Genomic DNA, 137,318 nt, shown 5'->3' on the forward strand with positions numbered 1-137,318 from the left:
TATTTGTAAAAAATTAAATACGTCACTAGGTGATCTAAAATTTATAGAGGTAAGTTGGCATATTTTTTACTAAATGTTAGTATATAAATATTATATGTTAAATGAATACATTCACTGTTTTCGTTGGTAGTTTGTGAGAACTGAGTGAGCACATGTATGACTGTATCTTTTGATTTATCTTTTTACAAATTCAGAGATTCGTTTTACAATTGTTTTAGAACTTTTACTAAATGATCAGCATATTTTTTTTTATTTTCGGAAGGTGCTCACTCAATCCACACGCACACTTTAATGTTTGGTAATTTTGATGTCTTATTTAATGAAATTTTTGACATGACGGAGGCAAGATCACTATAGATATACCTAACAATCTCTTGAATATAATAATCCAAGTGACAAACATAATATAATGATTATGTACTTGCATCAAAGGTCACTTTTACATTACGCACGCAAATCTGTCACTAATCCTTAATTTGACAATGTTCTTTCAGATTCTTTCAATTTCAATGGCTGGTCAATCTCTCGAGTGGACTTGGTTGGTTTGTAAATTTAGAAAATGAAACCAAATTATATCACAATAAAAAATTTAATATCTATATAACATAACATCGACCATAACCGTTCAATGAAACGACTGTATAGTATATTACAATATGTAAAATAATGGTTAGGCTACATGGCTTGCCAATTTCGATACCTGACGGCCATAAAAATATTTAATACTATAATTTATTGTGAGATAAAATAACGACTTATTTACAAGAGCACATTTTCATGACAATACAATAAAAAATGACGTGAAAATATCACTTTCTGGAACAAAAATACAACACAAACGAAAGTCGCCCTATGTCAAAGTCGTAAGATTGAGTACAGGCGTATTAGAATTTCAGATGTTCGATTTGTTTAGAAATTAATCTAATCTGTCAGTGTCAAAAAGGACATTCAAATTAAAATGTCAGTTTTGAGATTGACAGATCAGTTTTAAAACAGATCAAATAAGTAAAATTCGAATACGGCTGGTGTGTCAAAGTCACTTGGGCGTCATCCATATATTACGTCACAGTGTAGGGGGGGGGGGGGGTCATACTTAATGTGACAATCCCTGTTAAAGGGATACAAAAAAGCGTGACATAGAGGGGGGGGGGGGGGAGGAGGGGTTCAAAAACCTGAAATTTGGTGTGACGTAATATGTGGATGATCCCTTGCCAAGCACAGGCGAGCATCGAGTTGGCTAGTAGAAGTGGTTAAAAGTGGCTTCAGCATAAGTTGAATTCATAAAAAATAATTGTTTTAGATATTTAAAGCATTTTATGACCTGCATTGCATGCTAGTCGTCAAACCAAATTTCATAGAACAAACACGAGATAAGGACAACCTATGCTGGCGCCATTAACAGAAGTCCAACACAATTTATAATCCAACCAGAAATTGTAGAAATTTAGTGGCAACAAGTGTTACCCTTTTCAAATCAATATACAGCGCGTAAACGTAATAAGGGCGATAAATGAAACCAGGCATATAATTCAATATTGTTTTCATTAATTAAGAGGTGTTTTTGAGTTACTCTTAATTTTCACCCCATAATGAATTTTTGAAATTTTTTCCAGCAGCAATGTACTGTAAACGTGGTTGCGATGACAATCAATGACAACTGTCAACGAGCGTTTAACGCGAGTGTGTTTGCATTACGTTGCGGGTCGAATTAATTTGTAATATAAATTAATTTGTAAAAGTTATGTAATTCCATTTTTTATGTCCTATACTCACCACCGTTAAGAGGTTCGCCCGTATTAGGTTTACACCCTGTATATATTATGGAAACAGGATAACACTACAAATACTACAATGTTATTTCCACAATTTCTTCAGGCTGTAGCCCATCAAACAAATGCAATGTGATGGAAAGTTTGCATGCAAAGTCCCTAGGACTGTTTTACATGGTACAATATCTAGCATGCTAGTTTCATTGCAATACGTCGTTTAATCTGCCGGCTGAATAGTATGTAATGTAATGTATCTAGTCTGCAATGTATCTATACTCTGTACTTTTAGGTATTTGAAAGAACGTAAACAAATAATTTGTAAATTTTCGGGTAGTCACACAAAATTAAATGGCGTCAGTCCATTGGGACTATTTCGCCAGTGTCAAGGTGATATGAGCTAATTATTATTAATTTTGGTACGGTAAGTACGACAGTCTACGGTGAATTAGCACTTGTAAATTGATAGCTAGATTTTACAAGAGCATGTGGACTACCGGCCGTTGATGACAAAAAAGTGGCTAATGCGTTTCGTTTCATTAATTCTTCATCAGCTTCTCACTACAACATTAGTTTACTGCATAATAAGCTATCGATATTACACTTTAAGAAATATTATTGAGTAAAAGAAAAATAAATTATTATAGAGCGCTCGAACCGGAAGTCCTTTAACCTTCTTATGGTCGTGTAATATTTTTCATTTACCTTCAACTGGCGTAAGGAGCCTGAGGGTAGATTTTGTTTACTATTATTTAAATACCTAAAGATATACCCATATTCACAAACATTTACTAAAATTATCAAGCCGATAAAGATCGTGTGTCCCTTTCCGACTTATTGGTGTGTGAGAAAGGGACAAACGAACTTTATCGGCTTGATGATTTTAGTGAACGTTTAATAATAAGGGGGACAGAGTATACAGACTATAAAAGTTCATTAGACTGCGCGATCTTGCATACGATTTTTACATTGCGGACTCATTACATGCAATGACGCTCGAAACGCTCATAAATATACAAGCACGCACTCTTGACAATTGGGTAAGTAAAGTTTCCTGAAGATAGGCAAATATATTTTTCTGATAGAATACGTTAACGATCACTAAAAGGCGGATCTTTTATTTTTATTTCGTTTAATTTATTTATTATCTTATTTTAAGTGGCTGAATGATTTTTGTGAAATTTAATAGAAGATGAGGTGACAATGCCTTTGCGCGTGCTGAATTATAAGAAATTAGAAAAAAAAAACAATGATACCTAAGTGACACTGACATTTGACATAGCTTTTTTTTCTAATTTCATACATTCAGCACGAGGAAAGGCAATCACCTCATCTGCTATTAAATTTAACAAACGCCATTTCGATCACTTAAAAAAAGATAATAAATAAATTATACGAAATAGAAAAAAAGTCTCCTTTCCGTGATCGTTAATAACGTATTCTATGAGAAAAATATATTTGCCTATCTTCAGAAAACTTTACCTACCCAATAGAGACGTGTTCCGATATTTATGAGAGCCTTGGCAGCTCCGATATATCTGATGGCGATTGTACTACAATGTAATGAGACTCGCATGCTCGCACCGTGTAAATGGGCCCGCGTGTGCTCGCAAGCGGGAGCCAGGTATCGGGCTAAAGGTACGTTTACATGAAGTCGTCGTAATCCTCGTCGTAGTTGCCGTAGGCGTCGTATTGGTTCAGGTGAGCCTGGAACGAGGAAAGACATAGTTATAGTCTGACATAGATATTTTTATACCACGTCGGTGGCAAACAGGTATACGGTCCGCCTGATGGAAAGCGGTCACCATAACCTATGGACGCAAGCAACTCAAGTTGTCACGTGCGCGTTGCCGACCCATTAGAAATTTGTACACTCCTTTTTTGAAGAACCCCATAATGTAGTTCATCGGGAATACCTCGACAGGGAGCCCATTCCACAGCCGGAGCGTTCGTGGGAGGGAATATTTAACTTTATATGGAGCTAGCTGTGTAGGCGCTGGTGGCCTAGCGTTAAGAGCGTGCGACTTTCAATCCGGAGGTCACGGGTTCGAACCCCGGCCCGTACCACTGAGTTTTTCTGAACTTAAGTGCGAAATATCGCCAATATAGTGATATTTGCCAGTCGCTTTTACGGTGAAAGAAAACATCGTGAGGAAACCGGACTAATTCCAATAAGGCTTAGTTTATCCTTTGGGTTGGAAGGTCAGATGGCAGTCGCTTTCGTAAAAACTAGCGCCTACGCCGAATCTTGGGATTAGTTGTCACAGCGGACCCCAGGCTCACATAAGCCGGGATAACGCAAGGAGGATGATGATAGAACTAGCTGTTTTTATTGAGATCCGTTAACTTTAAGGGAAGGTTATTTAGGTATATTACAACTAATTTCACTAAGAAACTAGTGTCCTCTTAATGCTATATAATTATTGTAGGAGTAATTCTATTTATGGGTTATTTGCTATAAATAATTATTGTAGGGGTAATTCTATGGGTTAAATTGTGGCGTAGGCGAGAGGCTGGCAACCTGTCACTGCAATGTCACAGTTTCGTTTTCTTTCAACCCTTTATATGCCAAGAGTGTCACTGAAGCTTAAGTAGTTTCATGTGCTCTGCCTACCCCTTTATACAGGCGTGATCGTATGTATGTATTCTATTTCTCTTGCTATTACTGTATGATCAGAAATTGGGTTAAAAACACGATCTTCATCAAGTATTTGTCAGAAGATAGATAGATAGATATACGTTTATTTGTTTGTCACAATACACACAGAATACACAAAAGAAATAAGTTACAAAAAAGAATTAGAATACATAATAAGCAAATTGGAAAACAGGAAATTACACAGATTTTTACAATAGCGTACTATGATACTGTGCGCGTCGCAACAAGACAAAAGGGTCACGGCTCAGTATTACGCTACGCCCTGAGGCAGCAGCACTGATATTCTGCCGGAACCGGATCAGATCACGATAACACATAATTGATTGAATAAGAAATATTGTAAAGAGATGAAATTATATACCTAAAATATCTATAAATAATTGGCTATGAAACAGAAGACCGTCGTGGGGTATCATCATTTCACACAGCATAGGCAAGAGGCTGGCAACCTGTCACTGCGATGTCACAATTTCGTTTTCTTTCAACCATTTAATAGGCTAGTTTCCTATACTTAAAATATTTTACGCAGGGGGCCGATTTTTGAGTCTCACGGCCGGCGTTCGAATTCAGAAAATTGTCACTGAAAATAATAGGCAATTCACCGTTTTCAACCGGTATTTTAGTGACAATGAGACTCAAAAATCGGCCCCCAGTACACAAAATAAAGCACCACAAAATTAATGTGGACAGTAGTTATGTTTAAACATAATTTCTATTTATAAGTCAAAGAGTAAGATATAAAAATGAATTGACCGTGACGTCACTCCCCAGTATTTCATAGTAATTCCGTATTAGCAAATAGTTTTGACAGTTCTTAAAAAGAAGCTGATTTGACTAGTAGGAAACTAGCCTATTGCCAAGAGTGGCACTGAAACTTGAGTAGTTTCATGTGCTCTGCCTACCCCATTAAGGGATACAGGCCTGATTATAAGTATGTAAACTGAAATAAATGTCATATACAAAGAAAAAAATACCAAGGCCTCCAAGAGTCCAATGCTGGATACGAACCAGCGTACTCCGTGATATTTAATATTTTCTATATAATATATTTTCATATTTTGAGTTAATATTTTCTATAAAAATACTTTAATTTGTTTTTACCTCCCGACGCAAAAACGACAGGGTGTTATAAGTTTGATGTGTCTGTCTGTCAAGTCTGTGTGTGTCTGTCTGTGGCATCGTAGCTCCCGAACGGATGAACAGATTTAGATTGAGTTTTTGTTTCAAATCTGAGTTACTTGGGAGTGTTCTTAGCCATGTTTCATGAAAATCTGTCACTAAATCGGGGGTTTTTTAAAATTTTATTTTTGTGGTTAGGCGAGTGTATGTATAGCAAAAGAGGATCGACTATTATAGAGAGTTACTGTCAAAGTAAAATGTGTAATCGCAGTGTATCTCTCGACATAAGCTTAAAACTTTTGAACCTCAGTTTTGACAATTTGGCCTATATTGTTAGCATGATATGTGTGAAAATGTCGAATATTAATATTAGCGCCATCTATCCGAGCGTTCCCCAAAGGTGTAACGCCATTTAGGCCACCGTACCTTTTTCTCTATGGATTTGAGATACGTTTTTTTCCTAGATTTTATCCGTCTATACGGAGTTACATATTTGGTATAGCGAAAGCTTAGAAAAAAAGATAATGAAACTTACATTGTCCCCCTCCACTTTTAATTTGGCTTTGCCCTTGCCCTTGTTGGGCTTCTTGCCCTTGTCATTCTTCTCTGCCTTCTGCTTCTCGATGTACAGGTTGTCCACGGTCAGCTTTATCCTCTTGATGTCAAGGGAGGACACTGAAATTCGTTTAAAAGATTTTAGATATAATTTACAATCAGAAGGTCATCCGTTCAAACCCCAGTCCGTTAGCAATGATTTGGAAGTTATGTGCGAAATTTAAAAACGGCTAAGGAGTGGAACTCACTTCCTGCAAATCTAGTTCCAGCCCACTATACTTGGATCTTTTAAATCAAAAATTCAAAACTGAATAACGTACAGTGGGGCAAATCTCAACTGGGGGACAATTGTAACTGATCCATTATTTCCATTATTACACTATGATGTTGAGTTCTACATGTATCCACTCAACACGCCTACCATTTATAAACGGTGGACAATCTATAAACATTGTAAAACACGGAAAAAATGGATCAGGTACATTTGCCCCCCAGTTGGGATTTGCCCTGCTGTACCTTAGGAGTGGGACCAGTGGGTCCCACCGCGAGCTAGTAAACTATGAGCTATCGGCTATAAAAACGAACAAAAGATAATCACTCGATAAGTGTGGTGTTTAATATTAAAAACTTACTTTGAACAACAATATTCTTAACGAGCTCATCAGCGAACTCCGGGAACTCATCCCTGGCCTTATATAGGGTGATCTTCTTGACGAGCAGCTCGGCAAACTCTGTAAACTCCTCCTTTGTAGTCGGGTTGAAGCTGTCTATCTTGCCGACTCCGGCTTCTGTGAGTCCTGAAGGGAATAACACGATTCAAGTTATATTTAAATTACAGATATTTGTTCCTGAGTCATGGATGCTTTCTATGTATATAAGTATTTGTATATTATATACTAGCTTTTGCCAGCGGCTTCGCTCGCGTTAGAAAGAGACAAAAAGTAGCCTATGTCACTTCACTTCTCATCCCTTCAACTATCTCCACTTAAAAAATAACGTCAATACGTCGCTCCGTTTTGCCGTGACGGACAAACAAACAGACACACATAGGTACTTTCCCATTTATAGTATGGATATCGTTGTCTGAGTAACCACAACACCAGCCTTCTTGAGCTTACCGTGGGACTCAGTCAGTCTGTGTAAGTAAGTATGTCCTATAATATTTATTTATTTATAACTGTCAGATCAAAAACCATGGTAAGACTTTTAGAATTTTTATTTTGAACACAATGATTTTGCAATAATATGAAGTTTAGACCTGATGCCTTGTTTCTAATGCATAATAACAAAATTAAAAGTAGGGTAAATTGCCACTGATCAAAGTGGCGTGTATTAAAAATGAACTATGTATGTATATTGATAAACAAAATTCATTTTAGCATAACTTAGGCAGTTACTAATAATTTAACTAAGACATTATAAATTGAAGGCCACCAGTGGGCCTTGTCGTTTTTTCTTTCGTGTTACTACTTGAAAAGAAAACAAATCAAAAAAAATATTCAATAAAATAATTTGATTTGTTCCCTAGTTGTCTAGTTGTTAACTAAAACATGTTTGCTTTTATGAAAACATGTCTGCATTTACCGATTGCCGCGCTAGAACGTCGTAAAACCTGTTAACAAATTAGCCGAGTCCACACAGAGCCTGACAATGTCCTAGCGAGGCAAAAATGCTAGATAGATGTGCGTCGCCTGAGACAATGTGTTTTTGCTCGGCCGAGCAACCTGCCTCGTGCCTGTACAGGCTAGATGGACGACTACATTGAACGTTTGCCGTGTGAGCACATTGCCTCGCGACCTGCCTCCTCGTAGTGTGAACCCGACTAATCGGTGTACATCGTTTAATATAAAAACAACACAAAATACAAGTAATGCTTACCAAAGGTCTCCATGGCCAGACGGAGGTCGGATTCCTCCTGCAGCTTCTGTCTCTTGAGCTTCTCGGCAAGCTTCTGTTCGGGCGTCATCTCCGCCTCCGCCTTCTCGGCCGCCAGGCGCTCGGCCTTCTCGCGTTCCAGACGCTGGAAGTAATATATATAATAAATAAATATTTGGAGACATTTTGTGTATCTTGTGTTTAGTGTGTCAATGTTAAACACTCAAAATTAGGAGACATTCCGCAAACCTACGCTCAGATGGCGCTACTACAGCGAACATAACCTGACAGGGAAGCAAAATATCAACCATGGTTCGAGGTAGGCACTCTGTACTCAAACCGCCTTGATACACTGATGACTCAGAAAAAACTTGCCAAAGAAGCTGTTATACATCAAGAATGTGCTTTTCAATATGCGAGGGCCAAAAGATTAGGTCTTCTTTCTGGATGTTCCCAGATCTCTGTAGATCATTTTAGAATGCTCCAGAGCTAAAGGTGATACCCTTCTCGACACCTACTCGTATATGTATTCTGAAAGAGTCTAGAACATTGTGAGAACGTATCCTAAGTGAACGCAACGAATGCTATCTCCTTCTTACAGGTCGATCTCGCTCACTCTCGTTTTGAAGCTAGAAATTAATGGCCGACTGAGATTATTAGAAATATTAAATAAAGTGCTTATTAATTAATTAGTCTTTATTTCAATACATCATAGTGGCGACGAGAACAGTTGTAACACTTAAAAATAAATTAACCACTTGATTTCGGTGAAATAAGTGTGATGTGAAGCGAACGAACTCGGTGCTCGATACGAACCGGCGTGATGGTGCATTGTTTTCATGTAAAAAGTAACCTATAAAACAACAAATGAGTAAAATTACGGAAGATAGTAGTCTTGAAGAGATAATTGAAGAATTTAACAAAGGAAAAAAAGGATTTATTTACTACTGTAACAAAGAACAATTATTACAATTGGCGAACTACTTAAAACTTGACAGTGAAAATAAGACCGTGGAACAACTTCGAAAAATCATAAGTGAAAAACTAAAACCGCAAAATCCACCACAAAAAACAATGTCAAACAATGACACAAATATTAAACCTTTTGATGGCTCAAATTGGGAGGCATTCGAAAAACAGTTACAGTGCTTAATTTTACTAAATGACATACCTGAAGATAAAAAAGTGCCACTACTAATAACAAAATTAACCAGTACGGTTTTCGACAACATTCTGAACATATGTGAACCAGCGTCACCATTGAAAAAGACTTATGATGAGTTGTGCAGTCTTCTTAGAACAAACTACACAAATACAAAAACTCCATCAATCAACAGAGTCGAATTTAGGAAGAGGAATCAAACAGCTAATGAATCAATAGATCAATATATCACAGAATTACGGAAACTAGCCAGAACATGCGGATTCAAGGATATAGAAGATCAAATCAAGGAAAAATTTATTGATGGAATAACTTCCAATGTTGTTAAATTTGAATTATTGAAAAATGCTGATTTTACACTAGACAAATTAGTGATTTTGGCTCGCAGCATTGAGGCCGCGGTGAAGACATCTGGTACAACAGAGACTACAGAATCAAAGAATGTTACACCTATGTTTAAGAACTCCGTAAACTATAGAAACACAAACAGCAACAGACGAGGACAGGGACGTGGAGGACCGGCAAGTGGAAACTCAAGAATGTGCTATTGTTGTGGAAAAACTAATCATATACGTGCAGAGTGCTCACTACAAAAGAAGTATTGCTCGGAGTGTGGAAGACAGGGACATATATTTAGAATGTGCCCGAACAATAAAATGCGTCGATCCACGAATATAGTCTCGACGGACATACAAAAAGTAGAGGAAGACAGCAATGAAGATTTTTTGGATGGCTCATTACAACCTTTGTTTCAAGAGTATGAAGTTAAATCATTAGGTGTAAGTAAAATACGCCCACAATACTTAACCTTAGATGTCGATGGTAAAAATATAGAGTTCGAGCTAGACACTGGGTCTGAGGTTACTGTAATACCTATCAATTATGTAAAAAAATATTTTCCACATAAAGAAATAATAAAAAGTAACACAATTTTCAAAAATTTTGATCAAAGTTTATCTCTACCCATGGGTATGATTGAGGGTCTTAAAGTAACATTTAACGACATTTGCATTAAAACCACTAGCTTTGTGGGAAAAGAAGTGACACCTTGTATATTAGGTAGGGATTGGTTATACCTACTAAAGCTATGGCCACTTAACTTAGATGCACTACAGAAAATATCACAGTACTATAATACTCAAGAATGTAATTTTAAAACTGTTTCAGAGGCAGAACAACTAATTAGAAGGAAGTTCGCAGAAGTATTCTCTCCCGGCTGGGGAAATTTCCAAGGAGAGGAAATAACTTTAAAATTGAAACCAGGTGCAACTCCCAAATGTCTTCCGGTAAGGCGGGTGCCTTTTGCACTTCAAGACAAGGTAAAAAGTGAAATCTCTAGATTATTGGCTAATGGTAGAATAGAACCAATAGAACACAGTCAATGGGGAACCCCAGTTGTTCCCATTTTGAAACCAGATGGGTCAGTGCGCCTATGTGGGGACTACAAGTTAACCGTTAACCCTAATCTGGAGATTGATCATTTTCCACTACCACATGTAGACGAAATATTTAATTGCTTAAAGAATGGAAAATACTTCTGCGAACTCGATCTGAAAGAGGCTTATTTGCAAGCCCCATTAAGCAAAAAATCACAAGAATGCACTACAATAGTGACGGAGTCGGGAACTTTTAAATACAAATACCTTCCATATGGTGTTAACACCGGCCCCGGGTCGTTTCAAAGATTAATGAGTCACAAATTGGCGAATATCCCTAATGTAATAGTGTTCATAGACAATATATATTTGTCAGGAAAAAACCTTGAATCCACCTTTGACACATTATGTAAAGTCCTAGAAAAATTAAAAGAGTGTGAATTTAAACTTAAACCAGAAAAGTGTAGATTCTTTCAAAGTTATATTGATGTGTTCAGTTATAGAATTAATAGTGATGGAATAAGTGTAATTAAAAAAAATATTGACCCCCTGCTGAGGACACCGCCGCCAACAAATTTGACGTTATTGAAATCATTTCTAGGTAAAATAAACTACTATTCGCGCTTCTTAAACAACATGGCTAGCATTTTGACACCTTTGTATGAGTGTACAAAGAAAAATAAATTTGAATGGACTCCTCAGTGTGAACAAGCGTTTAAAACAATAAAATTAAAACTAGCTTCAGTTCAAAATTTGAGACACTACGATCCAGAATTGCCCTTAATCTTAACATGTGATGCTTCAGATGTTGGAGTGGCAGCGGTGATCTCAAATAGGGAAATAAATGGTACTGTAAGACCAATTGCATTTGCCAGTAAAAAATTAAGTGACACAGAAAAAAAGTATTCAGTAATAGATAAGGAAGCGTTAGCAATCATATTTGGTGTGACAAAATTTTATAACTACACTTATGGGCGCAGTTTTGAACTGGAAACAGACAATGCAGCCTTAGTCAGAATATTTGGACCTAACAAGTCAATACCGAAAATGGCTGCTAAGAGATTACAGCATTACGCAATATTCTTGTCAGCATTTAAATATAAGATAAGACACATTAAAACAAACCTTAATCCAGCAGATTATATGTCCCGTACTGTCGAAGACTGCCATAATGATGTAGAGTTACATAAATTGTGTAAAGAAGGGGATTTAGGAAATATATTTTATACAAACAGTTGTGAATTAGAAGTAGTTGATTGGAAACTAGTAAAGAAAGAAACTACAAAGGATTGTAATCTGTCCACTGTAATACGTTATTTAGTAGATGGATGGCCATGTAAGGAAATGTTAGACACGGACTTATTGCCTTATTTCAACCGAAAGGATGAAATTAGTACTGATAGAGGTTGTCTATTTTGGGGCTACCGGATCATAATTCCACATTCTATACAGAATAAGGTATTACAGGAGACACATAAAAGCCACTTCGGCATTGTAAAAATGAAAGAGATAGCTCGGTCATACTTTTGGTGGCCTGAACTAGATAAACAAATAGAACAAATAAGCAAAAACTGCATAGCTTGTCTAAGTAATAGTAAAAATCCAACAAAAATCGTAAAATTATGGCCAGTGGCGCCATCTACGTGGTACAGACTTCATGCCGATTTTATAGGACCATATAAAAAAAAATGTTTCTAGTAATCATTGATAGTTACTCAAAATGGGCAGAGGCATTTATTATGAACGATATAACCTCGAAAACTACAATAGAAGCTTTTAAAAATGTATTTGCTAGGTATGGTTACCCACATCAGCTAGTTACAGACAATGGCACAAGTTTTACCAGCTTGGAATTTAAGCAGTTTTGCGATTGTACTCAAATTAAACACACATTCTCACCACCGTATCATCCAGCGACAAATGGCGCTGCGGAAAAGTTTGTAGAGACTTTCAAAAGCCATATAACTAAAATCATGGACAGTGGGTACAGCATAACAGCAGCGATGAATCTATTTTTGTCCGATTATCGCTCCACGCCACACAAAAGCAACGGCGTGACGCCAGCTTAATTAATGCTGGGGAGAGAGCTTAGGAACAGATTTTCATTGCTGCGACCACCCCCGGTATCAGATATACAGTATGAAAATAAAATTAAACAAAATAATTATAGCAGTGGTAATCGCAGCATAGATTTTAAAATAGGACAAAGTGTTATGATTAGAGATTATCGGAAGGGTTACAAACCCTGGGTTAAGGGTATTATAGTGCAGGAGTCTGTACCGGAGCAACTTATTTGATTGACGTCAATGGCTCAGTTTGCAAAAGACATGTCAATCAAATGCTTGAATGTGGAGAACAACAAGTAGCTTAATTTATGTTTTTGATTATACTTTTGCTCATTAGCAATATTTCCTGTAAAATAAGATTTATGTTTAAGTATTAAAGGCGGGAGAGTGTGAGAACGTATCCTAAGTGAACGCAACGAATGCTATCTCCTTCTTACAGGTCGATCTCGCTCACTCTCGTTTTGAAGCTAGAAATTAATGGCCGACTGAGATTATTAGAAATATTAAATAAAGTGCTTATTAATTAATTAGTCTTTATTTCAATACATCATAAACATTCAAGAGCATTCCAAAATATTACAGAACATTTTGGAAGTTGTGAATTGGTTGTAGAACAACCCAGATCATTCAGTAATGTAACACTTTCAAACATTGTGGAATATTTTGAAAGATTAAACTGTTCAAAGTCTTATTACCTGAAGGATGTAATGTGAATATCATAACGCTGAAGGTTTAACTCTTAGACATTTCTAGAACAGTCCAGCACATACTAAATGTCCCATAGAGAACTTGAATTTTGGCAATTCTACTGACAATCATCTTGTATTTATAATTATTGTCTTTCACTGAATACACTAAAATTAACTCCGAGAATGAAGCCGGGTACCTCAGTTAGTATTCATTCATACATGTGAGTCTGTAAAATTAACCACTGGGAGTGTTTATACCACTTCCTTGGTGAACACATGCTTTTCAGGCTTTTTTTTAGGTCAGTCAGTATGTTTTTTTCTCCAATAGGTCAATTTTTAAAGATTTTAATTTACATCATACACAACAATTATTACAAAACTATCTAAAGATTATGCAAGCTAATGAAGTAATTATAGTTGAATGAGCAGATAATAGCTCTTTAAAGTCATTACAAAATTATATTACTTAATGTGCATGATAACATTGAATGTAATAAGTGTATTGTTGTTAACAACTTCAACTTTATCATTAAATTCTTTAATTGGGTTAAAGTACAGTTTTTATCCAGTTGTGAACAATAGTATACTGATATTGTAAATATGAAAGTTTTAGATTGTAGATGTACTGTAAAAAAAAATGAAAAGATCTGGGGCCCGTTTCTCGAAAGGTACAAGCCTTGTATTACAAGTGCGCGAACTGTCAAATCGTATGGGTTGTCATGGAAACACACTTGTAATACAAGGCTTGTACCTTTCGAGAAACGGGCCACTGGTAATAAAACCAGAAGATGCCTACTTAAGATTATTTACCAAATTATTTTAATAATCAGGATGGTGTTTTAGATGTAGGTCCTCTCAAGTAGTTTTGAGTTGCGAAATAGTGTTTAAAAACACTTAGTTGCAATTTTTTTATACTAAGTGAAACCTTAATTGATAGTAGCAAGTGTTTTAGCTTTAACAAATTATGAATAATTATTGCCAAGTTCATATTCAAGATATTAATGTGTTTGTTAATAATACAGAGCAAAGCATAATGAAGTAAATATTCAATGGCTAGAGAAAGTTGATAGCTATAATACTAGATCAGAATAACTTAACTGGTTACTACATAATAGAAAGTCAATCTGTTGATCTATTGGCCTAGAATCAAGACAACACGATCAGGCTTGGATTTATTGTAAAAGCATGAGATGAATGTAATTGTGTAATATGTGGGAGCTTAGTGATAAGATATCAAAGCTTATCAGTAAGATCAATCTATTGTACTAGTATGACATCATAATGATTCCAAATGTGTGCTTTATAAACTTCTTCATAGTGAGATACTGTTAATTGTGCAAAGTGAAGAAACATTGCCTATTTATAATACATTTGATGACCATATGGGCCAAGAAAGGACATGACAGTGCCACTCACCTCTTTTTCAGCTATTTTGTCCGCAATTTTCTTCTTGGGCTTAGGTGGCGGCGGCGGCAGCTTCTCTTCGTCCTTCTTTTCCTCCTCCTCGTCCTCCCAGCTCTCCTGCAAACCCCCAGACACAACACGTAAGCAACCATATTGAGGTTATACACAAAATTCTCCCAAGAATTTATCAGAAACACAAAGTTTTGCGTCACTATAAACAATTTGGCAGTGTCAACCGTTACCTTGACGGTCTCTTCCTCGTCCTCGCCCTCCCATTTATTCGAAGATGTCAACGTGGTCGGCAATTTGGGCTCGAAATTTTCCGCATCTGCAAATTAATCCCACAATGACACCACGAAAGTACTACAACGAAAATCAATAAATCAACGCATTCTCGGATCCTTACCCCACGACTCCTCCATGATTGCGGACACTAAATAGCACCAATCTAATTTTGTTACTCGTTTCACGTGAAGACTAAATCAGAGACAGCGAAATGACTCGCCGCAATGCTTTTTATCACAAGATGTCTCCAGGGTCGACACTGAATTTAATAACGATATTCACTAGCGGATTTTGTCAAACGTTCGACGCTTTTCTACTATGACAACGACCGGATTGAGAAACGATGAAGAAATGACATAATTTTGGCGAATTCCCAAAGAAAATAGAATCAGAATTTGATAAGCAAAAATATGACTCCATTGCAGACAGTAATTTCCGAAACACTAAAAAAATTCAATATGGCCGTCCGTCACAATGTTGCCAGTGTTATAAAAATAATCGACTAAATAATCGATTATTCAGGTATCGATCCCAATAAAGGGCCCATTACAACCTCCGGTTCAACCGTGCTCAATACTGTACTGACTAGCCAGTCGTTGTCATTTTTTTGGCCATTTGTTTTTATTTTGTGTATGACCTCAAAATAACCGTGTACGTGTGTTTTATTTATTTTAGAAACCCCCAGATGACGTGTATGTGACATTATCATGATTTCCAAGAAATACGGAGTTTTCGGAGAGGAAAAGCGCGAAGCGGTACCACAGTAGTGATTGAAGATCGAGTCGAGTAGCCATATGCTACATCTGTATAGATATTTCAGTACTAGATGGTAAGCTAAGTATATTTAGTGTACAAGTAGGTGAAGTAGGTAGATTGTGTTACAATGGAACAAAAGTACATGTTTGCAGCGAGGGTGTAAATTGAATCCTGAACGAAGCGAACGATTCTATAATTGAATCCTGAGCGTAGCGAGAGATGACACCCGAATGTTTTATATACTTAATTATTTATGCGATGGCTTTTCTCTTTACCCCACAGTACGCGACATAATCCGAAACCATCAGACATAATTATCGGAGCTATCGAGGTACTCGAAAATATCTGAACACGTATTCAGGCTCCAGTATACCCACACAGTGGCCATGAAGAGCCATGCTTTAGAATCAACTGCAAGCTGAGCTCAAGCAAAATTGCTCTCTCTCTCTCTGGTACTTTAGCTTGAAATTAAAAATTTTAATTTGGAAAAACATCTTATTTTGTTTTTAATATCTTTATTAGGTAAGTATAATTGTGTATCTACGGACTAGCATGCGCAGCGTAGGACGTCCACCCACAAGATGGACAGACGACCTTGTAAAAGTCGCTGGGAGACGCTGGATGCAGGTCGCTTCCTACCGGTATATGGAGGTCCAAAGGGGAAGACTATGATCAGCAATGGACGTCCTATGGCTGATATTATGATGATGATTATGATATGTACGAGGCACGCACAGACGGGTTTCATGCCACTATGTAAATATATATACACACTAGCTTTTACCCGCGGCTTCGCCCGCGTAATAAAAGTATTCATTAAGTTTTTCATTTGGATCCGTAGGGACCGTAGGTTTCTCTGTAGGTATATTTATCTGCGATTATTTCGATTGCACATAATACTTTTGCTTGCAATGATTGTAGAAATATTACACATCGACCACAGCGTAGGTAATTCTATATACGCTGGGGAAACCTTTATAAACATCCCACATAGCCCGTATTTAGACACTATGATCGGTGGGTAAAAAGTACTTTTTTCTATTATCCCTTACAATTTTTTACATTTTGCTTATACTTATCGCAAACGTAATCTTCAAGCAAGCAAACAACGATCGTCTTAGAGCACATTGATTGTAAGAGACCGCCGACCGATTATCCGTATCCCTCTGACGATACCCATATTATCCGTATCCGTATCCGTATCGCTATAGCTATCGCTATCGCTATCGCTAACGCTATCGCTATCCCTATCGCTATCCCTATCGCTATCCCTATCGCTATCCCTATCGCTATCCCTATCGCTATCCTTATCGCTATCCCTATCCCTATCCCTTATTAAGTTCTCGCGCTTTGTACACATATTTAAAGTCACATACAGGTCGAACGCGATTAATTAACATTATTTTTACCTTTTTTCCCAACGTTTCGGCCAGGTTGCACTGGCCGTGGTCGCGGAAGACTGACGTCCCAGCAAAATGTCACCGGAGATGTAAACAACACAAAACTACCCGATATTAATTTATATAAATGTTCGGGGTAGACAAATAAATATAATCTACCCGCTTTTAGTTAATGTTTATTTTAAAGGTAAAAATAATGTTAATTAATCGCGTTCGACCTGTATGTGACTTTAAATATATGTTTAATGATTTCTTATCAAGTGCTAAAATATAAAGTTTCATGGTTTTATCATTTAAAATTAAGAAATCCCATACAAACTTTCAACCTCTTTTTCAACCCCTTCATCCCTTTTTTTCGAAATAAAAAGTAGCCTATGTTCTGTCTCAGGGTCTAAAGATTGTCTGTTCCAAATTTCATCAAAATCAGTTGCGTGGTTTAAGCGGGAAAGCGTAACAGACAGACAGACAGACAGACAGACAGACAGACAGACAGACCGACAGACAGAGTTACTTTCGCATTTATAATAAAAGCTACCCACTTACAAGAAATATTAACGAACCATGACCACAAATAATATAGATTTCTAAGGCAGGTTCAGGTTTCAGCCAGTTATACAATATTCAAAAAATTTTACCATTACTCTGTTAAAAAATAATTAACCAATTAATCTACACAAAATTGACAAAAGAAACAAACTGCAAATGCCCAACACCATACAACACAAATGCCTCACAGCCTTCGTCGTGCTTGTTCCATTATCAGATGTACTACTGGATCCCAAGCCGGTGGTAAAGTAAAGCCATCCTCTCTATTAAAGTTTGGATATTTCTTGATCTCAATGGCCTCTCGCAACATTCTGGGTATATATCGCTTCTCCTTAGCGAGAACCAGAGGCTTGTCAAACTTTATAGCATGATTGACTTTATCCATGACATGTTCAGAGACTGCAGACCTTTGCCGACGGTGCTTGACATCCGCTATGTGTTCCTTCACCCGTGTGGAAATGCTTCGTTTCGTCTGTCCCACATATGACAGCCCGCACTCACAGTCTAGCCTGTACACTCCCGCGCTTTGTAGAGGAGTTTGACATTTCACAGGCCTCAGGAATTGGGACATCTTCTTCATAGGCTTGAAATAAGTTTTAATAGAAGCCCGTTTCAAGATGTGGCTGATCCTATCTGTGACCCCTCTAACAAAGGGGAGAATTGCAGGCCGGCGCTCGACTGTAGGGATCTTCAAACGGGCCTTCTGCTTGACACGCGGTATCTTGAGCTCGTTCGCCAACAGCGCCTGCCTGGCATGTCGAAGCTCCGCGGTCAAATGTTGGTCGTCACATATCCTTTGGGCTCTCTGAAACAAAGATTTGCCTACAGTAGCTAGTTGACTGGGATGGTGGTGGGATTTGCCATTTAAGTACCTATCAGTATGAGTAGGTTTTCTATACACAGTGCGACCTAAGCTATTATCAGGATTCCTCAAAATGAGAACATCCAAGAAGGGAAGAGAACAGTCTTTCTCCAATTCCATAGTAAATTGTATTTTACTATGGATAGAATTTAAATGGTCTAAGAAAGTTGAAACATTACTTTTAGGAAGTATAGTAAAAGTGTCATCTACGTATCTTTTAAATATCTTCGGCTGGACGGCAGCCAATGAGAGCGCTCTCTCCTCAAAGTCCTCCATGAAGATGTCGGCGACTACTGGAGACACCGGAGACCCCATTGCCACGCCGTCCACTTGAAGGTAGAATTCACCATTCCATAGCAAGTAGCCCGATGTGAGGCAATGTTCCAACAACTTGGCGTAGTTCTCAGACATGTTCTGCTCTCTCAACCTCTTCTTGACAATTTCAATGCAGTCTTTCACCGGTAGATTCGTAAATAGCGACTGAACATCAAAACTGACCATGATTTCATCATCAGTTAATGTGAGATCTCTAATTTCACTGATGAAATGGTAAGAATCCTTTGTATGAGAGCTGGTGCCACCTCGCAATGGTGAAAGGACTCCCGCTAGGTGCTGAGCCAATTTATACGTAGGAGCATCGATCTGACTCACTATTGGACGTAGCGGAGCATTCGGCTTGTGTATTTTAGGCAATCCATACAACTTCGGAGGCACCGGGCAATCAGGAACTAAACTTGCAACATTAAGATTGAGGCTGTCCGAGTACTCACTAACGCAATTCATTATACGCGATTTAATCCGTTTCCATAGTTTTATTTCATCATATAATAATTGTTTTTTAACGTAGGTATTCAATTAATAATTAATTGTAATGAAAACATTGTTTATATCAAATATATAAATAATAGATCGCTCATAAAATCCATACTGAACACCAGCTAATAATAAATAATAGTTATTTGTTATACAAGGGTGCAAAGTTGTATTTTAACGCCGAGTGTGGAATTGAAAAACGAGCAAGTGAACTTGCGAGTTTTTTAACACACGAGAAGTAAAATACATTTGCACCCGAGTGTAACACAAAACTTTTCCCCTCACTATAGCGAGGAAAGTACAACGCAAAAAACGCTTTTATCACTGCTTCCAGTAGTTCCACAGGTGGTAAAACATCGCCGTCATCACTAGATTCACTCAATTTTATCAATTTCAAAGCAGAAAAAATTACTATATTCAAGGTCAAATTACTTTACCCACTAGTGGATAAAATGCGTTTTTACCCGCTGGTATTAAAGGACAAAACACGTGTTTCCGAGCTAGTGAGGGGAAATTAGTCTAGTCAATTATAGTCAAGTAGAGTGAATTTAGTCTAGTCAATTATACATTACAATAAAAAGCTTATAATTAATTTATTCATATAATTACAAAAAAAAAACACTTAAGTGTTTATACTACGCCCAATGAACGCAATTTACAGCGAGGCCACATCTAGTTGTTTCTGTTCAACGTTTTCCTTAGCGCCGGTCCGATCAACATGCGAGTGCCGCGCCGCGCGCCCTGTTGTCCACTTACCCTCAACCACAAATAATGATACTATGTATCTACCTATGTGTGAATGTGAATTTTAAACTTGTCATTTTTATTTTTGTATGTAGCTCTTGTCGTGTATTTTGTTAGCATTAATAATATTTATATTCTCATTTTAAGTGAATTGTACAAATTCTTATGGGAATAAAGAATCTTTAAACCTATTGCGCAAAAGAACTGCTTCATTAGTAAACAGACTGCGGAACAGCTCCAATGGCATCCTAATGATGTTTGTAGAGAAGCCTGATTCTCCAATTCATTGTCATATGAATAATTTAATGATAAAATAATTTCAATTAATTTTAATATCTTAGAATTTAATTATTAACAATATATTATAAGCCACTATGTTACTAACCAATGGATCGTAGTAATCTGAATAAAGAAATTATATATTATTATTATGTTTATAGCCACTTGTATAACACCGATAACATTAGTTGCATTTAGATATATACCTAATCTAATAATGCACCCAATGATTAAGATAATAACTACACGTGCTGACTTAGGCCGTTTTCACATTATCCGATCCGATATCGGATGTAGGAAGGATGTAAAATGTAAGATTTATGCGCTTCCAGGTCCTTATTTATGTATTTAATAGATCATTATTACTAGAAAACGATAAAAAAGGCAAAAATTGCGGATTTAATGCAGATGGCACTCTCCTACAACAGTTTTTGTTCGAGGCACCATCGAACTGCCGATATCGGCAGGACGCTTCCGACATTTTTGGCATGCCGGACCCCCCGCCAGCTGTCGGCCGATAATATTTGTGTGTGTGCATATATAATGTAGGTATACGTTTGTAGTAGTGTGCGTGACAAAAATGGCGCCTATTAAACAGCTGTTAATGATGCATTTCTGTTGAAAAAAAAAAGATTGTAATTCATCGGTCCGAATTGCGGATATTAATTTTTTGATCTTTTAGTAGATAAAGTTAAATGTAAAATTATTTTTTTACCTGCCACTCTTGAGTATTTTTATGCTCGTTATTTAAATAAACGATATTTACAATAAAATATTTGAAATATAGTGCTTATAATTAGTAAATATAAAACTTTTTAAAAATATTTTTCGATACAAAATCATACTTCATTGATTTGGAACAATTGGCGTTTTGTCGGACCGACATCCGACACTATCGGAAGCGTTTATCGGATGTAGGATGTCGGTCCGACACCCGATATCGGATCGGATAATGTGAAAACGGCCTCATCTAATATTAAGTTCATACCTATGTAGTTAAGTAACAACTAGTATAATAGTCGTGAGCACTAAACTACTTCTATATGTCATCAGGGAAGCGAAGAAGGTACACCGAGTCCACAAATTTTTGACCAAGTTCCACAGCAGCCTTCAGCATATCGAAGCACTCCAATTCGGCTTTAAATATACCTTCAGGTGCCTTAATGACCTTCTGGTGGTCCACATCCTTCAGCTCATAACCTTCGGTAGCTGTGTTTGCATTTCCACCCGCAAAATATGTCTTATCTGCACGAACTTGTTTTATATTCAGTTCTTCGATGCGTGGTTTTTTGGACGGAGTGCTTTCGTTCAATTCTTTCATGTCCAAAGTGTTTTCAGCAGACAAACTTCCATCATTTGACGGTCCAGGCTTATGAGTAGATGGCTTGTGTCGTAAAATGTCATAGGCATACGCGCAGAAGAGGTTATCGTTAGAAAACCTCACATTAAGCGAGGTTAAATATCTCTTTAAGAGACGGTAGTCCCCATACGTGACCAGGCACACAGGTTTCCCCAAAGTTTCTAGGAACTGGTCGATTATTTTAAAACAAGTCGTATCGAAGTAGATTCCGTTTCCCGGGTCTTCGTTGGCGTGTTTGCTGGAACGGGCCACGTCCGATATCTGCTTGTCTACCTTGAACCACAACACAAGCTTATGCTGAACCCTGGGCATAAAAGCATTGAGAAGGTGCTGGTGCCTAACCGCTACCATGGCCAATTCCGTTATGTCGGCTTCCTTCGGGTGTTCGCCAGTAGTCCCAAGGCTCAGAAATACGTATGTCTCAATTTGCGCCATAATTGCAACTAACGAAACCTAGGCTAGCTAGTCTAGTAGACGCTGAAGTGTTTTTATCCTCATGTTATCAGGGGGGTTACCATGACGTACTAAAGACGTTCAGTTTAGGTTGAGAGAAAGGGACACATCTATAGCAGTTACATAGCTCCGTTCCTCTCTCTCTCAACCTAAACTGAACGGCTTTAGCACGTCATGGTAACCACCCTGTTTCCTTTTGATTGTATATAAATATTAATAAACAACAATAACGGAAGATCATAGCCACGCATCTATTTTTAATAGATATAGGGAAATATATGACAAACATACACATTATGTGCCGCTCATTGTAGCGAACTTCCGCACCCAATCACTTATTTACTTACTTACTTGACTAAACATTCTTACAACTAACCATCCTTTAAAAATACCCCGTAGATTTGGCCTTGTGTTCGTCTAATGGTAGTAGAAGGACCCCTCGATATGAACCATAGCAACCCAAACTCTTTAATGCGAAGTAGATACGACTATTGGACTCATATGATTAATTATAACTTAACCCACTAATTAAAACTCAGCATAATTTTGTGAAAATTATGTTAACTTGGACGAATAGGCAAAAGACGTGGAGATTATGTTAACGCTAAATAACGCCTGTGAAAGATGTGCGAGCAAAGTAACACACGAACTTGAACAGGAAAAAACCTATAGGCGCCAGACATTTTATTCATAATTTTGGCTTATAAATGGTAAATAATATAAAAAATATTTTAGTAATCATCCACTACGCCCTATTAGTAGTTTCAATTGGGCTCGAAGCTTGCGTTGTGGTTTGAAACTCCTCATCTCAACCAAACTGCTCTGTTGAGAATCCTATGCCAAATCAGAAGGGCTATCTATCTATGAACTAACCCCCCTTTTATTTTGTTTCATTTTCCCTAGCTAAACCCCCCTTTTCCCCAATACTGCTAATAGACCATAACTTCTCGACCCTTTCACTGTTTCAACGATACATCGAGTAAGAAGCTTCCAATTGAAAACCCAAGAAAAGTAAGCTTAATCACTCCTCGGAGTTTTCGGCTTCCCATCAGTGGACGGCGCCCGCATGCCACTGGTCCCTAAACAAACCCCAGCTAACACTCAATGATCGCTGTCACATGAAGAATCAGAAATTGCTACCACAATTACAAATTACACTTAGATGAATTAAACAGTAATAACTCAAAGCTTTTTCACACTTTGATAATAAATATGATATTGAAGTTTCATTATACCAAGAATAAACACACGATATTATTTATAAAATACCTTCTAACACCCAGTAATTTTGTTCACAATGATTTTAGATCTTGAATTTAATTTATTTTTAGTTATTAGATAAGATAGGTTTTTATATTACAGAACTTTATTTATTTCCCTACCTATCGAAATGTGTGATTCTACCCTACTAGACAGAAAGTTCCCTAATCTAAAACGATAAAAACTCTGTTCGTACTCACCATGGACCCAGAGTTTTAGAACTTACGCGGTGTATATCTAATCTGACTACGCTAGAGTTCAGCAGACTAGACTGAAGAAAGCAAACCCTATAAGTCTGTGTATTTATCCCCCCCCCGATGCAGGCGTCCGTGGACAGGGAGGCAATCGGGTAGGATAGTTCCCTATTGTGTATATGATATATACTTATGACAATAAATATACAAGGCCTTCAAATACTGCAACTTCGAGCGAGCTTGGATTACTCCAAATGACACATATAATGTCCTCGCTCTAGGCTAACAGCTGGGCATTGAAGAACCAGGGAGGGAGAGATATTTTCATTTTTCTATGTTGGTAAAGAGAAAAATGCCAATTTAACCCTCTGTATTGGTAAAACTACGGACCTCCTTGCATCAATAGTTTAACAGCCGCTAGGTTAATCGATGCAAGGCTAAACAAACTGTCTGTCTGGGCAGCGATCTGGCTTTATAATTAAATATTCTTCACTTAATTTGAACTGATTAGGTATTATTTAATTTAACCATTAAATTTGATTATCACAATAACATTGAAACTTTTGTCAAGAAGAACCGAATCGTTAGCGGCTCACTTCACTCATATAAACTCCAACTCAATAGCACAAGACAATAAACCTGCACCACCGAATCGGAATCTACCATCCAAAATCAGGCTCTGAAAAGAACATATGTTCCCCACAAAACCAAACAATAGACGGCATGAATAAAATAAACACTCACTAACTTTCAATACTTCTAGTAAAACATAACTTAAACTTAGCAGAAATCACTACCCATTAGTACCAGAGTTAAACAACTCTAAGCACTTTATCCCAAATGCTGACTCTACGAAAATAAAACATATGTTTTATTCACAATAAAATCAAACACTTAGAAATTTGGGCAGAGGTTCCCCACTATTTAAAACAATTTTTACACTTTAAGCCAGGGTCGACTGTCGGTCCTCGATGCTCGAAAAATAATGAATCAAATAACGCTCCCGGAGCTATTTAAAGGCACGGATCTGGACACTTTTCTAGACATTTCTTCTAGGAAATTTTGTCCAGACATTTTATTTGGACATTTCTTCCTGGTAATGGGCACGCACCTGACAGGTGCAGAATCTTTGTTTATACCTAAATTACATAGCGAATCGTTCGGTTATGAATCGTAATAAAAACACTTTAAAGTTTACATTTCGTAGTAACTGAGAAACAGTCGGATACAATTTTCTTCCTGGAAGTGGACAAGCCTCGAAGACGCACCTGCAGGCGCTTTTGTTTGATGTGTCGTGCTCATATCAGAAAGATCATAAGTGCTTTGTTTACACCCATACGCTCTACGAATTAAAGTTCACGTTTTCTCAGCAAAAGATGCCTTCCCCTCACACGTGTTTCCACATCTGATTTAGAGAGAGACAGATATATCATTGTTTATACCTAACTAAATTGCGCAATAGTTGAAATACACCGTGTACCACTTAACACTAAAAATATGAAAACCGCCTATTCAGAATTTAGAGTAGAATCGATTGAGCTATATCTTGATGGGAGTAATATTTCTATTCAAATCAACATGATTAATTATCTTTTTACAAGCCTATTCCACTGTACTTGCAACACAACAATGTACATATCGCATCGCTAGAGGTTGTTTACCTTTTTCAATATTTAGGGTTGTTAATACTGGCCGGTTACTTGGGCAACCATTCTTTCCAGCTACGAGCTTGATGTTGTTTGTCATTTTAATTTCAATGTTTATCATAAGTCACTACAAACTAAACTCGCATCTAATCACAACCTTTGTCACTCTTAATATTGGCTCAAACCCGCCTACTACAATTGCGAAATCCACCGTGACAAAACCTCAAAGTGCTTTACAATGATATCTTAGCTGTCTATTGGTAATCCCTATGTCGCCGCAGTAACGCACATAAATAAATAGTTTTATAGTTTATGATGGTAATTAGCAATTATTTTACTAAGTGTAGTGTGAGGTTTTGAGTATTAGCAGATACACGTTGTATAAGGTGTTTTGTTGAACAAGCGCCATCTAGCGGAGTTGTCTTACAATCGCTCGCCCGTTCAATAACTTCGTTAACTATTCGCCACCCATGTACGTCTCTCAGTAGTTCTTAATGTTTAGTATTTGCTGAAAGATGGCGCTAATTTCAATAGACGATAACACGCTGATTATTTTTGTGTAATTATTTAATTCATTCGAATTCTGACATACTTTTATATGAATAAATAGATACAAAGTTACATTTAATCATCAATTTAAACCATTTGTTACTTGTAATGTTTCTTATTTATAACTAGATGAAGTTGTTCAGTTACAGTTTCACCCCCGATTCAGTTAATTTAATGGATCACAAGCGTCATCCATGAAATAAACTTAATCTATTCTATAAATCAGCTTCTTGTATACAAAAACCTAATACTATGAATGTAATTGAAAAATAAAAATATATAACTATCTCTAGTTTGGTCGAAAATGTCCCTCCCTTTCTAAACATGTAGTGTGTTTTCCAATACTACGCGACTGCCAATGACTCAGTTTTAAAATCAGTCTATCAGAATCTCGACAATGAACCCTGAGAACCATGATCCCAGCCACTTCTCTCTGCCAGAGATAACAGGTTGTGAATCTGTTAGGTCCTATTAACCCGTTTTTGCTAGCTCATCCCCTGGTCGCGGCGAATTTTCCTTCCATCCACACTGTTGGACCAGAATTATTACCCTCCTGCTAGTAATTTCAATGAGAATCACAAAAACTTCCCATGCAGATATGAAGAAACCTTTTGATCCTTCCTTGTAAGACCAAAGCCTTCAATTTCCATTGTCGAAACTCAAACCAATTTCTCTACTTAACCACCCCCAGTCACATGTCTTGGCGCATGTCTCATTCTTGAATAAGATAAATCGACTTAAGGCTTGTTCGTGTGTTTTTTTTTTTTATATAAACAAACCTTAAATGACAAGCACGTACCTCAATATGGTACAATATCACTTTTGCCGAAGCTATTGTTAGAGTAAAAACACCAGGATACCACTATTAATTATACAGTTTATTAAACGGAATCTCAAAATACAAGTTCAATGACAAGCTATCTTCAAGTGACGCTCTGAGTCCGTCTGCCGCCATTTTTGACAGCGATGCTAGTGAAGGGGACGTTCGACTAGTGATGTCCTTATACTCGACCATTCTGACCTTGACCTTTCGTCCCGAAAGTCTCTGCTATCCATGCTGCTACTGATGACTGCCGCAGTCAACGCAGCCGAAGCAGGCTGCGCCTCCAACTGGTGGCGGTAGACTTCATCTGTTCATTTGTTCTTTTCTTTTCTGCGGAGTGAACAAGAACTTTGTATACTCCAGCTATACACTCAGGCCCTGGTCCTTTGAAGTGATTAACTCGAGTACCGTTGGAAACGGCCGGTGTAGTTTAAGACTAACTTACACCAAGATATGTAATTGGTCTCATTTTATAGTCGAATCATAGTAATGACATAACTAAACTCAAGATTGCATGACCAGACTAGCCTAGTACAAGTAAGTCAGGTCATTATTTAACAACTCCACAGCCAGTAAGGCTTTAAAACTATTAAGGTGCGATGGTACGAAAAGTACATGTTTTACCGCCATGATTGATACTATATATTAGTCAAATTAATTATGTAAAATAGATGACATCTTGCGGCGGGAAGGTAATTACTGGTGTACAAAACACCATCTAATATTTGCTTGTAAATAACTTCACCCATCAATACATTTCATTTATTTTCAGGTAAGTATTATGCCATTTATGCCTTAAGTTAAGACTTACGTGAGCGGTGCATTCCAAACTAACCAACCGCTCAATATAATAATGATGATTGGCGTCGTTTAAATAGCAAATACATGGAACAAACTCACAGTTGGCTCCGTCACTGTAGGCTGTGAAGCTCCCCGCACGCACAACAACGCGTACATCAAACTCGTGAGAGGTGAACATGACACACTCCATGCGTGAGCATAGCCGCCTTCTAACACAGCAAGCAGCAAGAAAGCTCTTATTAAAAAGCTCTGTAACATACATGGGAAATACTAAGTTCCTTAAAGTAACGAGAACGTGATAATTTTTCCTTGGAACTAAGCCAGTAGGTGATAGAATCAGTACAACACAACTGTCGTTCAAGTAACATGATAAGGTTACGAGAAATTAATGTACAATTGGCATAGTCGATGCTCTCAATTACAGATCCGGCTTACATAGCCGTAAAATAATTTAGTAATAAACAATGACAATGAAGATATTAGAAAATATTGTCATGTAATCTTTTTTTATGAAAATATATTAAGCAGAATACATGGCTGCTCCTTGGCAGGACCTTTAACAACTGCTAATTATTTATCTATCAACATGATAAAATTAATAAAAGGTAATAATCAAATGTGTACTAGCCACCAATTTTGCTATAAGACAACAAACATTACCATATCAAAGCTTCATACGCAAGCCACGGTGATACGGCTGCTTTCGAGGCTGGCGGCGCAACGACCGCAGACGTTGGCCCTTCATGACAAGGTTGTCGCGCAGCCTGTAGCATGCACTCTATTGGAAACCGTAATTCCACCAGCAACCTCTGGAAAGTATTAGTGCAAGCAACCCTTTCAAGGTAACCTTGAGATCACAACTCTTTAAGGTCATAAAACATGCTTTTGACAAACAAGGTCTCAAGCTAACCTCTTAAGGATATACCTCTTAAGGACTATATAACACATGACGGCATCTCTGAAGACCTTCATCACAAATAACAGAAGCAGAACAATCCTCTTAAGGATAGACTATATAGCACATGATGGCGTCTGTAAGACCTACATCACAAATAACAGAAGCAGACCAATCCTCTTAAGGATAGTCTATATAACACATGATGGCGTCTGTAAGACCTACATCACAGATAACAGAACAGAACTAGCCTCGTAAGGGTAGTCTATATAACATATGATGGCGTCTGTGAAGACCTACATCACAAATAACAGAAACAGAACAATCCTCTTAAGGATAGACTATATAGCACATGATGGCGTCTGTAAGACCTACATCACAAATAATAGAAATAGACCAATCCTCTTAAGGATAGTCTATATAACACATGATGGCGTCTGTAAAGACCTACATCACAAATAACAAAAACAGACCAATCCTCTTAAGGATAGTCTATATAACACATGATGGCGTCTGTAAAGACCTACATCACAAATAACAAAAACAGACCAATCCTCTTAAGGATAGTCTATATAACACATGATGGCGTCTGTAAAGACCTACATCACAAATAATAGAAATAGACCAATCCTCTTAAGGATAGTCTATATAACACATGATGGCGTCTGTAAAGACCTTCACCACAAATAACAAAAACAGACCAATCCTCTTAAGGATAGTCTATATAACACATGATGGCGTCTGTAAAGACCTACATCACAAATAACAAAAACAGACCAATCCTCTTAAGGATAGTCTATATAACACATGATGGCGTCTGTAAAGACCTACACCACAAATACCAGAACAGAACTAACCTCGCAAGGATAGTCTATATAACACATGATGGTCCGTCTCCAAAGACCTGCATCACAAATACCAGAAACAGAACTAACCTCGCAAGGATAGTCTATATAACACATGATGGCCCGTCTCCAAAGACCTGCACCACAAATACCAGAACAGAACTAACCTCGCAAGGATAGTCTATATAACACATGATGGTCCGTCTCCAAAGACCTGCATCACAAATAACAGAAACAGAACTAACCTCGCAAGGATAGTCTATATAACACATGATGGCCCGTCTCCAAAGACCTGCACCACAAATACCAGAACAGAACTAACCTCGCAAGGATAGTCTATATAACACATGATGGCCCGTCTCCAAAGACCTGCACCACAAATACCAGAACAGAACTAACCTCGCAAGGATAGTCTATATAACACATGATGGCGTCTGTAAAGACCTACACCACAAATACCAGAACAGAACTAACCTCGCAAGGATAGTCTATATAACACATGATGGCCCGTCTCCAAAGACCTGCACCACAAATACCAGAACAGAACTAACCTCGCAAGGATAGTCTATATAACACATGATGGCCCGTCTCCAAAGACCTGCACCACAAATACCAGAACAGAACTAACCTCGCAAGGATAGTCTATATAACACATGATGGCCCGTCTCCAAAGACCTGCATCACAATAATAGGTCTTATGCACATGGTCCGCCTCCTAAGGCCAACATTGCATAAACAGAACTACTTAAGAAACAATAATCAAAGTAACAAATGTATAGCAGACATTAAAGTAATCATTATAATTATGATTCACACTTTAAGTGACGGAAATCACTTCATTTTTACTTGTGGATATCACATTAGTTACACTACCGTGGATACCACAAGATTCAGGTACAATGTGCTTATCAGGAAACCCTGTGAACAGAATATATTATTAACATCATGTATAGGCAACACAACTCGGTTCTTAATCCGGCGTGTATATATGCAATGGCAACTCGGTTCCTAATTTGAGAGTAATAGCAGAAAACACCACTCGGTTCTTAATCCGGCGTGCATATATGTAATGACAACTCAGTTCTTAATCTGAGACTAATAAGACAAAACACAACTCGGTTCTTAATCCGGCGTGCATATATGTAATGACAACTCAGTTCTTAATCTGAGAGTAATAAGACAAAACACAACTCGGTTCTTAATCCGGCGTGCATATATGTAATGACAACTCAGTTCTTAATCTGAGAGTAATAAGACAAAACACAACTCGGTTCTTAATCCGGCGTGCATATATGTAATGACAACTCAGTTCTTAATCTGAGAGTAATAAGACAAAACACAACTCGGTTCTTAATCCGGCGTGCATATATGTAATGACAACTCAGTTCTTAATCTGAGAGTAATAAGACAAAACACAACTCGGTTCTTAATCCGGCGTGCATATATGTAATGACAACTCAGTTCTTAATCTGAGAGTAATAAGACAAAACACAACTCGGTTCTTAATCCGGCGTGCATATATGTAATGACAACTCAGTTCTTAATCTGAGAGTAATAAGACAAAACACAACTCGGTTCTTAATCCGGCGTGCAACTTGTCTTATTTTTCCCGTGCCCCTAAATAAGGTTTACTATATATACCATTACACGCTTACTATATATACCATTATTGAAATACATTCCAGTCAAGCAAGAATAATCATATGGCACTTGGCTTGACTTATCGAGGTTTCACTACATTCAAATAATGTAATATTTTATATTTCAAGGAACAGAACATATTAAAAGTAGACAATACTTGTCAACTTCAAACGGTAACCTGTTTGTCATGCTTCGGTTCGGAAACATTCCTTCGCAGTGAAGTGGTTAAAATTATTAGAAGCTCCAATTAAGTTATTTACCTCAGATTATTGCACATCTTTTAAAAACTTAACTGATTGGCATGTTTCAAGCCCAATTCCAAATCAAACTGATTTGTTGTAACAGACAAGTATAGCATGTAGACCGTTAAAGTCCATCGGGTCTATAAATATCAAAATCTCTTACCATTAGCTATGACAAATTTTACCAGTGTCATAAATAGTTCAATAGATATCCAGTTTGGTGTTTCCAGCTTTTAGCAAGATTTAACCTCAGGAACTTCTGGAATCATGCCTTATCAATGCAAGTATTTTCAACTTATGGTCAATATTCACCAGGTTACCGGCAGGCAACTACTGTAATCAATAAATTAATCTGGAAAGGAATGTAATTAAGGAACAAATTATATCACTGATAATGCATTAAATGGACACTGGACTATGTCATGATAATAAATGTTCCAAATGTCTGTCTAGGTAATATATTTGTCTTTGGTTCAATTTAGAACATGATTACATTGATTACATTTCTTGTCAAAAATGTTTGCAATGCTAAACCAGCATTATTATAAACAAAGCAGCATCAACAATACACTATACTTCAGTGCTATGCCCTTAATTTTAACACACATTATGGTTTTAACAAGATGCATAATTAACCTCATCAAAATATTATTATTATTTTATCAACATTTTTGATGAATTTGTGCCATGTAATATAGCAACATGTTTCCTCATTTAGAAAAATGCAAGATCATACAGAGTTTATATGCATAAGAATGTCACTAAGACAGATTTCAAAATACAGTCCCCGGAGAAGTGTTAGTGAACTTATAACAAAACACAAACAAGACAAGACAGTTGTCAAAGTTTTCTTATGCTTATTTACTCATCCCTTTATACCAACCTGTAGTGAATTTAAAATGTATTTACTGTCAGTATACTTACATAAGCCAGATGCAATGGTACAATATTATTGAGTAGGATAAATACCTTATTCCATGTCATTCCGGACAAACTTATATTTAATATGACAAATAGGGCAAGATAATGATCATCTCTCTTTGTAGATCATAAAACTCATAAAGTCACCTGTTATAAGGAATCATTTAGGTGTAATTTAGATCTAAGTACTTGTATCTTATACTCTGTTTCACTGTGACACCGTGACAATTGTCAATATATCCCAAGTACAATATGTATTGTGAATCTGAAACTCATCTGGAAGCACAAAAACACAACACACAAGTGAGCTAATGATTATTCATTACTGCGGCCCCTCTACACATATTATACTAATAATATTCTTTGCCCGGAGCATTTTTGTGAATGACAACTTGGATGTGGTTCATATCTCACAGTCCATGGGTTACTGTGATACTTATTGTGATACACTTTGGGAGCAAGTATTAGTACTTCTTCAACATGTACATAATTTGATCTGAAAGAAAGAAACAACACACTATTGGCTAATAGTGGATGTTGATCACTTCAGCCCCAGAACACTGTGTTTGGATCACTTTTACTTCCGATTTCACACTCATTATGATCAATTATTACTCCAAAGTGTGAATATCTCGTAAACTGCAATGAATAAGCTGAAAGAAAACACAAGACACGCCAGCACACTAGGCATGTTCTATCTCTTTGTTGGCACAATTACGGACAGGTATTTGATCAAAGCCTTTGCCTTAGACTTTTAACTGTAGTATATGGTGCTAGTGTCTTTACTCGTCGAATCAGATCGACTGGTGTTAATTAAATACTGTTGGATGACAATGAATGGTTACGAGCGCGGCGCGAGAATGATGACATTGTCAATTTCGGACAAATTTCATAGTACGGGCGTATATGGGTAACTTAATATCGCGCTTCTGAAACTGTTAGAGTAAAAACACCAGGATACCACTATTAATTATACAGTTTATTAAACGGAATCTCAAAATACAAGTTCAATGACAAGCTATCTTCAAGTGACGCTCTGAGTCCGTCTGCCGCCATTTTTGACAGCGATGCTAGTGAAGGGGACGTTCGACTAGTGATGTCCTTATACTATAGAATTATTGGAACAAATGACAAAATTATTTGATGATACTAAACTTCACATCTTTGAACTCATAACAGATAAACAATTAGTAATAAGAGCCTCGTTCTCACCAGACGATTATAGCTCTTATATATGTCAGATGTCAAATGCATCCCATTCAAGATGAGGTGTGTGGATTTCGTTCGAGTTGTCATACCTTGTGAAGTAGTAACCACAAAATACTACCCTTTGAAATGGGTCGAATCCATTGGATTTTAACCTAACCAATAAGAATTTTATGGCTTATGTGTTCCCAGAATTCCCCCCCGTTGTATTTTCCCCTGCAAGTTCCGACCAACCTAGTTTTGACCACTTTCCAGCCCTGTCTGTCTCTATCAATCCACTCATACCATAAAAATAAATTGGAGACATCCTTCTTATCTAACATCCATCAAATCTAGCCATTCACAAACACTCATACACCTGTAAGCATTCATCATCTCTAACTTGTACACATACACACAATCAATCCTCCTCATTCACACTTTCACACGACTTCTAAAGACAGCCAGAACTTTTAAAAATAATCAAAATAAATAATAAGATGGAAATAAATTACTACATAATATTTTTAAAAGTTTACCTATCCCATCCTACCCCATTCTACCCTGTCATAAAATAAGAAGAATCTAACTTTATGTGGTCTTCTATTATTTTATTATTTTTTTTTTTAATTACTAAACGCAAGTTATCCAATTACAACTATTTGATTGGCTGTCCAAACAGTGCTTCTATAGGATAAATGACTTTTTACCTACTTAAATTCATTTATTAATAAGTACAAACGTACAACTATGCTATGATTTAAATATAAGTTATGTTATAAGCTGTCATATGTATGTTGTCATAGTAGAGTGTTAATTAGTTTTGTAATATAAATAAATATTGTACGCCTTTGTAAGGCAAGATATGGCGAAACTAAACAACATTACCTAAGATCTTTATGTACCTATGTTTATACAATAAAATATTTTTGATTTTGATTTGATTTGACAAATTTCGAATACCGCGCTGCTGATATTTCATTAAAACGTTAAAGTACTTTGTGCAATGTGGGACGAAAATCAAATATCGCCAACTGGTTTAAGTCAAATCACGACGTTCCGCCAGAGTAACTAAAATACTCCAGCCCGCAACGCTCTCACGGCCCGAGCTACACACATATATGTATAGACACACAAGCATATAAAAATAAATGTAAAAGATAGAAGTAAAATATGTCTCCAAATACTCCGTTAATCCCCAGGCAGGACTATTCCTCCACATCTTCCCCTATGCCCGTGCGCAACTGTACCTACATGTACTGTGAAAATATGATAAAAACTACATAGTTAATAAAGGAGGAAAGTTAATGAAAAAACTAGGAAAATGCGATCATTATCTTGCCAAGGTGAAAGTACAGTCCCAAAGAAAAAGTATGAGATATATGAAGGTCCAATTTGGTTAAATACAAAAACACTAATTACAAAAATATCAAATGAATATAGGTATTCCAATACACAAAGAGAATAACATAGTTCCCTACTTACTAACATCTAGACTGTCGTCTCTATTTCCCCCCCTTTTTTTTTAAGGCATACAAATGAATATCTAAACAGTAATTTAATGAAGGATACTTAATATTTATCATGATCTTGATTTTACGTATTCAACATAATGTCAAAAATAAGCAATAGCAATAAGCCTATAAACATTAAATAAATGTTATATACAAAGAAAAAAAATACCAATGCCTAAAAGTGTTCCAAGCTGGATTCGAACCAACGTACTCCGTTAACCGGACGGACGCCTCAACCAATATGAACCAATTATAATAATATGCTTAACTAAATTGTCTCTTATTCGTCAACAAATATCACAAGTCAATACTCGGTCAAATAATATTTAATACACCAAAAGACTGAATTAACATGCATACATACTTAATTATAATTTTTTTTCTAATAATGTGGAAAAGATTCTAAATACAACATGAAACTATAAACATGACATGAAACTTTTAAGTAAAGATAAACGGTATGATTCGAAATTTAAGATACGTTAAATATTTGCTATAAATATATTGTGAAGAGGATAAATTTGGGTCAACATACATACATGCAATCACACCCGCACGTCACAAAAAGGGGTAGGCTGAGCACACGAAACCAGCCCAGTCCCAGTATCACTCCCAGCAAACAATGGACCTGAATGAAAAAGAAACTAAAAATGGCAGAGATAGGTTATAAAAAACAACAGGTTAATTACATATATTCATATATTCATATCCCGTTGGTGGCAAATAGGCAAACGGTCCGCCTGAGGTCGCATGCGCATTGCCCACCCGTTAGGATCAATATTATTCTATTATTTAGTAGCATAGGAGAACAATACAACTACCTAACATAAGTACATAAGTACCTACTTATAAATTTCTTCAGATGATATCCATAGTCCAAGAAATTGTGTAGTCCTTTTCGAATGTATGCTGTAGATTTAAATGTTACAACAAGTATGTAAATCCAGTCATTTATCTTGAATAGGTACAGCAAGCAGCTTGGAGACCAGCCAAATTATCTTCTTTCGCATTTTTTTTCCTTCTTACATTCTTGAGTAGATAGTTATGATGATGATGATGATTAGATCCTGTTAGTCCTCATTAGAGGCATAAGACTCTTAGATAGATTTTCCAGTGCTGTTGGTTCAACACAAGTAGGTATTTCAAAATTTTCTCTTCTCAGTCGGTGTCATAACTCAGGAGAACATGAAGTCTCTTCTTGAAGACACGCTGCAAACTTGTCCACAATTAAGGTAACCGCAGAAGATCCAGTCATTTACTCTTGAACACAGCAAGTAACTTGAAACCAATCAATATTTTCTTCATCTCCAAAGTTGACTAGTCCTTATTTATCCAATCAATGGCAAGTTTTTGAGCAATACCTACTTCCAGTTTTCCAAAAATATCTCTCACTTGAATTGTAACTAATGAAATACCACATTAGTAACATTAACTACTCCCTAAAACTTGTTGTGAAAACCACCTTCCTTCAGTTTTTTAACATAATTTACAAAAAAAAATCACTATCTATTTTTTTTTCAAAACAATAAACAAATCAAAGTCGTAACTATAAAAACAAAATATTATAGAATAGGATTTCAAAATAAAAATTACAAAAAGTGAAGCAAAAGTAAGATTCGAACACCCACCCTTGCATGTACAGTCCCATACATTAGTCCGCCCCTATACTACCCGAGCTACGAACGAGTTATGAAAAGGGTCGAATTTAGCAATCAAATACAACTAACGGACGAAGGTATTAAACTCCCAATTATTATTACGTTACTAATGTTTACTCAAACATTTTGTTTTACTTAATTCACAAACATGTAATAATATGTAATGATTTAATGAATACTCTAACACAATTTAAAACTTTTCTAGGATACAAAACAAATTCGAAATCTAAAATAATCAATATTGTTGAAATTTGAAGTGATTTCAGCGCACTTTTTCCCTAAAATTGTATGTAATAAGAAGGAATAATATGTAATAAAATATCATATACAATCAGTTTCTAAAAACCATACCAAATCAATCACTGTTTCGACTAAATACTAGGTAATATTTGTTTGTATTTGTACTCACTTGCTTTGTGCATTTTTCTTGCAGAATTTTAGACACTGAACACCACTTTTGTCCATTGCACTTCACTGATGCTAAATAATAATTATTTTAAATACTTCCTTCTAACACACAATCTGCATTTTTATTTAGAACAATCGTCAAACACAAGTTTTGGTTGTAAACGGGTCGTCACTTTACACTTTTTACACACACTTTTGCCTCTCGCGACAGGGAAATAACGCTACCAACCATTTGTACGGATAAAATAAACGCATATTCACTGAATTTGAACTAAATTACATTACTTTCTTTTCACAAATCCGTAATTTATCTAAACTAACCTCAAATTAGCCGGCTTTTGTTTGTTTTGAAAACGTCAAACTACACAACTTATCGACATTTTTCGTGAATACTAACGTCATCCATATTTTACGATCAAAAAAGTCGAAGTAAAGAATCGTTGTTGCACGCCATCTATGTTAGAAACTCGTAGTTAAAAGGTAGTTTCGATTGCGGAAGTTAAAGATTTCAATCGAAAAAGGTAAAATAAGCAAATACTTCTCGAAATTAGGTACTTCTTGTTACAGTATGTCGATTTTAATAAGATTATGACAAAATATGATTTCTAATTTCTACAATGAATAAATATTTCATTTTTCGCCCGATTAATGGGACACAATTTGACTTGTGGCAATATCAGATCGGTACTAACTTCCGTTGACTTCAATGTGTCTTAATATTATTTTCTTGGAATGACAATGCTTTTGTTTTTCTTTAAACTCATCATTAATCGCGTGATCTTCAATTAGAATTACTTAAATAACCGCGTCATTTTTAAATCTGCTTAAACAAATGACAAATCGAAACAGCGCAGACGCCGATCATCCGCCATTCACACATCGTATACGCCATCTTGTTTTGCAAGAAAATGCAAGATGAAATAAAAAAATGCAAAGAAATCATTGCCCTAGACACTCGTTGCTCTCAGATGATGCATACTACAAGATTATTCTGTTTTATGAAACTGAAACTCCGAATTCTAATGCAAATTGTGATCTTCGAAATTGAGGTTATGAAATTGACATAACTCTATTTATAAACAATATGAACGACCGCGTTGGAGTATATGAATGCATTGGAACCTTGACATGTGTTTTACTGTGTTTCTCATCACGATAATAGAAAATCTAGTGCTCATACTCACGATCTAATGAACATACAGCCATACAAAAGATGTCTTAAAGAACTATGCCTCCACTGACAAAGTGAATTAAGTTGCCTACTCGAAAAGCAACTTTGCAAGGAAGGTAAGATCCCAGACCCACTGGAAACTTCTAGTAACAGACTATTATTTGCATTACTTTCCCCTAGAACCAATTATCAATAAAACCTGTCATTCAAACTTACTCTTTATGCTTCTAAAATAATGGATACTAAGTGAACCTACTTTGCTCTGTTTCAAAGAATGATTTTTACAAGTTTGTTTGTTTTTCAGCAAGTTTACTACCCCCTGAAATGTTCCCTTGGTACTTGATGGGATTATGTAATGAAACTGTCAATATTACAACATGACAAGGATGTTCCTGATGGCGATGGGTGATGACTAACTTTCAAAGTAAGTACCTACTTTTATACTACTAAACTTATGTCTAGACCTGACCTTAATATATCACAAATCCTTATTTTAACTGTGTATATCTATGTAAGTTTTACTCATGTTTTGTTTGCCGCTCAAGACAGACGGATTTCTTCCTAAGAGTAATATTTTCAGCATTAAATATAGTATTCTAATCCTGTCAGCTAACACTATTCTACTCTAAACTAGTTAAACTAAATCTAGATAACTTATTTATGACCTAATTAAACACACAGGTATACTTTAGAAGTCAAAGTTACTCAGACAGACTCGGAGAGAAGTTTGGTACATACAGCTTACTTGTACTCCAAGAAATCTAATATTTCCTGTGTATATTCCCATAAATGTATAGTTGAAATTGGTGCTAAGATATTCCTTTGAGTAGATACCCAAAACCCATGTCAAAATGTCACATTGACTGATCATCAATTGTTCCTCGAAAACTGCATACTAAAAAATTGAAATTCTTAAAAATCTATAACTACCTAGCCTATTCTTTCTATAATCTAATATCCTACTCTGTTTTGCTTTACAGACTACAAGATGAACCCCTTCCACTTCTAGAATGTGAAGAATGCTGCCATATTACTGGCCCATATGATCATCATGACAACTGTCTACCGTTGTCTACCCCGATACAAGGAAAATTACAAATGTGTTGCTAAGCTTAATATTAGGTACTTAAATACTTCCTTAGACTAAATCTACTCTTACTTAAGCTCATTCTAGCCGTAGATAAGTACATGTATAGCCTACTGTTAGAGAAATGACATAAAAATTGTATGAAAAAGCCCTAAGTCGCAGTATGACTTACTGTACATGTGCGTATGTACACATCCTATCTTTCTTGCTTGGGCAAAGGTAGAAATGAAGTATTATTGTGAATACTACTTAATAACTGGAACAAGACTAGTTGAAATTATGAAATATTGTCACTTCCTCATTAAGTTTCCAAAATAATCTGTCGAATGATTATGGAGATGTTCACCCCCATTCAATTGTTTCCTAACTATGATAAATATGACATTAAGTATTTAAATATGAAATATAATGCCCCTAGGACATTACAGCTGTCAATAGGGTAGACTTTCACCCCCATATCTTTAGACCACTAGACATATCTTGTTTACCGCTGATCTACTTGTAACCATTTCCTACTTTGGCAAATTGTACTAATGTTTTGAAATGCCTCACCCCCTGCTATTTAAAATAAGGAACTCATACATGTACATGACTATTTTAGGTATATGGCATCCTACAGATATTGCTAGCCTATAGTTGTACTATTGTAAATATTCTGTGCCTATATCTACTTATATCTATGCCTACTTAGATAAAACCACTTGAATTGAAATGTAAAAGGTACCTACAACCAAGTCAACCAACTAATGCATATTTATCTCTATTTTCAGATCAGTAGAAGCAGTTAGAAGAATAAAGAATGGTTCCTGAGTTTTACAATGACCGACTAACTTTGATGACTGATGCAGATGACTATGCCAGCAAAAGATGGATAACAGATGTACTTCGAATAGCAATATGACCAAAGCACTACCTTACATTATTAAGACTAGAATATTGAATATATAATAAAAGTTTAAGTTGTAAAATAATAATGTGGATTTCATATTTATGTTTATTTTTAATTAAAGATATGCAAGTGTTTGCTTTTCACTCAACCCTCAACTGCATGAATTAGATGATATTTGTAAGAGTTTGCACTTCAAGGTATGTCAATACTTTGTGATTGACTATCTAACAAGTATTTAATAAAGAATTAAGAGTCCAGTAGTCAAAGTCACTCGCACTCCGCTTCACGAATAACAAAATGTGAGTGTCTTCAGCAAAGCGTCCCACCAAACGACAACGCGAGACGCTCCACCAAACACACTCACAATTATAACTAAATAAGCTACTGTTTAGTATTATAATGTATATGAAATATATCTCAATGTTATGTAATTAAAAGAAACCCTATGGTAATACCTCACATCCTGGTTATGGCCTATCCAAAATTGTAGCGAACTTCCGCACCCAATCACTTATTTACTTACTTACTTGACTAAACATTCTTACAACTAACCATCCTTTAAAAATACCCCGTAGATTTGGCCTTGTGTTCGTCTAATGGTAGTAGAAGGACCCCTCGATATGAACCATAGCAACCCAAACTCTTTAATGCGAAGTAGATACGACTATTGGACTCATATGATTAATTATAACTTAACCCACTAATTAAAACTCAGCATAATTTTGTGAAAATTATGTTAACTTGGACGAATAGGCAAAAGACGTGGAGATTATGTTAACGCTAAATAACGCCTGTGAAAGATGTGCGAGCAAAGTAACACACGAACTTGAACAGGAAAAAACCTATAGGCGCCAGACATTTTATTCATAATTTTGGCTTATAAATGGTAAATAATATAAAAAATATTTTAGTAATCATCCACTACGCCCTATTAGTAGTTTCAATTGGGCTCGAAGCTTGCGTTGTGGTTTGAAACTCCTCATCTCAACCAAACTGCTCTGTTGAGAATCCTATGCCAAATCAGAAGGGCTATCTATCTATGAACTAACCCCCTTTTATTTTGTTTCATTTTCCCTAGCTAAACCCCCTTTTCCCCAATACTGCTAATAGACCATAACTTCTCGACCCTTTCACTGTTTCAACGATACATCGAGTAAGAAGCTTCCAATTGAAAACCCAAGAAAAGTAAGCTTAATCACTCCTCGGAGTTTTCGGCTTCCCATCAGTGGACGGCGCCCGCATGCCACTGGTCCCTAAACAAACCCCAGCTAACACTCAATGATCGCTGTCACATGAAGAATCAGAAATTGCTACCACAATTACAAATTACACTTAGATGAATTAAACAGTAATAACTCAAAGCTTTTTCACACTTTGATAATAAATATGATATTGAAGTTTCATTATACCAAGAATAAACACACGATATTATTTATAAAATACCTTCTAACACCCAGTAATTTTGTTCACAATGATTTTAGATCTTGAATTTAATTTATTTTTAGTTATTAGATAAGATAGGTTTTTATATTACAGAACTTTATTTATTTCCCTACCTATCGAAATGTGTGATTCTACCCTACTAGACAGAAAGTTCCCTAATCTAAAACGATAAAAACTCTGTTCGTACTCACCATGGACCCAGAGTTTTAGAACTTACGCGGTGTATATCTAATCTGACTACGCTAGAGTTCAGCAGACTAGACTGAAGAAAGCAAACCCTATAAGTCTGTGTATTTATCCCCCCCCGATGCAGGCGTCCGTGGACAGGGAGGCAATCGGGTAGGATAGTTCCCTATTGTGTATATGATATATACTTATGACAATAAATATACAAGGCCTTCAAATACTGCAACTTCGAGCGAGCTTGGATTACTCCAAATGACACATATAATGTCCTCGCTCTAGGCTAACAGCTGGGCATTGAAGAACCAGGGAGGGAGAGATATTTTCATTTTTCTATGTTGGTAAAGAGAAAAATGCCAATTTAACCCTCTGTATTGGTAAAACTACGGACCTCCTTGCATCAATAGTTTAACAGCCGCTAGGTTAATCGATGCAAGGCTAAACAAACTGTCTGTCTGGGCAGCGATCTGGCTTTATAATTAAATATTCTTCACTTAATTTGAACTGATTAGGTATTATTTAATTTAACCATTAAATTTGATTATCACAATAACATTGAAACTTTTGTCAAGAAGAACCGAATCGTTAGCGGCTCACTTCACTCATATAAACTCCAACTCAATAGCACAAGACAATAAACCTGCACCACCGAATCGGAATCTACCATCCAAAATCAGGCTCTGAAAAGAACATATGTTCCCCACAAAACCAAACAATAGACGGCATGAATAAAATAAACACTCACTAACTTTCAATACTTCTAGTAAAACATAACTTAAACTTAGCAGAAATCACTACCCATTAGTACCAGAGTTAAACAACTCTAAGCACTTTATCCCAAATGCTGACTCTACGAAAATAAAACATATGTTTTATTCACAATAAAATCAAACACTTAGAAATTTGGGCAGAGGTTCCCCACTATTTAAAACAATTTTTACACTTTAAGCCAGGGTCGACTGTCGGTCCTCGATGCTCGAAAAATAATGAATCAAATAACGCTCCCGGAGCTATTTAAAGGCACGGATCTGGACACTTTTCTAGACATTTCTTCTAGGAAATTTTGTCCAGACATTTTATTTGGACATTTCTTCCTGGTAATGGGCACGCACCTGACAGGTGCAGAATCTTTGTTTATACCTAAATTACATAGCGAATCGTTCGGTTATGAATCGTAATAAAAACACTTTAAAGTTTACATTTCGTAGTAACTGAGAAACAGTCGGATACAATTTTCTTCCTGGAAGTGGACAAGCCTCGAAGACGCACCTGCAGGCGCTTTTGTTTGATGTGTCGTGCTCATATCAGAAAGATCATAAGTGCTTTGTTTACACCCATACGCTCTACGAATTAAAGTTCACGTTTTCTCAGCAAAAGATGCCTTCCCCTCACACGTGTTTCCACATCTGATTTAGAGAGAGACAGATATATCATTGTTTATACCTAACTAAATTGCGCAATAGTTGAAATACACCGTGTACCACTTAACACTAAAAATATGAAAACCGCCTATTCAGAATTTAGAGTAGAATCGATTGAGCTATATCTTGATGGGAGTAATATTTCTATTCAAATCAACATGATTAATTATCTTTTTACAAGCCTATTCCACTGTACTTGCAACACAACAATGTACATATCGCATCGCTAGAGGTTGTTTACCTTTTTCAATATTTAGGGTTGTTAATACTGGCCGGTTACTTGGGCAACCATTCTTTCCAGCTACGAGCTTGATGTTGTTTGTCATTTTAATTTCAATGTTTATCATAAGTCACTACAAACTAAACTCGCATCTAATCACAACCTTTGTCACTCTTAATATTGGCTCAAACCCGCCTACTACAATTGCGAAATCCACCGTGACAAAACCTCAAAGTGCTTTACAATGATATCTTAGCTGTCTATTGGTAATCCCTATGTCGCCGCAGTAACGCACATAAATAAATAGTTTTATAGTTTATGATGGTAATTAGCAATTATTTTACTAAGTGTAGTGTGAGGTTTTGACACAGAACACCCCACTAGAAGCCAAATGCAAGCGATATTGTTCGAGACGCAAATCACCAATCCTTGCGGGGTGAGGCGGGCGCGCACGGTGCTGCCATTGGTCGTTTCAAATAATGGCGCGCCTTTATGATTAGCAGTAGGGATGGGAATGGGACATGTCTATTATAGACAATGGTACCGGTACCAGTACTGTGGTGAATTTGTTTTGCAACAAATTATAATATTATAATTAAATTATAATAAGGCCTAGTTACCCTTCGGGTTGGAAGGTCAGATGGCAGTCGCTTTCATAAAACTAGTGCCTACGCCAAATCTTGGTAGTAGTTTCCAAAGCGGACCCCAGGCTCCCATGAGCCGTGGCGAATGCCGATGCCGGGATAACGCAAGGAGGATGATAATTGTGATAGCATCTCAATAAAAATCATTCTAGTAACTAATAACTAAACTGTGCATTTTTACTTACGTTTACTAAGTTAAATAACCAACTAAATATTCTAAACTAATCAATGAACTAAATACCACTACAGACTCTACAGATTCTAGATAATTATTCACTATTACAAATCTGCTTTCTTTTATATTTCATAAAATGGTAGCACATGGTACGAACGGCAGTACGAAGTTCCCGCAACAGACATAAACTAACATGGCCCCATGCCTAGTCGTTTACGTGAAAGGGATAGCATATCACATTTTTAACTCGGTAAAGAGGGATGGACGCGCCTCGGCGCCGCTCAGCACAACCATATTGACCAGTATAAATGAACTCCGCGGACAATAAACAATATTCAACAAAATAATTAATTTGACTTAACTGTGGAATGTTGATCCATCTTTTTTACATGTAGAAGTGTTAGAAGACTTGCCACACCACTTTATGCTGTAAGAGACCATTGTTTGCAACCAAAATTGATTATTTAAGATTTTTTCCCGAGCGGACACGGACACTGTTAGCGGGTCGTATACTTGGGCGCTACTGATCGGTGTCGCACGCGTTCAAACTTTTATAAACCTGATTTGTCGTATGCTTGGTGACCGCGAGTCGCCCTGTAAGGGCCATCTTGTTGTATTGATCTGTGGGTTTTGAGTATTAGCAGATACACGTTGTATAAGGTGTTTTGTTGAACAAGCGCCATCTAGCGGAGTTGTCTTACAATCGCTCGCCCGTTCAATAACTTCGTTAACTATTCGCCACCCATGTACGTCTCTCAGTAGTTCTTAATGTTTAGTATTTGCTGAAAGATGGCGCTAATTTCAATAGACGATAACACGCTGATTATTTTTGTGTAATTATTTAATTCATTCGAATTCTGACATACTTTTATATGAATAAATAGATACAAAGTTACATTTAATCATCAATTTAAACCATTTGTTACTTGTAATGTTTCTTATTTATAACTAGATGAAGTTGTTCAGTTACATCATTAAGTACAAACTCTCAAGTCTTGCAATTATTTATTTGTTAGAATACTGTGGTAATACAGCCTTTGTACTATCTTCGACTTATTTTTGTAGTATGTACTCATTTAATATGTAAATTATTGTTATGTTTTGGTGGTACAATAAAGTGTTTACTTTAGTTACAGTGTGTGCTCTACTTACAAATGAGCATTAAATATACATACAATATTTATATATTTTTGTTTAAGTTCCAACATCACAAGCCTTATGGAACTTTCCGTCGGACTTAATCAGTAGTAGGTCTGTGTAGAAATGTCCTATGGTATTTATTTTATTCCTGGGTGGCTAGCCGAATGGCACAATCGCTCACGAAACGCTCACGAAACGAAGCGCTAGTAGATATCTATCTCTATCGCGCTTGCGTATTGGCGCGACAGAGCCAGCGGCGTATCGCTTTCGTTTGGCGTCGGAGAAATGCCATTCGGCTACGGGGCCTGATGTCTATTTAACTAAGCATTATTAGCCATTCCACACGCGAGCAACGCATATAAACCTTAAAAAAATCGCGACGTAAAGTAACAATAGAAAGTGCGAACGTGCATTACGTGAGAACGCGCGCCACCCCTGAGTAGGCCGCGAACTCGCGGCCGCCAGCATGTACTTGTAGCTCGGCGATAGAATCACGGAGTGAGCCGCCCTTGGTACAGTTTCTTAACTGTATAGGTGTATTATAACTATACTCGTACTAGAGGTATATTCAATCATGGCCAATCTGATTTATCATTTATCTGCCAAAGTAAGTGAACTTTTACAATGGCCCACAAAAAGAAAATAGAATTGTTCATAAATGTTAACTGTGAAAGAGAATTTCATTATATCCTGAAAAAACATAAGGATAGTCTCATTTGTAAGTACTTGCTGTAAAATATAAAGATGTTTTCAGCACACCAACTGGTAAAGGCTCTCTTGATACTTCAAAAACGAATGATAAAGTTGCGTTTTATCAATAAAGTGTAAAGTAATTTCATGCAAATTTTAACTTGTTATTGTTACCATAGTTGACTGGTAGGATTGAATCATACATGTTCAAAAAATTATCTCGCTACGCTCGCGGTTCAATATTGGAATCTTACGTTTGCTTGGGTAATATAATATACCTAATATTAGCACATACGGTTAAACAACACATGTTTTCACATTCAAATCATCCGTCATCATCTTCCTTGCGTTATCCCGGTATTGTCCGCGGCTTATGGGAGCCTGGGGTCCGCTGTGACAACCAATCCCAAGATTGGACGCTTTCACATTCAAATATTTTGATGAAATCAGTTTTTCACTTTTTCTTTTACTAGCCTATAATTGTGTCCCACTGCTGGGCAAAGGCCTTTCTACCTTCCTCCCTTTCCCACCCATCACGATTTGCCGCCTGCTCCGGCCAGTCGCTGCAAAATGCGTCGAGGTCATCCCGACATCTTTTCTTTGGCCTACCTCTGCCCCGGCTAATCGGTGGGGTCCAGTCAGTAGCCAATTTGGCCCACCGATCTGGATGCATTCGGCAGACATGTCCTGCCCAATCCCAATTTTTATAAATAAAAAAAAAACCGGCCAAGTGCGAGTCGGACTCGCCCACCGAGGGTTCCGTACAAACTTTCTCTACCTAGTTAAAATAATCTCATCTTTTCATATAACTCTAATGACTTGACTAGAAGACAAAAGTATAGGTACTAATGAGCATTATTGTGTAAAGCGCCATCTCTCGGTGAATTCGCTAACTAATTTGCGCGACCCGTACAGTATGTTGAGTTTTTCAGGGATATTTCTTTATAATGTTAACCGATTTAAACAATTTTTACTTTATTGGAAAGAAGATGGTTCACGTAACATCTTGTAGATATTAATTTGAAGTACGATATACATCCGCAAGGGTGGGTAAATTGAAAGTAAAAATTTGAAAAGTTTTTTGTGAATTAAAAAAAAAGTTTTTAAAATACAAACACAATTATATTTTTCCTGTAATATTTGGCATAAAACCAATGTTTCCTAAAATTTTCATAATTTTTCGTTGGTAAACTTCGGAGATAAGGGGGGGGAGGGGGAACGGTATTTTTTTTTACATTTTCCTTCAAAATTTTTTTTTTCCACAACAAAAAAATTATAAAAATTGTTTATTTACGTTCAATTGGCGCTCTTTCTAACGATACCCCACTTGACCTAGTAACTTGATATTTACAGTTTGCCCCCTTTCATTTTGGCCATTTTCTACAATTAAAATTAATATATTTAAAAAAATCTACGTTCTATTTGTAGAGGTTTACAATGTTCATAACTATTCCAAATTTCAAGTTGATAGTGTTAGTAGTTCTCGAGATATTTAGGGATGTGACAGACGGACAGACAAACGGACAGAGTCGCACCATAAGGGTTCCTGTTGTACCTTTTTGGTACGGAACCCTAAAAATGGGAAAAAAAATCCAACTTAGTTATGGCAATGGGTGTTTCTTTTAGGTGCAGAAATTTACAATGAGTTCAGTGGGTCATGTACGGCGCTGGACCATTTGTTCACTAGAATCAAACTGGACTGGAGCGATGGCAAAATGGTTTTACTCAAAGTAAGTATAACATCGTGTCACTGTAACCCGTATAATGAGCATTAGTTTCAACACTGACAAATTCTATTAAATGGAAAAGTTTTCTTAGCCTGGCATAGTGTCAAAAAGTGGTGTTTTTGCCTTGTTGCCGTCGATTATTTCTAGATTGGCGTTAAGTGTCACTTTCAAGCAATAAATGCATAAGTCTATGTCAAAAGTGACACTTAACGCCATCTACAAGAATAATCGAAAGTTACAAGCTACAAGACATTTTTTTTGTGGCGCCCTCTATGTGTGGTGTCGTGTATGCGCGTTCTTAGGCGGTCGCATTTTAATGTGATTATATTATCTTCTTATACATATTTAATCTATGGTGTAACTTATAGACACTTGGTTCGCGCGCTCTACATGTTCTCTTCTTTGATAGAAAGAAATATTTCACTCAATATTTTGTGGCGATAAATTGATACATTGTCAAAAAAATCAAATTGGCAGAGCAATCAGCCAGACCCCGTTAATTTCCATTTATATATTGTTTTGTGTATTTTAGGTTTTGGCGGATGAAATCGAGAGTTTCAAACGATTTAGAGAGAAAAGTGAACCGATCTATATTTTTATACATGTAAGTTCTTAACGATATAATTATATTTTCATCCATGTGTAAGTTGATATATATTACTAATATTATAAATGGGAAAGTTTGTGTGTTTGTTTGTTTGTCCGTCTTTCACGGCAAAACGGAGCGACGAATTGACGTGATTTTTTTAAAGTGGAGATAGTTGAAGGGATGGAGAGTGACATAGGCTACTTTTTGTCGCTTTCTAACGCGAGCGAAGCCGCGGGCAAAAGCTAGTATTTTTATATGTAAATTGTTATTTTTAAAAATGATATTTATTTACCTACCTAAATGTTTTCTTTATTTTGACTTTTTGCCAAATAACAGAATTGTATGACAGTTTTTTGGCATTAAGGTGCATTAGGGTTATTTCGAATGACAGAAATGCTCTGGTAATTCCGAAAGGGGAATCTTGATATGATGGAAATAATGGTGATTTTTCTGCGACTTTCGTAGTAAGACGACTTTCGGAATTACCCTAATGCACCTTATTCGTGTTTAGCGCCACAACGGTAATGAGATATCATGGAAGACAAATCAAGCAAGAAATACTAAACTAATAAATATCTGACATGACTGTAAAATGAATCATATCATATGACTAGTAGTAGGTAATACCAGCACTAGGAAACAATTTCCCCATTAATAGTTATTTGTTATACAAGGGGGCAAAGTTGTATTTTAACGCCGAGTGTGGAATTGAAAAACGAGCAAGTGAAAGGATTCTATAGTTGAACCACGAGCGAAGCGAGTGGTTTGAGAATAGAATCCTGAACTTGCGAGTTTTTTAACACACGAGAAGTAAAATACATTTGCACCCGAGTGCAACACAAAACTTTTCCCCTCACTATAGCGAGGAAACTACAACGCAAAAAATGCGTTTATCACTGCTTCCAGTAGTTCCACAGGTGGTAAATCATCTTTATTACTAGATTCACCTACTTTAATCAATTTTAAAGCAGTTAATTTGACTTTATTCAAGGTCAAATTACTTTACCCACTAGTGGATAAAATGCGTTTTTACCCGCTGGTATTAAAGGACAAAACACGTGTTTCCGAGCTAGTGAGGGGAAAAATAATTATTAGCCCCGGGCCCCCGGCAAAATAATTAATAACTTTCAAAATCACTTTTTTGTGTTTTCATTACTTTCAAAGTGTCTCTTAATAGTAGATTACAAAGGCCAGTAGGTCTCAGATCACAAGGCATTGTCAGCCGAGGCGGAGTAGAGGTCAATAAATCTGTGGCTTTCATAGTTACTGGCCAAGGTCTATTTTACTGGGTACTATTTTTTCTAGTTTAGTTATATTAGGTACTATTTTCTGTTCGACGGAGCCGGGAAGCTGTAACTTCGTATAGCGCAGTGACCTAAACTTTGACGCTTTCCGGCCGTAGGACAGTAATAGTTATTTGTTATACAAGGGGGCAAAGTTGTATTTTTAACACACGAGAAGTAAAATACATTTGCACCCGAGTGTAACACAAAACTTTTCCCCTCACTATAGCGAGGAAACTACAACGCAAAAAATGCGTTTATCACTGCTTCCAGTAGTTCCACAGGTGGTAAATCATCTTTATTACTAGATTCACCTACTTTTATCAATTTAAAAGCAGTTAATTTGACTTTATTCAAGGTCAAATTACTTTACCCACTAGTGGATAAAATGCGTTTTTACCCGCTGGTATTAAAGGACAAAACACGTGTTTCCGAGCTAGTGAGGGGAAAAACATATTAAAGGACAAAACACGTGTTTCCGAGCTAGTGAGGGGAAAAATAATTTTATTATTTCTCAGCGAAATAAAATAACGAAACTCCTTCGAGGTGTGAATGCGATCAAGCTAGGAGAAATAGCGAGGAAAGAATTGGAATATCATAGGAGAGTGCAAGCGGGCGAAGAGATAGACAGACAGACGTTCGACTTGGATGAGGCTACGCCTGAGGAGCTGGTAACTTTCGTCCTCTACTACTTAGACAGTCAGGCAAATATTGTCACTGAAAAAAACGAAAAATTCTAATTCTTCGACCCTACATTTTTCAAATTTTCCGCCTCTTTTTAGTGACCCTACTCATAGTGTTGTGTTCCTGCCGGTGAGTAAGGCTGCCAAAGCTCAACGAGGGTGCGGGGTGCTGACGACGGGAGGACTTACGGAACTAATTTGTTCCGTCTATTGTCCTTTGAGTCGTCGGCAACCCAAACCCTCCTTTGAATTTGTACACTCCTTTTTGCTGTGTACTTATACTTAACACAGCAAAGGGGAGTGTACAAGTTTCTAATGGGGTGGCAACGCACATGTGACACTCTTGAGTGAGATGAGTTGCAGGCGTCCATAGGTTACGGTGACCGCTTTCCATCAGGCGGACCGTATGCTTGTTTACCACCGACGTAGTATAAAAAATAAATAAAAAAAACCGGCCAAGAGCGTGTCGGGCAACGCTCAGTGCAGGGTTCCGTAGTTTTCCGTATTTTTCTCAAAAACTACTAAACCTATCAAGTTCAAAATAATTTTCCTTGAACGTCTTTATAAAGTTCTACTTTTGTGATTTTTTTCATATTTTTTAAACATATGGTTCAAAAGTTAGAGGGGAGGGGACGCACTTTTTTTTCCTTTAGGAGCGATTATTTCCGAAAATATTAATATTATCAAAAAACGATTTTAGTAAACCCTTATTCATTTTTAAATACCTATCCAACAATATATCACACGTTGGGGTTGGAATGAAAAAAAATATCAGCCCCCACTTTACATGTAGGGGGGGTACCCTAATAAAACATTTTTTTCCATTTTTTATTTTTGCACTTTGTTGGCGTGATCGATATACATATTGGTACCAAATTTCAGCTTTCTAGTGCTAACGGTTACTGAGATTATCCGCGGACGGACGGACGGACGGACGGACGGACGGACGGACGGACGGACGGACGGACAGACAGACATGGCGAAACTATAAGGGTTCCTAGTTGACTACGGAACCCTAAAAAGTGACAAAATTTGATTGACCGTTTATAAATGAGGAGGCATACTGACATTTTATCCCGCCAGGCGGCGCCTGTGCAAGTGTCTAGGCGTGTCACTGTCATTCATATAGTCAAAACAATTATATGTGAGAGAGAGAAAAAATATCATCTTCTCGCTCTCATGTATAAAATTCTTTAGATGTGCAATTGACTATTAAGGTGGCGCCATCTGGCATAACCTTTGAGTGTGCCTCCTTATTGGGAACATGTTGCAACTTTGAAATATGTTTGAAATTTGTTTCATTTGATCAAACGTTGTTTCATTTTCTCCCCTTATAAGTCATTTAACTCCTTTGCTTGATGTACTTACTATTTCAAAACTTTATTCTCGACAAAATTGGCGCACTGAACCCCTACTTTATTACATGACATGATGCTGGCGTCCTTATTTACCTAAATTTGGAACACCGTCTACCACAACTATTAAATAAAACAGTTATTTAAAACCCCTTACCTATTTAGCTTACAAAAAGCCTTTTCTCAGAACAAACTTTCATGGACAATTAAACCCATAAAAACCACGAGTCTGAAGATTTTTGAATAAGGATATTTATGGTAACACTGATACTTATTGTTGGGGAATCCCCTATCAATTGTCAACCTCATTATTTCTGCCATGTCAGCAGCAGGTATTGAATATTGTCGTTTTGCAACATTCTTTTTCAGCAATTAATATCTGGATTTGAACTGAATTAGAAATAAGAATGCATAGGTTACGTACTTATGCTTAAAAGGTAGTATACATAATAGAATAGAATAGAATAGAATATTTTTATTCGAAAGCACACAGATAATAAACAATTTTACACTGACATAGAATAGTAATAAAGTGCCACGAAATGGCCTCACCTCAGCATATTGCTGGCGACTTCCAGCGCTGGTCTTCCGGTGAGACCATTAGGTGAGAAAAATCACGGAAGGTAACATACAAAAGAAGAAACATAAGGAACAAAAGCATAAATTAAAAAAAAAACTAAAAAACATGACAAGAATAAAAACATGGCTAGAGGACTTTACGTTTTGCTGGCTTTTAATATAGTAGGAATGAAATTATCCTGCCGTGTTTCCGCACCGCTACGACTTTGGGACTCAGTCAATCTGTGTAAGAATGTCCTATAATAATTATGATCCCGTGTGGTGACGGGTTAAAAATTTCACCATCCCCTTTCTTCGCGTGGGTGTCGTATAAGTCGATGGTACGGTTTCACTGTGGCGTGGGCGATGGGCTGGCAACCTGTCACTGTATCACAATTTCATTTTCTTTCAACCCCTTAATAGCCAGAGTGGCACTGAGCTTCATGTCCTCTGCTTACCCCGTTTGGGATTATAGGCGTGAATTCTCAAATCCATCATATTGTTTTGTTTCAAGGAGTGGAAGCAAGAGATTATAAAAGAGCGAGAGAACGAGATTAAATCATATGAAGCAATAAGGTAATTTATTTGTTTAAAATATGTACCTAGTTGGGGGAAAACTTGTTGTTTAACCGCTCGGAATAATATTAATACCGATCATGTTTGAAAAACGGAATCTTAAGCGTTATGAGGGTTTCAAGGCACGAAGGTTAAAGGCCTAGTGAAACACAATTTTGTTCTTACACTAACATTGAGGAATCAATTACGAATAAAACATCAAACTTGATCAAACTAAGTTAAATATATCTAGTTTTCGTTTAAACTATTTAAGGCCCACAACAGACAGTCTTAAAATTCATAACCCGAAAAATCGTAATCGTATAAAAAATCAGATCGAGTGCAGATTATGAATTTTCAGATTGATCTGACAGATTGTAGGAAAACAACTCTTTTTTTCAGATTATGAATTTTAAGACTGTCTGTTGTCAGCTTAAGGTTTAGCTAGAAAACGTTAGGAACCACCAATTTACCTATAAATATTTGCTTTATCCACAGAGCTGTGCAGCATGATTTGCGCAAACGCCGCCGCGCAGAGCTGATGGTGCCGCACCTCCAAAACCTGAACTTCGTGCTTTTCTGGCCACAGTCCAGGCATGCGCACTTTGAACTGTACGAGCGATGGGACTTGAACAGTGAGCTGGTTATATTTAACCCTTAAATTGGCAAAAAGTGCTGGAGGTCGTGCGTTCAAACCCACCCGGAGCTCAATAGTACTAATGATTCTGATTCAGAAAAAAGTACAAAAAGACGGTCAAAGGTAATGTACGAGTACATCCTGGTTACCGTTGTCAAATTAAGGGTCTTAATACAATTCTTCTTTGTCCTACCCTTTTCCTATTATTTGGGATCGGGTCTCCTCACGTGTCCTGCACCAGGATACTCTATCCTGGATTGTCTTTCCAGACAAATGAGCTTCCTTGAGGTTTCTTTGTATTTTAGACCACCTGATTATATTTTTAATACAATAAATAGTTAATATTGGGTGACACTTTACGCAGATCGACCTAACCCAACACTACCCACTTGCACCAACCACTTACATATAACTCAGGGTTAGTGGGCTGTCAACTGTCAAATTCCATATAACAGGTGACAGAGGACGGACACATACATAGCAGTGACACTTATATCATTCTTCTTTTTACATCGGAGGTTACCACATTTAAATTACGAGTATACATAAGGTCTTTCGGCCCAGTACGACAGCGAACGTGTTAAAAAAATATTATTCAAGTAACCTCTTAGGGTCACTTGCACCAATGGAAATGGAGGGAATGGAGGGTTAACCCACCATTTTATATGGAATTTGACAATTGACAACCCACTAACCCTGAGTTAAGTGGTTGGTGGGCTGTGAATTGTCAAACGTGGGCCTTATTTACCTAATATACTCTTATTACAGATATCATAATGGTTGGCCGCGAAGAGTTACAACTTGACGAGTATAAAGCCAGAGACATCCTGTACAATGGCGATGCACCAATCAACGAAGCTTCTATGTATGCTCTACTCGCGGCCCCTGCCTTGGCCATCTGTTTCAGATGTCTGGACGATGACGTTAATTTTACCAGTTAGTATTTTAGTATTAATCAATTTAATCATAACCACAAAATTCAAATTCTGAAACTACCCCCGACCGCGTTATGACCAATTTTCATGAAACAAGGCTAAGAACACTCCCGACTAACTCAGCTTTCGAACAAAAAAAACTAAATCTAAATCGGTTCATCCGTTCGGGAGCTACGACGCCACAGACAGACAGACAGACACAGATAGACAGACACAGATAGACAGACACAGACAGACTAGTCAAACTTATAACACCCCGTCGTTTAGTCGGGGGTTAAAAATAAAGGTAGGAAAACCTAAAAGTCCTACTCAAGATCTCCTGGATCAGTAATCTGCCAACTGAGCCTAATCTAATCCCCCTACATAAGGCTTTTTTATCGGGGATATGATATCTTTAATAACCTACAAAAAAATCTGAAATGTCGGCTTCGCTTTATCATAAATGTTGAAATATCATATAATATATGGTCATTGCGCAGTGATTTTTTTTATACTACGTCGGTGGCAAACAAGCACACGGCCCGCCTGATGTAAAGCGGTCACCGTAACCTATGGACGTCTGCAATTCAAACAGTGTCACATGCGCGTTGCCACCCCATTAGAAACTTGTACACTCCCTTTCGCTGTGTTAAGTACACAGCAAAAAGGAGTGTACAAGTTCTAAGGAGGGTTCGGGTTGCCGACGACTCAAAGGACAATAGACGGAACAAGTTAGTTCCAATCACATATTTTTCAGAGCGACATAGAATCGTCACTTTTATCAATAGCAGGTTGGTACTTTTACCAACACTTACCCAGCATTTTTGGGATTACAGACCGCTAGGAACTCAAAATTTATCCAAGTACAAAATGTACTTTTTAAGGCACACCTAGGCTATATTTGAAAACTAGCTTTTGCCCGCGGCTTCGCTTGCGTTGGGAAGAGATAAAAAGTAGCCTATGTCACTCTCCATCCCTTCAACTGTGTCCGCTAAAAAAATCACGTCAATTCATCCCACCGTTTTGCTGTGAAGGATGGACAAACAAACAGACACACATACTTTCCCATTTATAACATTAAGTATGGATAAGTCTTATATTTAGTAATTAAGGAACAAATCAAATTATTTTGTATTTTTTTTTTGTTTAAGACGATAGCCGCAAAGCTGAAGACTTGGGCGCGGGCCGCTGAAGGAATTTTAGTCTTATGGGTTTGAAATGCAACTTTTTTTTTTTTTTTTTTAATCTTTTATTTTATAGAGGCTTCCGTACACTCGTGGTGACGATGCCAGCCTCATCGGAGATTTCACATGTGTACCTAACGCTCAGATCTTAGTGCGAGATATTTTTTAAAATACGTAAATATTTTCTCAGCCTCTTTTGACAAAGGCTGTGAAAGCCAGATATTTAGGGATAAGGCACTATCTAACATATCGCCTAAAATGTTTCTCCGAAATGCAACTTAAACCAAAGAATATACATAAACTTAGTATTCTTTAAAGGCGGTATTTTCACACACAATGTTTATCTTATACAGCTTTAGTCCGTAAAATCCTCTACGAATACATAGAACCGCTGGACCCAGCCAAACCCATGAGCGACCAACCTATCCAGAAGACTGCCTTCAACCACTACAAATCCAACAGTCTGACGAGGGAACAGATTTGGCAGAAACGACGTGAAGACAGACAGAAACAGAAGGTAAGTACATAGTTAGGTATTTTTTAAAGTATCGTAAGTTAAAGCAAATAAACAAGATAACTTGTGCCGACGGAAAATTTCCAAAACTTGCGACATTTTCAACACAAAAAAATCTCAATCCTTCCTCTTTTTTGTATGAAAATCGTAATTTTCCATTTCGTAAACTTATTTAAATTTCCTATCTTCTTACATCAGTAAATCAGTCTGAAATGAAATGATGACAAATCTCCGAGAATTTGTAATTTTTTTTGAGAAGCTTCTGATGAAATCTCCGAGAATTAGTAATTTTTTTTGAGAAGCTTCCGGAACTTGCATATCATTACTTAGATACATAATGATGTTATAATCATGTTATAATAATGTTCCCTACTCGAAAAATTATTGAATTACTTAAGTACCTTCGTGACATTTTTACCGCCGAAATTCTATATAATAATAAGTCGATAGGTAGGTACAACTGTACAAGCAGCTGACATACAGACTATCTTTGTATTACAAAAGAGAGCCATTCGTTCTATTTACAACTTAGGAACACGTGAATCAGTAAGAGAACTCTTCAAATAAATTAATATCTTAACTGTAGCTTCCCAATACATTTATGATAGTATAATTTATGTTGTTAAGAATTTAGACTGTTTCACTAAGAATTCTGATATCCATAATTATAACACTAGAAACAAAAATAAGCTTGCCATAAAGAAGTTTCGTGTCCGTAAAGTACAGAAGTCATTTGTTGGGCAATGCATTCATTTTTATAATAAGTTACCTGACACTGCTTTGAGATTACCCTCCCAGCTCTTAAGAACTACTTAAAAAAATCATTGATGTTAAAGGCTTATTACAGAGTCGAGGACTATTTGACAGACAAACATGCATGGCCCGAACCAGAAACTACAAAAAACGAATAGCAATTAAAATAATTGTATTATGTATAGAGGACACAGTTCAGATAAGAAAGCACATCAAATATTTTATATTTTATGTTGTGTAGGTAAATTACATATTTAATGATATTGAGATTCATATTATCTTTTTCTTCTATGACAATTTGATATGTTTTCTCTGAAGAAGAACGACGTATTATTAAGCAATAATATAATTTATTGAAATTGATTTCCATAGAGTACCTAGTCTGTTCATATTCTTTGATGAATACTTTTGCATGTTAAATTGTATGTTGTTATTTAATGCAAGTTAATTATAAGATGTAATGTTTTGAAAAGAAGTTGCCCGCCGAGTTTCTTGCCGGTCCCATAGTGGATACCCCCCTCCCAACTGAGGGGGGACTGAAATCTTCTCGAGGCTGAGGCGTAGGGTTAGAGCCGGCGTAGCTTTATTTGACGTTCATATGCGCATTGTAATATGCCTACTTGAAAAATAAATATTTCATTTTCATTTCATTTTCATTTCATTTCATTTTCATTTTCATTTTTCATTTCATTTTCATTTTCATTTTCAACCACTTTCGTAATTATAATATCATTTAAATTACTAATATTATAGATGCTGCATGTGTACCAAAATCGTTATTTTAGGAAGAAGCGATAGAACGGCGCGCTCGACGCTTGTCAGAAATGCAGCGGCTTGCTCGGCAGGCGATAGAACAAGTCTTGGAGTCCCGGAGGCTCGCTAAAGAACAGCAGAAGTTGCACTTATTGAAGATCGGGGTAAGAGAAAAAATCATAATTTGAAAATATTGAATAACTCGTTAGGTAAGAGAATGGGAGAGGCTCTGAGAAAAGAACGCGGAGCACCTGAAATAGGGTTTGCTGGTGAGCTGAAAACCGATAAGTTGAGCAAACTGGTTTTTGAAATTCGAACTAAGTATGTGCAATTTCCACAACGTTGTTATTTCAAGGACAAATTGTATCGATTTATCGAGTTTCACCAGTAAATCCTCGTATATTTTACATTAAAATTAGACGACCGAGGCAGAGCCTTTTGTACCCTCGGTGTAGGCAAGTAGCGTAGAATAGAGCAGAGTAGCATTATCTTGTAGGTATATACTTTTGACCAAAATTAGTTTTGGTCACCAAGTGAGGATTTGAGGAAGAATAAAAAATATAACGAAAACATACCAGTTACACATGTTTGGATTTCAGGATCTTGATGGCCTTGAAAAACTGAAAGCAGAGCCTGATGATGAAAAAGTGGATATAGAAATACCAGAGGTACAGTCTGATCAAATCTGACCAGGGTGGCTAGCCGAATGGCACAATCGCTCACGAAACGCTCACGAAACGAAGCGCTAGTAGATATCTATCTCTATCGCGCTTGCGTATTGGCGCGACAGAGCCAGCGGCGTATCGCTTTCGTTTGGCGTCGGAGAAATGCCATTCGGCTACGGGGCCTGGGTACGTAACCGAATGGCACAAACACTCACGAAACGCTCGAAGATATCTAACTCTATCGCTCTTGCGGATTGGCGCGACAGAGCCAGACTACCTTTCGCGGCGTTTCATTTTCGTTTCGCGTCGGAGAAATGCCATTCGGCTACGGCACCTGGGTACGTAGCCGAAACGTTCACGAAACGAAACGCTCGTAAATATATATCTCTATCGCTCTTGCGGATTGGCGGGACAGAGCCAGACTACCTTTCGCGGCGTTTCGTGTTCGTTTCGCGTTGCAGATATGCCATTTAGCTACGGGGCCTGACTACGATGTTTTTTCCTAGCTATGATAATTTTTAGCAGGTTAAGGTTTCGTTAGGAAATCGAATTGTATGAGGAAATAGGCAGATCATTTCTAAAGATATTTATATCGATATGCTGCGCTACATTGTTCGTTGGCAAATCTTGAGTCGGGACTTTTCAGCTTCTGTTAACGACCAAGTTTGGGCGCCGTAGGTTAGGATAGGCAGGATACACATGTCGTATACTTGGAGTTCGTAGAACAGATCGAGTTAGAAACACCGAATCGCGCTCAAAAACTGGTATAATAGATATGGGTGCTACGGCAGCCAAGCTTAAGTGGGATTGGGCATGGCATGTTTGCCGGATGCACCCGGAACGGTGGGCCAAAGTGACGACTGAGTGGTTACCGCAAATTAGCCTGGGCAGAGGACGACCAAAGAAGAGATGGCGGGACGACCACGACGTATTTTGCAGAGACTGGCAAGAGCGGGCATCAAACCGTGAAGACTGGAGAAAGGAAGGGGAGGCCTTTGCCCAGCAATCCCAAGCAGTGAGACACCATTTAGGCAAATAAAATAAAAAAATCGATAAGTTTTCCCCATCGTGGCATTTTTAAAAACTATTGAACTAATTTAGGCACATGACCTTTTTGATGACGAAGGTGATTTACTTAAGTAAACAATATTTTATCCGACATTAAAAAACGGGGAGGTAATGTACTATCAGCTGCAAAAGTGCATGGTGAATTTATCAATGAATTCATTCATATTGTAATTACAACAAATAAGATTACAATAAATAAGATTAGATTAGATTAACGATTTTAATAAAAAGTCTGTAGTATTAAAGCATTGACACTTCTGCTTTTGTTTAAGGAGTTACCCGATGATGAAGAAGAGATTGACACGGAGGTGGTTGAGGATGAAAACGAGTACTTTCCCCCGCCCGGGTTACTGATACCTGGGTTCTACGCGCCACCCAACGAAATCGCTAAGGCGAATGGCCTGCATATATTGTTTCCTAAAGTGAGATCAATGTGGATTGGGTTCGAAAAAAAAAACATTTTTGAGGGAAAATATTTTGGTGCCTTTAGATAGATACAAGTAGAATAGGTACAGGTAGGTACTCTTTATTGGCACACCGACCTAACACCGACCGCAGTAATGTTAGGTGTATCATATATTTACAATAATATTATTTCATTACTTTTATTTATTTAGTAGGTAAGGTGCATAAGGGACAATAAGGGTAATTTCGAAAGTCGCATAAAAATCACCATTATTTCCATCATAATTATCAAGATTCCCCTTTCGATTACCCGAGCATTTCTGTCATTCGAAATTACCACCTTACATAACAAATATGTATGAGTCACACTTTTTAATTTCATTATTTATAACTTTTATACATGTTTAAGTAAATTTCTATGAAATAGTTTTTATATTGACGCAGAAATAAATCTAAATTTTAGCGGAACTTACTCATTCACTTTTCTCTGTGACGTCACAAAAAAAACCGGCCAAGAGCGTGTCGGGCCACGCTCAGTGTAGGGTTCCGTAGTTTTTCGTATTTTTCTCAAAAACTACTGAACCTATAAAGTTCAAAATAATTTTCCTAGAAAGTCTTTATAAAGTTCTACTTTTGTGATTTTTTTCATATTTTTTAAACATATGGTTCAAAAGTTAGAGGGGGGGACGCACTTTTTTTTCCTTTAGGAGCGATTATTTCCGAAAATATTAATATTATCAAAAAACGATCTTAGTAAACCCTTATTCATTTTTAAATACCTATCCAACAATATATCACACGTTGGGGTTAGAATGAAAAAAAATATCAGCACCCACTTTACATGTAGGGGGGGTACCCTAATAAAACATTTTCCATTTTTTATTTTTGCACTTTGTTGGCGTGATTGATATACATATTGGTACCAAATTTCAGCTTTCTAGTGCTTACGGTTACTGAGATTATCCGCGGACGGACGGACGGACGGACGGACAGACAGACATGGCGAAACTATAAGGGTTCCTAGTTGACTACGGAACCCTAAAAACCATAAAATGTCAATCAGGACAAGTGACCTTGCAACTCATTCCGTCCAAGAATGAAAGTCGGACACAGATAAAGTTGTAATTATTCGTGCTTATCGCCAGGATGCGCCATTTTTTATTGGAGCATTGTATGGACGTTTCCGGCTGGTGCATTACTTATCGGGCGTGAATGAGATCTGTAGGGACAAAGGGAATGATAAGGTGCAGTAATAATTTATTCAATAAAACAGGGATAAAGTAAAACTACAAAATAACAAACAAAACATATTAAAACTATTCTAAACTATTTTAAAATTGGGACTTAATCGCGTATGACTACATATTAAACTGACCTCCAACGTTTCAGTGACGGCGTTGTCCCCGTGGTCTCGGGGGGTGTCTTCTCCCTGTAGTCATACGCGATTAAGTCCCGATTTTAAAATAATTAAGTATGTGTAATAATCGTGAAAGTTTAAATCAGTGTATTCTAAACTAAAAGTTAATAGCTACTCTAAACTAAAATTAATAACTAAGTTCCGTTCCGGCTATCACCTGATCCAAAGGAGCCAAAAATGCTAGCAGCATTGCCGTGTTGCACAGCCAGCGAAATGTTTGACCAGGTAAGATCCGGAACGGTGCAGTAGGTTCAAAACGGAATTTATAGTAAATGGTGCTTTATTCACACTATTACGGTGCGCACAGTAGTACGTTTTGTATTATATAAAAAGTTCATTTTTGAATATTTGAGGCTGCTCGAGGACCTGCTTGAATTAAATTCTACTTCATATATTTTCACTAGATAGAAACGAATTTTTTTACAAGTAATGCACAAAAGCTATAAATATAAGTATCAACTTTAAATCTTTTGTATATGACATGTACAAGAATATTAAGAGCCCCTGTAACCTATTCCCTGAATAAATGATTTGTATTTGTACACCACCTTAACCCTTAATATACCCACAAATTAAAATATATTAGGAAAATCATACCATCCCATACATTAAAATGCGATCGCCTAAGAACGCGCATACACTGCCATACCACACACATGGCGCCATAAAAAAAATGTATTGCAGCTTTCGATTATACTTGTAGATGGCGTTGAGTGTCACTTTTGACATAGATTTATGGCTCGAAAGTGACAACGCCAATCTACAAGTAATCGATGGCAACAATGCATTTTTTTGTGGCGCTATCTACTTATGTGTGGTGTAGTGTATGCGCGTTCTTAGGCGGTCGCATTTTAATGTATGGGATGGTATGATCTTCTTATAATTAATCTATGATATACTTAAGAACTGATAGAACTGTATGAAACACCAAGATGGCCGCTATGTTTTCAGCTGGTGTCGGAGCGAGTGGAGCCAGAACCGGAGTTCTTACCACCCCACGTGGTCGCCATGTTAGAAATCAGAAAGCGGTATAAAGCCATCGCCGCGCTGACTCCGCGGAGACAAGCTGTTATACACGTAAGATAGTCAGACACTTAGTCATCTGGGGGGTTACCATGAAATACTAAAGCTGTTCAGTTTAAGTCGAGTGAAAGGGACACAGCTACATAGCTCCATCCCACTCTCTCAATTTAAACTGGCCCCGTAGCCGAATGGCATTTCTGCGACGCGAAACGAAAACGAAACGCCGCGAAAGGTAGTCTGGCTCTGTCACGCCAATACGCAAGAGCGATAAAGATAGATATCTATGAGCGTTTCGTTTTGTGAGCGTTTGTGCCATTCGGCTACGGGGCTTGAACGGTTTGAGTACTTAATGGTAACCCCCTGGGACCTAGTGTTACATTTATTGTTAAGACAACAAAGTAGTCATATGTATAGGTATCTTCAGTTGGCTTTAAAGCGAGATAGAGCTCCTGCAATTCCACGTGGTAGCAATTTTAGAAATCAGAACACAAATAAATAATAAATAAATAAATATTATAGGACATTCTTACACCGATTGACTGAGCCCCACGGTAAGCTCAAGAAGGCTTGTGTTGCAGGTACTCAGACAACGATGTATATAATATACAAATACTTGTATACATAGAAAACATCCATGACTCAGGCCCCGTAGCCGAATGGCATTTCTCCGACGCCAAACGAAAGCGATACGCCGCTGGCTCTGTCGCGCCAATACGCAAGCGCGATAGAGATAGATATCTACTAGCGCTTCGTTTCGTGAGCGTTTCGTGAGCGATTGTGCCATTCGGCTAGCCACCCAGGAACAAATATCTGTGCTCATCACACAAATAAATGCCCTTACCGGGATTCGAACTCGGAACCGCTACGCGCTAGGCCGTAATGTAAAATGCAAAGTGCTTACGGCTCACGTCACATAATAAAACAATATTCTCGTACCTACCGGTTTTGAAACTTATGAAATTAGCTGATGGCATGAAATTGTCGTTAAGACGAATGTTCGTTAAAAATCAGGTTTATTAGACTTATATTGAAAACCTAAAAAATCTCTCATACTAAATTTGTACAAGAGCATGTGTTTGACCTCAATCATAATAATAATTTGTTATGCATTTATAGGATTAGTATTTGAGGTGGTCTGTGTACCTAACCATGTGGCACGTCTTAGTCAACATTATAAATAAATGTCTAGACACTGTCGTCAGCACAGCATCTGTGTTTTGTTTTGATCCCTGTGGTCTACACTTCATATAGGTAGGTACCTACTTATTCCCTTTTTTGCCGCTCGAACCCTATAAAATATGATATCTGTTTACATAAAATTGATAAGCTTATGAAGCTCATGTTTTACTGGGAAATATGTTAGTTTTGGATTTCGATAAGTTTGCAGAATAGATGTACTCCTATTAGTTTCTTCATAGTTAACAAATTAAAACTAGGTGTTTTTTCTCCAATTATGGACGGCAGTTCTCCAGTAATGGATCCCCCATTATGGACAGTGAAATAAGTTTAAAATTTTACTTTTAAAGCCAACTGATACGCAATGAGTCAATTTTATATACCATAAATACAATTAGTTTGGGTTATTTTACCATAGGATTGTTTCTTGTAAATTTTGGTTTTTAAATTGTTCCTTGTCCATCATAGGAGGTAGGCAGTTTATCGGGTCCAGTAATGGACACTCGCAGAATAACGTCATTTCTTTATATCTTTGGAGCAACAAACTAGTATGTTTTATACCTTATCTCATGCTTAATGCAGTAAGTAAAACGCATTCAATATTACACCGTGCGTTATTTTTTTATTATTTTATACATAAACTCATCTCTCTTAGCAATATTACTAAGAATTCGTCTTGATATTTTTTTCAGTAAACTGGTGAATTTTATCTTGTCTCCAAATCTCTCTCTTGTCTCCAAAAAATCCTTTTGAAATAACCGAATTAATTGAAACTTCAAAATTAAACAGCTCTAGAACTCTAGTTTATATGGTACATAGCCGTCAGTTTTTAGAAACTTATTTTAGATACTTATTTTTAAGGATTTGTGTTTTTTTGTCCATAATGGCATCACCATCCATTATGGGGTATTTTACCTTATGACATTTTAATTATTATTTTTTGTTCGTACTGCTTAAATTGTTTCCATTTTATTTTGTAATTTTAATTTTATTATTTCTTTTGTAACGATCGTTATACGAATAGATATATGAAAAAATGTGTGAAATTTGTATAAATGCGAGAAGTAAACTAAACTAAAGTAAACTATCACTGTCCAGCCAGCCTAGACTAATTTGGCAATGGAAGAGGGATAGAGAAAGTTAGCTACGATAACGATATGAGTATTACTAGCATATTATTATATAACAAACTACAACTTGCTACCCTCCCCTCGTGTATTCCTGGCATAAATGCCGAGTTATACGAAAACTGCGACGCACTTAAATGACATATTGCACTGAAATTTAATATGTTTTTGTGTACCAGATGGGAATATTCAAAGCTACGGGACCGTACGACGCTGTACACATAGCCTACAGTGTGGCGCAATATGACGAAATCAAAGAACAATTTGATGAGTAAGTTAAAACACGCAATTCACATGCATAATATTGTTTTCCCCTCACTAGCTCGGAAACACGTGTTTTATCCTTTAGTGCAGCGGGTAAAAACGCATTTTATCCACTAGTGGATAAAGTAATTTGACCTAGAATATAGGCATATTTTCTGCTTTGAAATTGATAAAAGTGGGTGAATCTAGTGATGAAGATGATTTACCACCTGTGTAACGCGTGTGTGATAAACAAGTTTTTGCGTTGTACCTACTCTACTCGCTATAGTGAGGGGAAAACTTTTGTTTTGTGTTACACACAAGTGCAAATGTATTTTACTTCTCGTGTGTTAAAAAACTCGCAAGTTAAGGATTGTATTCTCGAACTTAGTCGTGGTTCAGCTATAGAATCCTTTCGCTTGCTCGTTTTTCAATTCCACACTCGGCGTTAAAATACAACTTTGCACTCTTGTGTAACAAATAACTATTTGAGGCTCCATACTACTGCTCCATACTGGTGGGCAAACTTTTTTTCATTGCGGGCCGAAATTGTGGGTCGCCCCGTGGGTCGTACTTTGACCACCACTGCTCCATAGCGTTTTATAATCTTTATCTGTCGCACTACTTAATAAGAAAGAGTGATAGAGTGATATATCCACGACACGCTGGCACGCTGCGGAGCGCGAAGGATTGACCATTTGTCAACGCGTCGTGATTGTCTTAAACTGGCAAGAGTGGCAAGGTCCAATGTAATACTTATACTACTAGGTAGTTAATTTGACTCCAGTAAAAGGCGCGAATTTCATATTTTCCACATAATTTCTTTAGGTCAATAAGTCTTCACACCCACATTTTTGTCGCTATTTGTAGTGACTGAAATACCTTGACAGACTATTTATCTTGCCTAACTTTTTCAGAGATTCAATAATGATAGCCTTCATGTTGTCACTAAAGTCGGACTTGGCGCTGCTTGAGCTGATGGATCTAACCCCGGCCCATGTGAGCCGAGACGAACTTGCCGGCGAGGTAAAGCTTAATAACCTGTGTATTTTTATCCAAAATTACGTTGACAAACGTTTGTGTAATTATTTTTCTGTCCTTACACGAATGATTGTCCTACAAATTATAATGTGAAACCTTTATAATTTTTGACCAAGTAAATCGAATCGTATTCAAAATACCCTCCTTTGGCTTTGAAGTACAAACGCAAATACTAGAATAAAAAATTAACGATATGCTGGTGCACCTCTAGTATGACTTTCGTCTAACTTAAATATTGCACGTATAGCTTGTAAAGTATTCCAATTTTTTCATCAATAAACGGGCTAGGGTTTTAAGATTAATTACAAACTATAATTTATACTTTATATTTAGATACATTTAGGTTTACTTGTGGTTTACTTATTTAGTTTAATTTGTTAGTTTATTTTAAGATACCTAGTTCTTAATAGTCAATGTATTTTTTCCTGTAGTAAAATATTTTGATTTATACTTTTAAGTTAGGTGAATTTACGTAAGTAGGCTAAAACGTATCGAGCTTACGAATCTGAAAAAAATGTTTTACACAATTGGTCTACATTGCAAAACTTGCAAAATGGACATGAATGCTGTTGAAATAGCCATGGTGAATGTAGAAATATACGATATTATAGGCCCAAAAAATATTTTCGGTAACTTCGATATTTTGGTTTAGGTATTGCAACATTTCCCTATGCTTTGTCAACGTAATTTTGGGTCACCCTGTATAAGGTCTCTATAATAACTATGCTAAGGAGCGATAAGCAAATGGCCTATAATAAAAAAAATAAGAAATCTGTATCGGCTTCTTCTTTAGTCGTTCCCTCAATGCTGAGGATCGTGACGTCACGTGATTCTGTTGAAGACTGTCCCTCCAAAAGCATCTGTCCATTGCCATGTGCATAGCCTCGTACAGTTTTACTTGCATGGGTGCAGTAATTTGAACACACCATTTAGTAGGGGTAGGAACCTGAGGTCTGTATCCGATAGGGCATCGTAATTTTTACCTTACGATATCGGCATCGGATACTTTAATTACTTAATTGTCTGTCTGTCTGTGTATTTGTCTGAGGAGAGTGTTTTAACCATGTATAATGGAAATCGGTCCACTACACTACGAGTAAATATGTTGGGGTTTTTTCAATATTTAAATTTACTCATTTTATATTCTTTCTAGATAGAGGCGACCCGATTGTTCCCGGTCTACTACTGCGATTCTAGGGAGTTCGAAGACTTTGAACCGACAGCTAATTCGTAGATATTTCTATTGTTGCCTTTTTAATATAATAAAGTGTTGCTATAATATAATTTAGAAAGAAAGTCATTCGTAGTGCAGTTTTATTACCTATTAAAAAAATCTGAGAGACAGACAAGTGATCCTTTAAGGCTTCTGTTTTCGATGAGGAACCCTAATGTCCCTAATAAATAGTAAAGGCATACCTAGCCAACTAGCTAACTTGACGGCAATTTTGTTTGCGCCGTTTTTGTAAGGGTTAAAGTAGGTAAACCATCACTTCATTGCAAGCTTTTTTGAAGCTTGCCGTTTAAAAAACACTAAACTTGCATCAGCGAGGCTGTAAAAATCGCTGTCAACTTAGCATGGTCACTATAGTAGTATTGCTATAAATGGTACATTGTCGCCTAACCCTTAAATGCGTGGTGATGTGGCATCATGATATTTGATGGCCCGTGGCTCGATATGTAGCTATCCACAATCACATTTATTGCTTAATTATTATTCATTATTTATTACTATTTAATGAACAATTAAATAAATTAAGTAATACAATTATTTACTATTTATTATTTAAGGATTAAGACGAAATGGCGGAAAAGTGTAAAAAAACAGGATGATGGCGATTTTTAGAGGTATGTGATTTAGGCTGATTTTTTCGAAGTTAGTAATTAGTTTATGTTTAAACATTTTATCATAGGGGTATCAAAAATAGTGCACCTTTTTAATAGTAGTCATTTTTTTTTAATAAAACTTACCAATAATGATATATTTATATAAATAAGATTTGGCCTATTTAACTTCTAACACTGATTTAGTATAAAAATCGATATTAAATATTTTTTTTATTATTTTTCCCAGAGTCAGAAAACCATTTTCTATCACATATATTCATATCTCGTTAAAAGAAAAATTCATGCATTTAAGGGTTAACATAAGGAATAAATTAACCTTTAGCCTCCATACACTTAAGCGACAATATGGTGCCTTTTAATGAAGAACGGCACAAATCTTTGATATCTTTTATAAAAATTATATTATAGCATGAGTACTATATATATAGTAATAGCCAATAGCCAAAAATAGTAAACAATAGAGCATCAATATGTCACCGAAACAAAACATTCATTGATCTCTCACGTTTATTTACAAAATCGTCTTTTGTTAGTATTTCAAAACAATACTAATCGTAGTATACCAATTCTATTGGAATGTAATGATACAAATGGATTTATTATTATCGTAGGTCACTGTTTTGAAAACTTGTCTGTTGTTGCTAATTCTGGGTGACTACTTTACTACGCAATTTAGAATAATTAGTGTATTTTTGTCGTATTACGTCTGATTTAATTATCAGGACGGGTAACCAAAAACTACGCTACGATTATTAACCACTTAAAATTTTGCATTATATTGTAGGTCGCAGTGTTTTAATTGCTTTTGGTAGGTTTCAAATTCTCTACAAATCTATGAGAAATAAATAGTGTATAAAAAACTACATTTGATACATTATATCTCAATTTGATTGCACGATATAAAATAAAAAAAGCAAAAAATATCAAAATAATGTTTATTTGGTACTGTTGTGTCACAATTATAAAAAATATCACTAAATTAAACCTAATTAACAACCTAAATGCAATATTTGGTGAAGTTCGCTTTTAGCGATATTTAAAGTCTTAATTATGAATAGGGAAACAAATCATCATCATCTTGTCATAAAAAATACACTCCATCGTCTTAAAATTATCTTGCTTAAATCAATAAGTTACTATGGTTTTCAGTACTTCCAAACTGTACTGTGCTTCTCAGGCTTCTAGTGTCTGTTAAAATCGACAAACCTTTTCGTCTATACATGTAACTGGCAAAACCAACTACCAGGACCAAAACTGTCAGCAGCGCACACCACACAAAGAACACACTAGTGGAACTTGAGGCGCTCGCGTATTTTGGGGCCACAGGGGTACTCACTGTATTGACAACTGTCCCATTACCACACCAAATGCCGTGCACATTATCTTCTTCAAAGACTTTGTCTATAGAAGTCACCTCCACTCGCCGCCCTCCAATGCCTGAATTGTAATTTCGAACTATCTCCTTACACTTAATAGGGTTGCCACCCAAACTTAGAGCATTCAGCTTCGTCACAGTCATAACCAATCGTTCGAACTCGAGTTGTGTAATGAAGTTGTAGTCAATTATCAGTTGTTTCAGCTCTGTGCACTCGTGAAAGACATCCACATCCAACACATGTATCGAGTTTCGAGATAAGTCTATCACCTCGGCTCTCCCGAGCCCCTTAAAACTCCCGTAGCGCAAATTCGTGATCGAATTGGAAGACAAATTTAAAAGTTTTAAAATTTTAAGACTTTGGAATGTGCCTGGAGTTAAGTTTGCTATATTGTTAAGGCTTAAATCGATGGATTGCAAATGGTCTAAGTTTCGGAAAAAAGAGCTGTTGATGTAGTTAATGGTGTTGTTGCTCAAATCGACGTTGACTAAATCAGGAAAATAGCTCAAGTCCAAGTTAATCAAAGAGTTTGAAGAAAGACTTAAAGTCATCAATTTAGTAAGAGAGTTCGTTTGCGGATTGTTAAATTTTTCCACCTTATTATTTGAAAGACGCAAAACACGCAAATCTTGTAATGTTTGGAATAATGGAATGGAGAGATCAGATATAACGTTATCAGATATATCGAGATATATTACATTTGATATATTTGAAAACGCATTCGCGATAGTTTTGAGACGGTTGTGGTTTAGGTACAAGGCTTTAAGATTTAATAAAACGCTATTGTTTGTTTGAAACTTTTTCAGTTTGTTATATGATAAATCCAAGCTATACAAATTTTCCATATTCATAAAATTATTTATACCAATATTCTCGATTGCATTGTACGATAGGTTCACTCTAGCAAGTAAAGGAGAATCAATAAATGCTTCATTATCAACTTTTTTAAACTTGAAGTTGCTGAAGTCCAAAAATCGGAGATACTTTGAAGGGCTTATCACGTCACTTTTGAGAGACCCCTTCAAAAGATTGCCAGTCATATTTAGATACTGCAAATTCTGAAGAGGTAAAGACAATTGATCTAGGGTAATGATGAAATTCATTGACAGGTCCAACTTCTTCAAATTCGTGTGATTAAGAAAGGTACCTTTTGCTATAGATGTAAGATTGTTGTTAGTCGCGTAGAATTCAGTAAGATTTAATAAATCCCCATTTAAAAACTCTAGAGATGTTAACAGATTGTATGAAACATCTAAAACTGTTAGGGGTAGTGAAGGTGAGAAACTGGAATTTTCGAGAGTACTTATAGCATTACTACTCAAGTTTAAATGAAGAAGACTAGTTGCTGGAAGAAATGCGTTTTGTCTTATGGCTGTTATACTCTGATTGGATAAATCGAGACTTTGTACGTTTGATATTCCATTGAATGTTTGACTAGTTATCTCCCCTTTCAAGTTATTTTTCTTCAAATTTAGCGAAATTAAAACGTTATGTTTAAATGCATCATCCTGTATTTCTTCAATACTATTATTAAACAAATTTAAATGTTCTAAACGATTGTTATTAATGAACATTACATTTTCTATAGGCGATTTAATTTTGTTGTTGCTCAAGTCTATCGATATGAGGCTGAATGCTTGATTGAAGCAATTCGATTCGATTTGTTCAATATCGTTATAAGTCATGTTTAAATAAGCAAGGGAGTCTAATCGGTTTAGTTCGAATCCTACCAATCTTAACAGATGATTGAACGCCAAATCCAGTGTTTTCAGATTCTTCAAGTGGATTAGTGTTACATTTATAGCCGTTAGCTCATTATTTTGCAAGTTTAATATACTTAAAACTTTTAAAGAATTAAAGCAATCGTCTGCCAATATTTTTAGCCTGTTGTTTTGCAAATACAAACTCTTGAGGTTGGTTAACTTGCTAAGAGCCTCACTGCTAATCTCCGTTAATAAGTTATTTGAAAGATCCAGTGTGTTTAATTTGTTGACACTGATTTCCGAAATCGCTAACGCAGATGGGTTTAAATGTTCTATGAAATTTTGGGATAAGTTCAAAGATTCAAGGACGAACAAGTTCTTGAAGGCGTCGTTTTTGATATTCTTGATGTTATTGTTGGAGAGGTCCATGTCAATGCACTTGGTGTAGTATTTGAAGGCGAAGGACTCGATGTTGGACCAGTTGTTGTTGACCGCTTGGATGCGCCTGACCCTGGAGTCAAAGTTAGTGGAGCCGAAGAAGGCGGTGGTGAGGGTTTCGACGACGGAGTCCTTGATGATGAAGTTGACGAAGGGGTCAAAGTCACAGGAAGGGTTGTTGGCGCTGCCGGCGTGACCCTCGCAGACTACAGTGTAGGTGCACTCGCTACGGTCTTTTATCATACATATTGTCGAAGCGCTCCATATGGGGAATAGGAAGATGAATACATCTGAAAAGAATGAAGGATAATGTTCATTGTTGTAAGTATACCAAAAGAGAGAGGAGACTAAACTTATTGCACAATATTAATATGGACTAAACCATATAGTAAACGAAACGGTCTTCCTTTATCATTGTTACATACTAGTGCTGACTGACAGACATTTTTGGCTAGCACCCAATTTTTTTGAGCAGCACCGCTTGGAAAACCTGGATGCTAAGCTCTATATCCGAAAGACGCGACATAGATTTAAAAAAAATACGTTTATTACCATTTTAACACAAAAAAAGTACAGCAATAGAAAAAATAAAATAAAATAAAAAAGTAATATGCAAATTCACTTAAGCTAAGCATAGAATAAGAGCTAAGTACATTTTTTCGTGCTATAGGAAAACCCTCCTACACGTATGGGGCAACTCGTCAGGACAGCTCCACTGTGCGAAGTGTGACCGCATCTTAACCCAACGTTTAAGTTCGCGAGCTACATTAGAGCATTCCATTATCCGGACAATAATTGTTGATGGAGTCGCCTTTATCGGATACACGGAAGGAGTAGTAGTAGCAGCCAAATATAACAACCGTATAAGTATCTGCAATGAACCTATTATATTTATCATGGCCGAGTTCCCAAAACACATTACTAATACAATAATTGTTACTGTGGGAGCAAGTTACTTTGCATGAGATTGTCACACTAACTTATTTTTTTATATTTTATATACTACGTCGGTGGCAAACAAGCGTACGGCCCGCCTGATGTAAAGTGGTCACCGTAACCTATGGACGCCTGCAACTCAAACAGTGTCACATGCGCGTTGCCACCCCATTAGAAACTTGTACATTCCCCTTTGCTGTGTTAAGTACACAGCAAAAAGGAGTATATAAGACGCGACATTAACCCTCCTACACGTATGGGGCAACTCGTCAGGACAGCTCCACTGTGCGAAGTGTGACCGCATCTTAAACCAACGTTTAAGTTCGCGAGCTACATTAGAGCATTCCATTATCCGGACAATAATTAAAGTAGTGTATAAGGAGTGTATATTTATGATACCATTGAATCTTTTGAGTAAATAATACAATAATGTACGTTGGTACCTTCCTTCTGGCAACTACATTAAGCATATACTTAATTTTTAGTATATGTACACTACACAAGATTCATTGTGATAAAGGAAAAAATTAAAGCAAGGCACTGATATACTTTACTAAAAATATGTGAACCAGGGGTTGATTGCGTCAGCATCGATAACTACACGTAAACACGTTGCCAGTTCGATTCCGGCCTTCACCACGTGATAGGATTTATATTTTTTACTTTTACATTATAACAATTAAGTTATATTTGAGGTACAGGAGAGCAATCCTGACTGCCAGATAAATTTCTTAAACGAAATATCCGCAGTCAAGATTACCGTATTTCTTCCTTTAGTGTAGAATTTACCAATGAATTCATTCATAATTTCTCCATGCACTTTTGCTGCTGATAAGGTAACGGCGGCTATCAACGCGGGTATCGAAATCGACGTCCATTACCGCCGCATTTGCAAATACGCATTTTATAGGCAAACCGACCAATTTCTTAAAAAAAGTTACTCACACAAAGGAAGCCTGTTTAGTTGACTAACGCACATATAGGCGATAGAGAGTGTGAATGAAAGAAGACGCTCGCTATTTGACAGTTTTTGCCACGGGGCCGCGAGAAGAGGTTGTGTCATACTGACGTGTGACGCTAAACATAAGTGAACTCCAATCTCATTTAGTAGTTTACGTAATAATTATGGCAAACAGGTGAAAGTTATGCATTTCAAATTATTGTTTATAGTTTTCTACATGACTTCTGAGTACTTTTTACGTATTGTTTAGCCTGGAAATGTGTTTAAAGTGGAAATTAAAAGAAAGCGGTGAAAGGCGCCATTTCGTGAGTAGATTCTATTACTGTGGTATACCACGGTAATAGTTAAAGTAGTGATATTAGTTCTTTTTGCTTTATTTTAAGTATATGTGATCAGTTATATAATGTCTTACAGTTGTTTCAATCTTGATCTATTCACGCTATCAAAGAACTATTTACGCGGTATGAAAATTATTCAACAAAACCTTAATTTTTAGCAAAAACTTCATGACTGATTTCGTAGTTTCTATGAAAACCGTTAATTTGTAAATTTTTTTAAACATTGACATTAAGTCTGATGCTTACTTACCAGTTATGTAAACTTGGTTTTAATATAAGGTTGCAATATTTTATTTTGATTTGTAATGAAAATACATCTGTATGACTTTGTTTTTATGGGTCGGAATTAGATTTTATAATACTCCAATTTATGCCTATTACCGATGGTACGATCAGATAACCCTCGGTAATAGAATATATAAGAATCTATTACCGATCCATGCAATATTTGTTTGGGTCGGTAATGGGTTCCTATAGAAGTATCTATTACCGAGCGACATATTAGTCTTGTATCAAAATATGACATTTAGTGTACCGTAAGTACAGATTTCTTAGGTGAAACTGAGTCTTCTGTGGGTATTCATAAAGGAGGATAGTATAGGTATATGTATTTGTCATAATTTGTATATTCAACCGTCGGTATTAAGCTCCAAATTTTGAGATGGGTTTCTATTTACCGATGGTAGAAAAACACTGTCATTCATACCCTCGGTAATGAAATCTCAATTCGCGTTAATAGAACTGCAACCTGTTCATTACCACGGTAATAGAAAATTTAGGTATGTTGGCTTCAATAATCATTTTATGACATATAATAAACTAAAATGATCCTAAAACTCTTCAAAACTAATAGTTCAATAAATACTCTTCCATAAAAAAAATATTTGTGGTCGTTAATGAGCTTTGATACCCTTAATTTTTTGGTATCTTTTGAAATCTGCCTAAGTACCACGTTAATAGGCGCCATTACCTTAGTACCTTCATTTTTACGAGTTATCTGTTCTTGTAAGTTTTTTTTTTGTGGTATGTATTAATAACAATAAACTGTCTGCTTTGAATTTCATACAACCACAATTCATAGTAATAACCTTTAAATAAATAAATGATGTTTAAAAGTTGCTGAAAAACTGTAGGTCAGTTGAAGGAGTGCCTACAGTATATTTTTTTGTTTTTTATTACCAACCCGGTATAATGACAAAAACAATGAATATAATTAATTTTTAATTAAAACTATGGAAACAGATTAAGCTCGTATAATGAATTTACAATACATCCTGACATTCGGGACGGTCGTAGTTTTATGTTATAAGTAACTATCGTGCTAACCGAAGACAATATTAATTAATTAATTCGTATGCACAATAAAATTATAGATACAAGTAACGCGTAACGTCGAGTTTCAAAAGTAAAGAAAATGACGAATCAAATTGAATTGATCAAATACAAACATGACATGTAGAGACATGTAGGTGAAAGGCTGGCAACCTGTCACTGCAATATCACAATTTGGATTTCTTTCAACCCCTTTTTGCCAAGAGTGGCACTGAAACTTAGTATTCGTGTGCTCTGCCTGCCCCTTTATGGGGTATAGTCGTGATTATATATAATACGTATGTAAATACAAACATGCATAGTCCTCACTAATCCTCACTTTCGTCATTAACACTATTTAAAATATTTACATAAAATTGTATGTATGTTTACCACAGGATCCGTGGCTATGTCTCTATGTTTTTTTTTTATATGAAGACACATTAAAAACATTTTACGAAAAATGTTTTCCTAATTTTTACTAAAATCAAAAAAACCTAAATTAAAAGTCAAGCGCTGTATGAATAATCGATTGACCTCTATAATTTTAAAATACAATTACAATACTATCTACTGGTAGGTTAACAAACATTCACAAATGAATTCTTGCCGGAGTTGCCGGTAATTTTGGCAGTTTTGACGTGCGTCTCAATTAAATTTAAACGTTGTTGAGAAAACTCTTCCTATATTTCCACTTTATTTCATTTCAAATTTATTAACCCTATTATCTATCGATACTGATAAAAAAATTGGTCCCATTACCATCACGCCATTACGTATGTCACGTTTTAAACCTAAATAATAAATCATGTAGAATACCGATACCTATGTTACAAATTAAATTATTTGAAAATTCCACCACTCAAGTTCAAAAGTTTCAAACGTTTAAAAATTAAAGTTACACAGATTTTTTTAAATTTCGAAAAGCTCAAAACAATTTTACTCACACAAACACTTAGAATCCATCTTGCACTCCAAACCGAAACTTTACTGAAAACACATCTCTTATTGTACGCACAATGATCTCTTCAGCAAGTCTCTCATTGACTGCGCAGATAACACGTTTCGATTCGATGTCAATGGACAACGGGACACAGTCATCATTTGTTATTATTGGACACAATGATTACCCAGATGGTGGGATTCTTCGAACATATGTTATCAGTCGGTTCCCGAACGATAGATTAGGATGGGAGAGACGGCAAAAAAATACCGAAGCGATAAGATTAATGTATACATACAAACATGCTGTACATGCAAGTGCGGAAACTCGTGTCGGAAACTACGAATACGACTTATTTCATCAGTACATGTAACCCTTGGATGTTTCGACATATTGTACGGAAAAAAGAACGTCATCGTATAAGAACGTCATCGTATTAGGGGTCCGCTTTGACAACTATTACCTAATCCCAAGATTTCGCGTAGGCACTAGTTTTACGAAAGCGACTGCCATCTGACCTTCCAACCCGAAGGGTAACTAGACCTTATTGGAATTAGTCCGGTTTCCTCACGATGTTTTCCTTCGCCGAAAAATTGGCAAATATCAAATGACATTTCGCATATAAGTTTCGAAAAACTCATTGGTGCGAGCGGGGGTTCGAACCCGCGACCTCCGGAATGAAAGTCGCACGCACATACATTATTTTAGCAAAATGATATATGTCTTTCGGTAGCCTTAAAAATGACGTCCTGGGTCCTGGAAGTGTTTTGTTACATTTCGGAATATGTACCAAAATGTGTACATCAGGCAGGCAACAACTATGGTCGCGCGATAAATGATAAAACATGTGGCCGTCCTATCACACTTAAAAATAGTGCGATAGGGACGGCCAGATGTTTTATCATTTATCGCGTGAGCATACTTGCCTGCCAGGACTAAGGAGGATAGGACTGCGTAAAAGGTAATCTGAGAACAGGGAAGCCAAGCTTATTAGCTTAAATTTATTTAATGACTGTCCACACGGTTTTGATACGACCTTGTCTATTGTCTTAAGGTTTTATTCGTACTTAATGTAAACGATTTACAAGCCTAAATTAATTAAATAATCGTGGTAAGTAGTAACATTGGAGTTAGTCCAAGTAGACAATGATTTTAGCATCGTCGCCGGTCAACTTATGACGTTTACTTAACCCTTGCTTAGGTGGGCTATCAAAATCTCTGCCTTCTTATCTTGGACTGCTTCTAAATTATAATTTAAATTTTGAACAGGGCTATCGGGGTGTACAATAAAAACAACAATGTATTGTTTTAATTATTTAACTATTGGTATTTTTTACAAAGCTTGGCGACTCTTTCTATAAATAAAACTTATTTTTAAACAAATTACTAATAAATACAATAAATTAATTTGTATCTTAATATAATAACTTATTCTAATAATAGATCGCTTTGGTATTCAAATTCTGTGGAGCAACTTCGTTTGCTACTTGACTGTCTTATTTCAAACGGTTCTTGGTTTCTTTTATAAAAATAACTGCCAACAATTACAACGAGTATCAAAATCGTCAACACCGTACACCAGGCCAGCAGAACGTGGGATATAGCGTTGGTACCACTGGGTTCTGTCAAAGTAGCAGTACTAGAAGCCGCTGTAGTTGATGACACAGTTCCGCTACCACACCAAATTCCGTGAACATTATCCTCCTCAAAGACCTTATGCACAGAAGTGACTTCAACGCGCCTCCCTCCAATGCCTGAATTGTAATTTCTCACAATTTCTTTACACAAGATTGGATTGCCGCCTAAACTGAGGACGTTGAGCTTAGTAGCGGTTGTAACTAAACTCTCAATGTCCAGCTGAGTGATGTAGTTGTAATCAATAATCAATTGTTTCAACTCTGTGCATTCGTGGAATATGTGCACGTCTAGGACCTGTATAGCGTTTCGTGATACATCTATAACTTCTACTCTTCCAAGGCCTTTGAAACTGCCGTAGCGCAAGTCTCTAATTGAGTTCGAAGATACATTGAGAAGCTTTAAAATTTTAAGGCTTTGGAATGTACCGGGAGTCAATTTAGTGATATTATTAAAGCTCAAATCAATGGACTGTAAGTAATCCAGGTTTTGGAAGAAGGAATTGTTTATGGAACTGATTCTATTGTGACTCAAATCGACGTTAATCAAATCTGGGTAGAAACTTAAGTTTATATCAGACAAATCATTTGAAGATAAGCTTAAAGTCATTAACTTTGTGAGAGAGTTTGTACGTGGGTTATTAAACTGCGTCAACTTATTACTAGAAGCATGTAAAACACGTAAATTCAGTAATGTTTGAAATATTGGCTCAGATATATCAGTAATATTATTAACAGAAATGTCAAGGTAAATTACATTTGATATGTCTGAAAAGGAATTGGAAATGCCTTGTAAATAATTGTTGTTTAAATAAAGTGACTTAAGATTTGGTAATTTGCTATTATTTACTGGCAAAGTTCTTAGGTTGTTCCAGGATATATCCAAACTGTACAAATTGCCCATATTTATAAAGTTTTCTGATTCTATAAAGTTGATCGAATTATGCGAAAGGTTCACTCTAGCAAGTAGAGGTGAGTCGACAAATGCTTTGTGTTCAACACTGGTAAGGTTGAAACTGCTCAAGTCTAAAAATCGGATAAATTTTGATGGACTTAGAACGTCACTCTTAAGAGACCCTTGCAAAAGGTTACCAGTTACATTTAGATATTGCAAACTCAGAAGAGGTAATGAAAAGTTTTCAATGGTAAGGATGAAATTCATTGACAAGTCCAGTTTCTTCAATTTCGTTTGGTTAGCAAATGTACCTTGTTTTATGACAGTGAGTTTATTATCATTAATGTAAAGCTCGGTGAGAACTTCTAACGCATCTTGTAAAAAATCTAGATTTGATATATTATTGTGGGAGAAGTCTAAAATGCTCAAATTCGTCCCTTTCCTGAAACTGTTAACTTCGATTGTATTTATATCATTTCTACTCAGATTCAAGGACATGAGACTATCAGCTGTATAAAATGCGTCGTTTCTTATAGCTGTTATACTATGATTGAACAAATCGAGCGTAGTAATTTTTGATATTCCTTTAAATGTTTGTCCAGATATATCTCCTTTTAAATCATTCTTCTCTAAATTAAGTGTAGTTAGAACATTGTTTATAAATGCATCATCTTGTATATGCTCGATACTGTTATTATACATGTTTAAGTATTGCAGTTGATTATTGTTGCTGAACATTTTATCATCTATAGTTGATTTGATTTTATTATTTCTTAGGTCAATCGACTTAAGGCTAGTAGTTTGAGTAAAGCTGTTAGACTCGATTTCCTGTATAGCGTTGTTACTCAAGTTCAAGAATAACAGAGATCCTAAGCGGTTTACTTCAAACCCTGATAATTTAATCAAATTATTATGAGCCAAATCTAATGCCAATAACGATTTCAAATTAATGAGGGTAGCATTAATAGCTGTCAGCTGATTGTTCCGTAAATTAAGGATTGTTAAGCTTTTCAAAGCTAGAAGACTATCATCTGCCAAAGAGTTAAGTTTGTTGTTCTGCAAGTACAAATGTTCTAAGTTCGTCATCTTACTCAGCGGTTCACTTGAAATTTTCGTCAATAAGTTACTTGAGAGATCGAGGATTATTATTGCATTTACACCTGAATCAGCAATCTTAAAAGAGTCTGAATTTAAATGGTCAATTTCATTTCTAGACAAGTTTAGTGAATTGAGAACGGTCAATAGTCTAAAAGCGTTGTTTTTTATATTTTTGATGTTGTTATTGGCGAGGTTAAGGTCGGTGCATTTGGAGTAGTATTTGAAGGCGTAGGATTCGATGTTGGTCCACTTGTTGTTGACGGCTTGGATGCTCCTGACTTTGGAGTCAAAGTTGGTGGCCCCGAAGAAGCCGGTGGTGAGGGTCTCGAGGGAGGACTCCTTGATGATGAAGTTGACGTGTGCGTTGGAGTTGCAGGGGCTGCTGACGGAGCCTGGATGGAACTCGCAGACCACCGAGTAAGTGCAATCTTTGCGGTCTTTGATTGCACATGTGCCTGACGTTCCCCGTAAACATGATAGGAAGACGAATGTGGCAATATCTGAAAAGAGTGTAAAGACAAAGTTATAATCTATGAATAAATACGTTTTATTTGGCTCATGATTCAGTATGGTGTATATATAATGGTTATTATAATACTATATCTACTTTTATAGCATTGACTATTCATCTATATGTTATTAAAATTGTATTAGTTTGCATTGTTTTGTTTTTAATACACATATCAGCCAACAAGAATGCTCCTGGTACCTAAATATTTAAACTAATTATTAATAATTTATTTAAAGGAAACATAAAAATAAGTGATTGAAATAAATTAAAAAAAATGTACCATAAAGATTCAAAGTATTCAAACGCTATATAATATCGGCATCGGTATAGATACTTAGGTACAATACTCCGCGCGAAATTCGTTTTAAAATCCAAGTAAATGTTAAAATTTTAATTATATAAATATAGATTTCGCAAGAAAAAGTATTATATAACCGGTGGACACTCTATTTAATAATGCAAACGTTTTAAAACATGGAAAAAAATGGAGCAGTTACATTTGCCCCCAGTTGAGATTTGCTCCGCTGTACCTTATCATTTCACCCACATGTTTGATTTAAACAAAACAATAACGTTGTTTTCTTACCTAGTCTATTGCTCACGAATGCAAAAATAACCTTCAAAAGGTTGTAATTGTGTGTAGGTAGATTGTACCTACGTAAGTACTGTTAAAATGCGGACATAGCTATAGTAAACCTACGTTGATAGTTCGTTAGTAGGCAGGTACTTAGCATAAGCATAACAAAGATAAACCTGTGAATAGATTGCGTTGACAATAATATTTTATTAGACTAATTTATAGTCCCACTGCTGGGCAAAGCTCCCCCCCCCCCCCCTATCTTCCACTCAACTACTAAATAGATAAACACTCGATATTTATTTACTGATGCATCAATTTAGAACTTTGGCCCTCATTAATATGTCATAAATAAATAATAAGTATCGGATTTGTTAGTACACAACATCGAGTACATATGGTACACAATCACTAGATACATCTTATAAAACAAAGTCCCCACCTTGTCTGCCTGATGTGTGTATGTTTGTTTGTATGTTTGTGTTTGTTTGTGATAATAGAGCAGGAACCCAGAGCTGGCCTTCCTAATTTTTTTAAGGATGAAACTTTGGGATAATAATATACCTAGAGTTAGTATCGACATTTACGACTGTCTGAATATTATATTATTTGCTAGTTTGGTCCGACGGAATTTTCCGACCAAAAGGTTAAATAAAACACTTAACTAACAACTTTCCTTAAATTCTCAAGGCAGATTTTTATGTAAAATATGTGTTAGAAAATACTGTTATGAGTTGATAATCAGCATTACCACACTATTTCCGCCGGCCGCAACTTTTACCAGATGCTTGAAAGTATCTCTTACTGACCTTATAAATATATGTAATTCATAAAATTTTCTAACTTTGCTTTTTAATTTTGCATTAAAAATAATAACGGAAAATGAGGGTTGCTAAATATTTCCGCTGAATTCTTAAAAAAATCTAAGACGATGATGTGATATTTTTATAAATTAATCATCAAAGTTTTACTTAGTTCATACATTGTAAGACCATGAATGCAACAAATACCTATATGAATAATTATGAATATACTTACATAAAAATACTTTAAAATCCATGGTCAATCCAAAACGCACTGAATACAGACTGATTTAATTGAAAACATTAAATTAATATTACAATTATATCAACAATCCGTTGCAAAGGCTACCGTTGAACTGATCAACAAACGATTAAACTGTTTAAATGAAACTATCCTCCTTCTGTCGGAGAATTCCTGGTTTTTGGAAGTGAGTGGGAGTAGTATAAACAGATTACATTGTGACATTTGTGACTCATACTATTTAAACATATTAAGCACGTTGATATATATTTTAGCAATTATAAACTTTATTTTAACGAGTTACGATGTACGAATGCTCGTTGTACATGCTACTTTTTCAATAGGTTACTTTTTATCAACACATACGAGTAATACACATATTGACATCAAACTTATTTAGTATTGGGATTTTCAATGCGTCAGTAGAAATATCTACGCATAATAGGCTAGTTTCCTATACTTAAAATAAAATATTTTATGCAGTGCACGAAATAAAGCGCCACATAATTAGAAGAAAAATATGGACAGTAGTAGTTATATTTAAACATAACTTATATTTAATAAGTCAAAGACAAAGATATAAGTGCAAGCATTAATTGCTCGCCCTTAGAGTTGGTCAAAAGGCGCCTAGCCTTATCCACAGTATAATAAAGAGTACTATCGTACAGTATGGCCACTCCCGCTCCCCGCTGAAAGTGCCGCCCACCCCCTCGGTTACCTCACACGGTTACCGCTCACTCATACAAGCATGGTACGCGTTCACCTATGTACACGAGCTTAGAATGTGTGCTAGGAACGCGCCTCTTTCATATATTTGATCGCCAGTGTCCGAGATGTGCCTTATCAGAGATAACATACACTAGAGAAATTTCGTCTGCTGCATTTCTCTCTAGTAACTCAATATTAATAAAATTATATGAATTAAAATGGCTATCACACATAAGTAATTGTTTTGTCGTAAAAACGTGGTGATTAAGTCACAGGGATAGGACGGGTACCTACGTCATCTAAGAGTTTCTACTAGGGACTGAAAAACCGCAAAAGTCCCGTACCATAATACCTACGGGTACCGATTGAACAGGGTACGTAGCACAAACGCTCACGAAACAAAACGCTCGTATTAGATATCTATCTCTATCGCTCTTGCGTATTGGCGCGACAGAACCAGACTACCTTTCGCGGCGTTTCGTTTTCGTTTCGCGTCGCTGAAATGCCATTCGGCTACGGCACTAGGTATCACTATCTAGAATCTATGTGGCGTACGTTTATCAAATAATTTTTAGTTACATATGTAATTAAAGCTAAGTTTATGTGCATAATGCCTATTTATGCACACAACATTTTCTACATTCATATATATATAGAAATTCACTGGTGAAACCCGATAAGTTGAGCAAATCGGTTTTTGAAATTCGAACTATGTGCAATTTCCACAATGTTGTTATTTCAAAGACAAATTATCTCGATTTATCGGGTTTCACCAGTAAACCGTAATAAGTTTTTCAGTACAGATGGTGTTTTTTACGCACTAGTGCGAGAAGTGGTTCAATAGATGCCAGGTCGAAACTTCGGAGGCTCATCTGTACTGAAAAACGTCGTACGATACACGTGCGAAAAGGAAATTCGTAACTCGTTTCGAATTTCCTTTTTTACGCACTTGTATCGTAATGTACTATTCTACAATAAGTACAGATATAGTCTAAATTCAGGTAAGAGGTAAAAAAAAATCAACTTATGCTTATCACTCCGAAGCATAATTATAATAGAGAATTTATTATGTAGATAAATCACTGTTTCATTACATGTTAAACCTAATGAAATCTAGTTAAGCACAACGGATGTTGGTATCTCTCCCGCAGGTACAGTCAACAACACAGCTGTAAATACAGACAACGTGCCAAAAACATGTATACCTTAATTAATGTACAGGCAATAAAGTTCTGTATACATATTTTGTATTCACAGCTGTGTTGTTGACTATACATTACATTGTACATTTAATTTTAACTGCAAGGCTAGCTCAACTGACATTGCAATCGTGTCAAGGTCCACCCCACTTTTTTAAAAAATTATAAATGGGCTTACTCTTGGCCACAGACTAGCCAAAGGCAAAGACGTGGCCTACGATGGAGTGAGCTTGCCCAGAAGATGCCTGTTCACTCTTGATTTGAAGGTGGCCGGGGTTTTTTTTTTGGATTTGGAAATTTTTATATGGTTTCCACTCAGAATCGTGAGCTCTTTCAATTCTAATAGGAGAAAAAAAGTGTCTCAAGGTTTTTTCCCCATTCCGTTACCATTTTATCATATATTTTGTATGGCGGTAACGGAATGGAAAGTTCGAAAAAATGTATGGAAACTTTGGGACATTTTTTTTCTCCTATCAGGATCGAAAAAGCTCGCGATTCTGAGTATTAATCGCGTAAAAAATACCCATGTTACAAAAAAGTGGGGTGGACAACTTTGAAAAAAATTACCCAAAAACACCAATGTTTCTAATTATTTAATTAACTTCGAGGCACAAAAGAAACACTAAAGGCGAAACATTCTATACCAGTCAACCTTAGGGCAATACGGTACTTACCTATTTAACCAATTTACTTGATAAAATTTACTTAATACATTTTAAATGCGGGGCTTCGTATTTTGATAGGTTTGTTTAGTTTGAAAATTTGTGATATTTCTTAGTTGTGTTTTTAATATGCTTCTTTAGTTTTCATTTATTCATTTATTATGTGATTATTTTTATGTTGTAAGCAATGAGGAGGCACACTCAAAGGTTATGACAGATGGCGCCACCCTATTAGTCCATACGTGAGAGCGAGATGATATGTTTTTTCACAGGGGCACAGGCGCCCCTGGCGCCTCATTCGAACAAAATCCATGGCGTCAAAATAGCTCCTATACACGGTGCTCGTGAGCATTGCGAGTGATATTAACCACGCATTTCTGAGGCTAAAGGAAATATTTTTTTAAATTCACATGAGGAAATTTTGCCAAAAAAAAATATTTTTTAATTTTTTTTACTGTTTTCGAATGTATTTTCACATAAAAAGTAAATGTTATTCATAAAACTAGCACTTCAAATGAATTTTGACGTTTTTTTTTCTAAAAACTTCATTTTTAAAAGCTTTTATTTCGTACTTTTGGACATCTATCAACGAGGATAGTGAGACTAATTCGCCGTAATGGCATCAACATTGTTAAAAAAGCCTTTTGTACTGAGTAACAATAAGATTTTTTTTTTCAATTGGTCATAACTTTGAACTAGGCGAAATCTAGAAAAGTGTATATGACATTTTAGTCTTAAAATAGGATCAGGAATATGCTCTAAAAGTCTCTCGCAATGCTCACGAGAACCGTGTATATAAGGCTTGTTTATCAAAATAACACACAATTTCAAAAACATCTACACACTCAACTGGCTGGCAACCTGTCACTGCAATGTCACAGTTTCGTTTTCTTTCAACCCCTTGTTTGCCAAGAGTGGCACTGAAACCTGAGTAGTTTCATGTGCTCTGCCTACCCCTTCATGGGACACAGGCGTGATTGTATGTATGTATGTATGTATGTATCTACACACTTTTCACCTTTTTACGATACAAAAAGGTTCAGAATTGTAGATATACCGGGTGCCCGGTAATTAATGGACAACCTTTTAACCACCAAGAGGGCACCTTATACTGGTCCAGAAAATCGACTTTTAGGTTTAGTAAAAGTCGCTTGGTTTTCGAAATTTTCACACTTTTCACATTTCACACAAAATTTTAGGTAATATTAAAATTTTAAAAATTGTGAAAATCTCGAAAACCAGGCGACTTTTACTAAACCTTTATGTCGATTTTCTGGACCAGTATAAGGTGGCTCTTGGTGGTTAAAAGGTTGTCCATTAATATCCATTGAAATTTTAAAAAGTGTGAAAATCTCGAAAACCAGGCGACTTTTACTAAACCTTAAAGTCGATTTTCTGGACCAGTATAAGGGCTCTTGGTGGATAAAAGGTTGTCCATTAATTACCGGGCACCCTGTATATTTGGTGTTTACAGAGCAGTGATGGAAGCCGGTGGTATAGCATTTCTTTTAGATAAGGCAGTACCTACGGCACATCGTATTTCGTATTAACTGCACCGAATATAGATTAAATAAACACAGACACTTATTCTTAAGCTGAATTTTGACGACCGGTCTAGCGCAGTCGGTAGTGACCCTGCCTGCTGCGCCGCGGTCCCGGGTTCGAATCCCGGTAAGGGCATTTATTTGTGTGATGAGCACAGATATTTGTTCCTGAGTCATGGATGTTTTCTATGTATATAAGTATTTATATTTATATTATATATAGACCCAGAGCCCAGGCCCGCCAGACCTTCCTCAAATTCTCAAGGATGAAACTTTGGGACAATGTAGAGTTCACATCGGCGTTTAATGTGTGCATATTTTCTAGTTCGGCCCATCGGCCAATTTTTTGCTATCAAGTGATGAAGGTGAAAAAAAAAAGTGCTTACTTTCCTTAAATTCTCAAGGCTGATTTTTATATATGTGTTAGAGCACGTTGTTAGAAATTGGTTATCATCAATGCCAGACCGTTTCCGCCGGCCATAACTTTTACCAGACGCGACAAAGTTGGCAAAAAACGACTCTAACTTACCTCATTTTCTCAAGCCTGATTTTGATATATGATACGCAGGGACCTGTAACTAGACCGTTTGTAAGCAGCCAGACCAATCGGATGGACCCAACCATCCGCCAGACCGACTTAAAGTTTCGATATGAGCATTAGTAGAATTGAAATATTCCGGGTCTATAAAAGCTAAAAACTTGAATTTTCTACATTAAGCTACGTGTATATTGTATACTTGACGTAATAAAAGACTTTCAAAAATTTTACTTCTAAGGAAATAAAAAAATGAAAGTTTATATGTGGTGTAAGATTAATTTTAAGCTATGAATTTTATTTACACTGCGTAAGTAAATGTGTATTTTATTATAAAATATAACTTTTACCAGACGCGACAAAGTTGGCAAAAAACGACTCTAACTTACCTCATTTTCTCAAGCCTGATTTTGGTATATGATACGCAGGGACCTGTAACCAGACCGTTTGTAAGCAGCCAGACCAATCGGATGGACCCAACCATCCGCCAGACCGACTTAAAGTTTCGATATGAGCATTAGTAGAATTGAAATATTCTGGGTCTATAAAAGCTAAAAACTTGAATTTTCTACATTAAGCTACGTGTATATTGTATACTTGACGTAATAAGCGACTTTCAAAAATTTTACTTCTAAGGAAATAAAAAAATGAAAGTTTTTATGTGGTGCAAGATTAATTTTAAGCTATGAATTTTATTTACACTGCGTAAGTACATGTGTATTTTATTATAAATTTAAAGAAGAAAAGTAAATTAAACTTTTTTTTCGGTCGTGAATAAGGTGGTTTAAAATTAGTTTTAAGATCGATCCTTTTTAATTTGTGGGCGAGGGACCTCACACTATGTATAAAGGCACTATGTGTATGTTGCATATAATGTCAAATCCCTCGCATACTACAAAAGTTATTTAAGCATTTATATAAGTTCAGTTAAAATGAGGTGGAAAGTATAAGTGTATATGTTGTGTACACACGTAAAGTATTCTAAACTTTTTATAACGGCATACATGTATTTGAAGAATGCCAAAAATGTATTCGTGTCTGAAAATTCAGCATTTCCGACATGGGTTATAACGGGGTTGATGATGTTCGTATTGAGTACAAATGTTTAAACTTCCTAAACTTGTAATTCTAAAGTTCGTCACTTAGGTATGTTACCATGTTTTGTAGGAGAAAGGAAATTCGTTTAGTTATTATACCGTTGTAACATTGATTGTTTACTTCTTTGAATTGAATATTTAATTTATAATGCACTGTACCAATTTGTTTTTTCCTTGTTTACGTTATTTATAATATAAAATTCAATTCGTTATTCAAGTTTTTAGCTTTTATAGACCCGGAATATTTCATTTCTACTAATGCTCATATCGAAACTTTAAGTCGGTCTGGCGGATGGTTGGGTCCATCCGATTGGTCTGGCTGCTTACAAATGGTCTAGTTACAGGTCCCTGCGTATCATATATCAAAATCAGGCTTGAGAAAATGAGGTAAGTTAGAGTCGTTTTTTGCCAACTTTGTCGCGTCTGGTAAAAGTTATATTTATAATAAAATACACATGTACTTACGCAGTGTAAATAAAATTCATAGCTTAAAATTAATCTTGCACCACATATAAACTTTCATTTTTTTATTTCCTTAGAAGTACAATTTTTGAAAGTCGCTTATTACGTCAAGTATACAATATACACGTAGCTTAATGTAGAAAATTCAAGTTTTTAGCTTTTATAGACCCGGAATATTTCAATTCTACTAATGCTCATATCGAAACTTTAAGTCGGTCTGGCGGATGGTTGGGTCCATCCGATTGGTCTGGCTGCTTACAAACGGTCTAGTTACAGGTCCCTGCGTATCATATATCAAAATCAGGCTTGAGAAAATGAGGTAAGTTAGAGTCGTTTTTTGCCAACTTTGTCGCGTCTGGTAAAAGTTATATTTATAATAAAATACACATGTACTTACGCAGTGTAAATAAAATTCATAGCTTAAAATTAATCTTGTACCACATATAAACTTTCATTTTTTTATTTCCTTAGAAGTAAAATTTTTGAAAGTCGCTTATTACGTCAAGTATACAATATACACGTAGCTTAATGTAGAAAATTCAAGTTTTTAGCTTTTATAGACCCGGAATATTTCAATTCTACTAATGCTCATATTGAAACTTTAAGTCGGTCTGGCGGATGGTTGGGTCCATCCGATTGGTCTGGCTGCTTACAAACGGTCTAGTTATAGGTCCCTGCGTATCATATATCAAAATCAGGCTTGAGAAAATGAGGTAAGTTAGAGTCGTTTTTTGCCAACTTTGTCGCGTCTGGTAAAAGTTATGGCCGGCGGAAACGGTCTGGCATTGATGATAACCAATTTCTAACAACGTGCTCTAACACATATATAAAAATCAGCCTTGAGAATTTAAGGAAAGTAAGCACTTTTTTTTTTCACCTTCATCACTTGATAGCAAAAAATTGGCCGATGGGCCGAACTAGAAAATATGCACACATTAAACGCCGATGTGAACTCTACATTGTCCCAAAGTTTCATCCTTGAGAATTTGAGGAAGGTCTGGCGGGCCTGGGCTCTTGATCTAATATATCGTTGTCTGAGTACCCACAACACAAGCTTTTTTGAGCTTACCGTGGGGCTCAGTCAATCTGTGTAAGAATGTCCTATAATATTTATTTTTATTTTAAAGGGTGTAATACACCATGTTTTTATTGAATTCCGTTAACTTTAAAGGGTGTATACACCCTGTTTTTATTGAATTCCGTTAACTTTAAGGAAAGGCTCTTTAGATCAAATACAATTAATTTCTCTAAGAAACTAGCATCTTAACTCTTACGGTTACCCTGTTTTTATTGAATTCCGTTAACTTTAAAGGGTGTATACACCCTGTTTTTATTAAATTCCTTTAACTTTAAGGAAAGGTTCTTTAGATCAAATACAATTAATTTCTCTAAGAAACTAGCGTCTTAACTCTACCGGTTATCGATTTATTAAAAAAATAAAAATAATTACTGAACACGTGTGTGACTGACAGCCTTTACCTCTTCCCAATGTTATTTGTTTTGACATGTGCTGTCAATCACTTGACACTAACATGAATATTATTCTTAATGGTCTCCCATACTAATTAATTCATTTATTATGTATGAACAATATGAACATTATGATATTTTTTTTGCGAATTTAACTAAAAGTGATATACAGGGTGGTCCCTGATAACAAACCAAACATGTCGAATTTAATGGAAAATAAAAAAAACATGGTGTATACAAGAGAGAGATGCAGATATTTGTCACTTACTCTTACCCGTTTGCATCTCAAAACTTGCAGCAATAACTTGCAGGTGTAAATTCAGCTTTAGGCAATTACTAGATACCTAGGATTCAGAGGCTAGTATTTCTTAGAAAAAGTGTATATAGATTACCCTCATGTCTTCAAAGTATGATGTTTTTTTTGTTTGAATATATTTATTTCGGTGATCTTGGAATGAGCTCTGATTCTGAGAACGATTTAGAAGAATTTTGCATGGGGTTGCAAAAAAACGGTTTTTTCTGGCTTGAAAAAAAAAAAACATGAAAAACCACAGTGAAAAAAAAACATTTTTTTCTGGAGTATGTTTTTTTCTAATTAAAGGACGAAATCTCAAAATTAGTAAAACAGTTAATACTTTTATACGTTTTTTAAAACTATTAAACGAATTTACATTTAATAACTTCAATTTCTGGTTTTATAAAACTAGTATTTAATTTACACAATCTGTAGTTAGTAGTTTCGCTATTTTACTGTTGGCGACACCATCGCCTCTCCACGCTCCACGTCGCATCGGGGATTCCCCAATAAACGTTTGCATACTGAATGTTTATCGAATTGAAATGTACGTTATTGTTATTTAAAGGTTACAAATCACGAAAAACCGTTATTTATTCATCTGAAAAAAAAAAATATTTAGAAAAAAAACATGGTGCTTGGTTTCATAATTCTGAAAAAAAAACATTTGATTTTTTTTTTATTTGCAACCCTAGGCTTAGGGCCTAGGAGTTGACGCTCCGTGGCGAGCAATACGCAACTGTATGTGTCGCACCAATACAGAAGAGCCATAGAGAGGGACAACTGGGCATTTTCGCGAGAAAATATACAAAAACTTTTTTTCTTAAGGGTGCTTTAAAAAAAAACCCCAAAAGAATGTAAAATTTATAGTTTTAGTCGGTGAAATACTACACTTTCCGTTATCCAATAGATTTATTTAATTCAAGTTTCAGTTAGAGCATCTTATTATCTTGATTTTTATAAGACTGGATTTTTGAAAACTAACTCACTGAATTAATTATGATTTTTTCTCTAATGCACGTTTAGAAAAACTCACGTATAGAGCTGAATTAGTCGATCTTATTTGTAAAATTTGGATAATTTTGAATACTAAAACAGGTAAATTTATAATTCGTGTATCCTGTACTACAATTTTCTCAGACTACATTTTTATCCTAATAAAACATTTTTTTCCACTTTTCATTTTTGCACTTTGTCGGCGTGATTGATACTTATTCCTACATATTGGTACCACAGCTTTCTAGTCCTAACGGTCACTGTGATTATACGCGGACGGACATGGACAGACAGACATGGCGAAACTATAAAGGTTCCTTGTTGACTACGGAACCCTAAAAAGATACTTATACCAAATTACCAATCTATTTTTATCTGATCTTTGACACAGCCAACGTTCGCATTTCAAGAGTCAGCAAAATGCCTAGTGTCCAATTAAAGCGCTCATATTAATTCATTTAAGTCACTGTTTCGACTTTGACCGCCAGTGAAATGTGTTGCCGAGGCTGACTATTGCAGTATTAATTGCCGTAAGTGCCTACATTGCTCATTACTACGTAAATGTGTTCTAATTTTTTTAGTAATTACTAATTTTGCTAGCGACATAATCTTCCCCTTGAATCACTCTATCTAAAAAACCCGCATTAAAATCCGTTGTGTAGCTGTAATGATCTAAACATACATAGGGACAGACAGACAGACAGCGGGAAGATTGCACGGGAAGAATAGAAATGAGTCTTTCTACACTCAAAATGAATGTTTCTATTTCTACACCTCATTTTTATAAAAAACCTAGTTTTTTTATGTTTAAATAGGTACAAGACCTAGAAATACCTACTTACCAATTTAAGAATCTGTAATTACTTGATTAGATATTTAATTTATATTTAATTCTAATAATATAGGTACTTCTATAAGTATAGGTTCGCTAACACAGTTTCATAATAATTATGTATTTGATGACCGGTATTTTAGTGACCCTGCCTGCTAAGAGCTAAGCCGATCCGGGGTTTGAGTCCCGGTAAAGACATTTATTAGTGTGTCGAATACAGATATTAAATAAGGAACAAATTTTGTTCCTGTGTCAGGATGTTTTTATGTGCATAATTATTTATATTATTAGGTACCTATATCGTTGCCTGAGTACCCACAACACAAGCCTTCATGTGCTTACATTTACCAGGTATTATGTGTAAAAAATGTCCCATAATATCCTTCAACGCGGCTTCGCCCACGCACTAAAGGTAATCTTATTCAAACGTTTACAAAAATCCCTATTCCCTATACCTATTCTTATTCCTATCCCTAGCCCTAGAACTATTCCTGGCCCTAGCCCTTACTTACCCTAGCCCTAGCCCCATCCCCATCCCTATACTTATTCGTCATTGAGAATACTCCTGTACGTAAAGTTTCAAATTCAATGAAATTATCATGTTTGCCCATATAAACTTTGTGCCCATATAAAACCCCCAAACCACCCCTTTAGGAGGTGAATTTTGAATAATCCTTTCTTAGTGCACCTCTATAGACCCTAACAGGAACATAATGTCAAATTTGAAATCTCTAGGACCAGTGGTTTCGGCTGTACGTTGCTATGTCACTGAGTCAGTCAGTTTCTTCTTTTATATATTTAGATATAAGTTTTTTGTTTGATTTGGACGATGACATATAACCAAGGCTCTGTTGCATTTGGCTCGCCGTAGGACTGATAAATAAATAAATAAAATAAACATAAATATTATAGGATATTTTTACACAGATTGACTGAGCCCGACGGTAATAGTTAATACTAAATAACAGGTATCGGCGAAACAAGCTCTACTGAAATACATATATACCATAATATACATCAACAATTTAATTTAATTTATTATTCCTCTTTATTCATTTTAATTCTTAGGCTAGGTTTTATAATATGATTATAAAAGTAAAATACAAAACCACATACAAAACAATACAAAATATATAAACACATTATAAAAAAACCTAACCTAGGGTGCCGCCAGCAGCGGGGCAGGGCCCAAGCTGCCGGTGGTTAGGGCTGCAGAGAGAGGAACCGTCGGACTATCCGCGCCGTGTCCAAGATCACCGCCTTCTGCATCTGGCCCTTGATCCAGCCACCTAGCGAGAGTCTCTTAAGATGTTGGTCGAGACTCTTCGCTATGAGACCGTTCGCTGAAACGACTTTATTTATTTATTATTATTACAGACAACAAATGCCGTGTGGTGACGGGTTAAGAATTTCACCACCCCCTTTCTTCCCGTGGGTGTCGTAGAAGTCGACTGTGGGATATGGGTTAAATTGTGGCGTAGGCGAGAGGCTGGCAACCTGTCACTGCAATGTCACAATTTGGATTTCTTTCAACCCTTTTTGCCAAGAGTGGCACTGAAACTTAGTAGTTCATGTGATCTGCCTACCCCTTTATGGGATACAGGAGTGATTATATGTATGTATGTATTATTACAGACAACAAATGGCCCACACCTAATGATTAGTACTTATACATTATTGAATATTTTTAAGCTAATTGTTAGTATAACATAAAACAGAAAGTAGACAACACAACAATACAGCAATAGGTACACATTACAGCAATAAAACACTCACCTAGTGGCACACTCAAAATGCCGCGCTATAGGTGAGTCATATCGGCTGGCTATAGTAGCCAGGATGGGGTTGGTACTGGCCCGCACTCTACAAAGCAACGAGGCCGTTTTTTTGCGTAGCATAGTAGTCAACGGTGAAGCGATCAGGCCCACTGGTGAAGTTTAAGAAAATTGTTTGTTAAAACAAGCATTTTTTTTATAAAAAAAATGTCCATTTTGTCATGTTACTGTGCTCCTGATTGTAAATGTTTATTTTTCAGGATAACTTCACAGCTGCAATCAATATGGAACCCAGTAAATTAGGTAACCAAACTTTTTTTATTATTTTATAATAGACACGACTGTCTATTAAATTTTAGTAGACACAGATATTTACAAAACTTATGGATTTTTATTTATTTATTTATTTTATTTATTTATTTGGGAAACATACAGCACATAATAATACATTAAGGTAAACAAACATAGTTAACTCATAAGCCAAAACAGTTTCCACTTATAGCTATTACAGAATTCTTTGCTCCGAAATCCGAATTTTTATTTATAGAAGCTAAATAACTCAGAATTTGGACCGATGAGAGATACTAATCTCTAAAATACCTTACAAACTTCTCGAACTGCTTCCTGGCCCCGTAGCCGAATGGCATTTCTCCGACGCCAAACGAAAGCGATACGCCGCTGGCTCTGTCGCGCCAATACGCAAGCGCGATAGAGATAGATATCTACTAGCGCTTCGTTTCGTGAGCGTTTCGTGAGCGTTTCGTGAGCGATTGTGCCATTCGGCTAGCCACCCTGAACAACTTTCGATTTAGAGTCCTCGAATATTCGTCATAAACTACTTATCAGACGCTCATTACATTAGCATCCACGAAATTTACGTATTCAAAGAAAATACGGATACGAGATTGTTCTAAGTTACTGCGTGTCGCTGTGGTTGCTCCAATAATGACATTGCTTTTGTTTTCTTATAGTTTACACCGCGGCTGGCTTCCTGGTGTTAGTGACGCTCGGAAGCTGCCACTGCCCAGCCACCAGCACGCGAGTCCTCGGCAACTGCTCCTTCCAGTACATCTGCTACCATGACGTCTCCAAGGCCCACGTGCCCCTCGAGTGCCAAGCCACCAACAAATCTGTCGACATCAAAGTCATCCTGCGCAACCCTACCTTCAACGAAAACACCACTAGCGACGCGGCCTTCATACGATCCATCACCTCCTTCCAAGCAATCGGGCCGTGGCCTTTCGACAATCTCACCTTCGTCAAACATATGGTCTCTTTAAAGGAGTTAAACCTCGCGGGTAACAACATTGAACGTATCATGGGCTACCCTTTATACTACCTTTACGAATTGGAGAAAGTAGATTTGTCACGCAACCGATTGTCACATATCGACACTTTGTTTTTGCAACCGCAACCGAGAAAACTCAAAACAGTCACACTGGCTCATAATATTATCGAAGGTATACCAATAGATGCCTTCGATAAAGTGACATCCTTAGAAGAATTGGATCTTTCTCATAATGTCATTAGAGATTTAGATAGTAGCAGTTTCGGTAGTCTATTCCGACTCAAACAGCTAAATCTTGCTTTTAATGAAATCGATAATATTCCTGACGGTATTTTCGTCAATGTCACATCCTTAGAAGAGTTAGATCTTTCGAATAACTCTATAAGTAAATTAAACAATAATACCTTCAGCAGTTTGTCTGGGCTCAAAGTCTTAAAGCTGGCCAACAATAAAATTATTGATTTAGACGGCGCTTTAAATAGTTTGAAATTCTTAAAACATCTTTATCTCGGTGGAAATCAGATTCAGAATATTGACATGCAGTCACTTAAAATGGTTGACGATTTAGAAACGTTCGATGTTTCTGGTAATAATCTCGAAAATATAGCTTCAGATATGCTCGCGCGCCACTGGCATTATTCTGACATCAATTCAAAATGCAGAATTATACTTTCAAATAACAATTTAGTGTCTCTGCCAAATGCAACTTCTGAGACTTTAATTAGACGTTTAGAAGAAGAAAAGAACAATAGAAGTCTAAATCATATTCAAACTAAACTCGATCTATCCAAAAATTACATAACGAACATCGAATTTTATGCTTTTCGATACATTTTGTATCTTACATCTTTGGATCTTTCACAAAATAGGCTAACCGATTTTGTCGTTCATGCGGAAGACTTAAAACATGTCAAATGGCTGAATCTCAGCAATAATTACATAAGAAATCTTAACTATGAATCATTTTTATTAATGGACCATATAGAAAACTTAGATCTGTCTTTCAATCAATTGGAAAATGTGCCCGATCCTAACTTTTTAAGCATAAAAAGCATGCCGATGTACGTCAATATGTCCGTGAATAATTTAGTAAATGTAAATAATTTAAGAATAAAATTTCATAATAAAGGAGGAGTGTTAGATCTCTCGAACAACTCGCTTTCGGTCGTAAATATTCCACAAGGGGAGACACTTCGCTTGTTGATGTTAGTTTTGCGTTCAAACAATATAGAAGATCCTTCTTTAGTCGACCTAAGGCAACAAGACGAGCTGAAAATTCTTGATATGAGCAAAAACTATATCAAGGACTTGACTGAGGCGTCGCTCCATTTGCCTCCTAGCCTCGAGTATTTAGATTTGACATACAACGAGATATCGAACATGACTCCTTCTGTTTTTAAAGACCTCGGCGACTTGAGGACTCTCCGGCTGTCTCACAATTTTTTAAATCGTATTGAGTACGGCGCATTCCAGAGTCTAAACAATCTAAAAGATTTGGATTTGTCGTATAATGATATACAGATTCTGGATTCCAAGGTATTTACAGACTTAAAATCGCTTCAAGTGTTGTCGGTGCGCCACAATGGGATGTATTATCTTGATTACAAAAGTTGGGTTGGGCACAAGTACGTTATCAGGGTGAATCTGGACGGGAATAGTTTCGATTGCCAATGGTTGGCCGCGGCGATTAGTGACTTTAGCAATGGGATCTCGATGATAGAGCCCGCGGCGACAGAGCCGGTAGAGTTCGGGAACAACTTGAAAGGCATCTCTTGCGTGCAGGATGCTCCGGGTAACTATATGGAGGGGTTGGACGCTGACAGGACTCTGCTGGTGATGACTTCTAAGATACTCGAGGCCATTAGGGAACAGAATAGGATAATTAAGGCGCAACTGCGTTTCCATCCCGGTTTAGAGCACACAAGTTCGTGTGGTAACGAAGTCAAATAGGATAAGTGTAATTATAGGAAAACAATGTATACTTCAATTTGATCCAATATATTTTGAATAAATACACATAATCTATATTTGTTTTTATTTTCCTAAAATATATTTTACGATACTGAAGTAAAATAACACACAAAACAGTTTTTTAGCGTTTGTGGGTGAAATATATTAATTCTATCAATCAACTAAAAAAAACGAGAGCTATATAACAACTGCCTTTTATTTTTAATAGTACAAAGTGCGAATATGAACAAATACAACCCGTCAAAGCGGCAACTTTATGAACTTTACCTTTTTAGGTAACTTTTACTAAAGAACTTTACCATAGGCAAAGTTGTCACAGTTGATGGTATAGGTAAGGTTATAGGCCCATAAAAACCTTAAAATAAATAATATTTAATCTAAATATTATGAAGCTTAGGAACTAGGGAACAAAACAAATTATTTTATTTATATTTTTTGATTTGTTTTTTTTTTTAAGTAATTACTTGCGGTCGGAGTGGTGTAACGGTTTAGCACGTTAGCCGCGATACCCAGAGGCCCTGGGTGCGTAGCCGAATGGCACAAACGCTCACGAAACGCTCACGAAACGAAACGCTAGTAGATATCTATCTCTATCGCTCGTGCGTATTGGCGCGACAAAGCTCGGACTAATTGGCGCGGCGTTTCGTTTTCGTTTGGCGTCAGAGAAATGCCATTCGGCTACGCACGCTGGTTCGATTCCCGGCTGCGCCACCAGTGGGCTTGATCATTTTTATAGGGTTCCGTAGTCAACTAGGAACGCTTATAGTTTCGCCATGTCTGTCCGTCACTCCGTCAGTCAGTCCGTCCGTCCGTCCGTCCGCGGATAATCTCAGTGACCGATAGCACCAGAAAGCTGAAATTTGGTACCAATATGTATATTAATCACGCCTACAAAGTGGTAAAATAAAAAGTGGGAAAAAAATGTTTTGTTAGGGTACCCCCCCTACATGTAAAGTGGGGACTCATTTTTTTTTCATTCCAACCCCAACGTCTGATATATTGTTGGATAGGTATTTAAAAATTAATAACGGTTTACTTAAATCATTTTTTGGTAATATTAATATTTTCGGAAATAATCGGTGACCCCCCCCCCCCCCCCCCTCTAACTTTTGAACCGTTATGTTCAAAAAATATGAGAAAAATCACAAACGTAGAACTTTATAAATACTTTCTAGGAAAATTATTTTGAACTGGATAGGTTCAGTAGTTTTTGAGAAAAATACGGAAAACTACGGAACCCTACACCGAGCGTGGCCCGACACGCTCTTGGTCGGATTTCTTTAGTGAGTTATTTGTATTGTTTAATTTTTATAAAACTGGTGGTGGTTCGCTATCGTCGTAACCTTCATATCTTGTCCCTCTTGCATTGCATTTTATTTCTTCCTACATCTCCCCAGTAAGTATCTCAACTCAAGGGGAGTTTGAGTTACCTTAATTCTGTAAGGTTGTCCCGCAGTCTACTTCTGTGTGTCTGTCTTGTTCGACTATGGAACTCTCTACCTCCGGGAATTAGACGGGCTCAATCTCTTTCTATTAAAAAAATACATTAATACAGAACATTGTCTATCTCTCCCTTCGTGATCGTATTGCTATTTTTTTAGTCTGTGGTTGGTACGATTGTGTATATTTTTGGTTTGCTACCATATATCTGGCTTGTTGTACTGTTTAAGTATGTTTATGTAAGTCTATTTATATTCTCTTATATGTGTATGTTTATTCAATTTGCGTGTTGGAAATTAGAATAATTATGTTTTTTTTTATTTCGAAGCACTTAGTCTTTTTGATTATGTTTTTTTTTATTTCCGCTACCCAAAGGTTGTCTGGTAGAAATCGCTCTTTAGTGATAAGCTGATAAGACCGAGAGTTGTCTGCCTCTATTTATAATAATTTGTTTTGTCTCCACTGTATCTTTTTCTGAAATTTTTGCTGAGGTGTGCCAATAAAGAGTATTCTATCTATCTATACTTATACGATTAGTACATAAATCTGAAAACATAAAAAATAACCGCCTTCAAAAATAAGCGCATTACAAAACACGGAGAAACTAAAAAGCAAAAAATAATAAACCTTTGAATTCAGATTTCTTATCGGATTGCAATAATCTAAACATCCAAATTATAAACAAATCAATTATTTTTGTAGTCGGTACCAGCCCTGTTCCTCGTCTTGTTACTGCCTGTTTTCCCCACCCAACTATGGTACCCAGCTATGGATGCGTATGCGCAGGCTGGTCCCGACGCCAAAAATAATTGATTTGTTTATAATTTGGATGTTTAGATTATTGCAATCCGATAAGAAATCTGAATTCAAAGGTTCATTATTATTTTGCTTTTTAGTTTCTCCGTGTTTTGTAATGCGCTTATTTTTGAAGGCGGTTTTTTTTTAAGCTTATTTATTTGTTGATTTTTACGGCCCAGCCACGACATTGGTCTAAGCGCGACAGCGGTGAGCGGCAGCCATACGTGCGAATGAAAAGTCCCATCGCTGTGTCTCGCTCCAATGTATGGCCGCCGCTCACCGCTGCCGCGGTTAGACCAATGTCGTGGCTGAGCCGTTAGTGGTTCCTATTGATATTATAAGTATCAGTCCGAATATGCGTACAGTAGTGAAAGAACTATCCTTTAACTCCTAACCATTGAGGAGTTGACCTTCCATCATCAGCTCAGCCACATAAAATTATTACCGTCAGGCGTAAATACTGGTGTAGGTACCTTTGAAAAATATACTAAAAACATTACATGGGCCGATAACATTTGAAGAGTTCCCTCGATTTCTCCAAGATTCCATCATCAGACCCTGACTTGGTGCCAATGGGACCATCTCGGGGTTACACCCGTTCGATTAAAAAAAAATGTGAAAATCGGTTCACGATTCACGGAGATATCAGGTAACATACATACAAAAAAACCGGCCAAGAGCGTGTCGGGCCACGCTCAGTGTAGGGTTCCGTAGTTTTCCGTATTTTGCTCAAAAACTACTGAACCTATCAAGTTCAAAACAATTTTCCTAGAAAGTCTTTATAAAGTTCTACTTTTGTGATTTTTTTCATATTTTTTGAACATATGGTTCAAAAGTTAGAGGGGGGGGACGCACTTTTTTTTCCTTTAGGAGCGATTATTTCCGAAAATATTAATATTATCAAAAAACGATCTTAGTAAACCCTTATTCATTTTTAAGTACCTATCCAACAATATATCACACGTTGGGGTCCGAATGAAAAAAAAATCAGCCCCCACTTTACATGTATGGGGGGTACCCTAATAAAACAATTTTTCCCATTTTTTATTTTTGCACTTTGTCGGCGTGATTGATATACATATTGGTACCAAATTTCAGCTTTCTAGTGCTAACGGTTACTGAGATTATCCGCGGACGGACGGACGGACGGACGGACGGACGGACGGACGGACAGACAGACAGACATGGCGAAACTATAAGGGTTCCTAGTTGACTACGGAACCCTAAAAAAAACGACATCTTTTTTTGAAGTCGGTTAATAATAAATATGACATATACATCTGTTGACTGTAGATGGAGGCGGCTACCAGGTTACGAAGAAAAAAACTCCAGTTTTTTATTTTCAATTTGCTGCGGTGGTGTGTATGGGGGAGCAGCGCGTGCGCGCTCTCTCGCCGTCGGTGTTCAAGTGACGCTTCGAGCGTCGGGGCGGGTATATATATGCTTTCCCGGCCGCGAGACTCGTGTACCATTCGTCAAGTATGTATTGGTGTTATGTGTGTCTATCGTGTAACAGCAATTCTTTATTTTTCAAATATAATTCTTATGAGATAAACATTAACAATCTTCTTATACATTCTTATAAGTATATATTATATTAATATTCTAATTAGATTGTAAGTATCAGTGCCAGATACTTACTTTATATTAATTGCCATTTGTTTTTGGTATATAGTTATGTATTTACGACTGAACTATGCTTGGGTTTTTTAAGGGTAAGTAAGAATCTACTAGTTAAAGTTCAGTCGTATAGTGAAGTGCTTAGGATTGGTGGGAAATAAAACGAACAAATATAAATCGATATTTCTTTATTATTTATTATCTTAAATCTAACCTACGAGATCGTTATTTACCTATATTTTGGGGCTATTTACGACATTCCCCCTACGTGTTTTTAACACAGTTACAACGGAGTAAATCCTATAACGATAAGTCGTGAGGCTGGGCGACGAATTCTTCCTGCAGCGGTTTCAACTTCTGTAACTCGTACTCGCCCATCTGGACCAGGAAACGTCTTTACTACTTTGCCGCGTGGCCAGGTATTACGAGGCATAGTGCCGTCAGCTATGATGACTATATCTCCTTCTTTTATATTTTCGTACTTGGGATCGTTGGGGCTTCGTCTTGGTCTTAGCGTTTGACGGTATTCTTTTGTCCATCGATCCCAAAACATATCTGATAGAGCTTGTGCCGTTTTCCATGATTTTTCTGTGAGATGAATGTCGGTGAATACGCCGAATGGTGACATGGCGTTTGACCTTCCTATCAGGAAATGATTGGGCGTCAGAGCCGTCTGACGGTCATCTAATCGGACTGGAACAAGTGGTCTAGAGTTGATGATATGTTCGGCTTCTAGAAGTAAGGTATGTAGCACTTCTTCCGGTGGATGCCGTTCTTTCAGTGTAACGCGAAGAGCAGCTTTGGTAGCACCCACCAGTCGTTCCCAAGATCCTCCTGCTTCTGGATTGCCAGGAGGTATCTTTTTCCAGATTATGTTTTTATTTGTTACGAACGACTGCACTTCTTCTTCTATGTCTGCTAATGCTTCAGCTATCTCGCGTTCGGCCCCTATGAAGCAGGTAGCGTTGTCAGTATATAATACAGTAGGTTGCCCTCGACGAGCCATCATGCGTCTGAGTGACAATATCATAGATGATGCAGATAGGGAAGGCACTAGTTCTATATGTACTGCCCTAGTGGTTAGGCAAGTGTACAGTGCGCCCCATCTTTTTTCATGTCGTCTGCCTACTGTAACTGTCATAGGTCCGAAGTAATCGCACGCTGTAGCTGTGAATGCAGGTTGATTAGCGGTAAGCCTTTCAGCAGGTAAATCGCCCAGAGGCACCTTGTGGGTAGTACCTCTGTATACGCGACACCATTGGCATGTGTTGCTAATATACCGTATGGCACTACGCAGTCCTACTATATGAAATTGTTTGTGTAGCTCATTGATGACAGTTTCATGATTTGCGTGGTTAAACAAAGCGTGGTAGTGTGCTATGAGTAACTTTGTTAGAGCTTCTTTTGCGTGTAGGACTGGTATGCACTGGTTTCGATCTGTGCGCCCATCTAGTAGTAGAATTCCATGTTTGCTGACGTTCACGGCGAGCTTCTTCAGCGGTGATCCCTTTGATATAGGCCGCCCAGCCTCTATGTTGGCGATTTCCTCTCTGAATGATTTTCTCTGACTTCGTTTGATTAATAACAATTCCGCAATCTTAAGTTTTTCATTCATTGTAGTGAGTGTAAGTTTTATGCCGCGTATGAGAGACTTGAACGATTCAACTGCTGATAGTACGTAAGCGGACGCGCGTAATAATCGTTTATAGGTAGGAAATCTATCTATGTCGGGCAAGCAGACGCAAGTTTTGTTTTTATTAACGACATTTACCTTCTGTTGTACGCGTTCTTCTCCTGTTGGTGGAAACGGTTGTGCCGAGGGCTTTTCTACGGGCCACGAACTACTGTCTTGTGTTATAAAATCTGGGCCACGAAACCATCTATGGTTGGCGTCGAAATCTTTAGGTATGCCGCGTGTGGCGTCGTCGGCTACGTTTAGTGAGGTAGGTACCCATCGCCAATCCTCTGGCGAGGTAGTCTCCTCTATTTCAGCTAATCTATGTGCGACGAAGGTTTTGAATGTACGAGGTCCCGACCTTATCCACGACAGACACGTTAAACTATCTGACCAGTAATATGATTTTTCTATGACGTAACTAGATTCTCTTTTTACTGATTCGGTTAATCTACTAGCTAACGTAGCGGACTGCAGTTCGAGCCTAGGTATTGACACTTGTTTCAAAGGACAAACCCTTGCCTTCGCGGCTACTAGAGTGGCTTGTTTGTTCCCTTCTTCGTCCGTACCTACCATGTATACCGCGGCCGCGTATACTTTTTCTGACGCGTCACAAAAAGTATGAGTTACGACCTTTCGATTCGGCGCGGGAACGTACCGTTCTATTTTTAATTCGCGCAATTTATTCATGTTATTTATGAATTCTAACCATAATTGGTGATCTTCGGGGGTGATTTTTTCATCCCAGTCTTTACGCGTACGCCATATGTTTTGAATGAGTACTTTTCCCGTTACCGTAATGGGAGAAATAAGGCCGATGGGGTCGAACAAGCTCATTACCCCCGAGGTCACCTGTCGTTTGGTAGGTATGACGCCTTTTTCCAGTACTTCTTTAGGTGTGTTGCGAAAGTTTACGTTAAACCCTAGTTTATCTTGTTTATTATGCCATAATAGGCCTAACGTTCGTTCGCATTCGTGCTTCCTAATTCCGATACCTCTTTGCTAGAGATGTCGGTTACGTCTTTAGAACTTCGGGAACGTTAGAAGCCCACCCGCGTAAATGAAAGGAAGCTTTTGCGTGTATTTTTACAATATCGTTCACTAACGTGCGTGCGACATGCGGGTCGTCAAAACTGGCTAATAAATCATCTACGTAAAAGTTATTTAGCGTAGTTTCTTTTACTAGTGGGTATTTTTCACTATGTTCTTCTGCGTTTTTATTTTTTACGAACTGTGCGATAGTAGGGCTAGAGGCGGAGCCGAATATTAGCGAAGTCATTCGGTATTCATCGGCCGGGCCTTCGCGCCTATCTCCCCTCCATAGAAATCGGAGGCTATCTCTGTCCTGCTCTATTACGCGAACTTGTAAGAACATTTCGGCTATGTCCGCTATGACGGCCACTTTGCCTTCGCGAAATCGTATCAACACACCGAACAATGATAGCAGTAAATCTGGCCCTACCAATAGTGCTTCGTTTAAGCTTTTACCCGCCATTTTGCATTTTCCGTCAAATACTAATCTAGGTTTACCCTTTTGAGGATGGAAAGTGGCAAAATGTGGAAGGTAGTATTCCCTGGGAGACGTGTTAGGCTTATGTATTCTTTCGGCGTACCCTTTGTCTAGGAGGTTTTGTATTTGTCGAGAGTATTCTGCCTTTAACCCGTCATCCCTGTCTAGTTTTTTCCAAACTTACTAGCCGTTTCATTGCTTTGTCTTTGTTGTTAGGTAGAGTTTCGTTGTCCGTTTTCCATAATAATCCTGCTTCGTACCTATCTTCGCCCTGTATTTTTTTACATGTTGCGTTTAGGATTTCGAAAGCGCGGTTATTAGGATCGGATCTGTTTATTTTAGGCTCTACTCCTAACGACTCTATGTTAAAATGTTGTTTTATTAATTCGTGCGTATCTTGTTCGTCGCGACGAGATACGTGATTAATTGTTGCTATTAACTTTCGCGGTTTTGCTTCCGCGCCGTGAAGGACCCAGCCCAACTTGGTATAGGATGCGGCGGGCAGGTTCTCGTCGGCCTCTATCAATTCTCTAGTAACAATTAAATGCCAGTTATCCTGGCCTATAAGTACAGTAGGTATACCCGTAGCGTATGTGAGTTCGTCTCGTAGTTCCTCGAGATGAGCGCACTTACTTAACACTTCTTTATTTATTCCTTGCGGGTGTAATCCTAACTTTTCGACTGTAAATGCCGTAAGATTATTTACGTTCTCGCTCTTTAGTCCGCGAATAGACACGTTTACCTCGCACGACTCGTTATCTACCAGAGTATTGTCTCCTACTGTATTTAGAGATAATTCACACGAACGCGTTCTAGGCGTAACTTGGTCGGCTATATGGCGCTCTATTAAAGTAAGCCCCGCCCCTTCGTCCAAAAGCCCGTATGTTTGTACGGAGCCCAATGGCCCGCTTACTTCGACTGGCATAACCTTTAAATAGGTATCTTTATCGTGTAAGTGGCTTATGGACGACTGCACTTTGCGGGTTTCGCTCTCTTTTCTAGTGCCGTGTAGTAATTTATGATGTGCCGCCTCGCAATCGCCCGTTCCGCACGGTACGTATTTACATTTATTAAAGCGTCTGTGATACGGCCCTAAACATCTGTAGCATAATTTGAATTCCTTCATTTTCGTCCATCGCTCGTCAACATTAAGCTTTAAAAAATCGGCGCACTTCGTTATATAATGTTCGCCGCTGCATACCGTACATTTATTTGAATTACTTTCTCTAACTCGCGGGGCGTTCGTATGTGTTTTAGGTTTATTATTTTTCACGGATTTTTTCTCTACTGGTTTTTTACTGACCTGTGCAATGAAAGGTTTACTTGAACGTTTGTAGGAATATTCCGTTTCGCTATACGATTCCCTACTCGTCGACCGTGAGCGTGAACGGTGTCGCGACTGTGCTACCGCGTTTACGCTATGCTTTTTCTGTGCGGATCTACGCGATGCGTGGGTAACAGTTAGACCTGCCGCTTTGCTGGCCTCTGTTAGGAATTTTGATAATGACACTAAACCTAATTCCTTAGGGTTTTGTACGCGGTGTTTATTCCACTCATGTCGCATTAGAACACTCATTTTATCGACTAGCCTATTGACCAACTCCGGGGCCATGAGATATTGTTCTTGATGCAGTGATTTGATGGTGGCTACCACGTTAGCGACTTGGCCGGCGAACGATACGATATTGTGATTGTCTTCGGATAGTTTAGGTAACCGTTTGACCTCTTCTATTTCTGCTAGTACTAAGGCCTCGGGGTTGCCGAATTGCAACTCGAGCATGTCCATAATTTCGAAAGGATCCGACGTAGTATATAGTAGGGCTTTAACTGCGTATTTGGCGTCGCCGCGTAGCGCGCGCCTAATCCTACCTACATTTGCTACTTCTGAGAACATAGCCTCAGTGTCGTTGAACTCAGCCTTGAAAGCTATCCATTCCGATATTGAACCGTCGAATTTGGGTAACTCGGCAACGTGCCGTTGTACTACCGGGTCGCGCCTACCTTTACCTACCGCGTTCTCAAATCGTTGCGCTAACAATTCAATGTCATTACTTGCTATTTTATTACTTGTACCTACATACGGCATCGGTGCCGTATTTCTCGGTCTTATAGTATCTTTTTGTTCTATTTTTGCCTGTTCGTTAACCCAACATTGTACCGGGGGTACGTCTGACACCTGTGCGGGTTTGTTCATCGTCGCAGGTGTCTGTTTACGAGTACAGACTTCGGCAAACTCCGCCTCTGCTTTGGCTAGAGCTAATGCGCTACTGGCGGCAGCCGCTGCCGCCCTAGCTTGTGCTAATTCTGCGTCACGCACGGCCTGTTCGCTGCGGAGTATTAGTAACCTAGCCTCGGTTATTCTCTCGTGAGAACTATTGTCGATGACCGTAGGCCGCGGTGCCTCCACTGGCACAACCGTGTCGTCCAACATTGTGCTTTGACGGGGTGACGCCTGTTCGTTCTTATTTGTCGTTTCAGTACTATTCGCGCGTTTGCTACCGCTTACGCTTTCCTGTTCGGAAGCTGTATTTGTACGAGACCCTACTAACGGCGTGTGCTTACCCGATCGTAATACCCTCCCGCTTTCGCTCATGATTGAATCGTACAAATCTCTATCACACGGTAACGCCCTATATAATGAGTGCAAATAATTAGTACTATATACAATGGAAACTACAAAAAATAATCAAAAACGAACAAAACAAATTAACACTTATATTATGATTGACTTAACCACTACGCATAACACTTATATAACAACCCGTGACTCTACACACTCATTATTTGTACGTGGCACTGTATATGTTTACACTTGGCAATAACGCAATCCTAGCACTTCACTGTCCCTATGCAACGTGTCAACCCCTGATAGGTTGACTCGTGCGCGGTCCCTATCGTCCCTAGGGCCTGACCGGGTACTAACGTAGGGGATCCGATCAGGATAGGATAAGGTTTGCGGAACTGCTCTGGTAGTGGCAGTGTACCTTACGGGTGCCCACTGATGACTGGGAATGTCCTCAGCTTAACAGCCTGGTTTCAATCCGTTAGACGGCATAGAATCCACCGTTCGATACACTGCGTGCCAGCACACACAGCCGAGTATGTACGTATCACTTGCGTGACACGGTGTACGTTCTCGTTCGTACACGAAGACCCGCTGCCCAGGCTCACGACAGTCGTTGACACCGTTAGGTGACCGTCTGAGGAGGAGAATGTCGTCCAGGTCGCCACCGTTAAGGTTACGTTACCCACGTTACTTTTCTCGATAACTGATAAATCAGTCCTACTAAATTTTCGCGGCTAGCGCTACTCGTCTAGTTTATATCGATGACTGTATGTGTTTCTTTCTTCTTAGTTGCTGGATACTGGCACGATGATATCCGCGGCTCGATGGACCATTGTTGACTGTAGATGGAGGCGGCTACCAGGTTACGAAGAAAAAACTCCAGTTTTTTATTTTCAATTTGCTGCGGTGGTGTGTATGGGGGAGCAGCGCGTGCGCGCTCTCTCGCCGTCGGTGTTCAAGTGACGCTCCGAGCGTCGGGGCGGGTATATATATGCTTTCCCGGCCGCGAGACTCGTGTACCATTCGTCAAGTATGTATTGGTGTTATGTGTGTCTATCGTGTAACAGCAATTCTTTATTTTTCAAATATAATTCTTATGAGATAAACATTAACAATCTTCTTATACATTCTTATAAGTATATATTATATTAATATTCTAATTAGATTGTAAGTATCAGTGCCAGATACTTACTTTATATTAATTGCCATTTGTTTTTGGTATATAGTTATGTATTTACGACTGAACTATGCTTGGGTTTTTTAAGGGTAAGTAAGAATCTACTAGTTAAAGTTCAGTCGTATAGTGAAGTGCTTAGGATTGGTGGGAAATAAAACGAACAAATATAAATCGATATTTCTTTATTATTTATTATCTTAAATCTAACCTACGAGATCGTTATTTACCTATATTTTGGGGCTATTTACGACAACATCGTTATTGAATATCATGTACCTACAATACCTACATGTCCACATTATCAATAATAACATAACACTGTTAGGTAGGTAGTGTAGGTACCAAGAAACTTTGTATAAGTTGAACTTAAGCGGGAGTCTCCTTGCCGCTTTTTTAGCATCATTCTTGGCTATCACTCATGTGAATTTTGTCTGATATACCTACCCAACCAACCACTGTAGCCTCTCTCACATCTTACGTTTGTCAGGTTGACAACATGTCAAACCTATTCATAATAGCAAAGACATATGTAACTCCGTAATAGACAGCTAGTCTACGAAAAAAACGTACCTCAGAACCATATAGAAAAAGGTACGGTGACCTAGACGGCTTTACACCTTTGGGGGACGCTCGGCTAGATGGCGCTTATATAAAAATTTGACATTTTAACACATGTCATATCAAGCTAAGAATATGGGACAAATTGTCAAAACTGTGGTTTAAAAGTTTTAAGCTTGTGACGAGAGATGGCAGTCTATGCTCTATGATTACATATTTTACTTTGACAGTAACTTTTTATAGTACTTGATCCTATTTGATAATAGTGACAACTCTAGGCACGTATAGCCAGCATCAGAATAAGTAGGTAGTGGATTGATTTTAAGCAAAGTATAAAGTGATACCTATAATAAGAGATGTATAAATATTGTAAATGTCGTATTAACATTAAAAATACATTTTACCCTCACTAGCTCGGAAACACGTGTTTTGTCCTTTAATACCAGCGGGTAAAAACGCATTTTATCCACTAGTCGGTAAAAGTAATTTGACCTTGAATAAAGTCAAATTAACTGCTTTAAAATTGATAAAAGTAGGTGAATCTAGTAATAAAGATGATTTACCAAATTACCACATGTGGAACTTCTGGAAGCAGTGATAAACGCATTTTTTGCGTTGTAGTTTCCTCGCTGTAGTGAGGGGAAAAGTTTTGTGTTACACTCGGGTGCAAATGTATTTTACTTCTCGTGTGTTAAAAAACCCGCAAGTTCAGGATTCTATTCTCGAACCACTCGCTTCGCTCGTGGTTGAACTATAGAATCCTTTAACTTGCTCGTTTTTCAATTCCACACTCGGCGTTAAAATACAATTGTATAACAAATAACTATTAATATATCAAAAAACTTAAACAGATACTAAAAATAATATATGTAGAATAGTAGAATAATATAGAGACTTAAGAAAAATTGCTGCAAACAGAAAGATGTGGTAGGTACTACTAGATTGTGTTATCTGATCTATACTAATATTATGAATAGGAAAGTGTGTGTGTTTGTCCGTTTTTCACAGCAAAACGGAGCGACGAATTGACGTGTTTTTTTTTTCAAGTGAAGGTAGTTGAAGTGATGGAGAGTGACCTAGGCTACTTTTTGTCTTTCTATCCTCCTACTTCCCTAATGGGGGTGGAAGTTTGTAGAGGATTCCGCAATTTTCGAATTTAACGCGAGCATAACCGCGAGCAAAAGCTAGTTCATCATAAACGCATTAATGAAACCGTAGCTTAACCTGATAGGATGCACATACAGGCATCCTGTCAGCAAAACTGATAAATATTAAGCCAGAATTTATTACACTAAGGGTTCTGTACACCAATATTATTTAAATATCTGCATTAATATTTATAGGAAAAAATAAAACATTTTTTTTGCTAGAAGAAGTTACATGTCAAGAAAATCAGTCTGTTATTAAAAACGTTTCTGTAACTTATTTTTCTAATCTTTTTAAAAACTAATTAAATAACTGTTACATTAAAATGGTTTACCTTACTTCGTCAAGTGTCCCTAATTCAAATATAAATAATTATAATAGTTACGATAATTTTGTCCCTACATTGTAATTTTCATAGAAACAGGTCGCACGTGCCGGAATACGGACATAAGTGTAATATTTGGGTGAGTACAAAAACATTTAAATTCAATAAATCATTATTAAAACTGTGAATATCTGTTATTTTAGAAGTAACAAACTTCTAATATATGGCAAAAAAGGTTGGACAATTGGAATAGAATATATTTTTTTATTCGAAAGCACACAGATAATAAATAATTTTACACTGACATAAAATAGTAATAAAGTGCCACGAAATGGCCTCACCTCAGCATATTGCTGGCGACTTCCAGCGCTGGTCTTCCGGTGAGACCATTAAATGAGAAAAATCACAATCACAATAACTACTTACTCTGAAATTATAATTATTCATACAAAACTAATGTTAACAATACTTGTGTCGTACTCAAACAAAAGTTGCCACAAGTAGCTTAAGCATAAAGACACTCTAACAGTATATTTGTATAAATATACAAACAAATTTCGTCTTAGTGGTAAGCGACAATGAGATTTAATTTCATATATTTATTCAGTCACATAATACCTAAACATACAGTAAAATCACTAAGGGCCAGTTGCATCAACCACATTTGACAGACACATCATCGTCACTCAGCAGACTTCAATGGAACTTCTCATACAATAAAATTTAACGAACGCTTTAACGGTGCCAGACCGTTTGGTGCAACCGGCCCTAAGTCGTTTACATGCTAAATGTTAATTCTAATATACTTACAAATATTAAAAATATTGCAAAACTAAACTATATACGGTAAACAGATTTTTTTTTATTTTGCCATGACTAAAAATATTTCTACATATTTCTAAATATATTTAATATGCAATAAATAATAAATTTCATAGCCTTTAAACAAATTAATTAAACATCAAATAAAATAAAAAATAAACAAATTTAATGTGAATCGTCAAGAAAATATAACATTTAATATTTGGTGATATTTTCTACGAAACCTAAGGTACTTGTGTAACTAGGTACTGTAATTATAGTATGTATGGATGTATAGTATGGCATAATAAAATTATCATTAATTATTGTATGGAAACCAAACCACTATAAAAACACGAATTATAGGTGTAAAATATTTAATCAAATGATTTAATCTGTTTTTTTTTCAGATCTAGCTTCAATAATATGAAAAACGATGTTCTTGATTATGTGTAAGTTACAAAAAAATTACTTTATATTACTTATTCCGCTTTTGCGAATATGATTGTAATATTTTGTAGCGAATTCATTGGGTAGGTACTTAATACTGCCCTAGCGGGTAGCCGCGGTCCTGGGTTCGAATCCCGGTAAGGGCATTTTCGTGTGTGATGTACAGATATTTATTCCTTCATTATTATTCTTAGAAAACATCCATATGTTTTCGATGTAGTTTTTAAGTATTTGTATATTGAATATATCGTTGCCTGAATACCTACAACACAAGCCTTCTTGAGCTAACCGTGGCGTGGGGCTTAGTCAATTTGTGTAAGAATGTCCTATAATATTAATTTATATAGATACTTCATCTTTATGTTATGATACGCGAATGTAGCCAATTAAAAATATAACGTATGTATAATTAGCGAATTATTCAATGTTAAGCTCTTTGTTTTCAGTATAACATATAAAGGAAGAAAAATATTATAGGTTAAACCATTAGTATTTTACAGTGTGTAATTTTTATAACCGGCAATATTTAAGTAAGTGATTATATAGCTGACACATACAGTTTCAAAATATAATTAAGGTCCCGCTATCACAATTTAATGTTTGATTTGATATTTTAACCTTGAAAGTAGTTTTAGAAATCCATTTTCTATAGCCAAAGCCAGTAAAAAGCTTTGGTATCTCATAAAAAAATATGCTAATCTATGTTACAGATAAATTGGTGATAGCGGCTTTGCTAGCGGAGTGTTACTCGCAAGACTGGTACCCTGAGAATGATGGATGCACCCCAGTTATTGATGACACGACTGATCGTACCGAGTGCTTACACACTGTATATTGTACTAATCTAGTTAGCTTTAGGATGACCCGTCACGACGAATGCAGCAATTTTGTTCATAGCGATCTACATCGTAGCTATTTGGATCCCATTCACGTATTGTTTCAATGCAATGACAAAGATGAAGCTGTCCCGAAAACTTCTAATTATGAAAGTTATGTTATATACTCAATAGATCTAAGTACGAATATGTATACAGCTGTTCCTACTATACGTTCGTTGCCCAATTTGGCTATATTAAAAATAACGGGATCTTTGCTGTCGAAAGCGAAACTTTCAAATGAAAATGATCTGCCAAATCTTGTAGCTATAGACTATTCAGAAAACATCATAACTAGTTTTGAAGTGGTTTCTGGTGAACACGAATTCAAATCACTGAGGAAACTGAACTTATCACATAATAAATTATATAATATCCAAGACGGCACATTCGATTTATTTCCAAATATAGAATCGTTGGATCTATCGCACAATTGTTTTGACGCAATTGATATCATGTTCTCTGAAGGTATAAAAAAGCTTTTACATTTAAATATTTCTAATAACAGAATCATTTACTTAGATTCTTCATTACAAAGGCTGCGATATTTAGTTACATTAGACCTTAGTTATAATCTTATAGAAACATTAACAACAAAAGATTTCGCCAAATTAGTAAAATTAGAGGAAATTAAGCTTGAATCTAATAAAATTCAGACTATAGAAAAACATGTGTTTGATAATAAGCCGTCATTAACTACAATCGATTTACAACAAAACGCTTTAGATTATATTGATCCAGACATTTTTTTCAACGTCACCATGTTAACGGGTATTTATCTTTCCAATAATAAGTTAAAAACTTTTCCAAAAAATGTATTTAAAGGTAAAACTGTATTTTACTTCACAATCGAAGGCAACCAACTAGAGGGGCCCCTAGAAAGAGGGTTGTTTGAAGGACTTGGCATGGTTAGAGAATTGGATTTAAGTGGCCAGCATCTAACTTCTATAGAAAATTACGCCTTTTCTGGGCTTCAACATTTAGAAACCTTGTTGTTGAACCACAATGACGTGGACATAGTAAGAAATTATTCATTTAAAGGTCTACAACATTTGAATACTTTAGATTTATCTTATAATAAAATTGACAAACTCGACATTGTTAGTGAGGATCTGATTAGTTTGCAAGTATTAAAATTACATCACAATAATATAGCACACATCTCAAGTAACAATTTTATTTCATTAGGATCTTTGCAGTTACTAGATTTATCTCATAATAATATATCGCACTTGGGATCTAATTATTTTCGATCTTTACAAAGTTTAAGGGATTTCAAAATCTCAGACAATCCATTTTGTGGGTCGATAGTGGAGAAAACGTTTGACGGGTTAAGCTCTTTACCAAGTCTTGATATTTCCGGGACTGTAATAACTGCAGTAAATAATGGTTCTTTTATAGGTATGACACAATTAAGAGAGTTAAATATTTCAAATAGCAACATAACTGACCTCCAATACAATTCACTGTCCTACATTGGAAAACTTCTAATAATAGATCTTTCAAATAACCAACTGTCTGTATTCGATGTTAATACAACTGACTTAATAAATCTTGACACGTTGCTGTTGAATAATAACGTGTTACAAGTAATTTCACAAACAGCTTTTACAGGACTGAGTCGATTAAAAACGATTGATTTATCGCATAACAAAATTCATATCATTAACGGAGAAACTTTTTCAAAAGATATTCAAAATTTAGATCTGTCTTATAATCCTGAATTAGAATTTGATGTATCTTTAGTCAAAAAATCCGTAAATTTAGCAAAACTTTTTATTTCGAGAACAAAAGCAGTTTCAATATCACTTACATTTGAAGATTTAAAGGGCATGCTTCTGAACACATTAGAAATGACTCATTTGAACATTCAGGACATAAGTAGTTTAAAGTTATTTAATCTGCAACGTTTGGAGACGTTAATATTGAGTAATAATGCTGTTTCTAAGCTCAATGTCGGTGCTTTGTCTAATTTGACGTTCTTGGTACAGTTGGACCTAAGTTATAATAACTTAAATTACATTCAGCCTGGGAGTTTTAAGGACAACACCTATTTAAAAGTATTAAATATCTCTCACAATAAATTACTGGAAATTAGTCACGGCATATTCCAGGGTCTTTTGAACGTGGAAATTATAGACTTATCGTTTAACAAGATTAAAGATTTACACCGATCTAGATTATACGATGTTGAGCACTTAAAAAGTCTTATAGTTGATAACAATGAAATTGAGTTTATTTCCGAAGATGAGTTCTTAGGGACTAAATTAGCTAAACTCAGCATAGGCGGTAATCCAATACCATGCAAGATTTTGTATGAAATCAAAAGAAAAAGCATACATATCAGTATCACTGCCATGAATATTGACAAAACAAAAGACAATTTAAAAGGGGTTACATGTAATAAAGACGGTTATAATTTTGATTCAAATATGGCACCAGAAACGTTTGAGCATAATAAATTGCTATTTGACATAAGAAATATCTTGTTTAACGTATCAAGACGAAACATTTTCAAAGAACCTATTGAAAATAAATATACAGATTTTTCACATTTAGAAAATATAACAAACCTAGAACAAAAAATGAATGAGCACAGTTTAGAAGTGATACATTCCATTAAAAACTTATCTTCTATTAGTAATCTGACCTCGATTATTAATAGTAATACGAATATACTATTAGGGAAAATACTGCAGGTATTGATGGCAAAAGAACTCGTGACAACAAGCAAACCCACGATTGTCATCAAAGATAATGCTACATCAGGTCTCATTTCCTACATTAATAAAATCAAGCAAGACTTGGAAGACACTTTAGCTGTTGAAAGACAAAATGCTTTGCTGTTAGATGATAAAATTAAAAAGCTAAATTCAAAAATAGATTTTACAGTAACAACGAAGATTCCTATGCAAGAAAAATTACTTAAAATCAAAGATGAAGAGAAGCCAAAATCGAATATTTTTACTGAGGTCTGCGTGGGTTTGATTTTGGTAATACTGGTTTGTTTTATTTTGTACAAAATATACAAATCTGAATTTTATTTGTCTAGAGTTCGGTCACGCACTAGTACGAGTAGTAGACGAAATATAGCAGAATCTATGGAAAGTGCACAATTATAAATCTGTACCGCTTTTATGTTTTGCATTTGGGATATTACTTTATTTACGCCAGTAAAATTAGTTGTAAGTGTAGATTATAAATAAAAAAAAAAAAAATATATACCTACATTTAAATATATCAAATATATATTTATCAAATATTTTAAAAAATAGTACGTAAATAAGTTAAGAGCATGTACATAAACATAATTTTATTAAAAATACGAGTAAGTATTGCACATTTACATTACATTCAACAAATACTTAAAATTAGCGATGGTTTACAATTGCCCGAACTAGGATACCCTGTGTTTCAGGCGAAATACAATATATATTATATTTTATTAATGTAAGTACTTAAGTCTAGTATCTTTATTGTAGGTACTAACACTTATTAAGAATAACATACAGTTTACAGTTAAGTGAAGTAGCAAAGCGTCATTTGTACAATGTATAAGTTTAAATAAATACATACTGTAACAATAAACTGTTGTTTAAAATGGTTTTCTTATCTACCCATGTGCCCCTAATTAGAATATAATAATAGCGATAGTTCTGTGCTTACATCGCAACATACCACTCGTGTCAGAATATCAAATAATATTACGGGTAAGTAAAATAATAGCATATCCTTCAAGTCAAAGTGTGATGTTTTCATTTCATTTCTACCGTAGGTACATAAGTAAAATAGGGATTTATTCTAATGAACACAAGTTAAATTATAATCTATTGAAAATATTTCAACTTGTGCTGTCTTAAAGTAGTCACACTACTATGAATATAAATTAAAACCGAAATAAATTACACATATGAAAGAAAAAGTGACCAAGTCCTCTGGTGCCTGAGGCTGGAATCGAACCAGCGTACTTTCCAATCGCGGGAAATGCCTCTTTATCCGCTCGGCCACCCAGGTCACAGCTGTCGAGGTCGAAATTATCTCTCATATGAGTAATCTATACAAGGACTCGTAGCGCCCTCTGTCCATCCCTAGGGCAGAACGGTATGGTTCTTGCCCCCCGTGTTAGGGATTTATTTTTATAAGTACTTGTTTTAGTTTCTACAAAAATGTTTGGTTTCCTAGAACCCTAATAGCACCTCACCTACTCCTTTATTACATACATTTTTTCTTAACTAATCCTTTTTTACAAGGCTGTAACTTGAAAATAGTTAAAGTAAATTGTATAGTTTCTAGGGGAAAAATGTAGTCCAAAGGCTAAACTATCTCCTATTTCACGGATAGTATCGTAATGTTCCACCCGGTATATTACTTATGAAATGAAATGAAAAAGAACAAAGCCTCATTTAAGTTCAATTTGAGCGATAAGCAAACGGTTAACTCTACAGATAACCCTACACTAAGTAGGTGCCTTTGTTGCCAGCTTTTTTAGGGTTCCGTAGTGAACTAGGAACCCTTATAGTTTCGCCATGTCTGTCTGTCCGTCAGTCCGTCCGTCCGTCCGTCCGTCCGTCCGTCCGTCCGTCCGTCCGTCCGTCCGTCCGTCCGTCCGTCCGCGGATAATCTCAGTAACCGTTAGTACTAGAAAGGTAAAATTTGGTACCAATATGTATATTAATTACGCCGACAAAGTGCAAAAATAAAAAATGGAAAAAAATGTTTTATTAGGGTACCCCCCCTACATGTAAAGTGGGGGCTGATATTTTTTTTCATTCCAACCCCAACGTGTGATATATTGTTGGATAGGTATTTAAAAATGAATAAGGGTTTACTAAGATCGTTTTTTGATAATATTAATATTTTCGGAAATAATCGCTCCTAAAGGGAAAAAAGTGCGTCCCCCCCCCCTCTAACTTTTGAACCATATGTTCAAAAAATATGAAAAAAATCACAAAAGTAGAACTTTATAAAGACTTTCTAGGAAAATTATTTTGAACTTGATAGGTTTAGTAGTTTTTGAGAAAAATACGGAAAACTACGGAACCCTACACTGAGCGTGGCCCGACACGCTCTTGGCCGGTTTTTATTTGTTTGAATAAAATTTCTTGCGCACGGTGTAATTTTTATAATCAGCAATATTTAAGGAGGTTATCAAACAGCTGATACAGAACCCGAAAAAATGTACCTTAATTGTACTCGAATATTCTCCATATTAATTTTCCATAAATTATTGTCACCAAGTGCTCAGTGGTACTGCATCAAATGCCTACTTCGCTCGCACGTGACGCCACCACTGTGTGAAAAAGTTGGTTTTAAGTATGCAAGGATCAAAGGCTATGTAAAATTGTTCATGGAAAGGGTCATTTATATAAAATTTAAGGAAACATATTTGATATAGTTTCATAGTTTTTTTTTGATATCAAAAATTTTTTGCCCGTTATAAAAGTTACAACCTGTATACATCTAGTGTCATGCTAGTGAGTCAGAATCAAACGGGTTCACGACTTGAATACTGAATCGACTGATCACTGAAAATTCAATAGGTACAGTTTATGTTAAGCACCACTATAATAGCACTGTGTTATTTTTTCAGGTGCAGTAATATAATATGAACAAAGATGAACTTGATCCTGTGTAAGTATTTAAGCTTTAGCTTAATTTGTTCTTTTAGTTTTTAACATACCCCTCATATCTTAACCTATAAGTTAGGTAAGTACATATGTATATTTTGTATAAATGTTGTAACTTGTATAACCAGCAATAACTTCTGGATATGACGAGAAAAAATAATGAACCTATTCGATAAGAACCAATTCCTAAGAAAAATCAAGTTAAGTTACTGAACTCACTGGTTTAACTAATATTATACAGTGTGTGTATTCCATACTGGGGTGGGGTCATTAGCCTAAGAACGGTGCGATATTTTTGAAAATAATTCTACAACAGTAGTTTTTTTTCATATACAGCGTTTAATCGCAATTTAAAAAACCTATATTTTCGAATCCACCAATATTTTGGAATGGAAGATATTAAAAAAAACTACGCCCAAAAAATAAGCGTTTTCTTTCAGCAAAATACCTCACAGTAATTTAATGGTGGACACATGTAAAAAAAAATCAGTTTTAAGGTTTACAACCCGAAGCCACCTAAATATATGACGGGAAATAAGACTTTTTTTTATGATATAGAATTTTTGAATTTTTTCTAACGTGCTCTAGAGCAAATATAACAACAGATATTTTTAAGCAGAAATGAATAGCACATAATATTTCAGATATTTAGCATATAAAAACCACCAATATATTTATATGGAAATAAAAAAATCTAAATATTTGACCGGGCAAATTAGGAACAGATAATAGTACGAGGTTGACTTTTACTGTCCCTATTTAACAATATTAACAGCATGATAATCCACCCAATAAGTTTGACCTTTATTTAATAATATATTTACATTTTTTGCGTGGTTTGGTTTGGACCTTAGTGTCTTACATTTAGGAATCCATATGGCAAACCATCACGGCAGTGGCGCTGGGCCGAGAGTAGGTGATGAGCCGTGTCGCATGCTTTTTATTCTGTTCTTCTATTACACATTAACGTAAATGAGGAGGTACACTGACATTTTACCCCGCCAGGCGGCGCCTATGCAAGAGTCTAGGCATGTCACTGTCATTCATATGTGAGAGAGAGAGAAAAAACATAATTATCAGCTTCTCGCTCTCACGTCTCACGGACTAATAGGGTGGCGCCATCTGTCGTATCCTTTGAGTGTTCCTCCTCATTACATGCCTATTTCTACATAAGTAATATTTTAGGTAGATTAAAAACAGACGTTTCCCACCGATAATAAAGTCCAAAGTAATTTAAAAAATTACATATTTATTTTAGGCATGCGATTTGACAGTCGTCGAAAAGAGTATATACTTGTCAGTACATACATCTATCTCACGTTTTTCTCTTCTACCATTTGACAGATCTCCGTCATCTTGTGAAATGTATTCTTCCATTCTTCAGAATCGTTGAAGCAACGCTTGTTACAAACACGCGAAAGCTATGCAAAGTCTAATTTCGACCCATATGTCACGGCCAGGTATAGCCCCGGCGATTATCGATAGACTTACAAGCCACAGGTCACGGGTTCAAATCTCAGTCGTCGCATACGTAGGCCGTAGATATTACAGCTTTTTTAATTCATTTTTTTTATGTTTTATTTATATTATAAGTTGATAATTACAAGCTACTGAAATGACATTAAATACAAGGACGCACAATTCATAACAAAAATGTTTTAAAAAGCTGGGTCTAAATTACATTTATAACATTCTTGTTGATGCTAATAACGTTAACTTCTTATCTGCTTAGGAAAAAATCGTTCATGCCATAACATAACCAACTTAGTGTATAAAGACCTAAGTATCAAAATTGCAAATGGAACTGCGACACACTAAAAACTCTTTATCAAAATACCTTTTGTCATAATATGCTCAAATGACTTAAATGTCAAAATGAATTGCGAACGAATATTGAACGAATGGAGCCGCTACCAATATATAATAAGTATGTAGGTATTAGATATTTCCAATTTATTTCATAAATAGAAATACCTAAAAAAGGCCGCAATTTTACTTCTTCATTACATAAACTTTAAAAATACCCTACTGTATCATCTTTATCTTGGTCACTTGTACTACGTTTATTACAATAAATGTATGTAATGTATGTATGTGTAAATTTCCTGACATGTCATATCTTGTTGTCACAGAGAAAAATTTACAGGGCTTCCAAGAATCTCGAGCTGGAAGGATACAAATAAAAATATTTTCTATGAAAATAATTAAATTCGACAGCAGACAACCCAAAGGTTAATCGGATTTATTTATTATAGGCATTTGTTTTAAATTAAATACCAGTGGCTCTGATCTGATAGTGGGATATTCTTTAAAATTTATTTTCAAAAGGAGATTTTAATGTTGGTAATAATGCCATTCAAATAATATTAGAAGTGTCTACGCGAGTGTCCGAATTTAATTATAGGATAGCACATATTGAAAGTACTGTAATATGGGTACAGACAGAAGCCTGCCTATTGAAATATAAAATACATAGCAAAAAGTATAGAAAGAACCTACTACTTTTCGACTTTTTATTTACACTACATACCGACCATACAACTGACTCTAATTAATCTTGGTTTTCAAAAGTGTAAAATGTAGACCAAAGTGCGTTTTCGCATTATCCGATCCGATATCGGATGTCGGACCGATATCGCATACATTACAGGCGGAATCTTGGATTCATCTATTGATATCCTTCCGACATCCGTTATTGGATCGGATAATGTGAAAACGGTCTAATAGCGACTCAATTAGTTTTTGTTCCTTGACGGTCATTAATTTGAACTAATAAAATTATTTATTTAAATCTATACAATTACAACGAGTATTATAATGTATTATACATTCATTTTGTAATGTAATCCAACGAAATAACCTATAGAAATATATTCTACCCTTTTTGCTTATTTTCAGATTACTATTTAGCCAATTTTTCATTGAGTCATACCATGGACTTTCAATAGGGACTGAGCTCACACTTTTTTTGCCATAATAAATTGAACTTTATCACCGGTGCAGAAAAACGTTCTTATTAGGATAGTAAAAGTGTATCCACATGAGAGGGTCAAAGTTGGGGCTGGTGTCCCTCTCGCACGTGTGACCAGTGTTAAAGAGATTACTATAGTAGTAGTGTTTTTACCTGTATGATAACTAAGTTAATAAACTTCTTAAATGATTTTTGTATTATATCGATCGAGGCAAGGATATTAATACCTTGTAGCGAATTGGTAAGTCATTATTATGAAGCCATAAAACCAAAGATTTGCGCAACTAAAAAAAACCTTTAATTCGGTATTAGTTGATTTGGTAGTAACTTTGAATATTGACTGGTATCCCCAAATAATGACAGTGATGACGTCATTCAAATAATTTTGACAGTGGCAATAAGTGCGAGAGGGACACCAGCCCCAACTTTACCCTCTCATGTGGACACACTTTTTGGCCTAACAACTCAATCTAGCTTAATAATAATTATATAAATCTATGAGTCATACCGGACAACTGTCACTGTACATTTGTAATCCTTATTACAAGGGCATAACGTCTAGCGATGGTTAGCTAAGACAGAGTATTGCAGTTGCGGGGAGGAACGATGTTGAACCTTAGGTTACCTTCAATCAATACTAATACTGAAATACAGTTTTCGACCTTATTGCATTACATGTGTCTAATAACATTTTAAAATGGCTAGGGAATTAAATATCTTGACTGTACCTAAATTACTCACAGCATTAAATAAAGTGTTATATACAACAAAAAAAAAAACAATATTTTAAATAAAGGGGGTAAAAAGGCGGTAAAAGAAAAATAAAATAAAAATAAAAACCAAAAAAGTTCATTTCGACTGCCGGGGATCGAACCCACGACATCAGAACCGTCCGTCATTTTACGTTACGCTAGTACAACCTGAGCTATTTAAGCGATAGTAGTGGCGACGAAATATATTATACCATGATGTAATGAAAATGCGGTTGAACACATGAGTCACTTTTGAAATAATGCAGGAAATTACATCGTCAATGGTGGAGAGTTTGTAGGTAAGAAGAATATGAAAATACTTATTTCAGTACGTACGTATGTGGTTTTAGCGCTTCTTGGCGAGCATTTAAAGGTGGATTAATTTTTATTCTTCTTTATTATGATCCTAACGAAAAGTCTGTTCCAATTTTTTTGCTTATGTAATTTTTGCCGTGAATGTTATTCCGAGCTAGTAAAATATTGAACATCCGTCTTGTTTTTGGGGTGGTTTCAGTTTTCATAGTGTTTCAACACATAATGTATATACAAAACAACCATAACTTCACTTGTCCTTTTATTGCTTGTGTCATAACTGATTTAATTAGTCCGCTTTTTGCTACTACGAAGTATCATTCACAAAAATAGGTGGTTTCTTAATGTGTTATAAAGGTCATAAATTAAAGTAGTCGAATTTAAAACAAAAGTCCTGATTCCATTTTCGCCTGATTTTTAGTGAATTAAAATAATATTTTTTTTATTCTATTATGCGTTTTTTGTCACAAATTTTGGTGGCTTAACTAAAAAAACTATTTCAAATTACCAAACTTAATTTTTGGAGACATAAAAAGTACTGTTATAGAATTAAGTTATTTTCCCAGTAGTAGCAAGACCGGATGGTTCCTAGGCTACATGGGATGCGTGTTCCAACGTCTTTGTTTATTTAAACATTATTGAACAATATAACAAATAAAGTATAAATGGCGGACTTAATGCCTAAAGACATTCTCTACCAGTCAACCAATAGGCTAAACAGAAAGAGTAATGGGCGCAGGCTTAAAAAAAACAAAATAGGTAACTGAAAATGAAACACATTGTAGCAAATAATACACATTGACAATAATAAACAATATTCTTAATATTCCTATATATGTATTTTATCAGTATTTAATTTTTTTGTACTTCAGTTGTTTTCGATTAATTCTAATCTTTGTTATTTTTCATTCTCTTTGCACCATTTTTACTTGTGTCTGTTTGGCCCGATGCGATTATATTTTATTAATGTAAGTACTTAAGTCTAGTATCTTTATTGTAGGTACTAACACTTATTAAGAATAACATACAGTTTACAGTTAAGTGAAGTAGCAAAGCGTCATTTGTACAATGTATAAGTTTAAATAAATACATACTGTAACAATAAACTGTTGTTTAAAATGGTTTTCTTATCTACCCATGTGCCCCTAATTAGAATATAATAATAGCGATAGTTCTGTGCTTACATCGCAACATACCACTCGTGTCAGAATATCAAATAATATTACGGGTAAGTAAAATAATAGCATATCCTTCAAGTCAAAGTGTGATGTTTTCATTTCATTTCTACCGTAGGTACATAAGTAAAATAGGGATTTATTCTAATGAACACAAGTTAAATTATAATCTATTGAAAATATTTCAACTTGTGCTGTCTTAAAGTAGTCACACTACTATGAATATAAATTAAAACCGAAATAAATTACACATATGAAAGAAAAAGTGACCAAGTCCTCTGGTGCCTGAGGCTGGAATCGAACCAGCGTACTTTCCAATCGCGGGAAATGCCTCTTTATCCGCTCGGCCACCCAGGTCACAGCTGTCGAGGTCGAAATTATCTCTCATATGAGTAATCTATACAAGGACTCGTAGCGCCCTCTGTCCATCCCTAGGGCAGAACGGTATGGTTCTTGCCCCCCGTGTTAGGGATTTATTTTTATAAGTACTTGTTTTAGTTTCTACAAAAATGTTTGGTTTCCTAGAACCCTAATAGCACCTCACCTACTCCTTTATTACATACATTTTTTCTTAACTAATCCTTTTTTACAAGGCTGTAACTTGAAAATAGTTAAAGTAAATTGTATAGTTTCTAGGGGAAAAATGTAGTCCAAAGGCTAAACTATCTCCTATTTCACGGATAGTATCGTAATGTTCCACCCGGTATATTACTTATGAAATGAAATGAAAAAGAACAAAGCCTCATTTAAGTTCAATTTGAGCGATAAGCAAACGGTTAACTCTACAGATAACCCTACACTAAGTAGGTGCCTTTGTTGCCAGCTTTTTTAGGGTTCCGTAGTGAACTAGGAACCCTTATAGTTTCGCCATGTCTGTCTGTCCGTCAGTCCGTCCGTCCGTCCGTCCGTCCGTCCGTCCGTCCGTCCGTCCGTCCGTCCGTCCGTCCGTCCGTCCGTCCGTCCGTCCGTCCGTCCGTCCGTCCGTCCGTCCGTCCGTCCGTCCGTCCGTCCGCGGATAATCTCAGTAACCGTTAGTTTCTTAATTAATTCTAATCTTTGTTATTTTTCATTCTCTTTGCACCATTTTTACTTGTGTCTGTTTGGCCCGATGGTTGACTGGTAGAGAATGCCATTAGGCATAAAGTCCGCCATTTTTTTATGTGCAATAAAGTTTAAATAAATAAATGATAAATAAATAAACTTACACACACATGTATCTATTAAAATGACATAAACTTTTTTTAAAATTATAAACAAGCTTATTCTTTTATCTTGGCCACAGACTAAGCCAAAGGCAAACTGGGCAAAGGCGTGGGCGTGGCATATGATGGAGTCAGCTCGCCTAGAAGATGCCTGTTCACCCTTAATTTGTTAATTTTGTTATACACATACTTCTTGTACCCAGTACAAAGAATACTATACCTATGATGCAACAGGCGTTTAAAAGAGGTCAAAACAGACGAGTGGCGTGGGTAACAATTTGAGGTGAAGCCGAAAATTGTTAATCAAGACGCCACGAGTATTTTCTGACTCAGTTAAACACCGTTGCATAGGTACAATACTTTTTCTACGATCATGAACTTAGTTATTAATCGTTTTCTAAAATAACTTTCGTAAAATTCATTGAAATTTCGTGAGCCAGTTGCTCAAAGCCATCCACCGGCGGCTTCATGCGCACGCGCGCTGTATCGTTATGACAATGTGATGCCACGGTTTGTTACAGAGCCAAACAATGCGTTTTCAATTTCTTCGTTACTGCGCGCACGCGCGGGAAGCCGGCGCATGCTGGGAATAGACTTTTATGTAGGGTTTTAAAGATCTATGCACGACCCTGTAAATGACGAATAACAGATCGGGAGTAGAAAAAACAAATTAACCAGTGAGCTTGTCAGAAAAAATCTGAGCGTTTACAATAAAGTGAATTTGTTTTATACTGTAACATGGTTCCGTATGTATATAAATGTGTGCTGAAACTTGGTACATGGTGATGAAATAAAACTATGGAAACGGATTAAATCGCGTATAATGAATTTAAAATACATCCCGACGTTTCGAACTCTTTACAGCGTTCGTGGTCAACGGGTGACTGAGGAAAAATTAAAATGTGCAAAAGCTACCCACTTACAAGAAATATTAACGAACCATGACCACAATAGTTATTTGTTATACAAGGGGGCAAAGTTGTATTTTAACGCCGAGTGTGAAATTGAAAAACGAGCAAGTGAAAGGATTCTATAGTTGAACCACGAGCGAAGCGAGTGGTTCGAGAATAGAATCCTGAACTTGCGAGTTTTTTAACACACGAGAAGTAAAATACATTTGCACCCGAGTGTAACACAAAACTTTTCCCCTCACTATAGCGAGGAAACTACAACGCAAAAAATGCGTTTAACACTGCTTCCAGTAGTTCCACAGGTGGTAAATCATCTTTATTACTAGATTCACCTACTTTTATCAATTTTAAAGCAGTTAATTTGTCTTTATTCAAGGTCAAATTACTTTACCCACTAGTGGATAAAATGCGTTTTTACCCGCTGGTATTAAAGGACAATACACGTGTTTCCGAGCTAGTGAGGGGGAAATAATATTATAGATTTCTAAGGCAGGTTCACACACTATTAATAAAGCTAGTTATACAATATTCAAAAAATTTTACCATTACTCTGTTAAAAAATAATTAACCAATTAATCTACACAAAATTGACAAAGAAACAAACTGCAAATGTCCAACACCATACAACACAAATGCCTCACAGCCTTCGTCGTGCTTGTTCCATTATCAGATGTACTACTGGATCCCAAGCCGGTGGTAAAGTAAAGCCATCCTCTCTATTAAAGTTTGGATATTTCTTGATCTCAATGGCCTCTCGCAACATTCTGGGTATAATATCGCTTCTCCTTAGCGAGAACCAGAGGCTTGTCAAACTTTATAGCATGATTGACTTTATCCATGACATGTTCAGAGACTGCAGACCTTTGCCGACGGTGCTTGACATCCGCTATGTGTTCCTTCACCCGTGTGGAAATGCTTCGTTTCGTCTGTCCCACATATGACAGGCCGCACTCACAGTCTAGCCTGTACACTCCCGCGCTTTGTAGAGGAGTTTGACATTTCACAGGCCTCAGGAATTGGGACATCTTCATAGGCTTGAAATAAGTTTTAATAGAAGCCCGTTTCAAGATTATACGCGATTTAATCCGTTTCCATAGTTTTATTTCATGAGTAACTATCGCGGTAACCGAAGACAATATTGGTACATGGTGATTATTATAACGATTTTCATTATAGTGCGAACGCTACGAGGAATCATCCTTATCAGATTATTTATGATGTAACTTATACCTTACAACAATTAAACCTTGTTTAATATGTATACATACATATTTATATTTATATATTTCTGGGATCTCGTAAATGGCTCCAACGATTTCGATAAAATTACTTTATGAGGGGTTTCGGGGCGACATATCGATTTCCGAGTAGCTAGGTTTAACGCCAGGAAAAACGCAAATTATTAAGTTTTTATGTTTTTTCCGAGCAAGCACAGTTTCCCAGTTATTTTTATTCTAATTGAGGCATTTGATGTGTTTCAGATGAACTGGTGATTGTCTGCGTGATAGCAGGGTGCTGCTCGCAACGATTGCTCCCGTTGCATGATGGATGTACCCAACTGTTTCATGATACAACCAACCCCGACGAGTGCACCCACATCACTTATTGTCGAGGATATGTATCTTCGTTACCCTATGACCAAATCGGACAATGTCATAATTTTCTTTATAACGTAAATGGTTTTAGAATTATTGACCCTATCAGTGTTGTTTTAAATTATAACGATAATGCAGAATTTGTTCCTACCCTTGAGGATGAAAATAATAGAGAAATAATATATTCATTAGATATCAGTGACAATAATGAAGATTTCGATATTATTCCTAATTTTCAGCACATGCCCAATTTAGCTATATTAAAAATGTCCAGATGTTCACTGGTCAATGCAAAACTTTCAAACAGAAATGACCTTCCTGCGCTCAAAGATATAGACTTTTCAGAAAACAATATAAATAATATCCAAGTAGTTCCTGGTGAACATGAATACAAAACTCTAGAGAAATTGAATATATCACATAATTATTTAGTTAACATACCAGAAGCTGTTTTTGATTCATTTCCGAATATAGAATCGCTTGATTTATCCCATAATTATATATATACACTAGACATAATGTCTTTTGAAGGCTTGAGGAAACTGCTATATTTAAATCTTTCTTACAACCGGCTAGCCAAAATTAATTCATCTCTTCTAAGATTTTATAACTTGATAACACTGGATCTTAGCCACAATAACATACAAGTAATAAAATCGAGTGACTTTGGAAAATTAGTTAATCTAAAGACTATTAACCTTGATTCAAATGAAATTAATACATTAGAAAAGAATGTTTTTGACAATATGGCATCATTGACTACAATAGACCTACGAAACAATTACTTAGAAAGTATTGATAGAGACATGTTTATAAATATCACAAAACTAACGACTGTCTATCTTTCTAGAAACAAATTAAAAACCTTGCCTAAGAATATGTTTCAGGGCAAAGTAATATTTAATTTTACTATAGAGGGTAATGAACTAGAAGGAACCCTTGAAAGAGGTTCTTTTGAAGGATTTGCCATGGTAACCGAACTAGATATAAGTGGTCAACATCTAACCTCTGTAGAAAACTATGCATTTGCTGGCCTTCAAAATGTAAAAACTTTGTTATTGAACAATAATGATCTGGAATCATTAAGTAATTATTCCTTTAAAGGTTTGCACTATCTGAATTGCTTGGACTTGTCATATAATAAATTGCAAAAACTTGACATTGCGACTGAAGACCTCACAGGACTACAGATATTAACACTGCATCACAACAAAATAACATTCATTTCGAGTAATAATTTTATAGCACTGGGATCTTTGCAGTTACTTGATTTATCTCATAATAACATATCGCATTTAGGATCGAATTCTTTTCGTCATTTGCAAAGCCTACTGAATTTCAAAATTTCTGACAATCCCCTTTACGGTGCGATAGAAGAAAAAACTTTTGACGGCTTAAGCTCCTTACCAAGTCTTGATATTTCTGGGACTTTGATAACTACTGTTAATAATGGCTCATTTATGGGTATGTCTCTTTTGAAGGAGCTAAATGTTTCACATAGTAATATCAGCGGACTACAATATAATTCGTTGTCTTATGCGAGCAACATTCGCACAATTGATCTATCACATAACCTACTAAGTGTATTTGATGTTAATACAACTGATTTAAGAAATCTTAAATCTATAATGTTGAATAACAATATGTTACAAGCCATTTCACAAACATTCTTTAGTGGACTAAGTATTCTAAGTACGGTTATTTTGTCGCACAATCACATTAACACGATACACAAAGAATCGTTTTACGCTTTACAAGATATTCGTAATTTGGACCTATCATATAACCCGGACTTAGAATTCGATGTATTGTTAGTAGAAAAATCTCAAAATCTAGAAAACCTATTTCTTTCAGGGACTAAAGCTGAGGTGACTTTTGACAAAGTAAGTGATTTGCCTTTAAATAAGTTAGAGATGGCTCACTCTAGTATACAAAATATAAGCCAATTAAAATTATACAAAATGCAACGTTTAGAAACATTAGTGCTAAGTAATAATAACGTCACAAAACTGGAAGTTGGTGCTCTATCAAATTTGACATCGCTTAGACAGTTAGACCTCAGTAACAACAACTTATACTACATTCAACCAGGAGCCTTTAAAGATAATACCTACTTGAAAGTGCTAAACATTTCTCACAATATGATAGCAGAAATTAATTACGGAATTTTTCGAGGTCTTCTGTACGTAGAAGTTATAGACTTGTCGTATAATAAAATAAAAAGTTTACATCGATCAAGGTTTTACGACATTGAACATTTGAATACTCTAATAGTAGATAATAATGAAATTGACTTCATTTCAGAAGACGAGTTCGTAGGAACTGGTCTGTCTAAATTGAGCATAGGAGGCAATCCGCTGCCTTGTGAGATATTAGTTTATATAGAGAAAAAGAGCTACGAAATTAGTATAACGTCTATAAGTAACGATTTGACCAAAGAAAACGTTAACGGAGTTACGTGTAACAGAGGTGGCTTTAACCATTTAAAACCTACTTCAACGCCAGTTGAACATGAACATGAAAAATTACTTCTCGATATACGAAATATATTATACAATGTGTCTCAAGAGCAAACATTTAAGGGACATGGCGACGTTATAAACCGTGAATCATCACTCACGAGTTTAACTAAGCAACAACTAGATTTAGTTAATTTGAATAATAATACTAATTTGCTTTTACAAAAACTGAACCAAAACAGCATAAACTTAACTTCTGCTTTAGTTAATGCAAACAGTAATACAAACTTACTTTTAGGGAGATTATTGCGCGTGTTAACGTCAAAAGATTTTAAATCCAAAACAACCATCGAGCCAATAAGTACCGATAAAGAAAATGCCACATCAGATCATTTAGTTCCTTACATTGACAAGATTAAACAAAACTTAGAAGAGACTATAGCTGTAGAAAAACAGAACGTATTACTTGACCTTAACAGTAAAATGGAGAAGTTAAATGCTCGAATGAATTCAATTTCAGCTGCGAAACCTGTTCACGAAAAGTTACTCGGAACAAATGAAGACAGGCAAAAATCATCAATGTTTACTGAGGTTTGTGTTGGTTTGATTCTGGCAATTCTGGTCGGTTTTATATTATTTAAGGTTTATAAATCGAGGTTGTATGTACCCGGTGGCCGCTCACTGACAAGTAGTACTCGGAACATTGCAGAGTCTATGGAAAGTGCGCACTTGTAAAATAGATTTTAAAATTACTTATAGAATTCTCAAAATAAAAAAAAGTAAAACCTAGTAATAAAGAGAATAAAAAGTGGCAACAACATCGTCACCTATTAAATTATTTAAAAAAATTTTTTCTTTATTGCAACCATATATTATTACATTTTTTCCGAATGTGTAATGAATTTGTATGTGTTCAATGTTCATATAATAATAATGTATGTGTTCATATAAGTAGTATCACTAACGCTGCGCTATAAGGCGCACGAATCTATTAGTATTATTTTTCACGTATAAAAATATTAATTGATAAAAGGAAGATGTTTTATATTGTGATGATGCCATGGTCTGATTAGTATGATATGGTTATGATTAAATAAAGAAATACCTTCATTCGTAACGTGTTGTTTTTTTATTATTTATCCCTTTTACACTATGAAGTACCATTTATTATTTAACAATTCGTTTGGTGATTGTTTTCATTTTATTTAAATGAAGCTGAGAATAGGTACCTACCTAGTTTCATACAAATGTATGACCGGAGGCAATGCAAAAAATATTGTTGATGATACCATCAAACCTATGTATATTGACAAAGGCAGAAAAAGTATTCAATGGAATGCTGTACTTAGTAAAAAACTGCCACCAATTCTTTAGGGGTTTTAAAACTGTCGTAAGTACTCGACAGTTTTAAGTTGCAGGACTTTCATGAAGAAAAGTAAAATAAAAAATCTAAGAACTTATAATTGTAACAATGATTTCGTAAGTGTTAATTATTTTATAATTATGGCCATTTGTAGAAAAAAAATAAAAATTTAAAATAAATAAATAATTACATGTACAATTGTATACACAACATATTATTATACATATACTAATGTCTTTATCCGTCCTCATGCGTATAACATTGCGGTTCCATTTCAGTTTCCTATGACTGAATGATAACACCGAGATTAATATGGTATGTAAAAAAAGAGGCCACCAGTTTCAAACTAACTGCCTATCGTAACGCATTTACTGTTTAAAAAAACATGTAAAGCTGAGAATCGGTTTCAAGTGTTTTTTATAAAAATAATATAAACCGTTTTAGCTACATGCAATTCATCAGACAGTGTCTGACAGACACCGTGTGAAGAAGCTTTTCAAAAATGGGTAAGTTCAATATGTTTAAACTAGTGAAGATAATGTACATGCATAGATAGTTATTAGAAAGTACTGCAAAATATAGTTTCCCTAAAGTTTCATTTCAAAAAATGCTACATTTAAATAAAATAGCTGTGAGTTCGTACTGCATACTACTTATTTGAATTTCTACACATAAGGCTGAAAAACTATTTAAAATGAATTCGCTTTATTTATACCTACTCCGTACTCAGTCAGGTTGTTTTCTATGGGGAAAATAGATTTACTACTCGTACGCTATTCAGAGTTACTTACTTTACTCACCAGAACTCAAAATGATATTAATGTTAAATAGTGCCTAAATTCTTTATTACAGGAAACTTAATTTTCGAATCTTTTTAATCCATTTCAACCATATACATATTACATGTTCTTTTGTAGCTTTTTAAGTTTATTATAATTAGGTATCTAAGAGTAGCTGGCATAAATTAGAAATCATTTAGAAGGTTATGATAAACTGACAACCCACGCAAATCATTGATAAGAGTGTTTCAACGTTGTATTATTAATATTAATGATCTTTGGTTTATATAAAACTAGCTTTTTCCCGAGGCTTCGCTCGCGTTAGAAAGAAACAAAAGTAGCCTATGTTACTCCCCATCCCTTCAACTATCTCCATCTAAAACATCAGGTCAATTCGTCGCTCCGTTTTGCCGTGAAAGACAGACAAACAAACAGACACACACACTATCCCATTTATAATATTAGTATGAATTATTGCGTGCGAAGAGGAAATTCGTAACTCGTGTCAATTTAAAATACTCCCTTCGGTCGTGTCTGAAGTTATCGCCACTCACTACTAACTTTTCATTTCAGATTACGCAATAGCGAGAAGGATCTTATTTGTGATAATACTTGTCGCAGCAAATCAACTGGACTGGGTGGATGGAGGCTGCGAGCTCAATGATTTAGAGCGACGAATCTGTGAAGCTGAATTAACCTGCTCTTACGACTTCGAACCAGGATTGAATCTAGTCACAGACTGGTCCTGCATTCAGCACGACTACAACGATTATAACTACGGTATCAAAGACGAAGACTACATTATCTACCTCAAAGCAGACAACATTGACGAAACACATTCGTTCAATCCATTTAATATGATTTACCAACTGAGCGACCACATACATACCCTATCCTTTACAAACGGTAAAATGAATTCTATTCCAGGAGTATTCTTTTATCTATATAAGGTAACAACAATAGATCTTTCACACAATACGATAGAATTGATAAATTTAGCAGAATTCTCGAAATTGGCCAACTTAAACATGCTTAATGTATCTTGCAACCAAATAGTGGATTTAGAAGATTATGACAGAACAAGTGCTATTGGTTTCAGTCAATTACATACAATAGATTTGAGTCATAATGCTATTAAAGCCATTCCTGATAGGTATTTCAGTCGATTTCCAAATTTGCTTCACTTAAACCTGTCCCACAATTATATCAAAAGCTTCAGTGTACTCTCTTTTGAAGGTTTAATACAGCTCCAAACACTGCACGTCTCAGATAACGAACTAACGGAAATAGGTGCCGTTTTTGCCAGTTTAACTAATATAAAAGAATTGTTTTTAGATCACAACTATTTGGCAAAAATAGAGAAGAACGTTTTCAACACAATACCCGTTTTAGAAAACCTTAATTTGAGTTGGAATAGTTTAGCTGATTTTGAACCCACAGTGTTTGATTCTATGGTAGCATTAAGAAAATTGGATTTAAGCAGTAACAAAATTAAAGTTATTACCAAGAGGTTATTTCTGTATAACTTAAACCTACAATCACTTGACATTTCATTGAATTTAATTTCTAAAATTGAACCAGGAGCGTTTGAGGGAAAACACATAGTAGACTTTAAAATCGATGATATTCCTTTTTCAGGGTGTTTGCAGAAAAACATATTTCAAGGAATTTTCATGAAAAAACTTGACTTGAGTCGAGGTAACATAACTGAGCTAGGTCCTGAGCTATTTGAAGATCAGTTTGAATATTTAAATTTCAGACATAATTTCATTTCTAAAATAGATAAAATGACATTTAGCAAACTTCGACTTTTAACAGATCTTGATCTTTCATACAACCAATTGCAAAGTATAGAATTTGATACGTCAAATTTAAAAAATCTTTCCTATTTCTATGTCAACAATAATAAAATTAAAACAATATCAAAAGATATGTTTGCTTATCTCAGAAATTTGCAAGTTTTAGATTTATCGTATAATATAATAGAGGAAGTTCAAATGCAGTCTTTTGAGCACTTAAATAAGATAAAAATTTTAAAATTAAATAACAATCCTCTATTGACAGTAATGCCTTCACAGTTGTTGAAGGGGCTGGTTTCATGTACTGTTCTCGATTTGTCTTATACTCGTGTTAACAAGATTAAAAGCCAAGCATTTGAAGGCATGAAATCATTACAAACGTTCAACTCCTCGCACAGTAATCTCACAGTTTTGGAAACCAATGCATTTGGAGGGACAGGTTCAATACAAGTTCTTGATTTTTCATATAATGAAATAGAAATCTTTTCATTAAATAATACCAGTATAAAACTAGTGGGAGAAATAGATTTACAGTACAATAAACTTCAATATATAACCGGAAATACTTTTTTGGATTTGACTGATTTACGATGGTTAAGTCTTAGAGGTAATAACTTACTCAGAATTGAAAATGATGCTTTTAGAAATCTTCATAATCTTCTTAAAATAGACATTTCTGCTAATCAAAGAGTGGTGTTTAATTCATCAATATTCTCTGGTCTGCAATCACTATCCTTGGTTTTACTCAATAATATTACATCAAGGTTTAAATTAGGAGATATTGTGAATAGTTCAATTGCAGGGTTTGATTTATCATTTTGCAATATAACTGACATTAATTATGTATCATTGAACCCAATTATTACGCTTGAAAGGTTGAAATTGGCTTCAAATAAAATTGTATCAATAAACAAATCATCATTTCAAAAGTTGCGGCAACTTTCGTGGATCGATCTTAGTTATAACCAAATCACCATCATACAACCAGGGTCCTTTAGCATCAACGAGGACCTCAGCATTTTAGACTTGAGCAATAACTTGCTTTCGTCGCTTAAGTTTGGTGTTTTTGATGGACTGGTAAATTTAAACACTTTGGACTTGTCAAGTAACACATTGCATAGTTTTAGTGCGAGCATATTTCATAATACACCTCGCGTGCGATTGGTGTACTTAGACAATAATTTGATAGAAAAAATTAATTTTTACGAGTTTTCCAACGAAAACATAAAAGAAATTTACTTAGGTGGTAACCGTATTCCTTGCGATAGCTTAACTAAATTGAAAAAGATGTCTCTCACTTTTACTGTTAAAGCTAGGAATGGGGTATACGACACAGAAAATGTTGATGGCATAACTTGTATAGGTATTGATAACGAAATGAATAAAACTCATGCTAATGATACAGCAGTAACAGCTATATCGAATGGCTCTCTAAATGAATTTCAGTTAGCAGTAGAAAAAATTCTCAACAAAAGTGAATCATTTTCATTAGAAAAGTTTCTAGATGTTTTGAATCAAACTGAAGCTAAGAATAATGCATTTCTTAATAAGCTAGTGAAAAGCAACCAACAAGTTACCGGAGGTATATACCGGATTTTAGAAAACATACAAGAATATTTGAAACTTCAAAATAGTGTATCGGTCGAATCTCATCCCCCGGTAAATGATGAGTTACAAGTGAATAACAATACTGAAAATCTAGCCCATTTCAAGAAACAAATTATGTTTCAAGAAGAGGAACACGAGGTGAAGCCCAATGTAGATTCAAATTCAAAAGAGCTAAAGTATCCATTATATTTCATCGCCGCTTGCCTTGCTGTGCTTCTGTGTATGGTAATCCTATCATTTGCATTATTTTTATTTAGATTACGAAATACGGGTGGCTTAGCGCATAGCATTAATTTGTCGTATAGTAGAGAGCCGATTTCGAATATGATGGAAATGGAATAAATGTGTACAAAATAAATATGTTATTTTATTTATTCTTTAGTCACCTAACTGTTTTTTTATTTACTATCTCTATGTCATAATTATTGTTGTTACATAATATATTGCTAATAAATATAAAAAAAAAAACGATTTTATTCGCTTTTATTATATCGCTATTAAGCTTCTGTACCGTTATTTGAAGCCTATTTAATATATAGAGAGATACATGTTAGAGTCATATCACTCTTCATCAGTTTTATTTATCATACAAACATGTTGTGAACATATCTGAAGTCTGACAATTTAACCTACCTACATATCTCCATTATAATTTTAGAGATTCAAAAAACTTTAGATATGGCCTCGTACTATTATCATTGGACGAATGTTCTTATGCATCCCCTTCTTCTTTTGTTTTCTCTTTTTCCTTTCAAAGCTGTAATCAGAGGAGCTCAGGTAATCGGTATAATCAGAACTAGATTTGACCTCTTTTGAGTATTCAATGTCGGTGCTCGGCCATCCATAATACTCGTTTATAGCATTTTCCATTTTAACTTTAAGGGCTCGCCGGTCTCTTTTACCCAAGCGGAGCACCTTATCTAGTATAACATGTAATATTTTCTCAGTCTCTTTAACGATGGCAGGCTTTTCGCTTCTGCCGTACTTTCCTACCTGCACAATATAGTCGAACAGTAGATATCTCGATTCGGGATTAAAAAGTGAATCCATCGCGCGTATAAACTTATTTCTATGATGCAATTGATCTTCTATATCTTCCATGGATTGATTGATTTTTGATTTTATACGATCCTCATTCTTTTTTGACAATTTCTTAAGTCGCCTACTTAACTTCGTGGTGTGTTCATATCCCATATCTTCTATATTTTCGGCCAGTATTTTGACATAATTTATAAGTCTTTTCTCATCCGTGGTAGGAAAATCCAGTAACGTGCTGAATAAATATCTTAGGAAGCCTCCAAATGTTCCGGTACTTTGCCGAAATATTTCATAATCAAATGTATTGTAAGAATTTATATTTTTTAAAGTAGTTGATAAAGGGACATAAAAACAGATGACAAGCAAAACGCAAACGTGTATAAGTAAAAAACGCATAGTTACTCTTTTGTTTAAAGTTGTAAAAATGAAAAGGTTATTTCACGGCTTGAAAATAATAAGCAAGAAATACTAAAAAATTACGGTGTATCCACAAGGTAAGCGTCAGTGCTCATCGAGTGATCCAATACATCTACTGTTTTATGTTTTTATATTTTCCTATATATTTTTGAATATTTTACTTTATATACATGAAGTTAACCTGTAACTTGTAATATCCTCTTTATAATAGATATTCAGATATCAAATACAGTAAAGTTACGATTTTGCTAAACATGATAGTAAAAATATTCTCTCTCGGTTCATTAAAAATACATGCAGGTATCTTAATGATAATTTAACTGACACAAATTGTGAATGTTTGCGCGAATACTCGCGAATTTTCGCGGTTTAGCAAAGTAATCCTTTTCATTTTAACTAACAAGGATTTATTTCCGCAAAAAAAAAAAAATTAAATTACTTAAATATCATTTATTTCAGACCTTGAGACCATATTACAATACAACACATAACACAAACAACTTCAATTAAAATAAATTAAATGTAAAATTAAAATTAAATTACAATTAAAGAAAAACTAAATAAAAATGTTAACTACATATCTACAATCAATTAAATTACAAGGTATAGTCAATTAGTACCTGTGCTATTTTGCCCTGTTATGGGAGACTGGTGCATTCATTGACAACCAGTGTCACATAAATGGACCGTCAACACTGTCTGCGATAACTGCCAGCATCAGCAGGGCAAAGTAACGTCTGATTGTATCGATTATTTGACCAGCGTACGGTGCCTGTTTACAAATTTCGGTACAAATGGCAGTTGGATTACAGTCTACCTGAACCTAGAGTATGTACTTATAGCCCCTTGTTATTTATAATGACATCGGAATATTAGAGATCGATTGTGTCAAAAACAAATTAGAAATTAATTGATCATGCAAGGGACAAAAATGTTGGTAGTTTGTTAAAAATAAATTGGATAAAGATTGTGATTAACGAAGACCAAAATCCGAAACATATATGATGAACGTAGTACATGGAAAAAAGGTTCCAAAATATTACTGAATTTATATTTATTAGAACAATACTACCTTTGGTCCTTTCCAATTTTTATACTCCTTAATAGCCCTCCTTAATTTCTTTTCAAGCGCTCGCTTATCCCTGGAACGCAACTGACGTACCCTTTCCATGATTACCTCGTTCAATAGCTTCTTCGTATCATCTGAAATATACACTCCTTCCTTTTTTCCATACTCCCTGAGCTTTTCAATATAATTTTGGAAAGCAATTTTTTGCTCCGGCTCAAAAATCGAATCCATGGATTTTAAAAACTTGATACGTAGTGGCATTTCATTTAGTAAGTCTTCTCTATACTCTTTTATTATATCTTGTAGATCGAAATCACGCTTTCGTGACAATTTCCTCAATTTTTTTGAGAGTTTTTTTGGATAATCATATTTAATTTCGTCTAAATGTTTGGATAATATAACAATATACTTCGATAGTTTTAACTTCGGATAGTCTTTCAGTATTTCGAAAAACTGATTTAAAAATGTTTGAAAAATCTTTTCAGATTTCTGGGTTGGAACTTTCGTTTGCTGTTTGGTAGTCGTGCTTCTTGAACTACTGCCGGCTTGAACAAAAAAACCGGCCAAGTGCGAGTCGGGCTCGCGCACAAAGGGTTCCGTAGCAGCAAATATAATAAACTTATTATGTCAATTTATACACCTGCCAAAATTACAGTTAAATCAACCTATCTCAAAAACTATAAGAGATACTTTGATCAAACCAAAAATCGTTGAAAGAGTTAATTAGCATGCATCACCTCTATTTTTTTTAGAATTTTATACCCCGTAGTTATAAAAATAGAGGGGGGGGGGACATACTTTTTACGACTTTGAGAGCTGATATCTCAAAAACCGTTCACTTTAAGAAAAATGTTTTTTAGAAAACTTTATATCATTTTAAAAGACCTTTCCATTGATACCCCACACGGGTATGTACATCGAAAAAAAAATTTTCATCCCTCAGTTACATGTATGGGGGCCCCACCCCCAATTCCTTTTTTTTACTATTTAGTGTCATAATTTTGTAGCGGTTCATACAACACATATTCCCATCAAATTTCATCACTGTAGTACTTATAGTTTCCGAGTAAATCGGCTGTGACAGACGGACAGACGGACAGACGGACAGACGGACAGACGGACATGACGAAACTATAAGGGTTCCGTTTTTGCCATTTTGGCTACGGAACCCTAAAAAAGAATAAAACAGCGCAATACATACACTAGTAGTGAATAAACGCATGGTTTTGTCTCTTATCGTGTATACCGGGTTAGTATCGTTAGTATTGTAAGCAATTACACGGCTTGGAAGTAATAACTACAAATAATTGTTATTATAGCTTTAGTTATAAGTATTATTAAAAAGTTTAGGGATCTGTTTATGCAGCCCGCC

The 137,318-nt window shown here is 36.1% G+C and overlaps 9 protein-coding genes and 2 long non-coding RNA genes across 13 annotated transcripts; 6 read left to right on the top strand and 5 right to left on the bottom strand.

The window, feature by feature from the left end:
* Positions 1–2,310: 2,310 nt before the first annotated feature.
* Positions 2,311–15,401, bottom strand: LOC125234966 (eukaryotic translation initiation factor 3 subunit J). The gene is made up of 7 exons (XM_048141388.1): positions 15,078–15,401; positions 14,914–14,999; positions 14,684–14,788; positions 7,978–8,119; positions 6,732–6,896; positions 6,080–6,219; positions 2,311–3,473 (listed from the first exon to the last, which is right to left on the bottom strand). The coding sequence occupies exons 1-7, from the start codon at positions 15,091–15,093 to the stop codon at positions 3,411–3,413; spliced, it is 717 nt and encodes a 238-aa protein (XP_047997345.1). The 5' UTR covers positions 15,094–15,401; the 3' UTR covers positions 2,311–3,410.
* Positions 15,402–17,914: 2,513 nt separating this feature from the next.
* LOC125234765 lies at positions 17,915–19,287 on the bottom strand (the record flags this gene model as incomplete). The annotated part of the gene is made up of 1 exon (XM_048141155.1): positions 17,915–19,287. A coding segment is annotated over exon 1 (1,107 nt), but the record flags the coding sequence as incomplete, so codon positions are not given.
* An 8,165-nt stretch (positions 19,288–27,452) lies between these two features.
* On the bottom strand, positions 27,453–28,501 carry LOC125234704. The gene is made up of 2 exons (XR_007178021.1): positions 28,103–28,501; positions 27,453–27,691 (listed from the first exon to the last, which is right to left on the bottom strand). It is a non-coding gene; the product is annotated as an uncharacterized LOC125234704 (long non-coding RNA).
* A 9,047-nt stretch (positions 28,502–37,548) lies between these two features.
* Positions 37,549–39,987, top strand: LOC125235019. The gene is made up of 4 exons (XR_007178037.1): positions 37,549–38,038; positions 38,227–38,346; positions 38,903–39,044; positions 39,780–39,987. It is a non-coding gene; the product is annotated as an uncharacterized LOC125235019 (long non-coding RNA).
* A 5,780-nt stretch (positions 39,988–45,767) lies between these two features.
* On the top strand, positions 45,768–66,778 carry LOC125234827. The gene is made up of 15 exons (XM_048141236.1): positions 45,768–45,842; positions 47,441–47,544; positions 48,074–48,145; positions 49,932–50,084; positions 52,524–52,585; positions 53,063–53,199; positions 53,970–54,137; positions 55,653–55,816; positions 57,352–57,483; positions 57,919–57,987; positions 59,325–59,474; positions 61,826–61,951; positions 64,380–64,471; positions 65,361–65,469; positions 66,638–66,778. The coding sequence occupies exons 2-15, from the start codon at positions 47,530–47,532 to the stop codon at positions 66,716–66,718; spliced, it is 1,530 nt and encodes a 509-aa protein (XP_047997193.1). The 5' UTR covers positions 45,768–45,842; positions 47,441–47,529; the 3' UTR covers positions 66,719–66,778.
* Positions 66,779–68,250: 1,472 nt separating this feature from the next.
* On the bottom strand, positions 68,251–75,847 carry LOC125234853 (transforming growth factor beta activator LRRC33-like). Its single transcript, XM_048141271.1, has 2 exons — positions 75,340–75,847; positions 68,251–71,136 (listed from the first exon to the last, which is right to left on the bottom strand). Exons 1-2 carry the CDS (start codon positions 75,356–75,358, stop codon positions 68,450–68,452), a joined length of 2,706 nt encoding a protein of 901 aa, XP_047997228.1. The 5' UTR covers positions 75,359–75,847; the 3' UTR covers positions 68,251–68,449.
* Positions 75,848–76,642: 795 nt separating this feature from the next.
* LOC125234516 (insulin-like growth factor-binding protein complex acid labile subunit) lies at positions 76,643–81,219 on the bottom strand. The gene is made up of 2 exons (XM_048140783.1): positions 81,089–81,219; positions 76,643–79,462 (listed from the first exon to the last, which is right to left on the bottom strand). The coding sequence occupies exons 1-2, from the start codon at positions 81,108–81,110 to the stop codon at positions 76,764–76,766; spliced, it is 2,721 nt and encodes a 906-aa protein (XP_047996740.1). The 5' UTR covers positions 81,111–81,219; the 3' UTR covers positions 76,643–76,763.
* A 9,307-nt stretch (positions 81,220–90,526) lies between these two features.
* On the top strand, positions 90,527–95,982 carry LOC125234707 (chaoptin-like). Of its 2 annotated transcripts, none has more exons than XM_048141068.1 (3): positions 90,527–90,619; positions 92,930–92,972; positions 93,641–95,982. In XM_048141068.1, exons 2-3 carry the CDS (start codon positions 92,954–92,956, stop codon positions 95,905–95,907), a joined length of 2,286 nt encoding a protein of 761 aa, XP_047997025.1. In that variant the 5' UTR covers positions 90,527–90,619; positions 92,930–92,953; the 3' UTR covers positions 95,908–95,982. The 2 variants fall into 2 exon arrangements, with proteins under 2 accessions (XP_047997025.1, XP_047997024.1); XM_048141067.1 differs by having other exon boundaries at positions 90,534–90,592.
* A 12,844-nt stretch (positions 95,983–108,826) lies between these two features.
* Positions 108,827–121,588, top strand: LOC125234714 (toll-like receptor 3). 2 transcript variants are annotated; one of them, XR_007178022.1, is made up of 4 exons: positions 108,827–108,882; positions 109,955–109,996; positions 110,705–114,347; positions 121,532–121,588. XR_007178022.1 is itself a non-coding variant. In XM_048141077.1 (3 exons), the coding sequence occupies exons 2-3, from the start codon at positions 109,981–109,983 to the stop codon at positions 113,989–113,991; spliced, it is 3,303 nt and encodes a 1,100-aa protein (XP_047997034.1). In that variant the 5' UTR covers positions 108,827–108,882; positions 109,955–109,980; the 3' UTR covers positions 113,992–114,451. The 2 variants fall into 2 exon arrangements, 1 of the variants encoding a protein (XP_047997034.1); XM_048141077.1 differs by lacking the exon at positions 121,532–121,588 and having other exon boundaries at positions 110,705–114,451.
* LOC125234713 (toll-like receptor 13) lies at positions 116,459–128,984 on the top strand. Its single transcript, XM_048141076.1, has 2 exons — positions 116,459–116,500; positions 125,301–128,984. Exons 1-2 carry the CDS (start codon positions 116,485–116,487, stop codon positions 128,606–128,608), a joined length of 3,324 nt encoding a protein of 1,107 aa, XP_047997033.1. The 5' UTR covers positions 116,459–116,484; the 3' UTR covers positions 128,609–128,984.
* Positions 128,985–129,709: 725 nt separating this feature from the next.
* Positions 129,710–133,775, top strand: LOC125234591 (protein artichoke-like). The gene is made up of 2 exons (XM_048140890.1): positions 129,710–129,742; positions 130,589–133,775. Exons 1-2 carry the CDS (start codon positions 129,739–129,741, stop codon positions 133,762–133,764), a joined length of 3,180 nt encoding a protein of 1,059 aa, XP_047996847.1. The 5' UTR covers positions 129,710–129,738; the 3' UTR covers positions 133,765–133,775.
* The last annotated feature ends 3,543 nt before the right edge of the window (positions 133,776–137,318 follow it).

Source organism: Leguminivora glycinivorella, chromosome 16, assembly GCF_023078275.1.
Source record: "Leguminivora glycinivorella isolate SPB_JAAS2020 chromosome 16, LegGlyc_1.1, whole genome shotgun sequence".
Classification (NCBI taxonomy): domain Eukaryota; kingdom Metazoa; phylum Arthropoda; class Insecta; order Lepidoptera; family Tortricidae; genus Leguminivora; species Leguminivora glycinivorella.

Bases quoted from the DNA above. Each gene is read 5' to 3' on its own strand.
- LOC125234966 (XM_048141388.1), bottom strand. The intron at 14,789-14,913 runs GTAACGGTTGAC...GGGGGTTTGCAG, and splicing joins ACGAGGAAGAGACCGTCAAG to GAGAGCTGGGAGGACGAGGA. The intron at 3,474-6,079 runs GTAAGTTTCATT...TCCTCGTTCCAG, and splicing joins TAAAAGTGGAGGGGGACAAT to GCTCACCTGAACCAATACGA.
- LOC125234827 (XM_048141236.1), top strand. The intron at 64,472-65,360 runs GTAAGTTAAAAC...TAACTTTTTCAG, and splicing joins ATCAAAGAACAATTTGATGA to AGATTCAATAATGATAGCCT. The intron at 65,470-66,637 runs GTAAAGCTTAAT...TATTCTTTCTAG, and splicing joins GAGACGAACTTGCCGGCGAG to ATAGAGGCGACCCGATTGTT.
- LOC125234516 (XM_048140783.1), bottom strand. From the start codon at position 81,110: ATGGATTTTAAAGTATTTTTAT. The intron at 79,463-81,088 runs GTAAGTATATTC...CACTCTTTTCAG, and splicing joins GGATTTTAAAGTATTTTTAT to ATATTGCCACATTCGTCTTC.